Below are 140965 nucleotides of genomic sequence, written 5' to 3'. Positions count from 1 at the left end.
GACAGGAGCTCCCCTCATGCACCTGCTCCTTTCACACCCACCCCCCCACCAAAGCCCAACTGTTGTTTTAGGATCATCCCAGACCCATCCCTAGCCTCTGGCTGGCTGCTCTGGGGTTTGAGTAGAATGCTCAGATTTCTGCCACCCACTCCAAACCGATTGCTTTTGGAAGAACGCTTAGCCAGTGCTGTTCGCAGCACTCTGGGCGGGAGGGGTGAGCACCCTCCGGGGACCCTGTGGACCTCCTGATTGAGCAAGGCCCAAACATTCCCCTGGAACCTCTTCTGCTGCCATTCCCCCCAGGGGTCTGCATCCTGCGTGGTGTCCGGGATGTTTCTCCCCAGAGCCCTCACCCAGCTCCCTCCTTCTCTCCATTCACTCGCTCCCCTAGGAAAGCCTCGATGGCCCCGGGCCCCTAAGAGATGGCCACACATCCCTCCAGAGCACTTATTCAACAGAAGCTTGCTAACGCTCTCTGAGTAAGGCAGGGATGGCCTGCAGGTGGTTGAGAGGAGGTCGGCCCTGCTCCAGGGCTCTTAGCCTTGGGGGTAGGGTCAGGACATGGTGCAGTCCACCTGGGAGGGCAGTCCCCTCGCCCCGGGTGTGGCCCATCCTGGCTGTGCCCTCACCTGAGCCACTCTGAGGCTGGTTCTACTGAGTGCATCTGCCAGGGCCAAGACTTGCGGTTGGCGAGGCCGCGACCCCAGCTGGAAGAGGCTGTAGCGCTGGGTAGCACATTTCCTGAGCACCTGCTGTGGGGGGCGGGTAGCACCAGCTGTGCCCGCCTTGTGAGGACAGGGAGGTAGCCAGAGCGGTGGTGGGGCCACACAGGAAGCCCTGGGGAATGAGTGGGGGCTCGTGACTCCCATGTGGGCATTGGGAAGCCCTCATGGAGGAGGTGGCCTTGAACTCCGCACTGATTTTCAACTGGCAAAGATGAGGACGGGCTTTCCAGGTGAAGGGAGCAGCATTCATGAGGGCTGGCGGTCAGGAGGGATGGCCATCTTGGGGGGTGTGAATGATCTGGGCTTTCTCGGTGGGTGAGGGTGCTGGGAAATCCGGTGACCTACGGTCCTGCTTTCGGGCCGAGACGCTTCCCAAGACATAGGACTTTCAGTGCTAACACCAGTTCTAGGCAAACTGGGATGAGTTGGTCACTGTACTGCGAAAGTGAAATTAAGTTCTGATAGAAACAGGCTTTGAATAGACTAGTAAGAAGTTTGCAGTTACTTTTTTTTTTTTTAAGAAGAAGGGAAGGAAGAATCTTCTACAACCAAGCCCGCTGGTCCCCACGCTGATAGGAATCTTTATCTCCCTCTTGCCAAGGAGGAAACTCAGTGTCAGGGAAGTTAGGTCACTGGCCCCAGATCACGCAGCAAATAAGCAGTTGCTGATTCTAAAACTTGCTCTCTGAACCCTGAATCATCATCTCAGGGTGAGGGTCCGGCAGGCCAGGAACCGGGTACTGTGGCCTGAAAGCCGAGGCTGCCCGGGATCTCTCTGAAGATGGGACTTGGAGGCTCCTGGGAGACAGGCCGGCACTGACCCTTGGTGTCCCTGTCTGTGGCATAGGCCCCGCCAGGAAGCAGCCCCAGGGCCACTCGGCTTTCCTGGCTCTGGGTCCCTGTTGGCCATCCTGGGGTCTGGCCAGGGCAGCCTTCAGTGAACAGTGGTGAAAGAACCCCCTGTGACTGAGAGGGGCCGTGAGGGGCTGACCACCCAGCAGCCCCACTCAGCAGCAAGGAACAGCATTGCAAGGAGGCCCCAGGGTCCAGATGGAGATCCGGGGTGCAGAAGGCTCTCCCCTTGCTGAGCAGGTACACATCCTCTGCTCCAGGGATCAGCAAGCATAGGCCCAGGTCCAGCTCTCCCCTGACCAAGTCCCAGCTGCTTGAGATGTGGCAGCGACTCCCCCCTGATAGCCAGGCCTAGGAGCATTAACCAGCTAACCCAAGGAGCCCTCACCTAGAACCAGGGACTGGGGGACCGGGGAGAAGCAGGCAATAGGAGGAAGGCCAGCCGGACCGCGGGAGCCAGGGCTTGATGGCCCAGCAGCAGGTGTGGTGGGCAGCAAGCATGTCGGTGGGAGAGGGAGAGCATGAGTGGCTGGACAGGTGGCTTGAGCCCGAAGACAGGAGTCTGGCAATGCCAGCCAGGTCCTGAGCACCCGCGTCTGGGGCAGGAAGCCAGGCACGTTGATGGTCTAGGTGTGTTATAAGGTGGCAGAGGGTGGTCTGGGTGGCACTGGGCCCTGGCACGCATCTGGCTCTTAGGCCAGCCCATGTTCAACACGCCCCTGGCCGTGGCGTTACACCAGGGAGCCCGCCTGCCGAGGAGGGCACCCCAAAGTCAGGGCCATAATAGTGATGCTTCCCCCGTGCACAGCCTCTGGGGCTGCTGGGCAGTGGAAACTTTCGTGGGGTGCCCTGCTGGGAGGGCCCCGCATCGGCCCCCAGAAGAGAAACATGAGTGCAGGCAGCTCAGGCTTCAGCCAGACGGCTCTTGGTGGATCAGCGGAAGGAGGCAGCCCAGCCTTACTTAGAGAGCCGAAGCAGGACCGTTTCCGGGGAAGAAGAGGGGCAGGTGGGGGTATTTGACTCCTCTCCATCCTTTGCAAGCACACTATTTGCTACGGATCAGGGACGGGCATCCACCATGGGCATCAGGGCAACCCCCACAGGCCTTTTTGTGCGGTTCTGGGGTCTAGAAGGACTGATTCTGGTCAGGAACAACAAGGCCTTTTTCCTAGGCATGAGGCTGGGTTGGGGGGCCCCTCAGAACCTCTCAAGGGGTACCTGGGAGAGGGGGGTGGGGGGCTAGTGCTTCATGGTTGCAAAGTTTCTGTTGGGGTGACGAACGTGTTCTGGACACTGATAGTGGTGACGGTCGCACAACATTGTGAATGTAACTGACGCCACTGAACCGAACGCTTACAGCCAAAATGGCACATTTTATGTAGGATGTGTATATAGTTTACCACAATTTTTAAAAAGTAAAAAAACTGTCAAGGTCATGGAAAACAAGGAAAGACTGAGAGACCGTCGGAGACGGAAGACTCAGGAAGCATGACAAGCAAAGGCGAGGCGGTAGCCTGGATCAGATCCTGGGACGGAAGAAAAGGACCATTCATGTTTATTAAGGAATAATTGGTGAAATTCGAAGAGTTTATAGTTTTGTTAATAATATTGTCCCAATGTTAATTTCTTAGTTGTGACAAATGTTCCACGGTTATGTAAGACGTTAACATTAGAGGAAGCTGGGTGATGGTGTACCGGAACTCTCTGTACTCTCTTTGCAACTTGTCTGTAAATCTAAAATTGTTCCAAAATAAAAAGTTAAAAAAAAACCCAAACAAAAGCCGGACCTGGACTACCAGGGAGAGCTGGGGCCTGGTGTGGCACTGGGCCACTGGCTGTGGCCGGGAGAGGCCAGGGTGGCCAGAGCTGGCTCTCAGCCGGCCCTAAGGATCGGGCGCCAACGCTGTGGGGGTGCACCAGAGACAGACAGACGGACGCAGGCAAGAGGTGGGGGCGCTCCCAGTGCCCGAGCCCCGGCAGTGGCTTGTCTGTGAGCTTTGCTGGTTTTCTGGTGTTCCCTGCTCTCCAACGGGGGCCTTTGTGTCTTCCCTGGGAGAGAGCGGGGCCTTCCCCAGCAAGCATTGGGGGAGGGGGGTTCCCCAGCCAGCGCTGGCGGGGGGTGGGGCTTGGGAACCCGTGTGGATGCGGAGTTGGGTGGGCCCAGCAGGCGGTCGAGGCCTTGGTCTGGCTACCCCCCTCCTCCAGCCACAGGCTGAAGACAAAGGGCTGGGGCCCCACTCTGGTGCTGCCCTGGCTCCATCCAGACCCCACACCAGGGGCCTCTTCCCGAAGGCAGCTCTGCTCACACCATTTCGGCAGCTTAGAGAATGAATTCCAACTCTGTAATCCAGCACCCGGGTCTTTTTCAGCTGCCTCCAGCCTCCAGCTGGCTTCTCCTTCCACAGTCACTGCTGACCCCATACGCCAGCACCGCCCGCCCCCCGAAGTGCCAGCCTCAGGGCCTTTGCTTATTCCTTGCTGTTGTTGTCTTCACGATATTCAAATTCAGTTTTTCAGGGTCCACATCCAACTCCATCCTCCTGATCTCTCATGGCATTTGCGACTGGCCTACCTAGAGTCACTGATTTATTTTCACTCTCACGTCCCACGGGGCTGCCGGACTGCCTTTCTGTCTCCCCGAGAGCCCAGCCCAGGGCCTGGCACCAGGAGATCTAGGGAAGGAGTGAAGTAGGCTGAGGCATTCGTGGGGCTCTGTCAGAGGATGCTCTCAGGCCTGGGCTCAGCCAAGTCAGGAAGGCATCGAGTGTGCCGTGCCCCCGGGGCACCTGGGTGGCTGAGTCAGTGGAGCCTGCGACTCTGGATCTTGGGATTGTAAGTTTGAGCCCCAGGCTGGGTGTAGAGATTCCTTAAAAATAAAATCTTAAAAAAAAAAGAGAGAGTGCTTTGCTCTCCTGCCCAGGTATCTGGCTGCACCTCTGCCTGCCTCGGCTGGTCATGGAAGGCCTGAAATGCTTCCTGGGACACAGCCCCAGGCCCCAGGGCGGGCAGAGAGGAACCACTGCACTGGGCTGGCAGCCCCGACTTTTCCGATGGCCCCGCCCTCTGCGTCCTCTCATTCTTGACCTGGGATGATGGAAGGCTGCCTTCCAGTCTGGAGCTTCCCAGGTGGTGGCTGCCGGGAGCCTCAGGGCACAGGGACCAGCCCGCTGTGTTGTCCTGCCTCTACCTGAGCCAGGCCCGGGGTGGGGGTCCTGCAAGGTCCTGGCAGGACCTAAAGTGACCCAGGCCTCCTCAGAAAGTCTCTCCTCACCCAGCCCCCACAATGTGGCTTCCTCAGTCACTGTTTTGTCCTCGGAGGGACCGCAGACATCCTGGAAGAGGCCCTGGATATTGTCCCCCTCCCATCCTGCCGTCCTCCCAGGCTCTGCTTCGGTCTCCCCACATCTTCTGTCCCATCGGCAGAACTCCCTGTAGCAAGGAGCCCCCGGAGAGCCTGGGGGGGTCTTCATGTCCTTTGGCCCCCACCACGACTGGCACTGAGCTCAGGGCTCCGCACATAAGGGAGTGCAGGGCCAGGCCGAGCTTCTTAGGGCATCCTGGGCATTGACAAGTGACCCGCATGTGGGAGGGCCCCGCTGGAGTCCAGGCCAGCCCCGGACACAGCTGCTCATCACTGAGTCTCTCCTCGGAAAGGCAGGTCCTGCCACACAAAGGCCCAGGCCGGGCCCAGATCTGCCATGCTGCTCTGGGCACAGCCTCTGCTCTGAGCTCCGCTCCCCCAGCCCAGAGAAGGGGGTGAGCCCAGAACGTTCTGTGATTAAGGCTGTGGGTGTTGGCTGCGATTGCACAAAAAAACCAGAGTGTTTCCGGTAAAACACTGAGCGATCTAGAAAGCAGTGACCACGCCCACCACGTTTATTCTTAGAAATCCCAGAAAGCTCTTGACTAGCTCACTCTTGGAAACTGGACTCTGGCAGAAGACAAGGGGGTCCCTGCCCTGAGCCGAGAGCAGTCTACGGCCCGAGGAAGCTGTCAGGGAGGGGCAGCTCACAGGGTCCATGGCTGTCGGGGAGCGTTGCAGTGCCCTGGGCCATCCTCCCGCCTCTCAGCTGCCTTCTGGCTCCAGAGTCCTTTGTTGATAAGCACACCTGTGTCGTATGTTCTACTCCCTTCTCAAGGAATTCCATCCAGCATTCCCCATGCTGGGGTCTCTCTGGAGGCAACCTTGAGCCAAGACGTCCAGCAAGAGGAACAATTTACATTCCGTAAAGGGACATCTGTTTGTACTTTTCTCCTCAGACCTAGTTGCTCACTCAAGTCTCTTTGCACATCAAAGTGGCTCAGGGGCCTCCCTCCTCGGGTGAGGAGCAGCATCGGAGAGCACAGAAGCCTTTGGCTGTCCCTGATAACCGAGCCAAAACTTTTGCTTCAATCCTCAAGTAGCTACCGAAGAGCAAACAGGGGCCTGGGTCCTGAGCCCCAGCTGCAGGTGAGCAGCTCAGCGGGCGGAGGTTGAGAGAGTGGGGAGAACCAAGGAAGGGGGGCCTCTGATAGGGTAAGTCTTGCTTCCCACAGGATGATAGCGCCCTGTGGGAGGGTGAGCTCTGCCCACCACCTGTGGGGCGGGGACTACTGGGAGCCTAGAGCATAGAGAATTTGACGATGACCATTCCTTCCACGGGCAGTGATGGGGCTCTAGAGAACCCCAACGCTTGCTCCCCTGCAGGACTGAGGAAGCTGAGGCCCAGGGAGAGTGGCAGGGACCAGGAGTGGGGTCGAGGAGCCTGGGGTCTGAACTGAGAGGAGTTTAGAAAACCTCTGAGCTGGGTCCATGGTGGGGGAGGGGAAGAAAGGGATGGGGGGGCTGTAAAAGGGCACCAGGAAGGATCCTTGTGGGGACAGAACCTTCTGTATCTTGGCTGCGTTGCCAGTATTCCGATGTCCCGGTGTGGCATGGCACTAGGGCTCTGCAAAGCGTCACCATTGGGAGAGAGGATACAGGCACTCTCTGTATTATTTCTTTCTTTTTTTTTTTTTTAAAGATTTTATTTATTTGACAGAGAGAGACACAGCGAGAGAGGGAACACAAGCAGGGGGAGTGGGAGAGGGAGAAGCAGGCTTCCCGCGGAGCAGGGAGCCCGATGCGGGGCTCGATCCCAGGACCCTAGGATCATGACCTGAGCCGAAGGCAGACGCTTAACGACTGAGCCACCCAGGCGCCCCTCTCTGTATTATTTCTTATAACTGCATGTGAATCTACAATTATCTGAAAATAAAAAGTGTAATTAGAAAAAAAGAAAGGAAGGAGAAAACTTCAGAGCTGGATGCGCAAGAGGTCTGAGGGGCAGGGGAGCCAGCTGGGAGTGGACGGCTTAGCCGGGTGAAGAGTGGGCCAGGGGCGCTCGCCTGGGCTGGCTCTGTGAGCACAGTGACTTCTGGGCCCAACACGGTGAGTGTCAAAGGACAGGGAGCAGAGCTGAGAGGGTGCCGGAGCGAGAGTGCTGCAGGGGGAGGGGTGAGGAAGCCCCCGCAGACCCCTGATGACTGGCAAGAAGAGGTGTGGGGCACTGGGCGGGGATGGTGTCTGCTCTGTGGCCCAGTGTCATCGAGTCAGAAAGGGAGTTGCCAGCCAACTGAGGACAGGAGGACAGGAGGGCTCTGGGATATCTCTAAACCAACAGCTATTTACATTTCCACGGGAAGAATTCAGATCAGATGCCAGGAAGGCAGGGCTTGGCGGCAGGAAGTGCTATCAGAGGGGGTCTGATGAGCCGCTGGGCTGTGTGGCCTGCAGCTGGGTCAGAGGCACGCTGACTTTCCCGGTGTGTCTGCCCTTGAACCCCGCTGAGCACCCACAAGGTAGCAGGCACTGGAGTAGATGCGTGCACACTGACGTCCCTTCCTCAGCACGGGGCTTGTGACATGGAAAGCGGAAAGATGACTTTAGTAGCAGATAAGACTGAGTCTGGCCAAGGGACTGACAGGGCTAGGAGCTCCGTTCAACGGCACAAGTTCTGTGGTTTGCAAATGCCTCTTCATAAATGCCCTAGACAGAGGCCAGTCACTGGGGTTCCTTTCTGCTCACGAAATGAGCATCTCTGAGGCCCCTCATGTGCCCAAGAGACCCTCATACATTTTCAGATTTCAATCCTGTTCCCTTTAGCCCCGCACTGTACCTAACGCTCTGCGTCCCGGCCCAGGCGGGGAAGCCAACACTATCTGAGGGTTCCTGCCTCTGACCAGAAGCTGCGGGAGGAGCCCCTGTCCACTGGGCAGGAAGACCGACAGAGCCGATTGCCGGTGCGCCCAGAGCCTGCCCAACATTCCGACAGCAGGCCCGCAAAATTGCATCAGCCCTGCTGGGGCTTGCCTTGTGCCTGATGCTCAGGCAGGTCTGGGGCACAAGGCAGACAGGCGGTGGAGGTAGAAACACCACGTGCTGCCCCACAGAGCTCCTGGCCATGCTGGTGCAATGTGAACTCATCTCACAAAGCCAGAGATAATTGGACAGCGGGTGGGGGGCCCAGTGGGCTCGTGGGAATGTTGACATGGGGAGGTTCTTCTTGAAGGAGCAGATTTGGCCCAAGCATTCCATAGGTTGGGGATGTAGACTCATCAGGGAAATCTCCTGCAGAGGAAGGCAAGGAAGGGCAGGTGGGTGGGTGCGTCGTACAGGGTAAGCCTGGAAGGTTCCATTTAACTTCCTGACTGTCTTCTGTGCTGCCTCGCCACTCCCTCCCATTCAGAGGATGGAAATGAGGCCAGCGAAGATAAAGGACCACCCAGAGACTTCTCAGCTGAACCGTACCCAGGCCAGTTCGAATGGGCTGGAAAGGAGAGAGCTCCTTGGCGTAGGCACAGAAAGGCAGCTGGGATGAAGGCCGCAGTCTGACTGCGGAAAGCCTCAGAAGTCAGACCAGCCCCCCCCCGCCCCCGCGCCCCCAGTTCCCATGGGACTGAAAGGCCCGCCCCTGCAGCAGCTCTCCCTTTGCCACTGGCTCTGGCCTTGCTTCTGGAGGGAACTTGCGGGGGCGGCCGGTACAGGGCACGGGCCCAGGCTGGGGCTCCCCTGTGGGCTCCAGCACCTCTTAACCGGGGGGCCTTGAGCAGATCCCATAAGCTCCGTGATCCGCAGTGTGTCGTTGTAGGAGATCTACTAACACACTGCTATAGCTGCTGCAAGGCTGGGAGGCGCTGTGGGCCAAGTGCCGGATACAGAGTCACACGCGGCAGGGAGGGGCCGTTAATATCATGTCAGCTGCTGGCTGTGGGCACTCCCTCCTCAGGGTCCCTCTTCAATCACCCGATCACCTCCACGGGTATTGTTCTGATCCCCGCTAACACTGTGCGGCGGAGGTGAGTCTCCCAAGGACCTGCGGCAGAGCCCCGTGCTCTGGGATCTGCCCTGAACAGAAGGAAATGGAGTGGCATCCCTAATCCTGCATCTCACACATTTAACACAGCATCTGAGAGGAGCTGCGAGGCAGACAGCTGGTCCCGCAGCGTTCTCTCTCAGAGGAGCTATTAGCTGTGCCATGCATCCATTTGTAATGAAATGGAAGTGTTTTGATTTCTCTAGGAAGCCGGATTTTCTCCCAAATCCTTGCTGCTTTCATCCTTGGACATGAAACAGCCCATTCTAATCTCATAGGAAGGGGCAGCCCATGAAATCTGATCACCGACTCGGCTCCCAGGCGGTAGCTTTGATCGCGGGGAGGGAGCAAGGCGCCCCCAGCTTGGCGCTAATAGCCCCATGCATTATTGAAGAGCCACGTTTCGGTGGCAGACACGTTCAGGGAGATACCCAGATTGCAGGCTGGAGTATCAGCTGCTTCCCTCGCTCCGCGGTGATGGAGCTTTGTAATCCGGCAGAGCCACTAAAAATAGGCACCTGCCAGAGCTGTCTGTGCGGCTCACCCCACCCTTGCCACAGACTGGCTGGGGGCAGCTACACGGAACATGCAAATAAGGTGAAACCACCACTTTCCAATTCTCTTAATTGCTGTTCCTCTGATCCAAATGTCTGAGGAATGACCAGCTGTCCAGGGACTATGCTCAGGAAATGACATCTGATGCCTCAGCTGACTACGGGCTGGGCTGTGGCCTGACTGTGTTCTCTGACCCTCTGAGTAGGACACGGATGCCCAGGTTTTGAGATCTGGGGCAAGGCAAAGGTTGGGGCTTAATCATCCCTGAGAATTTGCTGGAAATGCTAAGGGAGGTAGGCAGCCTCTCTCTACCCATCCTCACTTACTGTTTGGAGTCGATAACTTAGTCAACCCCTCTTTCATTCATTCAAAACCTGTGATTTCAGTATCTGCCAGGCACTGAAGCTGTAACGAGAGCAAAGACAGAAGGGATTCTCAGCTGTGCTAGATAGCCCTTCAAGATGGCCCCCAGTGACTCCTGTAGTCATACACTTCCAGAGCTCCCTCCCACACTGATTAGGGCTGACTTGTGTCATCAGTAGAATATTGTGGAAATGATGGGGTAGGAGGTCTACAGCAATGTCGTAAGAGACACTGTGGCTTCTGCCTTACTCTCTTGGATCATTTGTTCTCTAACAGAAGCCAGATGCCATGTTGTGAGGACGCTCAGCCCTATGGAGAGGCCCAGCAGCCATGTAGGAAGCGGACCTTCTAGCCCCAGTCAAGCCTTCAGAGGACGGCAGTCCTGACACCTTGACTGCGACCTCGTGAGAGATCGTAAGTCAGAATCACCCAGCTAAGATGCCCTCAGAGTTCCGACCAACAGAAACTGTGAGATAATAACTGTTGGCTACAGCAAGCTGCTACGTTTTGGAGAAATCTGTGGCATAACAATAGATAGCCGATACACTGGTCTTCAGAGAATAGCACAGTCTGGTTGAGAGCTAGATATTGATTAATTGCACCAATAGCTATAAAATGGCAACCGTGAAAGTTGCTATAAATGCCTCCATTAGGGGGCGCTGACCTAGTTGGCGAGGTCAGAGAAGGCTTCTGGAAGGGAGTGATGGCTGATCTGAGGCTAAGAGTTAAGTACAGGTAAAGGAGGTGAAGAAGGTGGGGAAGAGCACTCCAGGTGGAGAAGCAGCTTGAGCCAAGGCCCTGGGTGGGGAAGGGGCCAGAGGCACAGGAATATCGGGGAGGCCAAGGGGTTAAAGGGCAGTGAGGGAGAGAGGCACGCAGATGGGCCTAGAAAGGCAGAAGGGGCCTTCTACTGCTGACGGATTTGCTCCTAAGCCTAAATGCCACAGACACCCCTGAAGGGTTTTTTAGGAAAATGAGTAACATGCTCAGGTTTGTTTTTGCAAAGGTTCCTTTAGTTCCTGTGGAACCTGGTTGGCAGATTTTAGTAGAGGGGGCCCTGGCAGGAGCCCAGGAAGGGGATGGGGTGTCTAGAACCATTAATGGTTGGTGTTAATGAACATGGAGGGAGGTGGACAGATTGAGAGATGTTCATGGGTTGAATCGAGGGTACTTGCGATGAAATGGCCATGGGGGTGAAGGACAGGGGGCTGCCTGGGAGGAGTTCTAGGTCATACATCCGTGGGTGATCTGGGGATTGAACTGGTCTGATAGATCCAGACAAGTACACTTAATGGGGGTGGGGGCGCTGTGTGACCCTGACATTCTGTCTGGGAAGTGCCCAGCGGTCTCCAGGACACGGTGCCGCCCAGCCCTGGCCTCTGGGCGTGGCCCTGTCCTATCAGGGCTCACAGTCTAGGAGAGCAGACAGCACCCTTGCGGGAGACAATGAGGAACTAGCAAATTGGTTTGGTTCCTTCCAAAGGGCAGATCTGTCAGGACAAGGTCTAGAGCAGTGGCCCCCGTGGGACGCCGACATTTTCTCTGGGGTATTCGGGGCTAAAAAACTATTTTCATAACTGTACTAAGACATTATGTGCCTTTTTTCACTCATTCTTTCTTATAATAATGTGGAATATTCCAGAATCCATGTGGTACATCATTTTGCAGGGGATTGAATGCAGAAGCAGATACGATCATCTAGCTGTCTATTAAACCAGACACTAAAGACTATTCCACCTTTGTCACTAATTATTTTTATTTTGGAAAATATAGTTATTTTCATAAAAATAAACATGCCAACACATAAAAGATTTATTATTATTGTTTTTAAATGAATTAATACACAACTTAAAAATTTCTCAGCTTTAATTTCTAATATGGTAAATATTGATAGCTATCTCCCATCTACACAGAGGCTCTTCTGGGTCCTCAATAATTTTCAAGAATATAAAATAGGGGTCCAGAGACCCAAAAGTTTGAGAATGCCTGATGTGGAACAAGGAGGCCCCTTAACAGCTGGGGTCCTTGTCAGGCCTCTCTTTCATTGGTAGCTGAGTCATTAACAAGATGTCTCAGGGTAGTGCATGTATATTGGAAATATGTCCTTTGAACACGAATGGCTGTAGTAATCAGGGAAACCCCACCTACACCCCCATCCATGGCATTCATGACTGTTTACCTGGGCTGTAACACACCAAAGCATCACTTCTTGTTTGTAAGCTGAAAATGCCCTGTGGAAGGCAGATGTTAGGAGGACCTATACCCCTCTAAACTGAGGGTGTACATAAGAGCAACTCTTTTTTTTTTTTTTTAAGATTTTATTTATTTATTTATTTGACAGAGAGGGACACAGTGAGAGAGGGAACACAAGCAGGGGGAGTGGGAGAGGGAGAAGCAGGCTTCCCACAGAGCAAGGAGCCCAATGGGGGGACTTGATCCCAGGACCTGGGGATCATGACCTGAGCTGAAAGCAGACGCTTAACTGACTGAGCCACACAGGCACCCCAAGAGCAACTCTTTTCTAAACCCTAGCTCATCATCTCTCACTTGGAGAGTTTCTGGTCACCCCTCTGTCTCCTTATGTTCACCTGTTAATTAGAATATAGGCATTGATCTTTCTAAAAACACTTTGGTCCTATTTCTCCCTGATTAGAAATCCTTCAACTGTTCCAAATCAACTTGAGGAATTAAATCCTAAAGTATTGTTAAATCATGCAAGGTCCTCCATGGTCTGATCCCTCCCAGCATCATTACTTCCCACCAGCCTCAATCAGCTACTGGAAGGTTCCTGAAATCCCAGGATCTCTCTTGCTTTGACTTTTTGTCTGTGTGGTGCCCACCCTGCACCCCACTTGTGCCTGAAACGCCTGCCTCCTTCCTTGCTTCCTCTTGTCCTGCAAGATTCAGCTTAGGAGCATTCATCTGGGGAGCCCCACTGACCCCTCTTATCAAGGCCACTAGAATGTTGTGCTCCCTGTCCTCCCAGCTCCAGGGCTGAAGCCTCGCCTGTGGAAATCAGAATGTGTTGGTTGTTTATAGGCAGTGTCCATTCTCATTGGTCAGTTCCTCATTCTGAGTGCTTGTCGCCCGTACCATCCTGGTCGTTCAATGTTTTTAAGACTACCCCTTCCAAAGGCCTTGAAAGAAAGCACTCAGTAAATATTTGTTGAACAAATAAATGAAATGAACCAAGTGCTCTGGGCTTCAAAGTCACAAAGTGAGTTGGTTTAAGGCCCCCACACTCAGGCCCCCCATCTCAGAGCTGGTTGATTAAGGCACTTCTACTTTACCACTGGGCTGGCATTTGAAACATCCTGCACTGCCCTAAAGTCCGAGCTCCTCAGCCAATGATAGTTTTCTCTGAACCACGCAATAGCAAATAATCAGAGCTTGAACTCCCTTAACAGCCAATCTCTTTCCAACTTGCTAGATCTTCACACACTTGTGCCGTTAGAAGCAGAGAACACCCCCACCCTACAAAGAAATGCATTGTATGGTTTTTTTGGGTAAGTCAGCAGACATCCTTGGTCCAGAGGGATCATTACTGAGGCCTCACCCTTTGCGAGTGTAATTTAACAGCTCACATTACAGGTTAAGCTCCTAACCCAATGAACTCAAAGTGCTCCAATTACTTAAACAATTATGCACTGGAGTCAATACTTTTCATAAATTGCTCAGAGGAATTGTATTCTAAATCCAATCCAATCACTGCCTATGTTGGAACACCCAAAAAACCCCAGCGGCTCTGGATCTGGACACTTTCTCATTGTTCATGAAACCCCACTCTAGGGTCACCCCTGACCCAGGTGAGAGTATGAAATTGTTATTTGCATGCGGATGGGCCATCTGTGGTATGAACAGGAGTGCCCCCCCCACAGAGAAAGCCCGCACTCCTTTCCCTGACAATTAAGATCATTTACGCTCTCCCCTCCAGCCTTGCCTAACCAAGTCCACTCACGCCGACAGATGAAGCTCAGGCCCATCTGCTCCAGGGAGCCCGCCGTCCTGGCATGACACCGTGCTGGGGCCGAGTGTGCCTATATGAACCCTTTCTCAGTGTGTTAAAAGGCCCAGTGAAGACTTGGTCCCCAGTGAAATAACTAAATGAACAAAGAAGTTCAATTGATAAGCTCAGAAATACCAGAACTAGCACCAAATGCTGTTGGATTGATTGCTTATGGCTGGCGGACGGCAGATGTCTTGCGGCCTCATTTTTTCCATTCATCTGACAAGTGTTTACTCAGCGCCTGCGGATGTTCTAGGCCCTGCAGCACAGGCCCCAGCACGTCATACACACACGCAGGCGCACATGCACACACGCGTTTACTTGGAAAATCAGGAAATGCAACTTCACAGGAATTATCACAGTGATAAGGATTCTCCAAGAAGAAACAAGAAAGAAGCCTCCTTCTGCCCAGTTCGCTACACACAGCTGAGCCAGCCTGGAATCCATGGTCTTCCCGAAGTCTACCTTCCGGGCCTGGGAGTGAAAGGGGCACCTGTGTCCGATCCCTGAATGGGGCTCAGGGACCAGGCTCTGCACTCTCCCCTGGCCGCCTCTGCTCACTCCCAGGGGGGTCAGACTGCCAGGCCGTCAGGCTGGCCAGGTGGGCAATGCCACAGGATAGCAGGCGTGTTCCGTTGGCAGCTGAGATCCAGCCTGGGAGCTGCCCGCCTGCTCAGCCAACTCCTCTAGAAGCTGCTTAGACAAAAAAAAAAAAAAGAAAAGAAAGCCAAGGAAGGCAGAGTCTTGGATGATCAATGGGCTGTGTGTGTCTTTCTCTGGCTCCCGTGGATTTTTCAATCGGAAAGAAGGGGCTTATCTCTCATTTTTAATTGATTTTAATGTGGCTCAGCCAGGCTAGATCGGATCTCAACTCCTCTGTGGCCTTCGATGAATGTGTGAGGAGCTGCCTGAATGTTAATAAGACCGGTTGAGAGAAGCCAGAGAAGGAAATGAGGCCATTGTGTGCCTCCTCCGCTGCTCTTGGGGCTGAGCTGCCAGCAGAGACCCGTCTATGGATTTCTGGGGTGGTTGTGGATATGGGATTGGGGCTAGTTTGGTCTCTAGATGACGCAGAGGAATATAAATGTGGTTGTGATTACGGCCTGGAGGGCTTCTGGCTCAATCCATTACAAGGTTCGAGGCCCCAGCTAGCTAGCCTGCCTCTCAAAACACTTACCCACCCTCCTCCTGCCAATTCCCCCTCCGAAAAGCCTTCTTGGTGCCTTAGCATACTGTTGGAGGGAGCATACTCTACCTCCCGACATTGAGGATTCTCCTCTCACTTCCTACGTTGTCCCTCCTCACCACCAAGCCCGGCCGGGCTCTGCCTTCTCTGCATTAACTTGGACCGATTGCCAAGCTCCTCTGGTCCTCAGCTTTCTCCTTTTAAATGGGGATAACAGCATCCACCACTGGGCATTATTTGAGGCAGAGAGCTTAATGCAGGGAAAGCACCCAGCGCTGTGCTCAGAGCAATAAATACTCAGGTGTTATTTCTTTTTCCACCCAACCTCCCTCTTCACCAGGCCAATTGTGTCGAGAGATGCAAGCAAAATAATTGGAAACGGGAGGAGGGCTGAAGTGGTATCCCGTGGGGATGGACTCAGGCTCCTGTTGGAACCACATGATATGAGAGTTAATTGATAAACGCCCTATCCCGTTTTCTTGGCTGGAAAGAGATAATAGGCACCTTGCAGGAGAGGTTCTCAAGCTTAGCTGCTAGGGAAGAGATACCCAGGGAGATTTCTAAAAACTGGTGCTGGGGCTTATGGCCCAGAGTCTGACTTAATTGGCCTGGGTGGGCCGGGGGTTGATAGAGCTTGCGAAGGTCGGTGAGGTTAAGATGGGGCAGGGAGAAAGAACCTATCCCACAAAGCAGGGGCCCCTTCTCAACGGCTTATTCCTGTATGTCTGCAGCCATCCCAGGGGAAACGCAGCACTCCCTCGGGGGCCCCCAGAAGCCCAGGTGGCAGGTGGGTGGGTGTAGGAGAGGGCATCTGTCTCTCCGTGTTCTAATTCACCGTCTCCTTCCTATGGTTCAATGAGGAGAGCTGATGCAGCTCTTATTACATATATGCTCATCATTTTCCCATACAGACTCCAACACCCAAAGGCTGGTTTCCCAATATGTACAAACTCTTGAACCCCCTTTCCCCAGAGACACCACAGCCCTCTAATTCTCGCACGTCCATACAAATGTGGTCCAAGCCAGACTCACTGAAACACACATATTTACAAACATCTCGTCAATAACGGAAGGGTCTGGGCGCCTGGGTGGCTCAGTCGTTAAGTGTCTGCCTTCGGCTCAGGTCATGATCCCAGGGTCCTGGGATCGAGCCCCACATCGGGCTCCCTGCTCAGCGGGAAGCCCGCTTCTCCCTCTCCCACTCCACCTGCTTGTGTTCCCTCTCTCACTATGTCTCTCTCTGTCAAATAAATAAATAAAATCTTAAAAAAAAAAAAAATAACTGAAGGGTCTGGGATTTTCTCTACTAGCAGGCGAGCGGGTTAACCCGTCCTGGTTTTGTGGATGCTGGCAGAAAACACAAGCTTCCCGAGTCAGGGAGGCAGGACAGTTTATTTCTAACAACAATCACAGTCGCCAGAGTCACGGTACTTTAGTGCCAGTTCTGAGTCCTAGTTCCCCCAGGGTGACGCGAAGAGGATCAGGTGACACCCCACATGCAGCGGGTTGCACTAGAGGGAGGAACTCCGAGCTTAGGACGCCTGCCTGTTACAGTAAGTACGAAATGTGTCTGCCCTTTGCTCAGGAGGGAGATGCAAATTCTATCTACCAAGGCTGTTTGCTCTACAACATCCTTGAAAAGATAAAATGGGGGGCTCCTGGGTGGCCCAGTGGGTTGAGTGTTGGACTCCTGGTTTCTGCTCGGGTCATGATCTCGGGGTCGTGGGATGGAGCCCTGCATTGGGGCTCTGCGCTCAGCAGGGAGTCTGCTTGAGATTTTCTCTCTCTCCCTCTCCCTTATGCCCCTCCCCCTAAAAATAAATAAATAAATAAATAAATCTTAAAGAAAAAAGAAAAGAATAGATAATCCAGAACAAAGGGTATTGGCGCTCAATTTGCAAGATGTGCAGAAACCTGAGATCCGGGGGCAATGGTCTCCTGCCACTTACGTCCTCAGATATGCATCCCTATAGTCTGATACACTCCCAGTACACATTCACACAAGCATGAACTCCAGTGTGCCTAGAAGTCCGCACAGTGTCCTACCATCCACAAAGCTTAGGAAGTGTCTGGGCAGGAGGGTTTAGGATAGCACCTTTCTTCCTTGTAAAACTGAGAATGCTTAGCTTGAGCCTCCCACTGGAATCCATTCTCCACATTTACTTTAAAGTGGCCCAGAAATTAAAAAAAAATTTTTTTTTAAATTAATTTGAGACAGAGAGAGAGTGTACAAGCAGGGAGGAGGGTCAGAGAGAGAGGGAGAAGCAGACTCTCCATGGAGCAGGGAGCCCGATTCAGGGCTTGATCCCAGGACCCTGAGATCATGACCTGAGCCGAAGGCAGACGCTTAACCGACTGAACCGCCCAGGCGCCCAAAGTGGCCCAGAAATATGATGGCTTTTCCCCTGTACTTAAAAGCCCCTGCCTGCAGGACATGGTTCCAGCTTTCTAATATGGCCTGTTGCCCCTGTGACCTCCTCTCTTTCTTCTCCTCCTTCTCCACAGCCCAGCACCCAGCCTCCGCCAGTGTTCCCGCCTGCCTCGAGCTCTCTGGTGAACCCATGCCCACTCCCCACACGTGCCCCTCGCAGCCTGAAATCCACCAGGGGCCACTCACGGACCTGCAGCGGGAACGCTTGCCTCCCCCTGCTTTCCTCCCACAGCCCTGTTTGTGCCCAGTGTCCCACTAAGCTCACTGGGCTATACCTGCCATTTCTTTCCTTTTCCTTTTTTTCTTTCTTTTTAAGATTTTACTTACTTGACAGAGACAGAGAGAGAGAGAGAGAAAGCACAAGCAGGGGGAGCAGCAGAGGGAGAGGGAGAAGCAGACTCCCTGCTGAGCAGGGAGCCCGAAGCGGAGCTTGATCGCAGGATCCCGGGATCATGACCTGAGCCGAAGGCAGACGCTTAACCGACTGAGCCACCCAGGAGTCCCTCTTTTTTTTTTTTTTTTAAGATTTTATTTGAGAGAGAGAGGGAGCCAGAGAGAGCATGAGTGGAGGGGAGAGGCAGAGGGAGAAGCAGACTCTCCACTAAGCAGGGAGCCTGATGTGGGGCTCGATCCCAGGACCCTGGGATCACGACCTGAGCCGAAGGCAGATGCTCAACAGACTGAGCCACCCAGGGGCCCCCTGTCATTTGTTTTCTTGGCTTTCTCACCATTCTAGGCTAGGAGCTGCTCTAAACCAGCTCTTGGACTTGCTTGTCCCCTCTACCCTCCCCACTCCCTGACACACACAGCTCCCCCAGGACCGTGACCCCTCCTCTCTCCACCAACACACACAGCAGCACTAGGGAACCTTCTCAGCTTCCTCCTGTGATTTTAAAAGATGCTGATCGCTGTCAGCTGCATTAATGAATCACAGCCCAAGAGGCGCCAACCTTCCTAAAAATATCTGAGAACCCTCAGTACAGAGAGAGCCTGCAAAGGCGTGTGCATCCCTGGCGGAGCCAGCCTGCCCTGCCCTGACTGCCCAGGCCGTCCCCACCTGCTCTGAGCCCCACGAGCCTGAATTGGTAGGTGCAGAGCCACCTCCAAGACAGCCTTCATTCACCCCCACATTATAGACGGGGAAACTGAGGCCCAGAGGGGGAAGGATCAGAGGCTGAGGCCTCTTGGTTCCCAGTGAAGGGCCCTGCAGGGTGCTGCCTCTGTGGCCAGCAGCCGGCTGGGGGTGGGGAGGAAGAAAGCTCCTCTGTCTAGGGTCCCGGCTGGGCTGGCCCTTGGTTGTGATGGGGCCCCGGCCACCCCACGGATCCAGTAAAGAGTTCACCTGGCAGAAACAGTTCACCAGGGACAGGTGGGGTTAGGGGGGAGGTCGAACCAAGCCATGAGGAAGCTATCTTCCTATAGCAGTTCATGCTTCTCAAGCAGGGGAGACTAGGATTGGGCCCCAAGATAGAGAGTGGCGGGGGATGGACTTAGTGCTGCTCTAGAAAGAACAGAGTCCATTCTTTTGAGATTCCTGCACTGGATTCTTCTTAGCACTCCCCGCCCCCCCCCCCCCCCCCCCCCCCGCCCCCGACTCCCATCATAGAACCCTGATGGGTCTCACTGGCAGCTACAGCCTTGTTTCTACACGGGTGGTCCCCCTCAGGACCCGGGAGCTTGCTGTAAATGCAGAGCCTCAGGCCCTGCCCTGGACCAGCTGGATCCGATCCTCAAGGCATTCTTACGCACATCAGGGTTCTGGAAGCACTGGCCTATGGAAGCGCTAAGCAGCAGGCCTCACCGGGCAGTGACTCACCTGGCAGGGACACCTGTGGGTAATTGCACCTAAACGGTATTATTGACTTGGGGGGGGGGTGTGGGATAGGAAAAGGTGGGATCCCGAGGATGGCAAATCCATGTGAAGAGTAGAAACTGCTACCCAGCTCCTTTGGAGAAATGAGGTTCATAGGATGATTCAGTCTGGAAAAATAAGGGGTGAGAGATTTTGTCTTGCCCTTTTTTTAAGGCTGGGAGCTCCTCCGCAATCTCTCTCACAGCTGCTCTCCAGGCCCATCCTGGGCTCCCAGCCTGACGGGGAGCTCACCACCTCCCAGGCAGTCCATCGGAGGGGGACAGCTGCGGGCCTGGTGAGGCCCCGCTGACAGGGAGCAGAGCTGGCCTGCTCTCCAGCCCTCAGTCCCCTTGGGGCTGCTGGTAACCAGGCCTGTCCCTCCTTTGATCCTCGGCACCCCACCACTTTGCTCTTTCTCTGGTTCCAGAAATAGTCTGTGTGTGGAGAGTTTTTTTCACTGTGCGTGGAGGCTTCTGCAGAGGCAGAACTTGGGCTGCTGGGACTTGCCGCGTTGGCCTCATTCCTCCCTCCTTCTGGCCACTGGACAAGTGGGCACCAGGCAGCCTTGGGGCAACCAGAGGCACGGGGAGGTGGCACCTCCCCGGGTCTTTGGAAGCGGCAGACGGGGGCGGTTGGCTCGTACATCACCCATTGCTATGGGCAGAGCCCCCAGGAACCCCAGTGAGACCTGTTAAAGACAGCAGACGTGCGCTGCACTGGGGTCCCCAGCGTGCACTCTCTGTGGGGCTCCAGCTCTTGACCTCGGGACACCTCCGACTGCCCAGAGGCCTTAAACTCGTACCTTCTAGAGCTGAACTCCTCCTCCCCTGCCCTGTACCGTGCTGTGTCTCATCCTTCTGAGTGGTTCCGCTGGTACCTAGAGTCCAAGCCACAACCTAGGGGCCACCTTCAGCTCTGCCCTCCTGCTCCCTCCTTATCTCCTCCATGCCTCCTATGGAGTTCCACGGATTCTGGGATTGGTTCTGCTAATTCCATCTCCTTCAGATCTCAATTCTGTTTTCTCTTCTCTACTCCATTGCTAGTGACCCTATCAAAGCCCTTGAACTTTTTACCTGTTTCCTCTTAATTGGTCCTATACCCCTAGTCTCTCCTACAGTCTACCATCCAAACGAATGGCGGAGTGATCTTTCTGAAACGTAAACACTATCACAGAAACCTGCATGTCTGCAATTCTTCAAACCCCAGGCCTGTGGCACCAAATTCAGTCTCCTTAGTGGGGCCCACAAGGCTCTCAGGGTTTGGGGGGGTTGAGGGGGCACTATGGGCTTTGAGGCCAGACCTGCTAGGGTCCAAATCTTAGGGTTCTCTGCAGCCCTTCCTCATCCCTCTCCCCACCCTTCTTTCTCCCCTCCAGGAAGACGGCACCCCCGCCTTTGAAATCTCTTCTGCTCCCCTGGAAACTTCCCTGTCCCACACACTGGTAACTCTTGCCATTGTTAAGGATCAGGTCCCCAAATCCCTTTTGAGTCTTGCAAAGTTCTCAGCTATGGAGTTAGAGGTCAATGGGGTCCCCCTCCCCAGTCACTGCTGCACTGTGGACTGGAAGGATGGGCTCTGTCCCAGGGTCCTCCGGCTTCCTGGAGGAGGCAGACAACAGTGCTTATGAGATGTAGCTGGTTCTCCGCTAACTTTTATTTATTTTTATTATTAGTATTTTTTTCTCCTCTAGATTTTAAAAGTCAAACCAGTTTCCCGGTGTTTGGTCTGCTCGGGCTTCCATAACAAAATACCACAGACTGCGTGGCTTGGCCACTATTTATTTCCTCACAGTTTTGCGGGCCCCAAACAAGGTCTGATGGGGCCGGTTTCTGGTAAGGGCCCTCTTCCCAGCGAGCAGATACTCACTTTCTCGCTGTATCCTCAAGTGGTGGAGAGAGAGAGCCAGCGAGTTCTCTGGTGTCTCTTCGTAGAAGGACACTAATCCCGTTAGATCAGGGCTCCACCCCTATGATTTCATTTAACCTTGACGACTTACAACGGTGAACGCTGGATATGGTCTCTACCCTGAGCCCACTGTGCACTTGAGTGTGCTGTGGGCCGTGTGTCCGTGGTGGCTCACAGGTGCCATGCGTCCGTTCCCAGCTGGCCGATCTCCGCAGCAAACCCGGTACTCGTTGTGGACACATGGCCCGGCTCTCGCACCGCCGAGCTCCGTGTTCACACCGGGCTGCCTCCTGAGATCCAGGGACCCGTCAGTCCACAGAGCTGTAGCATCCAGGGGCTGGTGGAGAGAGAGGCAGGGCCAGGGCCCAGGCGCATGGTGGCAGCGCTTTGCGGAGGAGAAAGCACTGGCCTCAGAGCCCAGGGACATTGTTCTGGTCCTACCCCGTCCCTGACTCAGGCAGGTTCTGATCTCTCTCTGAACCTTTTCCCTGTCTACACAACGTCAACCCCCATGGGCCCTCTGAGCTGGGTCACTCTAGACCTGTGCTGACCAATGGAAACCTGTGGTTAGTTAACCTGCCTGCCACTCCCCCTGCTTGTGCTCTCTCTCTGTCATATAAGTAAATAAAATCTTAAAAAAAAAAAAAAAGATTGTATTTACTTATCTGAGAGAGAGAGATTGAGAGAAAGAGTGGGAGGAGGGGCAGAGGGAGAAGCAGACTCCCCACTGAGCAGGGAGCCAAATGCGGGGCTCGATCCCAAGACCCTGGGATCATGACCTGAGCCAAAAGCAGACGCTCAACCCACTGCATCACCCAGGTGCCTGGAATCGCCTGGGTTCTTATTAAGGTGCAGACTTGGCCTCCGAGGCTGGTGGTGGGGCAGGTTCTGCATCTCCGACAAGCGGCTGGGCTGAGCCCAGCACCTGGAGCAGCGAAGACCTATGGTCCTGCTCTGCATGGCCCCACCAGCGCCAGCCCCAGTGGGAATGGCTGGCAGATGCAGAGTCTCGGGCCCCACCCCGGACCTGCTCGCTCAGAAGCTCTGGGGGTCGGGCCCAGGAATCTGTGTATCCCCTGGCCCTCCAGGTCAGTCAGATGCACATTTCAGTTTGAGACCTCTGATCTAGAAGGCCGAGTCCATCAGGGGTTCCACGAAATAGTTGCTGAAGTTCAACATGTCCCAGAGCATGTCCTGCTCTGTCCAAACTTGCTACCCCAAAGCAGACGCGGAGCCTTGTGTCCTGTCCATCAGAGCTCCATCCTGCTCTCTGGGGGCTCAGGACAGGGATGGCAGCAGGCCCAGCCTCTGTCCACGCCTTGTCCGGCCTCGAGCTCACTCTGCATCTGGAGCTCCCCCCTCCTGCCAGCAGCCAAGGCTCTCTGGGGGGGAATACAGGGCTGCAGTGTCCAGCCACGGATAGGTGCTCGCTTTTGAAGCTTCACTCCCAAGGGAGGGCAGGTCTCTCCCACCGGCTCAGCCAGCCAACAGAGAGGCCTCAGTGCCAGATGCTTGAAGTGGGGGCAAGGGCACAGGCAGCTCAGGATCCTGAACACTCGTGGCCTGCAAACATTGCATGCTCCCCTGTGGCGCACATCTCTTGGCTGCCTCCCTGGCCCGCAGCTTGCTCTCCGCCCTGCCACGACTGGGCCTCCACCAGGCCGCCCAGACGTTTCCAAGGCCACTGCACCCTGCCACTCCTGTTTCACTTGCCACACGGTCTAGGGATCCCTCCAAACACCCTGGCCCCTGCCAGCCCCATCTCCACAATTACTGATCTTGGCAGAGGGTACCTCCCTGCCCATACCACGCCTGACCCGGGGGTGCTCAGGAGGCTGCCTCTGGGGCTCGACCCCTGCAGACATCTGCAGCCTGAGACACACCCGGAGTGGGCAGCAGTGGGCACCTGCTCCCTGCTGTGGGCAGGCCAGCTACGCTCCCGGCATGCCCTGCAGCTAGAAGATAAACATAGGACCTCTGACCCTGCTCCATCTGCGCTGAGCAAGACCCTCCCGGGACAAGCCAAGGCCACCAAGTAGGCCAGAGCAGGACGTTCTGTCACTCTTCTCAGGATACAGAGAGAGAAAGGGCAGCCCAGAGAGAGCCAGAGACCGGCTGGGGCCACACAGCGCTCTGGATGCCGAGCCAGGGCTTGAGCTGAGCCAGGCTCACAGGCCGAGGCTTCTATGGGAACAGCCATCACCTATAGACAGAAGCTCTGGGCTAGCAATTTCCCAGGCTTTGCCACTCAGCGCAGTGGATATGAGGATCCTATTTTCCTAAGGAAGAAAGAGCTTAATGAGCTTGTCAAGGTCACGCAGCTAGCTCATCTCCTCTAGGAGCTCTAGCCCTCAGGGCTGGACATGACCCATTGCCCGGGACGGGGACACTCAGCAGCTCTGCCTCACCCACCGCTGACCGGAAGCTCCCCCTGAGGGAGCCCTTCCTGAGGCGGCCGGACTTATTCTGTCTGCGGTCGAGTTGCAGCTGTTTCCCCGTGACGACTATGTGCCCCTCACCCTTCGTCGCCCCTCTCCCTCTCAGAGCCTCCCGACACTATGGGATTCACGGTGACCGGGTGTATGCGCCAGAAACCACCTCTCAATCGCTTTATCCAGTGAGTATTACTAGCCCATTCCACAGATGCGAAAAGCTAAGATTTGGAGAGCTGACGTCGCTGGGGGAAGGCCACCTCCGTAGTAAGCAGCGGTGCTGGGATTCAAACCCATGTGGGTGACCCCTGGGTTTGAGTTTTCGCAACAGGCCAAACTGCATCCCACTTAGGGCGCTACTTCTGGAATGAGGGGCAGAAGCTTGGAGCCCTCAGCCGGATCCCTCTTGGACTGCCTGAGGGCAGCCTTGAACCACGCTGGGCAGGCAGGACCCGGCAAGGGCTGTGTGCCTGCAGGGCAGTAGGGGGCACCCGCGGGGCATTAGCCCCGGGACCTCTGCCCTGCCCCCCCACCCCAGCTGCTCAGCTGGGCCAGACAGGGGGCCCCCCAAGGAAGGCAGGCAGCGCTCACAGCCAAACAAAGGGGTCTGCAGTCAGACACTTCCTCACTGCACAAAGCCCTACTTCCCCCCCAGACACAGACCTCGGCCACAAGGACCCCAAAGAATGCCTGGAATGTCATGGGGCCAGACAGCCTCCTGCAGAGGGGCGGGCTGGCTTTGTGTGCAGTTTGCCTGGACAACTGACCCCAAGTTAGAAAGGTCACTCCCTGACCTGTGACCCTGCCCTCTCATTCTGTCTCTGGGGGAGTCCGGGCTTCCCTCCTGGGAACCTCAGTGTCCCTTCCATGACAGGGGGACCTGGCCCCAAGTTTGCAGCACCTTCGGGAAGGAGAAGAGGGAGAACTGACTGGGAGCTCATACAGATTGTCCCCAGGAGGCTGGACCCTACCCTGAAGATGCACCTCGGTCCCCCTCCTCCCCAGTGTGGAGGCTCCCTGGGCAGTGGCCCATCCAGCCCCCACCTCCCCTGTTCCCCCAGGCCCCCCGCCCCACACACACCCGCGGGGAGCCCTGACAGTCCTAGGAGCAGATGTGAATCCCGCCTCACGAGCGAGCGTGTGTGCTAGCGAGGGAGATGGACAATAAGGCCAAACCTCATTGTGAGGCGTGCTTCGGAGAAAGAGAGGGTAGTGCTGGGTAGTGGGAAGGGTTGCGATCTCAGTCAGTGTGGTCAGGAGGTCTGAAAAAGAAGTTTGAGTAAAGAGTTGAAGGAGGTGAGCCTTTTGGGGGGAAGAGCATTCCAGAAAAAAGGAAGCAAGTACAAAGTCCTGCTTGTTCAGGGCACAGCAAGAAGAGCGATGTCGGCAAGGGGAGGCTCCTAGGAGCCAAGTCCAAGGGCGATGGGGGGCAGAGCGAGGGCCGGGCCATTGCCAGGTCTCAGTGCTCATTCTGGGTGAGGTGGGTGCCCTTTGGGGGTTTTGAGCAGAGGGGTGCCGGGATTTAACATGGCCCTCTGCTGCCCATGCAGACCAGACTGGGGGTGGAGGCAGGAGTCACCCGAGGAGGCTCCCAGGCCCAGTGGTGGCCCGGCCAGCCCGCACACATCTCTGCCTGCCCCACGGCAGCCTGTGCCCAGGGCCCGGGCTAGTGCAGTTGCAAAGTATACATCCATTCTACACTCAGTGGGCAGACAAAGCGCTGGGCTGGAGCACAGGATGGGACGCACGGCCACGGGACACTGTGCCTCTCCCATAGAGCCCCCTTCTGATGGGGAAGCAGGCCCAGGCAGCCTCTCCTAGTTCTGAGCCCCGGAGCTCAGGGTTGAGACCTCCCTGTGGGCACACCATACCCTCTCTACGTCTGGCTCGGTGCCTGCCTGCTGCCCAAGAGGCCTTCTTGCTGCTCTAAAGCTCGGCCCCCAGTCTGGCCTGTGACCCAAGGACCCCAGCGCCCACCTCCGAAGGGCACAGGCAGAGCTGGTCCGGTAGTTGGGAGAGGGACCCCCCTTGGGGTCAGCGGAGTCAGGAGGGGCCTCAGGGACGCAGGGGGGCCAGAAGTGGCATTGTTGGTGGGGTTCTTGGTAAACTGAGAGTCAGGGCCCAGCCCAGCGCACCCAGGCCAGCTGGGCCTTGCCCAAGGTGGCAGAATGAGGGAATATGCAAAGGAGAGAGAAAGGGGGCCGGGGTCCACCCTACCCCAAAAGCCAGAGACACATTTTCAAGCTTGCCTGTGACTCACTCTTCCTTAGCAGAAACCTGTTTTTTCCTTCAAAATCACAGACTTCCACCTTCAGACAATAATGTGTTCTCAGGAAGTTACACGTTTTGTTTTTCTGTGCAAGCCGCCGGGGGTGGTGTTTGTTTTTGAAACGTTTTATTGTTATGGGGTCTGTGGGCCATGCTGGCCCTCAGACCAGGCTGCCCCCTAAATAGAATGGCCCTATATGGCAAATAAAAACACAGGACGTGCAGCTACATTTGAATTTCAAATGAACAAATACTTTTTAGTCTAAGAACGTGCCATGCAATATTTGGGACATACTTAAACTAAAAAAAAAAAAAAAAATTATTCTTTTATCTGAAATTCAAATTTAACTTCTTTTTTACTTAGCCACCTGCCCCTCGGTCCACTGAGCATGCCACTCCTGGCCACCAGCCGCATGAGTCCCCGAGGCCCCTCCTGAGTCCACTGACCCTAGGGAGGGTCCTCTGTCTCCCAGCCACAGGCTCAGCTCCGCCGGTGTCCCGGGAGGTGGGCCCTGGGGCCCTTAGGTCACAGGCCAAACTGGGGGCCGAGCTCTAGAGCCGCCACACATAGCTAAGCCTTGCTCTGCTCCCCATTTGCTCCCCACTTCTCTTTCTCCTTTCAGCAACGGCTGACAAGAGGTGCTGTCCCCTGCCCCTTACAGTCTTCCTCCCTGAGGTCAGGACCCTCAACTTGGTCCTTCAGGAGGAGTTGTGCCCTGGCCCCGCCCCCTGCCCTGGCTTTCTGGCCTCAACACGAGGGAGGCAAACCAAAATTGGGCCCCTTACAAGGGGGGCTGCCTCCCCCTGAAACAGTCCTGCATTGCTGCTCCCTGGCCACGAACTCTGCTGGGGCTCTTGACGCCCCAGAGCTGGGCCTCTCACCCCCAGCCCTTGCCCCGGAGGGAGGCGCGTGAAAGGCGGGGGCTTTCTCCCTCTTTGCTGGCTGAGACACCCGAATCTGGGATCCCACTTCCATTCGAAAGCATTACATCCTAACCATTGAGGTACGTTTGTTTCCAACTTTATGGATCCCTAGAACAGACGAAATACCTCTCTTCTGTTCTACCACCTCCAACAGGTCACCTGCAAGTCACTGACCCTGAGCTCTTTGGCTCACTTATCTGGAAACACCCTCTGGACACCTGCTTTCGGCAAGGCCCAGCTTGGTCTCAGGGGGATTAGGACATAAAGAGGCTCCATTGTGGCCTCAAGGAGCTAAGGATGGTAGGAGAGAGATGGGTAAATGTCTCCTCACCTTATGATGATTCCAGGCTTGCCATGGCGGGGGTTTGGGGACTACCCAAACTGAGAAAGCAGGGTGAGTTTCCCCGAGGAGGCAATGCCTGAGCTGAGTCCCTAGAAGTTAGTTAAGATTCTACTGGGGAAGGAGAGAAGAAATGGTGTTTCAGAAAGGGGAGCAAGGGAAGCAAAGGCCTGGAGGCTTGGGAGCAAGTAGCTCTCTGAGCGAGAGGGTTTGGGGGAGGTGAGGCCCAGACAGGCAGCAGGGCAGGCCTTGGATGCTGGCTGGGAGCTTGGATTTTACCCTAAAGAGCCACGGGAGGGCTAGGAAGGATTGCAGAATTCAAGGAGAGACCCCTGCTCACCTGAGCCATGATAGGAGCAGTGAGGCCACTGGGGGCGGGAGGGTGTCCAGGTTCTAGAAGCAGGGACTCCATCTCCTTCATCACTCACTCCCTTGTAGCCCAGACCTTGCACGCAGCAGGGGCCCAATGTTTGTGAAGTCAATTGGGGTCTGAACAGACAGAACTCTCTGCTCCCTAAAAAAGAAAAAGACAAAAACTAGGCCTGACTCTGGAGACAGCTCTTCCTCAGCCCTCCATACCAGAAACCTCTTCCTTGGGCTGTACCCCTTTTTCTCAGGCCTTCCCCTTCCTCTGCTCCCTCTGTGTTTCCCCACCTCTGGACACAGGCCCCCTCCTCTCCTGGCACTGCCTGAGCCTCGGGGTCACCCACACACTTCCAGACGCTTGGAGCCTAGGCCTGCCCAGGGGCCCCGGCCCTGTTCCCATCTCTTCCTGCTGAACACTCCCCACATTGTTCGCCTTTGTGTCCTTTTTCCTGTGCCTGAGCTATTCTAACTTTATTGCCCTGGTTCTCTCCAGGGGTCATTTGCCAAACTCAGACTGGCGCCACAGATTGGAGAAAACAGAGTCCCACAAACCCCCAGGACCTCCTCCTGCTGAGGAAGATAGCAGAGACCCTCCCAGCCTGCTTCCTCCCCTCTAGCCCTCGCAGGCCTCATGGGACCCTCATCCTGGCCCACACAGGCTTCTGTGATCCTGCCCTGGACCCATGTCCACTGGCCTTCCCAAGAGAGGCTTTCTCTGGAGGTGGCCTGTGTGCCCCAGGGCAGTGAACCCATGAAGTCCCTGGGTCCCCAGGCAAAGCTGGTGGCTGACCTAATGGCAGCAGGCGTCGATTCATGAACTTGAGACGGAACCTGCCGCCTCCCTGAGGCCACTCCTGGGACACCAGGACAGACCTCAAATCATTGAGTCCTGTCTGCACATCTCGCTGATAGGCGGGAGCGGGAGAGGGGAACAGGGCTCAGACTTGCAACCACCTCGCCGAAGCCGCATGCCTCACCTTATTATATGTCCTCACTTTATTTCCAAGGAATTCAGGCTCCGAGGGGTTTAGGTCATCTTGTAAGGCCACAGAGCTGATAGAGCCAGGACTGGCCCCGAGATCCGGACTCCTGGGTTCACACCCAGTGCTCTTTCCTCCCTGTGTCCAGGGTTGGTTCCGTGGGGAGAAGGAGGGGGAGCGCGAGGCCCAGGGAGAGGCTGGGAAACCTGGCTCAGGCCTGACTCTGCCACCAACTTTTAATGCGGTTCCCATCAGGCTCTTATCTGGCTCAGCTGCCTCCTTCCAGCTCCGAGCACCCAGCTTTCCGGCTTGGGGCCACTTTCTTCTGACTGACATTCTCCCCTGGACGGAACCCCTGTCAGGCTCTTCTGAGCTCTCTTCTCAACTAGGCCTTGGTTTGGGCCTTCCATATTTGTCTCTGCATTGTCCAATTTAGCAAGAATCCTGCTAAATCAGCTCATCCAGAATCCCCCCTCCTCGGTATCTGATCACCTTCAACATCTGATGGGGTTCCCATCCCCCACCTTCCCCGGGTGACTTGTGGCCGCCCTGGCCTGCCTTCAGCAGGAATCCCGTGAGGTTCACGTAGCCAGAATTCCCTGACCCCAGGTGTTTCCTCTTAGTACTTTTCCATCCCCACCCCACCCTTGCTCCTTGGCTATAATTCCCTCGTTTCCTTGTAGTCAGAGTGAGCCCAGTCTCTCTCCCCCACTGTAAAACCCCACCGCTGTGTTCCCTGTACCTATTGTGACGGTCCCCCTGAGTAACATCTGCCTTACCATTCTGTAACAAGTGTCATAATAACTGTTTTTTGAAGATTTCTGTTCCTACCAGAATCTCCTCTCGCTGCCCCAAGCCACCCATGACCCAGGCCCTGGGGCTACAAAGACCCCTGATTCAGCTCTTGGTGTAGCCCTAAGGCTTTGAAATGATTTCCTCACATCCTCCTCCCCTCCATGCCTGTGATTTAGAACTCTAGGTTCCTTCCAAGGAGAAACAGCATGATGTTGTGAAAACACCGAGGACCTTTTCATCTAACCAGTTGGAAACTGGGTGATCAGGCCCTTCCCTCTTAATGTGGGGGAGGGGAAGTTTGGGAGCCCCCACACTTGGGAGAGGGGAGACTTTGTCTCGGTGCTGCCAGCCCAGGCCCCTGGTTTTCTGCCAGCTCTGGGCCGGGGAGCCAGGCCCTGGGGTCCTGAGGAAGAAAGGCCGGCAGCTCCATGATCTTGTCTGGCCTTCCCCCCACCTCATCCTTCCCACAGAAAAACCCTCTCCTCTTCAACCTTGAGACTCCCCACCCCCACCCACAGTGTCTTGGGTCTCTCTAGGAGGTGTGTTTTATAACTGTTCTTTCAAGGAAGACCCCAAAGCCCCTGTCTCATTCATGTTAATCCTGAAACCTGCATCATTTGGCAGGTTGTGAGATGCCTTTTGTAGACTGAGAAATCTAAGACTCAGAGGTTCCCTAAAAAGGACTAGCTCAGGGTAGACCAGCAGTCCCGAAGGAGTGCTTCTGGAGGCTTCACCAAATCTACAACTCCCAGCAGTTCACTCAGTAAGGAGTTTTTGGCTTTCCCCTTCCTGTTCAGTTATTGGCTTAAATGGTTTTTCTTTTTCTGGTCTGCAAGTTACAAAACCAAGAAATTTCCCCATAAAAATAACAATTACCAAAGCCAGGGTCCAGAGAGTCTCTAGTCAGAGCCAGTAACTTCAGGCTGCTCCCTCCCACTGGAGCAAGGAGGGCTGAGGGCTTTGCTGCCCTGGCCCGAGACAGAACGTGAGCAGGAAGACCAGTATCGGAAACCAAAGCATGCCCGCCACTAAACATGGTTTTGAAAGCCACACAGAACGCCAAGCCAGGTCCTTGCCATGTGTGTTGCCCTCAAAAATCCAGAGAAATGTCCTGTTCACAGCAGGGAAAACAATTGCGCTGATTAATTGTGCTTCTGTTGATGTCTCCATTCTGCAGACTTCTGAGTGCATTCCAGTGAGGCCATCTGCCAGATGGAAGTGTTGTCACACACAGCTTCTTGGTGCAAACTGAAAGGCTCGTGAGACTCGAGCAAGCCTGTTAGAATCCCTTTTACTAAATGGCCATAATCAAAGAACAAGCTCTTAGTTATCTAGCAATGAGCTTTGGAAATAGATGAGTACACAAAATCACAATTTATGAGTTCAGCAATTTTTCTTTTGCTGCTAAAAATATTAGCCCGTGAAAATCTTACAGTGTTGGAAGAGATACAGTCGACTGTTAATTGTGTACAAGAGGTTGATCCGTCGCTACCTTCTTCCCACCACTGCACAAGGCTCGGGGCTCGGGGAGCAGGGCTGAGCTGGCCTGGGAGAGGGAATGTGGGAGACCTCATTCTCAGGCCCCCAAGGGCCAGGGCACCAGCAGGAAGACAGGAGTACTGCCTGGCCGGGAGAGTGTGTGGCTATAGACAGGGAACCCAGTCAGCGTAGGTTGATGAGAGGGCGATGGCCTGGCCAGCCCCACTGGACCGGCCCCTGGCCGTCACACAGTGGCACTTGGGGGCAGGCAGTGCTGGGGCAGCCTGGCCTCCTGGCCACCTCGCAAGAGTCTGCTTCCTTATCTGGCTCATGGTGTTGGGAGGCTCAAGGGAACCAGGCAATTTCCTTCAGGCCGATCCTGTCCCTGGGCCGGTGCTGCTGGCCCCACTGAGCTGGATGGAGAGAAGCTGGGGCACTGGGTTCAAGCCTCAGCTCTAGCGTTCGCGACACTGGCGGTCATGGGCCTCTTGGAACGTCAGCCCCTCATCTCCGTAACAGGATGCTCATATTGGCCTTGCTTGGTTTTTTGCCAGGATTAGATGAGAACATGGAGGGGGTGGTGGTTGTTATTATTGGCATAAAAAGAGCCATTTCCTAGCTCATTAATGTGGAAAATGTAAACGTCTGGCTGCCTCAGGACAAAGGCCCCCACTGGCCCTTTCCGTCCTCCCTCCTCACTCCCATATTGTTGAGAGTTTGTTTTGGTTGTTTTGGAACTTCCAGAACAATGGGCTCTGGGGGTTGGCTCTGCAGCTATTCACACCCCCAAGGATGCATTTGCGGAGCTGAGGCCACATTCTGAGAGTAAGGGGTCTGGAGGGATGTTTCCCTGGCTCAGTCCTGCAGCCTCGGGAGCTAGGGGCATTACCATGTCAGCCCACAGGCCTCGCCCAAAGCCTCCTGTGCTTCTTTTAAGTCTTCAGCTGACTCTTTAAGTCGGAAAAGGCCAAGAAGTGCCAACCCCTTCCTCCAGCTCTGATGGCCTCGGCAGTCTCTAGCTACCAGGCTCTCCAGCTCTTGAGCCATGGGGCTCCTACCTTGTCGGCCCCCAAAGGTAGTGAGCCCCCCTTTAAGCATCTCTGGAGGCCCCACTGCAGTGTCAGGTGAGGGGCAGGGCCCTAGGGAGGAAGCCAAGCATTCCTCCTCCCTCCTGGGCTCTCTAGGCTTGGGCCTCAAAGCACCCACATGATTTAACCACCGGTCTGGCGTCCACAGGCCTGAGCGCTTCCACGCGGGGCGCCGGTCTGTGATTCCTCCACGCCCTCTGTGTCACCCCCTCCCTTGGGCCCACCCTTTCCAGGGAGGACAGGAGCAGCTGAGGAATTCCTTTAAGGTGTGAGCCGCTACGAGGCCCTTGATGCCCGCACTCAAGGAGGGACTGCCCGTTAAAAGACAGCTATCTACATAAAGGGTGATGCTTAAGACGCTTCTGACAGGTTATTGAGGACGGGGGGGCCTCCAATCCATCCCGTCCCATCTTCTTTCTGGCCAGCTTCTCTCCATCTCTGCTCGTGTTCTTCCTTCCCCTGGGATGCTGCCTGTCCCTCCTTCTCTCCTGCCCTCTGAGAACCAGCCTGAGCTTTACGTCCTCCAAAAAGCCTTCCCCACGCAGACCCTTCTGCCACGGGAGCCACATCTACTGGTATCCCATTTTCTAGGCTTTGTATGGGGCCTCTCTGAGACTCAGGCCTGATTCCAGAGGCTCTGCCATTTCCTGGCCATATGACTTTCTCTCTGAAGCGGGGAGAGCATTACCTCCCTCACAGTGTTGGAAGCACCCGGCCCACAGCAGGGGCCCCCGATATTCTGCAGAGGGGGAGACTGGAGTGGGTCCCTCAGTGTGAGTCCAGGGCACGTGCCACAATCTGGGCATTTTTAAATTCTACAACAGAAATGGAAGCCGACCCCATCACACTGAGTCTGTGCTGTTTCTTGGGCCTTCCCTGCCTTCTGGGAAACGAAATTGATTTCCAAAGGGACAATGCAGGCTGAAGTTTCTGTTTCTGTTCTGGATGGAGTGGTTGCTTTCTATGAACCAAAGGATACACAGTCATATCCTTCTGTTCAGTGGAAAACAAATGATAAAGTCAGAATTCCCCCGCAGGGATCCTTTCCCGGGGAGATGTCCAGGATGGATGGTTTCTGTGAATTCCCAGCAGCAATTTGTTTGGGGTCTACCGTCTCTGACCAGCCCCGTTGCCTGAAGGCCTAGCTGCAGATCTGACCACTGCAGAGGCCAGGCCTGCACTGATGCATCATGCAAGTGTCCCCAAAGGTTCTGCCCCGGGGCAACACGGATTCCGGGGGGCTTTGTGCGCGGAGTCCACGTTCGGTTCGGCCGCGGCCAGTCTGATTTTGGATTAGTGTCCTGTACGTAGTAGGTGCTCATGATAACATGGATTAGACTGAGGCTCAAAGACCCTAACTTTGTGGCATAATCAAGCCCACAGGAGTACAGAGGAAGGCAGAATCGTGGCAGCTACGTTGGCCAGAGGGTGACATGGGGGTGACTGACGGCTGCCCTGGACCGGCAGAGAGGAGAAGGGAGCGCGGTGGGTGGAGAAGAGTCGGCGGTGGAGACCCAGACCTGGGGTGGAGCGTGAACTGTGTGGGAGCCACAACAAGGCTTGGGGCAGAGGGTGCACGTTAGAGGGGCTCCGCCAAACATGCCGTGTCGCAGGAGCCCTAAGTGGGGGCGGCGGGTAACAGTGGGGCCGTGGCTGTATCTGGAAGGCAGAATCCTGTCTAGAAGAAAGCTGGGCCGGGGACTCCTGACCTGACTGCGTCTGGTATAGCTGGCGGGGTCCGAGTGGAGAGGATTGGAACCTGGGCGCCTGGGTGGCTCAGATGGTTAAGCCTCTGCCTTTGGCTCAGGTCACGATCTCCGGGTCCCTGCATCGGGCTCCCTGCCTGCTTTTCCTTCTCCCTCTGCCTCTTCACCTGCTTCTGCACACCGGCTCATGCTCTCTCTCTCTCTCTCAAATGAATAAATAAAATCTTAAAAAAAAAAAAAAAAAGAGAGAGGATTGGAACCTGAATTTGGGGCCTGGCCATCAGGGGTGGGATGAAGAGGACAGATGTGCCTGGATTTAAAGACAGACTTCAGGTGTGCTGAGCTGGCTGAGAGGCTCCCGGGGCCAGGCAGGAGCATATCCGGTGCAGGCGAGGGCATGAATCTGGTGTAGACACTTGAAGTGATCACACACGTCTCTCTGCATGCACCCCTATGTCCGCGCATGCTGGGCTGTAAGGGGGCGTCACGCCGTGCCCACCGCTGACTCGGGGCAGGAGGCCCTGCCGTCCTTGCAAACATCGTGGAGCGCAGACACGGCCAAGCCTGGAATAAGTTCTGGAGAAAGAACAAAAGCCACACCTGCTGTTGAGTTGGGTTTGCAGGGCGAGCAGGGGTGGGCCGCTAAGACTTGGGGCAGCCCAGTGCGGGCTGAGGGCGTGGAAATAGGGACACTAGAAATTGATGTTCTTTTAATGTCGACTCGATATTTATATGTGGGGGGGAGGCTGAGAAGAGGGAAGCAGAGAAAGGAGAACCTGTTCAGCCCTGGCCCCACACACGGCCCATTCAGAGACCAAAGGCCTCCTTAGAAAGCTCCCAACCATCTGTGGGGCCCAGTGTGATTCTTGGGGGTCTTACCTCCTCCCAAGGGTCTTGTCCAAGAACTCCTTTGAAATCATGTGCGCTGTTCTCCCCGAGAGAAGTTCTAGTTCACGCCATCTTCCCAGCTCCCTGCGTTCCCTCAGACACGTCAGTGGCTTTCATACAGGCCCGACGTGGGCAGAGGGGGCATGGGGACGAAAGACCCTCCAGGGGGAAGAAGGGCCCATCTGGGAAGTGTAAGGGGGCTTCCCCGTGGCTGGAGGGTAGACTGGGAGTAGAGATGGGCAGGAGCTGGGGCTGAGCAGGGGCCAGAGTGACTAAGGCCTTGGCGCGCAAGTTCAAATGCCCACGCTTTTGAGCCTGAGGCAAGTCATGTTCTTAGAGCAGCTGCTGCGTGCAGACAGGGGGCCGTGCGGGGGCTCCTGTCCAAGCATCCGTCCCTGGCACTGAGGCTGGGGCGCGGGGGGTGGGATGGGCCCTCCAGAGACTGTAACACAGGTCAGAACACACATGCCGGCCGTGTCCGAACCAACATGGCCTCTTTCATCAAACCTAGCAGTGTGACTCTTCGACTCACTTCTCAGGTGGATGTTTTGGTGGCCGGGGGGCGACCATGGACTTGCAAAAGCCACGGTACCGTGTCCAGTTTCTCACAATGACCCACCAGGCTGGCAACCTCTGACACGGAACACTCAGCGCTGTGTCATTTCTCCTCAGGTAACGTGCCGAGCCCTGGCGAGGGGTACAGGGAGAAGGCTTGGGGGCAGTGCTCCTGAATCTCGGACAGAGGCGAAGGGCAGATCTGGGCAGGCAGCCCGCCGGGAAGAGCTTCTCTTGCCCGGTGCCTGGCCTCCTCCCTGCGGCTCTCCAGCTGCTCAGGGTAGCGCTCAGCGGTGGGATGGGTGCAGTCCGCGCGGGACGGACCTTGGTCTCGGTGATTTCTGGGGTTGAGCTCTGGCCTCCCCACACCTGCAGGCCTGGACTCTATCCCTATGGTGTTTCCAGCAGAAGGCGACATGACCCCATTCTTGGCCCTCAGACCGACTGGGGAGTTTCTTTCCTCGGAGGCTCTGGCAGGTGCCCATCCCCTGCATCCAGAAGAAAGGGGGGCCGTCCAAGGAACGTGTTCAGCCGTGAGCTTCTGGGGGGTGAACCAGAACAGAAGCCCAACCAAGAGCGTCTCCAAAGCTATGGGGGAATGAAGGGAAGAGAGGAGACTACTGGTTAATGAGGGCCAGCTATGAGCATACACTTGGGTCTGCCCGCAACAGCCTCAGGAGCAGTTATTGAGGGGGAAACTGAGGCTCAGAAAGGTAGAGTAACTTGGTCAAGGCCACACAGCGAGTGGGTGTGTGGCTCTGTGACTTAGGGGCCATGCTTCTGTACCAGGAAGGGAGGTATCTTTTAAACAACAACAACAACCATTAACAGAAATGTCCAAGTTCCGAGAACTGAAATGGCCTCGGTACCACATGGCTCATTGTTTCTGAAATCTCAGTTGAGTCCAGCCAAGTGGAAAGTCCGACCCTTGTTCCCTTCCAAGCCTCATAGGCCAAGCCAGGATCGGTGGCCACCCCAGCCCTTGACTTCCTGCCAGTCCCAGGTCAACCCTGCTTGGGATGTTCCTAATACACTTGTCTGGGGCTTCTCCTGAGTTCAGGAAACTCCCCAGGACACAGCTGGAGCTGGGCGGCCACCACACGCGTGCGGAGTCCAGAGAGAGCAGAAGGGGGATTCCCTGGACTCCATGAGCACGGGGTCTTTTGTTCCTGTTGGCTCTCTCTGCCCAGCATCCCACCCCCACCCCCACCCCCGTCTCCGGGAACTCGCTCAAGGCCGGGGGACCAGGACTCTCCAGCGCTCGTGGGCGGTGAGCTTCCCGGGGCTGTCCATTGACAGGGCTTCCCCTGAAGAGCCGATGAGATCATCTGCCATTTCAGGCTGGGCTGAGAGATCCTCAGGCACAACAAAGTAGGCCCAGAAGATATCCTGCATGACTCATCGGTGGGCCACGCACCAGGGGCTTCCGGCCCTCAGGAGAAACCAGACACAGAGGACCATTGTTTGCCCCGGAAGCCCCCGCTGGCCCTGCAGGCTCAAAGGGGTCATTTGTGTTTTCTCCCGGGTTCTCTGGAACCATAGTCCTGGGGGAGGGGGTGGGGGTCCACCAGGCAGCCTGGTCCCTGCAACGGGAGGAAAGCCAGTATCCAGTCACCCCCCCATAAATCCCACAAGAATAACCCTGATACGGCACCCCCTCTTTCTCCCTCCTGGCTTAAAAAAAAAGCGAGTGGAAGGGTTGTGGACCAGCAGGAGAGGCAGCTAGGACCTGTTTCTCTCTGCTCTCTCCAGGCCCTCATGTAGGGCCCCCTCAGGGACACAGACCCAAGGGGCTGGCGTGGAACGCACAGGGCAGGTGACCAGAGCTGGGCGGAGCTGGGGAAGAAGGAGCGGGCTGACCTGCTGCCCCTGGGTATGCACCAAGCTGGGTGCCCTTACAAACCTCAAGGGGTCGGGCGCCTGGGTGGCTCAGATGGTTGAGTGTCTGCCTTCAGCTCAGGTCATGATCCCGGGGTCCTGGGATCGAGTCCCGCATCGGGCTCTCTGCTCCTTGGGAGCCTGCTTCTCCCTCTGCCTCTCTCTCTCTGTCTCTCATGAATAAATAAATAAAAAATCTTAAAAAAAAAAAAAAAACCTCACCTCAAGGGGAAAAAACCAAAAAATCCTTTTTTTTTTTTTTTTTTAGAGAAATCAAAGGATATAAGAGAATTCACAGGAAGGGAAATCCAAATGACTAACAAATTCACCAAGAGGTTGTAAACCTCACTAGTTATCAAGGAAATGCAAATTGAAACAATGAGGTACTATTTCACACCCATGAGATTGGCAAAAATGACCAAGACAGATACTCTCAAGAGCTGGCGGCATGGGGAAGAGGGAGGCCTCAGGAGCTGGTGGGAATGAACACCAGGCAGGCACATGATGAGTTTTCATTGAAAATCTTTATGTAAATTCAGTGTGTATAGACCGCTGAACAGGACCCCTACTCCTGTGGAGCTCAGCCCCAGAGTATTGGATGAGGCCCTAGAGTACCAAAGCAGAGGACCCCTCCCCAGGTAAGGGTCTCCCCCATACCCCCACACCCCCACATACTCCCCAGCATGCGGGCTTCCATCAACAAAACCTGGAGACCAGGCCCCAGTGAGGGCCCTCAGCTGCTGTCCTGCCTAGAGCCAGCCACTACCTGGCTGTGGATTCTGGCCCTTGGGGGCTTGGGTTCAGGGCTCTGACTCTAAAGAAGGCAAGACACCCCATTCCTGTTCCAAGCTCCAGGTTAACACCCCAACCCTTCCAGCTCAATATGAACTTTCTATCTTTGGGTAACAAATTACCACAAACCTGGCAGCTTAAAATAGCACACATTTATCCTCTCATCTCACAGTTGCTGTGGGTCAGGAATCTGGGCCTGGCTTAGCTGGGTCCTTTGCTCGGGGCCTCATAAGACTGCCATGTAAGTGGAAGCTGGCAGCATTCTCATCGGGAGGTTCGCGTGGGGAAGAGTCTTCTCCTGAGTTCAGGCATTTCCTTGCAGCTGGGTGACTGAGGGCCTGCTCTTCTGACTGTCGGCTGGAGGCCACCCCCTGATCGAGACCACCTGTGGTTCTTTGCCAGGTGGGCTTCCTTGACGGCTGCTTATTCCATCAAGGATGGAAGGATGGGCTCTGCACTCAGAGCAGGCCCAAGCCCATGTTTACGGGTTCTTACCCAATTAAGCCAGCCCCACACAGAATAATCTCTGTTTTGATGAACTCAAAACCAACTGATTTGGGATCTTCCCGACACCTGCAAAATCCCTTCATATTCTACGAGCTAGGACCAAGTCACAGGTCCTGCCCACACCCAAGGGGAGGGAATTATGGACCGAACGTTGGGCAGGAAAACATGGCACCACTCTAGGGTCTGTCCACCACTTTTTCTGTCTTCCCATAGAGGAAGGCTCCACATCTACTGAAGGGAGGCTGCACAGAACAGCCCTGGGAGATGCAGCCCTCCCCGTGCAGGGTGGGACGGGGTACTGAGTGCAGGGTGGGACAGGGTACTGAGTGCAGGGTGGGACAAGGCAGGGCTGTGGAGGGAGGGTGGACAGGGGTGGTGCTGGGGTGCTTGTCCACCTGAGGTGTGGAGGACGCTAAGAGAGAGGAGTGGGTGGGAAAAGAGGTCCTGGGCAGGGCTGGTCTCTCAGGCAGCAGGAGTAAGTGAGGAAGGGCTGGGAGCAGCGGGCACGGTGTGCTCTGCAGATGCCCTGGGACGGCCATTTCTCCATTTCCAGCTGAGAGGGCCCCAGGGACGGGCACCCCCTATTCATGTCAACCCCTTACATTGTATCCTCTTCTGTCCCCACTGTCCTTGCCATCAGGGGACCCACCCCTCCTCCACTCGGCTTTCACGGGCACCTAAGAAGTCGGCTAAGGGGCAGATGGGAGGGCACTGTACGTCCCCACAGAGGGACAGTGGGAGGATTGTCAGCCTGCTGGCCTCAGCTCAGCCTGCTCCCGGGAGGCACACTGTCAAACAGGAACAAGCACCCACTATGCTGGGGCTCCTCCCACTGTGGGGTTCAGATCCAGCGGGGACCCTCTGGGAGGGTCAGAGCCTCCAGTGTCGGTGGGCTGCCCTGGCAGCCCAGGCTTCAGGACTCCATGCCCTGCTGAGAGATAAGGCTCGAGGCAGGTGGCCCGGGTGGGCGCGAGTACTTGAATCAGGGATCCCGCCCAGATGCCCTGCCCCACTCCCTGCCCAGTCCTTGAGAACTTCTCCCTGCCGTGCCTCTTCACCTGAACCACCTTTAATCCCTCTGTGCCTGCCAGGCTGTGAGCTGGATGGGTTGCATACCTGCCTCTGCCCAGGCCCACGAGGGGTCCCAGCCCTGTGCCGCTGACTGCCTCAATTTCCCCTCCTTCTGGCCTACCTGCCACTCTCACCCTAAGCTGAGTGCTCCCAGGACCAGCTCCCCCACCCAGAACCAACCTCCCCGGTCCCCCCCTCACACCTTAATCAAGCAAGGATTCTAGAGCAAGACATATGCAGTCAGAGGTGGGGCCCTGGCACTAGGGATAACCCCTCTGAGCTGTGCTGGCCTTGGCACACGCTGGTCTGTTGCACTTGGCCTTCGTGAGCAAACCACAGAAACCAGCTTTGGCTAACTTACTTAGGAAAAGATTTTAGTGGAAGAATGTTGGGCTGCTCACACTGGATTATCAGGAAGGCTGGAGAACAAGGGAGGTGAGCACCGTTGGACAGTGTCCCCCTTGGGGACAGTGTGCTAATACCTTCCACCCCCAGATGGACCCGGCTGGATTCCCCAGTCCTGTCAGCCTCTCTCGGAAGCTTTGTATCACTCCCTCCAGATTCCAAACCCCAGGGACAAGGGTTCGATTGGTCAAGCACAAGTCCCAGCTACCACTCTGGCTGAGGAGTGAGGAGGGGCCAGCAGCCCCACACCATCTTCTGTGGTGGGAGGAGGTGGGCTCCCCTTGCTTGGGAGTCGTCCAACAGAGGGAGGGCGTGGCCACGACCCTCTCAGGTCAGATCTGCCGTCTTGGCCATCGTGATACCTGGGGCCCAGCACTGCCCGTGCGCACCAGACCGCGCAGGATGGGTTGAGGTCTCTCTGACCTGTCTCAGGGTGGCTGGAAGACAGGTCACTCTGTGGACCTGGCCAGCGCACTCTTCCACTTATGCTGATGGCAAGCATCTGTGCCTTGTTTCGTCCCAGAACCAGGTCCCCCACCAAGCTGCCCAGGTGTCCGTTTCAGGCCAAAGGGCCTGCATTTCTTATTTGTGTTCCATCACTTGGGGTTTCTGACTCACCAGATTTGGTACCTGACTCACAGACTTAGGCTCAACTAGTGTTTTGCTCCTCTAGCGAACATCCAGCCTCCGAGTCATCAAATGCAGGATTTCTTCTATGATTTTATTTTATTTTATTTTATTTTTTTTTTAAAGATTTTATTTATTTATTTGAGAGAGAGAATGAGACAGAGAGAGAGAGCATGAGATGGGGGAGGATCAGAGGGAGAAGCAGACTCCTTGTTGAGCAGGGAGCCTGATGCGGGACTCGATCCTGGGACTCCAGGATCATGACCTGAGCCGAAGGCAGTCGCTTAACCAACTGAGCCACCCAGGCGCCCTCTTCTATGATTTTAAAAGATTGCCTATACAATTGTTTGGTGGTTCTGCACAAGGACGTAAAGAATCCTTGGCCAAGGCTGGGCCAGGCAGGGCGTGAGTGACCCGGAGCTACAGCCTCCCAACTGAAGATAGCCTGCGTCCTGCAGGACAGCTGCGAGGCCAGGAGGATAGAACAGACTGCTCTCTCAGTCCTGCATCTAGAGGCTTCTCTCCTCTCCCACTGCTCAGGGGATGGGCCGGGGGAGGGTGAGGTGCCCATCCCCCCCGTGGTTCTGCTTCCAGACTCCTGCCCCTGGGGACTCAGCCTGCTTGCTCCAGTGATTCTGAATACTGGCCCTGAACATGGAATGGGGTCTCTGAGCATTCCCTTGACCCCACAACCAACCCCCAACACCATTAGGCTCTGGGGTCTGAAGGCTGCTACAGAGAGCCTATTCCCTCAGAGCCCTCCTCCAGGGCTTCTAGGCTCGGCCAGCTAGCTGCCCACCTTAGGCTGAGGAATTTGCCCCCCAAGCAAGGGGATCAGATTGCACATTCCTGAGGCCTGAGTCACTCCCGGTTCCTGCTTGTCTTCAGGAATGTGTTTGTGCTAACGCTTGGGAGGAGAGCTGAGGGCCCGAGAGGGATTGCACACACCAGAGGCAGTTCACTTTGTGTCCGGCTGGCTTGGGGCGAGGGATGAGGGGCCCACGCAAGGATGAGAGGCTGTGACCTCTGGAGCTACTGGGATGAGGTTCTGCATGGGCCCCAGAGGACCCGAAAAGGAAAGGGCCAGACTCAGGCAGGAACTGGAGCCTTTGCCTTGTCCAGAGTTGGCTTTAATTTGATCCCATGGGATAGAGTGGAAAGGGACCAGTCCAAGCAGGGCTCCCTTGCAGCAACCCTGGGAAAGGGACTTGGCCCCTCACCACCTCCTTCCAGGAAGGACGACCTCCCGGAGGGCACCGAGGGCTGGGTGAGGCCCTGGTGGCTCCTGGCTCCCCCTGAGTCATGGCTGTGAATCCCAGCCCCTTGCCTCTGCTCCATCCAGGGCACTGTGTCGAGATGGTTCTTTTCTGTCTCCAGCATGAGCCACCCAGCCGTAGAGCGAACCCACAGACTCCTCAGTAAATCGGCTGCTGTCACAGAGGGCATATTCGGTCAGGCACTGTGCCAAGCCCTTTATGCTGTGAAGCCGTTTGCCCTGGTTTGCCTGGGACAGTCCTGGGTTGCTGGACAATTATTAATTGCATCTCTTTTCCCTCTCAAAAGTGTCCTGGTTTGGAAGATAGGTATATATTCACCCTAATTTTACAGATATTATCTTATTTAATCCCCACAATGCCCTACAAGAGGGGCACTGCTGATAGCCCCATTTTATGATACAGAAACTAAGGTTTACAGAAGAGAAGTAACTTGCCCAAGGTCATACAGTCGGAAGGGACAGATCCGGAAACTGTTAGGAACTCAGCTCTTGACTTCAAAGCCCCTTGGCTTAGCCACAACACCAAATTTCCTCTCCTAAAATCCTTTGATGCTTTGAAGGACTGAGAATCTAGTATCTCCACATAGTAGAGAAATAACAATTAAAGTCCAGGAGTTTATCTTGGCTCTCTTCCCAGTCCCACACTTTGGCTATCTTTGGCATGTTCTTCCCTTTTGGAGAGACAGCATGCACAAATCTGGTCTGCTCATTGGCGGCGGAAGTATCCTCACACCGACCCTGCGAGCTGGCCGTTAGGGTCCTCCTTGCGCTGAAAGGAAACTCCCCGAGGTCGTACACCTGCGAGGAGGCAGAGCTGGGGTCAGAATGCGGAGATCCCAGCTTTGAGCCAAGCCAACTCTCCACAGGGTGGTGCCATTTTGGTTCCATACACTACAGAAGCTCAGCAACGGATTGCTGTGTGGGCCGCAAGGGAATAAGATTCCAGTGCGCCCATGGCACAGACAAATGGCTGGACCACATTATGGACCCAAAGACCGTCAAGGCCCCCAGGCGTTTTGGCTACAAAGGAGCCAGGGCTGTCTTGCCCAAGAGCACAGCACAGCAATAGGGCCCTGTGAATGGGTCTACGGCCCATATTCAGATAGTCTTCACTTGCAGATACAACACATTAAAAAGGTTTTTGGACGGCGTTTTCATTTCTTTGGTGGGAAAGATCAGACAATGTTCAGAGCAGAGCATGTCCACCTTAAAGGTGGAGAACAAACACTTTCTGGAGCCCAGAGGCCCTTGCTCCAGTTTCTACACCCAGAGATCAGTACGTTGTGAGAGCCTCTTCCCACCCCAACACGCTGGCCCCGGGGGAGGGAGAAATAAAAGCAAGCACAGTCCAAATGGTCCAGGGAAAAGGGGATTTGGGAAAAGGATGTTTGTTCAAAATTTACCAAAAATAGAGAACAAGAGTCTTGACCCATTTAAAAAGCTATTTCCCAGGAAGGACTTTCTAAGTAAGTAATGGACAATGTCACAAGAGGAAAAGCCAGCGGCTTTGACAATGTAAAAATATAAAACATTGGGAGGTTAAAAACCATCAAAAACAAAAATAAAAGGAAACAACACACTAGTAAAACACATACGCTACAAATGTCGCAACGGCAATGTCGAGAGAGCTTGTAGGACGATGTTTATTTATTTATTTAGTATTGTGTTTTTATTAACATATAACGTATTATTTGTTTCAGGGGTACAGGTCTGTGATTCATCAGTCTTACACAATTCACAGTGCTCACCATAACACATACCCTCCCCAATGTCTATCACCCAGCCCCCCCATCCCTCCCACCCCCCTCAACTCCAGCAACCCTCAGTTTGTTTCCTGAGATTAAGAGTCTCTTATGGTTTGTCTCCCTCTCTGGTTTCGTCTTGTTTCATTTTTCCCTCCCTTCCCCTATGATCCTCTGTTTTGTTTCCCAAATTCCTCATATCAGTGAGATCATATGATAATTCTTTCTCTGATTGACTTATTTCACTTAGCATCATACCTTCTAGTTCCATCCACGTCGTTGCAAATGGCAAGATCGCATTCCTTTTGATGGCCGCATAATATTCCATTGTATATATATATATACCACATCTTCTTTATCCATTCATCTGTTGATAGACATCTAGCCTCTTTCCATAGTTTGGTTATTGTGGACATTGCTGCTATAAACATTGGGGTGCACGTGCCCCTTCAGATCACTACATTTGTATCTTTGGGGTAAATATCCAGTAGTGCAATTGCTGGGTCATAGGGTGGCTCTATTTTTGACTTTTTGAGGAACCTCCATACTGTTTTCCCAGAGTGGCTGCACCAGCTTGCATTCCCACCAACAGTGTAGGAGGGTTTTGTAGGATGATTTTTAAATAAGTCCATCAAAACTGTGTTAGAAAAGCTGGTAAAGAAAGCAGAGAACTGACCCCCAAAATTTAAAATGGTTTAATAATTATGAGCATTTTTGTGTCCTTGATCATCATGTAAGTTCTAATTTTGAAATAACATTATTTGCCTTTTAGATCATAGAATTTGCTTTGCTGGTATTTCCATGAGCTGGTGCAGACCCATGACACTGGCCCTCTCAGACCTCCGCTGGTAGGGGCATAGAAGTCAGGGACAACCCTTCTAGAAATACTTTGGCAGAATGTATCAAGTATATTTAACTAGAAAACATAAATGCCTTGGAATTTTCTCTGAGGAAATAATTAGAAACTCAAACAAAAAATTATAGACAAAGATGATCCATAAAGGGAATGTGGAGTAGCAAAAAAAAAAAAAAAAAAAAAGAAGCCCAGATACTCCAAAATAAGTGAAAAATTAAATAGATTAATTAAAATTAAATGCAGCTCTATGATTGCACAGCCCTTTAAAATGGTATTTTTTTGAAGAATGTTCATGCAAAGCAAAAAGAACTATGAAATATTATTGAGCAAAGTAGACTGCAAAGCAACTGTATGGTCCCAATTTTAAAAAGTGTGCAGACATATATAAATGACATGGCTATGTCAAACATAATGACTGTCGACCAGGTACATCCATGGCAGGAAGTGTAAGTCATGATGCTTTCCCTTCAAGCACGATCTCTAAGGCATGAAATCTGGCACCATCCCCTGCCCTCCAAGGGTGGTAGGCATGTCACGAGACCACTTAATGTTCCAGAGGACAGAGGTGAGGCTGGGGATGGGAAGGAGCCTGGGGGAAGGTCCAGAGCAAAAGGGCCTGAAGAGCAGGATGACTAGGTGCCACCAGTAATGGTAGGCCAGAGAGTGTCAGGGCCAGTGGACCAAGAATATAACCACAATTCAAGTCCGGATGACAGTAGCAAGAGTCAGTCCCCAGATCGGCTCCGCGGACGCGGGCATGCTCGGGGGTCAGGCCGAGCCACTACTGCACTAGGAGTCAGGAGGACTGGGTCGGCCTCTGTCTCTGCCCCAAGTCACCACATGATCCTGGTGAGAGTCCGAGCTTCTCTAGCCTCCATTAGCTCATGTCTAACACTGGATGTTAGCCCCCCCTTGGCCTGCCTGTGGTGAGGACCGAAGCAGGCCGTGTATACTGCGCAGGGATCTGTAGATCCCTGCGGGCATCTGTGGGAGGGGGCTGAATCCAGGACTTAATAGCCATGGGCCCCTCCAAAGCCAGCCTCTTCCTGGAAGCCTTCCCTTTCCGCAAGCCCCAGGCCTGTTTCCTCTGGACCCCTCCAGAGCTTTCTGCCTGACCACACAGATCCTGTCTTTCATTGGGTCCCCAGCTGCTTCATGTGTGAAAAGCTTGTCTTTACAATTACATTGTCAGATGGTTGTCTACCAATGACCATCCACTGTGCCCCAAGCTTTGGAGAACATAGTGGGAGTTGAGAAATGCTTGTCTCTGAGGCTGATGGACCAGTGTCCCTTGCAATTGTATGGCTGCTCTGCTCTGGCTCCCCCTGGAGGTGGGGGTGGGCACTGCAGCAGGTTACTCAAGGGCCTGTCTAGAGACCAGACCCTGCCCCTGTTGGCGGTGGAAATCCACTGAGGGACAAGGCTCTTGCTGGGGGAAGGTAAGGGGTGTTGGAGCTGAGGCTGTTTAACTTACAAGTGCCCCGATGGGCTGTGTTACTTCAAAGCTCTCTTCCAGATCCCAAAGCATCGAGTTCCAGGCCTGTAAGCACCCAGGACCTTGAGATTCAGAGGACAGAGAATTCTAAGCGGTGTAAATCCTAAGATTCTGAGACCGCGTTCTCAGGATCAGCATCTCCTGGCTGGCTGCCCTCCTCCTCAGAAAACGCATAGCCTATTCAAACCCGTGGGGGCCCTGCCTCCCCTTGACTTTAGGTAAGTCAAGTGCCCAGAAGCAGTCGACAGCAATCCTGTCACCAGAAAACTAGGGGTGAGTTCTCCAAAGGGGAGGTGCTAATTAGTCATCTAAAACCAGGGCCCGTGCAAATGAAACACAGGGACGCGAGACCCTCAGTATGTCTGTCTAGAGAGCGCCCTCCCAGGATGGGTCTCAGACGTTGGCTGTCCCTGGCTGGGTCGTCAGGAAAGTCAGAAGCTAGAGTCCTTGCTCGGGGACACTGCCCAGCTTCTGTGAAGGAGACGTTTCCACGGGTCTCAGCGTGTTCACTGTCCTCCGCATGGTGAGAAGGCTGGGGAAGGCCAGCCGGTTTGCCCCTGCGTCTCTGTGGCCGAGTGCTGCGGTCTCTGCAGGGAGGCTCGGGATCGCTGGGGCGGGGGCCTTGAGACGGAAACAGCCAGGCACAGCCTTCACGGCCGAAGGACAGAAGCACAGCCTGCCCACAGGCTCAGCCCTGGGAACAGCAAGGGGCGGCTTCTCGCCCCGGCCGAATGCTGAGCTCATTGGTCCCTCTGACTAACGTGCGGGCCAGAACGTTCCCAATGCTGCAGAACGCTCAGAACCTGTCCCCTGTCCCCACCCCTGCCTGCTACAGCAGCCTAGAGCTGCCCGGAGCGGGGCTCTAGCTGCAGGGCACGGTGGCTAGCAAGCAGAATTAGAGAGCTGCCTTGACCATGAGGTGAAGCCTGGGCGTGAACCTCTCTGAACTTGGCCCTCGAGAACTCACACCTGACACGACTGCCTTCCCCAGGTTAATGTTCTATGACTGCCTCAGACCTCTGCTCTACCGAAGCGCAGATCTTTCTACTTAACGCCACAGTTCAGCTCAGCACTGAGCTGGGGCAGGAGCTGGTCCCCCCCTCCCCTGGCCCCAGCACAGATGCCAGCTGCCAGGCGGGGGCCCTGTAGGCTAAAATGCCGCTGCAGATGGGGAGGAAGAGCTCTTGGTCCAGGAGCACTGACTCTGATCACTGAGGGGCCAGAGGAAATGACTGCTTTCCTCCAAGCCAAGAGCCTGTTGTGGATCCGGATATATTCACACGCTCCGACACACGGTCACCTCAGACTTGGAATGTATGTATGTATCTCTATGGTTTTTTGGCCACTAAACAAAAACCAGAGGGTCCCAGTGACTCTCAGTTTACTACTGTGTCCCAGGTGCTTGGTACAGAATTGTCACCCACCCCCTTCCCCCACATACACTCCTTAACCCCTTAGCTGCTGGAGGCCAAGGGCCCGGAACTAAATGTTTGGGTCCCCTTAGTGAAAGGGGTCCCATGATCGGTCCTGAGGAGGACCTCTGTGAGGAGTGTTGTCCTCGGGCCCCAGCATCGGGTAGCCACAGAACTGGCCACCAAGTGCTATGGCCTGTCCCCTGTCCCAGAGGGGAAGCGTAGACTTGTCTGAGCAGGAAGGCTCTTCTTCCAGCCGTGTGGTCCCTGCACGAAGGGATCGATGTCCTGCTCACCGAGAGTCACTCACTTCCCAGTAAAAGGCCGTACAGGAGAAGTTGTGACACTGGGCGTGGGAGCCCCGGCCAGCTCTGGGATCCATCCCCTTCACAGCTGGGGAGGAGAATTATGGGGGCAGGGGTGGTGAAGGTCTCATGCCCCAGGAGGGGAGAGAAAGGGGATGGAGGCTCCTGTGGGTGCTGGAGCCCCAGAACCTCCAACTGGACCTGTGGGTCCCAGGAGCTCTCCATTTACTGCTGTGTCCCTGGTGCCTGGTACGGAGTTGGCACTTAGTCAACATCTGAATGAATGAATGGATGAATGAATGAATGAGTGAGGCCAATGCGTCGAGTCATCCAGGTCTCAGCAGTTCGCAGGCTGCCCTTGCTGGATTCCCCACTCCCCTCCAGGTGGACAGATGGGGGTGTTGAGGCAGAGGCCAGGCAGCCCGCCGGCCCTGGCACTTCTGTCTGAGTGGCTTGGACCTCAGCCTCTGGGCTCTGTGCGTGCCCTTTGGCCCCAGGCTTGAGCCTAATCTTCATCCCCGGTATCCTCCTCACGTCCAACCTGGCTGTGGGCCTCCCTTCCTCCCACTCTCCAGGGTCTGGGAGACACCAGGGGCGGGTGAGTGGCATCCTCCACTTCCTCTTCACTGAAGCTGGTGGAAGGGTGTGTCGACGGCCTCTGGGGCTCCTTGAGGGCAACACTGGGCTTGGGTCATTGCAGAGGGCCTGTGGGGCCTGCCTCTCGCCCTGAAGCAGCTCCTTGGCCTCTCTCCTGTCCCAGGTCCCAGCTCTGTCTGACTCATTGGCCCCTCATCCCACTCCGTCCCCACCTGACAGAGCTGACAGATGGATGGGGCCCTGCTGGGTAACTGGATCAACGTGTATTTCTAGATTCAGAGTCCACACAGGTGTGGATACAGCCCTGGCACTGGGCTCGGTGTTTCACCTCTACCGACTTTGGTGATCCTTGTCGGACTCTGTCAAGTGCAGTGCACTGTCTCCATGTTCCATTCAAGGACACTGAGGTGCAGAGGGTTGAAGCTACTGGCCCAGGACAAAGAGCAGAGCTGGTGTTTTTCCACACAGCCACCCAGGGTGCCCCCCCAGCTCTCCCCCTCCCTCACGTTCATGTTACTCACCCTGCAGAGGCCCTGAGTGCTGGCAAGCATGGCCTCTCTGAGCCGTGTGAGCCCTCAGGAGGAAAGCCAGGCTCCAGGCCAGGACACCAGGCACAGTGGTCTCCCTGGGGGGGGAGGGGGGTGCGGGGGGGGGTGCCTGGAGCCAGCCAGCCAGATGCTGATAGTTTACAGTTGTCCTCACAACGCAGGGGGCAGAATCAAAGGCTGTCGCAGCCGCCGGAGAGGGGCATCTCCATCTGTGCCCGTGTCCCTGTGATGCCACCGGCTGTCCTCGATGGGAGCCGCCAAGGGAAGAGAAACCTTCTGTCATCTTCCTGGAGCAAGAAACAGCCCTCCGGCGACACTCACCGCCTGGACACCTTTCCCCTGCTTCACAGAAACGGGACCCAGTCTTGCCTGGAGCTGCCCACCGCCAGGCCACAGAAAGCCTCGGATGCAAGCACGGCCACCAGGCGCCAGAAAGCCTCGGCTGCTGGGGATCAGAAGGCACTCGAGGATTTCCCGTCAGGGTGTCTGTCGTCAGACGGGTACCGGCCGCACAGGCCGCCCTGCTGCCCTCTGGCCCTTCGGAGCCCCTGGGATCTTGTCCGAGCTTTGCGAGCAGGAGCCCCGCCACTGGTGGCTGGGTTGGGAGGCAATGAAATCTTACAGTCGCTGGCAGGTCCGCGAGGGGCCGGTTCCACATTCCCTCCTGCAGCCGGTCAAAGGACAGCACAGCCCTGGTCCAGAGGAAGGACACCGTCTAGAGGCTCCGGGGAGCATCCTTCCTGGCCTCTTCCAGCTTCTGTGGCCCCAGGCGTTCCTTGGCTTGCGGCTGCGTCCCCTCCATTGTCTGCCTTCTCCTCCGCTCTGTGTCCATCCTCTGAGCGTCTCTTATAAGGACCCTTGTCGCTGGATGATCTCATCTCACAATCCTTAATTTAATTACATCTATAAAACCACCTTTTCCAAATAAGGTTACATTCATAGGTTCTGGGGGTCAGAATGTAGACATATCTTTTTTTTTTTAAAGATTTTATTTATTTGAGAGAGAGAGACACAGCGAGAGAGGGAACACAAGCAGGGGGAGTGGGAGAGGGAGAAGCAGGCTTCCCGCTGATCAGGGAGCCCGACGTGGGGCTCGATCCCAGGACCCTGAGATCATGACCTGAGCCGAAGGCAGACGCTTAACGACTGAGCCACCCAGGCGCCCCCAGAATGTAGACATATCTTTTGGGGGGACCCCAATTCAACCCATGACAGGTCATTACATAACACATCGCACGTCTACACTATCCAACCTCTGCCCCTCCCAGCTCATGGCCCCCAGACCTCAGCCTGCCGCTGTCCACTCCTGCCCCCCACTCCCGCCCCAGGGCCCCCGCTATTTCTTTAGCACACCGGGCTTGCTCGGGCCTGGGTTCCGCTGCACCCAGGTCTTTCGTGGAGCTGCACACGGCTCTCGCCGTCAGAGAGAGCCTTCTTCAGGGGGTCAGTCTTCGGATGTGGAAGCCTCCCCGGCCACCTCGTCTCAACTTTCGACGCTCTCCCAAGCACTTCCTCTCTGTCTCCTGCTGTGTCTTTCCCCCAGCGCTTATCACATTGAACACGCATGCATTTTCCTCCTTTATCCTGTGTGCTCTCTGCCCTTCCCTAGGAGGCAGGGCTGTTTCTGCTGGTTCTGCTCACTGCTCTGTCCCAGCAGCTAGTTGCCTGAGGCTAGGCGACCTTGGTTGAATGCATGAATGCATGAACGCATGAATGAATGAACGAACCAATGAGTGAATGGACAAGCCTCCGCTCCGGCTGAGTTCTGGGTTCCCAGAAGCCTTCATGGACATGCTAGCCCCACTCCCCTGAACTCCTGGGACAACCTGGCCTCGGAGGGCCCACAAGTCAACCTGTGAGCATCCTCCTTATCAAGTCTAAGTCTAGAAGAGGGTCACTGTTGGTTCTGCAGACACTCCCTGAGCCCACAACCAAGTCAGCCCCAGGCCCTGGATCTTTTCTGGCCCTTCTTGCTCCCACCTGGCCCATTCTCGCCCTGGTCACATTCAGCCATGCGTGCCCGGGGACCGGTGTGGGAAGGACAGGCGGGCCCTGCTGCCCCTGTGCCCCTCCAGAGCTGCCATGGGGGAGGGGTGGAGGGTGGGACAGGTCCTTCTGATGCACTAAAGCCTGGGATGAAGGCCTCCACGGTGGGCATTAAAGGAACGCACATGGGCAGGGCTAACTGTGGGGGGAAGTCCTCCAAAACACAACCCCTACATTTGGTTGAAAATCCCTAACCACCAGTCTCCACTTGAGAAGAGGTGGATGATGGTCCAGAAGAGAGAGCCCTGGGCCTGGAGGCAGACAGGACACTGGCCTTCCCCTCACAGCCGTTGCTGGCCTTCTGCTTCCTCATCTCCAAATCCAGGCACTCGAACACGGGAGGGAGAGCTAAAATGGGATTCTCCTTATATATTGACTCAAAGAGCTCTGTGGTGGCTGCCTGGAGCACAGAGTTGAGAAGGATTCTGAGGTTCAGTCCAGGGTCACAAGAAGCACAGCGATCAATTAGTGATGTCGGCTATGGGAGACATGAGAGTGAGCGCCACGGTGTGGGAAGGCTCAGTGAGATGATACATGAGGGTGCTTCGGGCTACATGTCTACACGGGGCTGTGTAGCTGTGCCTGGCAGAAAGGCAATGGCCGGGTGGGTGAGTGGGAGCCCCGAGTTCCGGGGCAGAGCTTTGCTCCCCTAGAGGAGGGACCACCTGTTCCCACTGTGCTCAGAGGGGCCCTGTGGACTGCGGGTAGCTCTGGGGTCCAGATCATGCCGAACCACCAGCTCCATCGTTCCAGTTCTTCATGCTCTAAATGAGGCAGGCGGGCCCAGAAAGAGGGAGTCATTCCACGTGGCACCCGGAAGGCGTCATGGGGGAGGGAGGGTTTGAGCGGGGCCTTGTGGGGCCCGTAGCCATGATGACAGCCAGAGCCCGAGTCTGGACCGCTGACGTCCCCCAGAGGGTACCGCGGCCCACTCAGTGCTGCTGCCTTTCCCAGCACAGCGGTCTTCTTTCCTACTTTTATATTTTGGTTTCTGCTGATTCTTCTGTGACATAAATGCAAATGAGACAACAAGCACAACAACTTCAGAGCCAAGGAGGCCTGCGGAGGGAGCTGTCCCCGCGGGACCCTGCTGGGCAGGGAAGCTGGGCCAACCTGTCCCTCAGCGCCTGCCCTCCCGGGCCCCGCCGGGGAGGAGGCCTTTTCAGGGCCCCGAGGCCCCTGAGCGGCCAAGAAGAGAGGGTAGCCAGGGGCCAGAGTTTGACGCCAATCAACAAGAATTAGCATGGCTCATGGCTGGATTTTTCACATTCTTTGTTTTTTTGTTTTGTTTTGTTTTTTTTACCACTGGAAGCTTAATTCAAAGGTTTTCCTGTGTGGAGCCCCAGAATATAAGATGGAGGAAGCAGTGACCCAGAGCTTACTCCTTACCCACTTTTTGGGGGCCCTCCTGAAACACTTCTTGGGCCACCAGTAGTCTGAAAACTACTGACCCACAGGATGTGACCCAAATGTTTACATCTCTTCGTAACTTCTCCCTTCTGTTTGCCCCCCGCCTCTGCAGCCCCACCTGCGGCCACACCAGGGACTCCCTGTCCCTGTCCAGGCCCTAACAGGTTTGGACACTATCTGCTTTGTCATCCTGATTGCTGATCTCGCTCCCTTTCTTCCTCCATCCCTCCCATTTTTTCTCCTGGAAAACTCCTACTCATCCTTCAAGACCCCAGCTAGGATACCACTTTGGCAGAGAAGCTTACCTTGATCTCCCTCCACCAGCCCCTTGCATACAAAGACAAAGTGGCCCTTTCTTCCTCTCTCTATACTTCATCCTCCCCACCCCCCACCACCAACAGCAAAGTATTCCTTCTACTGTGTTTGAAGTGCCTGTTTCCCTGTTTGTCCCTACAAGTGTCTAATCTCCTTCAGAGTCTGGCGTCTCTTCACCTCCTGCATTCCCTGGGCTGGGAACCCATCTGCCCCATATAGGTGACTGCTCTGTGTGGACCCAAGGGACTCAGCTCACTGGACTCTAGGTGGGATCTGGGCCACTTGATTGTGTTTGGAGGTCCAGCTCAGGGCCACCCCTCATGGCCACACACATGCATCATTGCTAATTTCCACATGAAGAGGGAGACCAGAGGAGGGAGGGACCCTGGGCTCCCTCCATGTTTATGGTGTGGCCTTGGGGCTGGGGGAAGTGGGGGACAGATGTTATAGGCCTTATAAGGCCCTCCACTTTAGCTCCGGCCATCCCCCTCGGCTCCCAGCCCAGTAGGAAAAAGGCATCCATTCCAGGACTCTGAAGCAAAAGGTCAATTCCTGGGCCGGGGTAACCATGGCAGCATGATCCCCTCCCTTCCCCTCTCCCCCAGTAGCCGCAGACTAGCCAAGTGTCCTCACAAGCTCGGATCTTGTCCAAATTTACAGTTTCAGGCTAAGGAAGGTCTTGTGCCAGTGTTTGAGCCCTGGCCAGATCTCCAGGTATCCTGGGTGGTGTAAGATCTGCCGCTGACTTATTTGGGGGAGGGGGGACCTTCTGAAAGCCCCTGAGCCTTCTGCTTCAGTTCTCTCAGCTGTAAGAGAAGGAAGCTGATTTTGGTGAGAGGTGATCAAAACTGGGCTGAAGAAACCTTAGGATTCTACAGACATAAAGGGACTTTTGCCAAGCAAACTACTTTGCCTGGAGAAAACGCATTGATTTTTTTGATGTCAGACATGTTAAAGCTCTGGGTAAGATTTTTTGCTTGAGAAAAAAAATAAAGATTTTAACTGATAAAAAAAAAAACTTGAAAATTTCGATGCATTTAGAAATCCAAACAGTGTGTCCTGAAATTCTAGGAGGTTCTCAAAGATTGGAACTGAGAGAAGTTCGAGGGAAAAGGAGCAGCTTGGTTTCCCAGCCGCAGACCTCAGCTATGTTACAACATTGCACGGCAGGGGGGCCTGGAAAGCCTCTTGCCTCCCGGTCTCTTGCCTCCAGGGTCAGCCTTTCCTCCACATTAAGACTGACTACTTCGGGTACATTGCTGTGCTCTTTAAATTCTTCTTTGAAACCTCCCTCCTTTTGCATGGGTTCCTGGGATGGTCCGCTGAGCTTTTCCCTGGCATATGGGAGGGAGGGGACAGATGCTGGGGAGGTAGGGTCAGGTTGGGGAATGGCTGGAATGGGGTGGGCGTGTGTGGAAACGCAAGAGGGGCACAGGGACCTGAAGCCTGAGTGAGCACCAGTCCCTGGGGCCCGTGGCCTATTGGAGAGATTACTAAACTCTGCTGGAAAAGTTTCTATTTTTCTGCTCAGGCTCCTGGCATCCAAGCCAGGCCAGTGGCAGGGGCTGTTGGGATTCCAAAACAGGAACTGGGGCAAGAAGATGGAGGAGCTGTTACAGCCCAGGGCTGAGCGAGGACACAGCCGTGCTGGCATGTCCCACACTCCCTTCTACCCCGGGGGCCAGGGAAATGTCTCTCACGTGGGCAATGCTCCCAGCCACAGTGTGCCGCCTGGATTCATGCCCAGTTGGGGACACGAGCCTGCTCACCCCAATCACCCTGGCCACCCAGGTAAAGCCAATGAGATGTGGGTACTTTACAGTCTGATTCTGATACATTCCAAACTGGGAGTCTGTCTCAGGGGAGAGAACTGGGATTGGAGACAGAGGCCAAAGGAACTTTGAACCTTCTCTGCAATGTTCTTTTTTTTCCCCCCTAAGGAAAATGTATTCATGGAGTACTTGGGTAATAATAATAATAAAAAAATAACTTAAAGAACTTCCCGTAAAAATATCAACTGTCTTACAGTTGACTCCAAACATGTTCCTATTTCGAGATGGGGGTCGGGATTGACTGGTTCAGACAGTTCTCCTGACTTGTCAGGTGGTTTGGAATCAGATCTGGCTCCTTGGGCCTCAGTTTGTCCATCTCTACAATGGGGAGGTGGACCCGATAGTCTCCAAGGTCCTTCCAGCCCTGACATCAGGTACCAAGAAGCTTCGCTGTGTGAGGCAGCAAATGGCCTGTCCCTCTGGCTTCCCCCGGGCCTTCTCAAGGTGGGCAGGGCTCACTGCAGCTGCAATGTCCTCTGAGCTGCAAGTGTGCAGAGGGTTGGGCATGGTCCCAGGGCCAGGGGGGACAGCAGAGCAGCCCGGGGGCTCCTTGGGCAGGTGAGCTGAGCTGCCCTTCCTGGGGAGAGTATGCCAGGCCTCCGAAAGCCTTCAGGGGCCCCCAGCCTCGGGGCAGTCAGGACAAACACTGGCATAGCAGTAGGGTTAGTCATGTCTCTCTCCGAGTTGGGGATTGAACAGCCGTGACCTGTGTGTGTCATTAAGACAGAGATGGTCTGGTTAGGGACATTGGCCCAGTGACCCTGCCCCCGGCACCAATTGCTATGACAACAGCTCAATAGGGTCCCCAGGGCCTAAGAATCCTGCTTTCACTGAGAGCGAGGTTGGCTGAGGTCAGACAAAGAGGGATTAATAGAGCCCTGTTCTTATTAAGCCACAAAGCACCATTATTACAAGTCGAAATGGCCCTACCAGGAGATGCACCATGTTTTCAAGCCACAGAGAGCCCAGTACACCAAACAGAATGGTTCCAGCATCAGCCTCCAAGTCACCCTGAGCCCAGAATCAGAGGAGGAGGAGAAAAATGAGAAACACCCAAATGTCCAATAGATGGTTACATAAAGCATAGTGTGGCCAAACCACAGCCCGGCCCGCACTCACGCACACACCAACGTTCATGATATTATTGCATTGATGTCCTCACAGTACACAGAAACAGGTTACAAAATCTGTCCATGAGATGACATTTAAAAAAAAAATCACATATATATGTACATCGTGTGTATATATATATATATATATATATAAATCATTTACATATATACATATATATACACACAGTAAAAATACAGAAGAAAATATTTTAAAATATTGCCAGTGATTATCTTTGGAAAGTGTCATTTTTTTCTTTTGGTTTATCTGTATTTTTTCTTTTTATAATGAACATATATTGATTTCTCTTGTATTTCTAAAAACTTTTATTTTCTTAAACATTGGTACAGAGAATTAGAGGGTGGTCATCCTTTCCCTCTGTAATCAAACTTCAGTTAATAAAATTCATGAGAGGACATTGATTTGGAGGGTCAAGTTTTCTTATAAAGAATATTTATATTCTAATATTTATAATGTAATATTAACTCAAGAACAAATATATATTTTTTAAATTTTGCATCAACCAGTATATAAGGAACTTATTCTAAATGATACTGCATATCCTCAGGCAGTATTACAACAGTGTAATGAAAAGAATTTATCGTTAGCTTTATCATTGTGAATGGTCCAAATTCTACTGTATTATGGCATAGGCTGATCAGCAGGGCTATTGGATGAGCAGAGTGTTTGTACGTGTGGTGAATGAATGGCCTCAGATTACCCAACTTATTGAGTACCTAGACCTGCTTTTTGTAATTTTTCAGTCTGTCCCACTGCTGAGAAACTGGTAGTATGAGCATCCTGCCTAGAGCAACTCTTTCCCTTTCTTTCTAGTCTGGTGCTTCAAATCTGCTGTCACCTTGGAAAAAGATGTAGACAGTGTACTTGTTAAAAGCGTGAGTGAATTAAGAGAACAGAGAGCTGAGTGAGGCCTCAAAGTGGAGGCCCTGACAGGCTAAGATCCAGAGTTGGGGACGTGTTCAAAATTACCGGCTCCTGTAGGCTAGGGTCAAATCATGTAGCATCACATAAGTCAAGTCAAAGAGCTTGGACTTTATCCTAAGGGCAGCTGGGGGCTATTGAAGAATTTCAAGAAGGGAAGTGAGGTACTCATATTGGTGTTTTGTAAAAAGATGACTACAAGGACAATTTCACGTGGGGCAAAACGGTTGGCAGGAAGAGACAGGGGTCTGGAAACATGAAAGGAAGGGAATTCGGTTGTGGATAAATAGGTTATTGGGGACATTATATGTGTGTTCTCTTCTAGCTGATGAGCCCAAACACATTCTCCCCTTAGGAGGAGCCATAGGAGAAATTTCTTTCTGGCCTCTGTGCCAGGAAAAGGGAGGCCTCCCTCAAGCTATAGATAGATTTTTATGCCATTGGCCTGTGAATCTTATAACTAATTGCATTTTCCTCTTTGCTTTGGCCACTAGGAAGCCCTGTGTATGTAATTCACACACTGACTTTACCCTTAGTTCTCTGAGATGCATATTTTCATTTTGCCTAGAATTCTTTACGTATAGTACCCTTCTTATTTGAATTTCCATAAGTAGTATCAAATTATGTTTGGATCAATGTATAGTATCAATAAAAAAACCCTTTAAAAGTCTTAGCTTGAGAAAACAAAAAAGAGAATCAATAGCTTTTGCTGTTTTCGTATGGGCATATTTCTCTATGTTAAATATTGCTTTAAAAAACAGGGAAGTCTATGACACCAAAAGTATACAGTACCAAAGAAAAACAAAATACACTGGACTTCATAACAATTTGAAACTTCTGTGCTTCAAAGGACACTATGGAAAAAGTGAAAAGGTAGCCCACAGCATGGGAAAAAATACTTGCAAGTCATAGATCTGATAGGGGACTTTTATCTGGAGTATATAAGGACCCCTTATAACTCAATAATAAAAAGTCAAACAATCCAATTACAAAATGGGAGAGAATCTGAATGGATCTTTCTCCAAAGAAGATATAGGAATGGCTAATAAGCACATGAAAAGATGCTCAGTATCATTAGTGGGAAATGCAAATCAAAAGCACAATGAGATACCACTTCATACTCATGAGGATGGCTATAATGAAAAGACAGATAGTAACAAGTGTTGGGGAGGATGTAGAAAAATCCAAGCCTTCACCCAGCACTGCTGGGAATGTAAAGTGTTGCATCCACTTGGGAAAACAGTCTGGCATTCCTCAAAAAGTTAAACATAGAATTACCATATGATTCAGGAATTCTATTGCAGGTATATATCCAAGAGAAATGAACACATGTGTCTACACAAAAACTTGTGTGTGAATATTCAGAGCAATGTTATTCATAATAGTCAAAAGGTAGAAACAACCCAAATGTCCATCAATTAATAAATGAATAACCAAAGTGTGGTCTAGCCATACATGGGAATATTATTTGGCCATAAAAAGAATGAAATGCTGACACATGCTAGAACATGGAGGAACCTTGAAAATATTGTGCTAGGTGAAAGAAGCAAGGAACAAAAAGCCATATATTTGATCGTTTTACGTATATGAAATGTCCAGAATGGGCAAATGTATAGAAGACAGAAATAGATTGAATGCTTAGGTCTAGGGGGGTTGGGGAGACTGGCATATGGTAGCTAAAGAGTGTGGGGTTTCTTAGGTGATGAAAAACCCTCTGAAATTTATTGTGGGGATGGTTGTGCAACTCTGTGAATATAATAAGAACCAGTGAATTGTACATTTTAAGTGGGAGAATTGTATAGTATGTGAATTATATCTCAACAAAGCTTGTTAAAAAATCCTGGGAAGTCGCCATGCTTGGCCCACTCAGTAGACTGAGTGTTCTTGGCAACCCAGGTCTACATAGCAGCAGAGATGGGCTGAAACTATAGCTCAGCCACTTCCCTGCTGGGTAACCTTCTCACGTGAGTCCCTTCACCTCCCTAAAATGAAGACAGTGATATTAGATGCACGGTGGGCTCGTGCTGGTCCTAAGAGGGCTGGCACTCAGTAGGGACAAACCCTGCTCTTTTCTGGAGGGCCCTCCAAAGTCCCCCACCCCCACCTTTCCTAAATGACTGGGACTTGCAGATTCTCTTTATGGGAATTGACTGCCATTGGCCTTGTTAATGTTTAAATATTTAAATAACAGTACTTCAGACTTTACAGGTCTGAGAAACTCAGAGAAGGTGCTGGAAGGCAGAAGTGTAGCTGGCGCCACTTTTTCCACCCCTGTTCCCCAGGGAGCCTGGCCCAGGGTGGGCCTGGGATGGTCAGAGAGGTGGCTGTCTGCCTGTCAGTGGTCATTTCATTGCTTGAACCTCAGCTGAGAAATGAAGAGCTTTTCAGTCTACACCTTGTGTGTCTCTCAGGCCCTAGATAAGCTGCCCTACCTTTTTTTAAGATTTTATTTATTTATTTATTTGAGAGAGAGTGAGCACGAGAGGGGGGAAGGGGCAGAGGGAGAAGGAGAAGCTCCCCGCTGAGCAAGGGGCCTGATGCCATGTGGGGTTCGGTCCTAGGACCCCGAGATCACGACCTGAGCCGAAGGCAGATGCTTAACCGACTGAGCCACCCAGGCGCCCCATAAGCTGCCCTACTTTTTAACAATCCCCAGGAACAGCCTGGGTCTGGAGTTCTTAGTCGTAAAATTATAGAAAGTCAGTGCGAGGCCGCTGCTGTTCCAGATGAGGGGACAGAGGCACAGAGATGGGCAGGCCCGGCCACAGTGGCCTCCCCAGCCCAGTTCTCTGGAGGATTCAGATACATTCACGGACCCCCTCTAGTGTGCTCCGCTCCGCTCACTGTTCAAGTGTGTTCCCGCACTTAATCCCAGCAACAACTTGATGAGGTAGATGTTATTTCCCCTTCTACAGATGGGAGCCCAGAGACTTGCCCAAGGTCACTCGGAGAGTAAGCACGCTGGGATTCAAAGCAGCCTGCCTGATGCCAAAACCCATGCTTTTTCTCCCGGACTGGTCTCCCGGTTTCTCCATTTCAGAAGTCAAGCAGGTCACAGGGAGAGGGGTCCCCTCCACCCCCGTCCCCCACAAAGGACTCCTGGTCTAGACTCTGGATTTCCAGAGTTTGCTTGCGCCTAGCCTGGTTGTGCAGCTGCCCTCCCCTCTCCCTCCCTCCCACCTCACTCATTTCTTCTTCCAGGAGCTCCATTCCCCCCAGCCCAGGTCTGGCCCTCTCTCAACTTGAGCTTTGGAGCTTGGGTTTCAACTCCCATGGGAGAGAAGGAGAAAGCATTATGGACATTCCTAATTCTAAGCCTTGAGTCTATCTCTTAGGATGTCTTTTGTTGCCAAGGAAAATGAAACAGATGTCTGGCAATAACTTCACAGGTTTCCTGCCAAACCAGGGGAGAGCTTGTCTTTGGTTTAGAAGCAGCCAAGAAAGACAAGTCCCAGCCCATATCATTCCCAGGAAACGCGCAAACACACACGGGCTTCTCAAACCTGGGAGGCCTGCACTCCAGTGGCCAGGATTTCAACATCAGCTGTTGAAACATGCTGCCCCCCTTCCTCCATTTGCCTCACGCCTTCCATCCTCCACGGCCCCCTGGGTTCCCCGCCACCCCTCTGCTCCCCATCATCTAGTGACTCCATGGCCTCTTGTCCTCGCAGGCAAGGCCAACTCCCTTGCTGGGCTTGTTTCCCAACATGCCTTAGGTACACTTTTGTGTGTGTGGTAAAACACACATAACGTAAAATTTACCATTTTAGCCATTTTACAGTGTACAATCCAGTGGGTTGGTACATTCACAACGTTGTACGCCCATCACAACTATCTACTTCTGATCATTTCATCACCCCAAAAGAAGAGCCCATAGTCATTAGACGGACAGAAATGGGCACTCCCCATTTCTCCAGCCCCTAGCCCCTGGCAACCACGAATCCACTTTCTGTCTCTACGGATTTTCCCATTCTGGACATTTCATATAAATGGCTTCATACAGCATGTGGCCTCTTGTGTTTGGTTTCTTCTGCTCGGCTTAATGTCTTCAAGGTTCACCCATGTTGGAGCACATATCAGTACTTCATGGCTGACGCGCTCTGGCCGAATAATATTCCACTGTGCAGATCTACCACCTTTTGTTTATTCATCCATCAGCTGATGGACATTTCAGCTGTTTCTATCTGTGAGCGATTTTATGAATGGGGCTACCATGAAAATTCTTTAATTTTTAAAATTTTTATTTATTTTTAAGTAGGCTCTTCCCCCAACATGGAGCTTGAACTCACAACCCTGAGATCAAGAGTCACATGCTCTACCAGCTGAGCCAGCCAGGCGCCCCTCTACCATGAATATTCTTGTGCAAGTTTTGTTTGAACACCTGTTTTCAATTCTTTGGGGCATATACCTTTGAGTGGAATTGCTGGATATTGCAATAATTTTTTGTTGAACTTTTTGGGGAACCAGCATTTTTTTTCCTCGCCAGCTGTACCATTTTACATTCCCACCAGCAGTGTGTGAGGGTTCCAATTTCTCCATAGCCTCACAAACTTGTTATTTTTCCAATCTGTTTAAATTAAAGCCATCCTAGTGAGTGTGAAATGGTATCTCATTGTGGTTCGGATTTGCGTTTTCCTGATGACTATTGGTGTTGAGCATATTTTCATGCGCCATTTGTATATCTTCTTTGGAGAAATGCCTGTCAAAGTCCTCTGGGCATTTTTAAATTATTTATTGTATTGTTGAGTTGTAAGAGCTCATTATGCATTCTGGATTCTAGATCATTATCACATATATGGTTTACACGTACTTTCTCCCATTCTCTGAGTAAATGTTCTACTCTCTTGGTGATGTCCTTTGAAGCACGACCTCCCTTAATTTTGATGACATTAAATTTATTTTTTCTTTTGCTGCTTGTGTTTTTGGGGCATATCCAAGAATCCATTGCCAAATCCAAGGTCATGAAAATCTGCCCTTATGGTTTTTTTCCCAAGGATTTTATAGATTTAGCTTCTATATTAATTTAGGTCTTTGATCCATTTTGAGACAATTTTTGTACATGATGTGAGGTAGGATCCAAGTGCATTCATCTGCATGTAGATATCCTCTCTGGCACCATCTGTTGAAAAGACTATTCTTTCTGCATTCAATGCTCCTGGCACCTTTGTCAAAAATCAATTGACCATAGATATATGGATTTATTTCTGGACTCAGTCCATTCCATTGATCTATATGTCTATCCTTGTACTAGTACTACACTATTTTGCTTAAACTCTGGTATATATTTTTCAATTTTTTAAATTTAAATTCTAGTTAGTTAACATCTGGTGTAATATTGGTTTTAGGAGTAGAATTTAGTGATTCATCACTTACATACAATACCCAGTGCTCATCACAACAAGTGCCCTCCTTAATACCCATCACCCATCTAGCCCATCCCTTGCCCACATCCCTCCAGCAACCTCAGTTTGTTGTCTATAGATAAGAGTTTCGCCTCCTTTTTTATCCCCTTCCCCTATGTTCATATGTTTTGTTTCTTAAATTCCATATATGAATGAGATCATATAATTGTCTTTTTCTGACTTATTTCACTTAGCATAATACACTCTAGCTCCATCCACATCGTTGCAAATGACAAGATTTCATTCTTTTTGATGGCTAAGTAATATTCCATTGTATATATACACCACATCTTCTTTATTCGTTATTAGTTGATGAATATTGGGCTCTTTCCATAATTTGGCTATTGTGGACATTGCTGCTATAAACATCGGGGTGCATGTGCCCCTTTGAATCAGTATTTTTGTATCCTTTGGGTAAATACCTAGTAGTGCAGTTACTGGGTCGTAGGATAGTTCTCTTTTTAACTTTTTGAGGAATCTCCAAATTGTCCTCAGAGTGGTTGTACCAGTTTGCATTCTCGCTACACTATTTTGATAAATGTAGCTTTGTAGCAGTTTTTAAATCAGGAAGTGTGAATCCTCCAATGTTATTCTTCTTTTGCAAAATTGTTTTAGCTATTCAGGGTTCCTTGCAATTTGATACAAATTTTATGTTTATGTCTGGGCCTGCCTGGCCAGAGGATGGCCAAATCACCAGTTCTTGCTGGTCTGACTGGCAGGTGCCCAGAGAGAACTGATGGCCATCCAAGAGACACAGGTGTTAGAGGGCAGGTGGCAGGTGGAGGCTGCTGACTTGGCAGGAAAACTTCTGTTTGTGGGCAGGACCTCTTGCTCCCTTCCCTCTTAGCTGGAGAGAAATCCTGTAAGTGCCCACAGTGATGCCCAGGCCCCTGAAGGCAGGCACCTCTGTGAAGACAATGATTTGAGCCACAGAAAAGGCAAACTTGGAGGGGAGGCCAAAAACAAGCCAGATGAGTCTAGCACCATTATGTGAGGTCATACCCTCATGGGAGCCCTCAGCACCTCTCTGAGACCAGGCCAGAGTCTGTGGGGGATCCTCGGCCAGGATTGGCACCAATAACTCCCAGGAGAATCGGACAAAACCATCATGACGGTGGTATGCCCCTTCAGAAATGATGGGTCAGGTGGACCCAGAGTAAATAAGAATATAGAATTCTGAGAAACATAATTAATAATTTTAAAATTCCATATATTCTACAAGAGGAATATATATTTTAAAATACCCATTGAACATTTATAAAAGTTAGTTAAGTGCTAGGCTGTAAAGAAAGATTTTTAAATTATAGAAAGCAGAAATCATACAGATCCCTATTTCCAGACCATAATGCAATAAGACTAGAAATGAATCACAGATGGATAATAATAATAATAGTGATAAAACCTTGGAAGCAAAAACACAAACACATCAACACTACTAGTATTTAAAATAGCTCCTCACTTTTAAACAGGAAATAAAAACTTCCAATTTAGACTACTAAAAAATTAATGAAAATGAGAGGATTATGAAATCTGTGGGCAGTGACCCAAACTGTGCCAGAGAAAATTCTGTAGCCTTACATATTTTTGAAAGTAACAACAAAAAAGGGAAAGTAAATTAAAAATGTGATTCTAAAAAAAAAGAACTAAAAAAAAAAACCCAAAAAACAAAAAACCCCAAAACAAAACGAAAAGGAGAAATGGATCAAGTTAAAGTGGAAGTTAATGAATTAGATGGAAAAGAAGTAAAATAGATCCTTAAAACCAAAAACCAGTTCTTTGAAAAGATGAACAGAATAAATTTCTGACAAATATACCCAATTAAAAAAAGAGAATAAAGGGACGCCTGGGTGGCTTGGTTGGTTAAGCGTCTGCCTTCGGCTCAGGTCATGATCCCAGGGTCCTGGAATCGAGTCCCGCATCGGGCTCCCCGCTCTCTCTCTGACAAACAAATAAAATCTTAAAAAAAAAAAGAGAGACAATAAAAAAACCTAGAAATTAAAATTGCAGTAAATGAAAATAGCCACCAACATGAAGACAATGTTTAAAGTTATAAAAGAACATGATACGTATTTGACATCTGGACAACTTTCTAGAAAAATCTAAATGATCAAAACTAACTTGAAAAGACTTAAAAAACATGAGCAAATTCATGTTCGTCGAAGAACCGGAATAATTACAATGAGCTAAGCCCCTCCAGAGAGCAGGGCCTTTCAGAGGTGAGTGGCTGATGGGGATGAGGGCCCAGCGTGAGGAGGAGGAGGGGCAGACCTGGGGGCTGGCCGGGGGGCTTCACCAAGTGCTGCGTCATCTTTACAGCACGTCTGTTCTGATCTCCACGTGAGCCTGGGGACCCAGTTCTTGGGTTCAGGCTCGGGGCTCCCTCCTCTCTTCTCTCTAAACTTGGGACCCTTAAGCCTCAGGTCTAAGGGCATCTTCCGCAAGCTGAGCCCAAAGACACCAATGCCAAGAGAAAAATTCCTTCAGGAACAGGCAGGGACACCAGCAGGAGCTGCTTCTCACTTATTAGCAAAAATAACACCTTAGGCTTCCATTCAAGGGAAATGAGGTACCCGTGTGTAAACCTCCTCGAACGTAGCCACGTAGCATGTCTGCGCGTAGCTGAGCACGGGACAAAACGAAACCTTTCTGTCCAATGCCACTGCAGGATAAGACTCTCCTGGGAGACAGAGGCCCAGCCCTGCCCACGCCAGTATCCCTACTTGCTGCAGGGCCTCGTGAGCAGTCTTTGGCTCGCTACCCCTCGAGAGCCACACAACAGGACTTCCTTGATAGCAGCAAGCAAAGGTTCGTGCACTTTCCAACCCAAAAGGAGAGCCGGTGGAGGCCTTCGGCAGGACTGAGACTTCAAAGCCTGCTCCTGGGGTCCTGGTGGACCACTGAGTTTCCTCCCAGGAAGGTTCATTCTCTCTCTCTCTCTCTTTTTCTTTAAGATTTTATTTATTTATTTGAGACAGAGAGAGCACAAGCACAGGGAGGGGCAGAGGGAGAAGCAGACTCCCCCCCTCCGAGCAGGGGCCCCAGGATCATGACCTTAGCCGAAGGCAGATGCCCAACCAATTGAGCCACCCAGGTGCCCCAAGGTTCATTCTCTTGAGGGCCCATGTAGTCCAAGCCCCTGGAGCTTGATGGCCTTTGGGAGAGCCCCTAGCATGTTTTCCTAGTACCGAGGCCCCTCAGCTTCATTCCCTGAGAAGACAGAAGAAGGAAAACCTGGTCATGCTGCCTCATGATTTGCTCCGGGGAGCTCACCCACCTCCGAAAAGCACTGTGCCATCTTGCAATAAATCTCCATCTGCCTGTGCGGGACAACTACAGGGAGGAAAACTAAGATGAATATCATACGGAAGAGAGAGAAGCTTTCAAGCAACCAAGAACCAAGGCCAGTCAGTGCCCGAAGCTTCCGGGCTGACGGGGTTTTGACCCCTCATTTTCCCCTTCATGGGGGGCCTCCAGTTCCTTCCCTCAGGGTTGCCCATCTGCTGGACCAGGAACCCCTACCACCATGAACCAAATGTTCGTGAGCCTCAGCTGGAGCCCAGGGCTCCCTGGAGGCTGTGGGGAGTGTCACTGAAGGTGGGGCCCGGCCTGGGGCAGTAGGGCTGACCCCCTGGAGAGGCAGACAGCTTCTGGGCTTCTGGGCTAATGAGGCTCAACTTGTGGTTCCTCTTTTTAAAAACAGACTTTACATTTTAGAGCAATTTTCAGTTCACAGCAAAATTAAATAGGAAGTACAGAGAGTTCCTACATCCCCCCCGCCGCCCGCACACACAGCCTCTCCCGTTATCACCACCCCCCGCCAGAGCGGTATGTTTGTTGTAAATGATGAACCTGCATAGACCCACCATCTCAACAAAGTCCAGGGTTTACATTAGGGGTCGCTCGTGGTGGTGTACATTCTATGTGTTTGCACAAATGTAGAATGACACGTATCCCTCCTTACAGTATCATACAGCGTAGTCTCACTGCCCTAAACATCCTGCATGCTCCATCTGTTCATCCCTCTTTCCCCTCAGTCCCTGGTCACCACGGATCCTTCTACTGTCTCCATAGTTGTGCTTCTTGCAGAATGTCCTGTTGTTGGGATCATAGGGTGTGGAGCCTTTGTTTAGATTGGTTTCTTTCACATGCATTTCAGGTTCCTCCATGGAAAGAAGGTCTTTTCATACCTCGATGATTCATTTCTTTTTGTGCTGAGTAATATTCCATTGTCTGGATGTATCACTGTTTGTTTATCTATTCACCTACTGAAGGACATCTTGGTTACTTGGATACTTCCAAGGTTTGGAAATCGTGAATAAAGCTGCTATAAACATCGGTGTGCAGGTTTTTGTGTGGATGTAAGTTTTCAACTCCTTTGGGTAAATACCGAGGAGCAGGATTGCTGGATTGAAGGGTTAAGAGTATGTTTAGTTTTGTACTATGGTTCCTTTTTCAACAGCTTTCTGGACATACAATTTACATACAATAAAATTCCCCTATTTTAAGTGTACAATTTAATGAGTTTTGTTTATAGTCATGCTCAAATTTTAGTGTTTGTCACCTCAGAAAGTTTCCTCAGGCACCCTTGTCCAGCCCCAGCCCCTGGCAACCACTGATCTGCTTTCTGTCACTATAGTTTTGCTTTTTCTAGAATTTCATATAAATGGAATCACCCAGTTTGCAGTTTTTGGGGTCTAGCTTCTTTCACTTAGTCTGTGTCTGAGATCCACCATGTCATCATATCTGTTAGCATTTTTCTTTTCTTTGCTGAGCAGTTTTGCACCGTATGGGTGTCCTTGTTGGTTTATCTGTTGACCAGCTCGTGGATATGCGGGTTCCTTCTTTCGGTTGGGTGTGTTCTGAATCCTGGTGCTATGAGCATTTGCATATGTCTTTGTGGGTGTAGCTTCTTTCCAAAGGGGAATGCAGGAACCCCACCCCCAGTCCTGGGAGATGAGGAAGCTGGAGGAGGCTCGAGGCATAAAGAGGAAGGGGCATCACGTCCAGGCCCTCTTCACAGTCTGGGCAGGCCACAAGCAGCCAGGACTGCCAGAAACCTCTCTCCACCCCACTTTCCCGCCCCAGCCCCGCCTGGCCAGAGGCTCTGTACAAAAGGTCAGGGGCCAGGAGAGGGAAACAATGTGTTTATTTCCTCGTCTCCATGGTGCTGGGAAAAGCTGTACTTGTTTTGGGGTGTGGGGTGTGCTGGGACGAGCTCCCTGATGCATGGCCCTGCAGGTGTTACTAGTAATCCCCATCAGAATGATGTCTTCTCCAGAGGCTCATTTCCAGCATGTTCCATCTGCCCTCCCTCTGGTCACCCTCCACTGCCCATCCAGATCTAGGACGCAGGTCACATCCCAGAGCCCCTAGCCACCAGGCCCCTCTGTGGATCTCTGTGGATCCCCTCTGTGGATCCACAGCTGTGGCCCATGACCCTGACCCTACGTGCGGTGGCTGAATAGGCTCTGTTGCCCCGTGTGGCACATGGGCACAGATAAGCCGAGAGGCTGGCAGAGAACACAGCCTCTCACCTCCGGCCATCCTCATACAGCAAGCCCCATCGGCTTCCCCTTTCTCCCCTAAAGGTCTGGCTCTCACTTTCAGAAGAGTGAGAAGGAGCATTTGAACCCTAGACCTGCTTGCAGTGCAACAAACAACTGAGTCACAATGTAGTGGAGTTTCAGTTCTTCACATATAATGTGTACTATGCGTCAGGTCCCGATCAAAGAACTTTACAAATGTTAACTCATTTTCTCCTTACAATGACCCCAATGAAGCAGATTATTATCCCCATTTATAGGTGAGGACACCAAGGCACAGAGAGAGTAGGTAACTGGCCCAGGGCACATAGCTGGCTGGTGGGAGAGCAGAGAGCTGACCCACACTTTCGGCCACTGCGCTCTGCTGCCCATGGGTCGGTTTGCTGGTTTCATTCAGTCGTTAATTTGTAAAACTGTTTTACTGAGGTATAATTTAACGGTATAACTTAATCTAAAATTCACCCATTTTAAATGTGCAGTAGAAGAATTTCAGTAGATTTATAGAATGGTGCAATCATTGCAACAAACCCCCCAAAAGATCCTTTGCGTCCATCTGCAGTCACTGTTCGTTTTGACCTCTAGCCTGACGCAACTGCTAATCTACTTTCCGTCTCTGCAGATTTGCCTCTTGTGGAAATGCCAGGGAAATAGAATCATACGCTCTGTGGTCTTTTTGAGTCGGGCATCTTTCGCTCAGCATGATGGTTTTGAGACCGGTCCGTGTCGTGTAGTCATCGGCACTTCGTTCTTTTTTATTGCTGAGTAATATTCCACAGTGTGGCTAGTCTAAATTTTGCTTATCCATTCGCCAGCTGTGAACATTTGTCTACAACTCTTTGTGAGGACATGCGTTTCCCTCTCTCTTTGGGTATATTCGTAGAAGTAGAATTGCTTTGAAGAAACTGCCAGACTTTCACCGAGGTGCTGAAGCATTTTTTATTCCTGTGCCCGTGGATTTTACAGTCGGCGGGGGCCAGGGTTCCCGTCCCAGGGCCACCCATAAAACCGGATGAGCCTGATGAGAATCCCAGACCAGCAGGCAGTAAAGCAAGGCCCTCGGGCCCCCGGCAGGTCAAGCAGAGCCTCTCTGCTGCTCCTGATGGTCTGAGAAACAGGGAGACACGACGTCAGCTGTTCCGCTGTCATCTAGAAGGATCACCTTCCGGGACCAACAGCACTTGCCGGGGGAAATCAGCAAAGTGGCTATTAAACCAAAAGGAAAATGTGGAGACGTCGAGAGAGATCTCGCCAAGGAAGAAAAGCCACTGGAGAGAGCAGGGGAGGCCCCCTCGGGCGCCTGGTGAGTGGGCCAGTGGCCCTCACGCTCTGGAGGCTGCTTCCCGCCACCAGCTCTGTCACGGCCTTTTCCAGCTTCCTCAGACGCCCAGTGAGAAGAGGATGGGGTGACGGCCGGAGGGCAGCCCTGGCGGCCAGCGGCCTGGGAGAGCCGTCGTGTTTCCACTGAGCCAAGGTTCTGAGCAGGAGGTGCTGTGGCCCCGCCGGGAAAGGCCTCCTCCGCACGGTGCACCCCTCTAGGAAGGGGGACACAGCCCCCCATCAGCCGGGGCCGCTCCGACCACGGCCGACTCGCCACTGTGTGCTACATGTCGCCCCAAAGAGTTGTTTTCTTAGTAAGGTTTGAGGTTTCCCTATTCAGTGAAGAGATGCAACGGTTGACAAAGAGGTTTCGACATTTCGGGTGGCAGCTCCAACGAGAACGCTGACCCTGGCCCGTGGCGGGCGGCCCACAGGGACTCCCCGGCACAGACAGGGTCCTGCTGCCATAGCCACGGAGCCCACAGGGAGGGCACAGGCCGGGATGTGACGGGACGGAATGGGACGCTACCTGCCTCAGCTTACTCCTAACAGCCCATGGCTCAGGACAGGAAGTAACGGAGACCCAATGTGGGCCTGTCATCGCTCGGGGAAGAGAAGGCACGATGGCCCAGGGGGGTCAGGCCACCCCTTGGGCCGCGTGGGGAAGGACCTGGAGCTCCACACGTCACACACTAACCTCTGGTCACAAGTGATGACGGAGGCTGCGTCCGCTATCAGACACTATCGTAAGTATCTCCCAAACCTTATATGGTAAGTTCCAGATGGCAGCCGACGGGCCCTCAGAGATGGTCCTTGCCAGGCCCTGGAGCAGACAGTAGAGGTGCAGAAATCATCACTTCAGCCTGCCGGGAGGTCCCAGGCCCTTAGTAACCATACTGGGTGGAACAGCGTCCTCCCAAAATTCATGTCCACCCGCACCCGTGAATGGGACCTTCTTTGGAAATCGGGGCTTTGCAGGTGTCATTAAGGTAAAATGAGATCATACTGGGTCCTAATCCAATGACTGGTATTCTTATAAGAAGAGGGAATTTGGACACAAACCCAGAGCAAACACAGAAGAGATGGCCACATGAAGATAGTGATGGGAGGGACGCAGCTACAAGCCAAGGAAGTCCAAGGAGTGCCAGCAACACCGGAAGCCGGAAGAGGCAAGGAAGGATTCTCCCTGGAGCCTTAGGAGAGAGTGCAGCTCTGCCAACACCTTGATTTCGGATTTCTGGACTCCAGAACTGGGACAGAACAAATTCCTGTTGCTTCAAGTCACCCAGTTTGTGGCACTTCGTTACAGCAGACGGGAGGCTGGGCTCACGTCACACGCAACACTCTCTGTGCGGGCAGGTGTCGGAGGGGAGGGAAGACGGGGTGAGAGGCTGCACGGGAGGGGGCTGCCTCCTTCAGCTGCGTCTGCTGTTTGGACAGGAGGCCACGGAACAGAACTGAAACTGGGGGTTCGGCACGGCTCATGGCAGATCCAGCTTTAACGGCTCATGGTTCTCCATCTTTGGGACCCCTGTCGTGCCTGGGAAAGGTACCGTACCCCGTGGGTGCTCAGGAGACGTTCATGGCATCTCTCGCTCCCTGTGTCCCCCGAGCCCCGGAGCTGGGCCTCCTGCCTGGTCCTGGCCTCCCTCTGCTTCGCCCTGGATCGATGGCGGGACTGGCCAGTCGGGCTGGAGGGAGCTAACTCAGCTTTACTAAAAAACCAATTTCGAGGCTGCTGCTGGCTGCTGAGTTGGCAGCGACGCGTTGGCACCTCTGAAAGTTGTCAGGAGGGATTCCTGCTTACCCAGGCTACGGGCTCAGCCCATGATCGCCGCTCCAGAGGCTGTGGTTTTATCCTGAGTGTGAGCCATGGAGAACGAGAGCCCAAGGTCAGCCAGGAGCGGGATTAGCATCGGCCCTCCACGTTATGCTCACCACGTCGTTCCATTCACCACATTGTCTGTATTCAGCACCTGGCAATGAGTGCTCAGTGCCCAGGCTGGACGCCGGGCCGAGCTGAGCTTGCCGGCAGCTTCTGACCGCCCACCCAACAGCCGGCCGCTTCCCATCAGCGTTCAGCTCGTCCCGGGCAGGGGTCCCCCTGTGATGCGCAAGTGACCAGCCCACGGAAACTCTTCCAGCACGAATAGGACGTCAGAGTCCTGCTGGCCCCTTTGCGAGAGCCCAGGGGAGTCTCTTCACGTGGCACTGTGGGCTGTGGGGTAAGAGGATGTCACACAGCCCAGCTGCACTGAAACCTAGATCCTTCCATGCCCTGAGCCCGATGGCTGGTTTCTCCAAGGGTCCTTCAGTCAACGATCCCCACCGGGGAGGCCTCAGGGTGCTGACGGGGAATGGTTTGGAGTGATCAGGGTTTGCACTGAATAGTACCCTCCAAAACTTGACACTGAAAGGTCAGCCACTCAAAAAGGCTCTGGGTGTTGGCCAGGCCTGCTCTGGGCAGCCATCAACCCACACAAAGCCCCAGCAGACCGCGAGGTGCCTGCTGCCCAGTCGGGGCCAGCATCCGGGCCCTTCTCTCTTCCCCAGGATACGCTCAGCCGGACGGCCGGGGAGCTGGACGGCTGAGCAGGATTTCCCACACCAGGCCTCCCTGGAGATCCCAGGGGTGGAGGCAAACCAAAGCCTAACGCTGGGTGTTTAATCTCCACACAGAGCGTATCAACACGGTGCCAAGGGGGCAGTGAGGCACTGAGGCCAGAGGGCCCTGAAAAGCGGCGGGACTTTTGCTCTCTTGTCTGTATCCAGTGTGAGGACTCGAGCTCTGGGGCAGCCGCCAGAGCACGTGGAGGAGAAGGAATGTTCCAGACAGCTGCACGGACATGAACACGGGGCACCAGAGCTCAGAAGGGTGGGCGCTCCCCAGAGAGCCCCACTGCACAGCCTGGCAAGGCCAGGAGCTAGGAGGGGGACTTTCCAGCAGAACTGGAGCTCCTGGCTTCCTGAGAGGAACGATGCCGGGAGGGAAGGGGACTCCGGCCACAGATGGCGCATCCTGCCCATGGAGCTCCCAGCAGCTTCCAAAGGCCACTGTCCCCCAGTTCCACCTCTCTGTTTTCTTTGTCTGGCGAGCTCTCAGCTACAGGCTCTTGGCTGTGGGGTCCTTCTCAGAAGAGCCCAACTGTTTGTCCTTGGGAGCCAAGACCCCAATTCAAGCTTGGCTACAAGAGCCAAAGCCAAGTGGTGGGAGGAGGCCAGTGTTGGCCCACAGCCTGCCCCGGCTCAGGGCCTCGCTGGCTCCTGGGGACTAGTTCTAGGTCTCCAGTGGCTGTCAGTCCGCACAGCCATCTGCCCAGGACCTCTGGGGTCCTGGCACAAAGCAGCATCTCAGACTTTGAGCTCCAGCAGGGGTGAGGAGGCCAGGACAGGTGTGTGCATGGAGGGGTGGGTTTACTTGATGTCGGGGCTTAAAGAGCCGAAGACCAGTCCAAGCCTAGGTCAGTCCCCACTATGAGGAGACGGTAAGCCTGGAGAAGGGAAGGGTCCTCTTTCCAAGCATCCGGGCTGGCCAGTTACTGACCCAATGATTCCTTTGGGGCCTGGGCCTCTGGCCCCTCTGCCTCAGTTTACACAGTGGAATCCTCCCTCTAGCCTCAACTCACCCTACCGAGCAGCAGCCTGGGGGCCTGGGTAGAGCCGTGGCAGACCCCAGGGTCCTTCCTGGGCAGCTCCCCTTGCCGAGCCCACTGTTAACAAGATAATCCCCCGCCCTCCCCAACATTCCCCATTAGCCCAGGCACAGAAAAAAACCACCATTAACAAATGCTGGAATGAGTCACTGACATGAACTTTATTGGATCACTGGGTGTCATGGGTTCACCAGATCACAGACCCGCGGTGGAGAACCAGCCACAGTTCGAGCATCACTATCCGGGGACGTGCACATCCTCACTTAAGTGTCTAGGAAGCACCAGGCCCCCAGGGAGGAGGCCAGTCTGAGTGGATGAACCCACACTGGAATGACCCCTTCCGGGCACCTGGCAGCTGAGCCCCCTGCTCCGATGTCACAGTTGCTGAGCGGTGGTGGCAGAACAGAGAGGCAGCCCTCCCCTCAGCACTCGCTCCTTTCCAGGCCTTGCGGGGTGGGGGCGCCAAGGCCCGGCGCTGAAAGGGGAAGTGGAGTGGCAGGTGCAAGGAGCCCTGGAGCCTGTGCAGGGCCCCAGGGAGAGAGGCCTTGGAGCCCGGGTAAGGCAGAGAAGGCGTGCGGCTCTCAGACCTCACGACTGCCTACTTCCCGTCCCTCTGGCCCAGGCTGGGGGAGGGCAGCCTCCTCAGACTGGACAGCTGCTGAGGGTCCCGGGTTGCAAGAGACGCAGGACAGAGCAGAGGGGGTGCTCCCACGCCCTACGGGTCTGGGCACGGGGCAGGAGCAGGGTACTAGAGACTGATGGTGGCCAACAACCAGCTTGCTTGGGGGCCTCCCTCAGGGCTTGCTGTTGCCCCCGATCAGGAAAGCATCTGGGGTCCTACTTCCAAACCCCCTTCCAGGGTCCTTTCAAGCAGGAGAAGCCGAGGGACAACAGGGGTTGCGTTTCACTAAAAACCGTGTTTCATTAAAAACTAGTTCGGAACATGAAGAATATATTTAAAAAGATATTCTTTGCTCTATTAAACATCGTTCACTGAGAATTTCCTGAGCACTGCGCCATGCCCCGACCCGGGTGCCAGGGCATGGGGGTTCCAAGGGAAGTCTAAGGCACTGGCCCTGCTCTGGCACAGGGCTCCTTCTCCCTGGAGACACGGTCCCCACTGCTGAGAGGCCGGTGAGCACGTCCAGATCTGGGGGACAGGGAAGGCCTGGCAGCACCCACCTCTGGACAAAGTGCTCCAAGCAGTAGCCAGGAGCATCCACCTAGGCCCCCCGTGAGTAGGCCTAGCTGCAGGCCCAGGCAGTGTTCTGACCACGCTGCTCAGAGCTGCAAGGGTGGACACTGGCCATACGGCCAGAGGCCCCCGGAGGCCATGGTCTGGCCAGGTATTCCCTGGGAAAGGAGGGAGGACGACCAGGCGCTTGTCAGGCCGTCCACACCCGAGAGAGGCAGGGCTGGGCCTCGTGTCTCCCTCAAGATGGGCACATGGGAAGGTAGCTTGCTTAGCACCTGAGGACCAGAGGCAGCTCAGGGACACTCCACCCGACCAGGCTCTCCCAGGTACCCACTCAGCATCCGTCCCCCGGAGACCCTCTCGGATCCTGCAGGCCCCCAGGAGCCACACTGCCCAGGGACTCCAGCCCCCACTCCCAGGCTGGGCGCACCCTCCCTACTATGCAGTAGGCACGAATGGACACAAAGTTTCCCTGCCCTGAGTAGGACATCCCAGGGTCCCTGCAGTCTCAACTTCATCCTGGGGGCTGAGCTCCTGGGTAGCAAGGCACCCCACATGCTCTCCCCTCCACATCCATGTGGCTGAGACAATTCGGGCTCCAATTCCTATGGTGACCTCTCTCTCTGTGCCCTGCAGGGTTCTACGACCCCACAGGCAAACAAGACAAGACAAAAACCCAAGGCAGTACAGGGGTCCTATGACCTGGGCGTCCACCCCCCTCCCCTGGGAACAGAGGTCCTGGCCCTGGGCACAGTGCCCACCTCACCACATCGCTCCACGGAGAGGCTCTGCCGGCCCAGGGCCAGTCCGGGGGGTGGGGGCGTCAGAAGAGGCTGGGGTCGGCCCGGCCGGGCGCATCGTGGTCCCGGATATACTGTAAGATGTCCATCTCATCCATGGCTTGAATCTGTTGCTGCTTCCGCTGCCCCGCCACGGCCTCCGACAGGCCCACTCGGGGGGGGACAGCTGGCTTTCTGGGAAGCGCCGGCCTAGCGGCCACTGGTACTTTACACTCAGGCTGGGGCTTGGGGGTGGGCTCAGCCCCCAGGTTCAGAAGCTGGTCCAAGTCCTCTTCAACTCTAGGGAACCAGAGGGGAAGCTCTGAATATGACCCCCCGCAAAGGGAGCAAGGCCCCGAAGCAACGGCACCCCACTCTGGGGAGCGCGACAGGCCGCACCCCAACCTCTCCTTTCTGCCAACCTGCCCCCAGGGAGGAACCGGGGGACAGGCTTCGCCCGCCCCACAGCCCCACAGCACAGGGGGAGCAGAGCCGGCCCCTCGGCAGCCTCTGGAGGGCTCTGCTTTTCACGTGGTCCCCCTCTAGACGATGGCCCTTTAGGGGACTTGTCCTTCAACCTCTCAAGAAGTAGGAGTAACAGCTGCTGGATGCAGAGCTCCCGCTCCGTGCCAAGCAGCCCAGACACAGTATCTTGTTTTATCCCCAAACCCTTTGGGGTACAGCTGCTGTCCACCCTGCAGACGCGCAGGCTCAAGCCCCAGGCCGAGCTGCCCGCGAGATGACCGCGTGTGATGCTGCCTGAGTCAGGACCAGGGCGTCTGACTTCAGAAGCTGAGCCCTCATCTGGACCAAGTTCAGCCCGAGAAAGACTAAATGAAGGGATCTGACCATGGTGGGGTGGGGCTGCCCATCCACGGTGCCCACTGTGGGCCACCCGGGTGCTAGACAGAGCCCGCTGAGAGCGGAGCCATGGTCCCGGACCTGAGAGCCCACCGTGCGGTGGGACTAGAGCCCGCAGCAGGGGGACGGTCACACAGGACCCGCCCCAGGTACCGGACGGCGGTTGAGCAAAGCAGACCACAGCCCAGCTCTGCCCTCTTTGCCTGAGGAGCACCTCCTGCCAGTTTCTGGTGGAAGACTCCATTTGGTCTGGAACCAGGAGACAGAAGGAGACCCAGGGTTGGGGGCAGGGGGGAGTCTGGTAACACTATCCTAGGGGCTTTCACAGAGTCACACGGAAAATTCCCTTTGAAATCCTACGGCCAATTTTTGAATTCTTAAAAGAGGATTCCCGGCCCTTTACATGCTTCCTAAACCAGCGACCAGCAGAGACATCCGGACAGGTGCTGCCCACACCTGGGCAAGGTGTCTAAGGGCATCTCAGTAGGCCGCATGGGGACAGGGGAGGAGGGTTCAGGTGCTGGAGGCGGAAGACCCCGGTGTCCCCAGCCGCGAGACAGGAACGGCGGCATCACCCAGCAAGGGCTGCAGAGCCGCGTGGGCCCGAAGCACAGCACCGAGCCCAGAGCGCAGTTCCGTTTCTCTCCCACTACGCCTTCACCAGCGGCCTTGGGTCTGCTTTATCACGCTCCTTCCCTGGTCCTCAGTCTCCCCATCTGTCATCGGAATCCAGCTCAGACATGGGCCGGCCTAGGAAGAGGCCTGTTTGAGCATGGCGTGCCCAGCACCACCCTGCCTGCCAAGTACCAGCTGCCAGAGGAGCTCCGGGTCACCACCTGCAGCGGGGCAAAGACCCCAAAAGCAGAAGTCAGAGCCTCTGCGGACGGCAGAGATGTCCTTCCAGCCCAGACCGAGAGGGCCCGGCCCAAGCCAGGCCTCCGAAGAGAGGGAGCTGTCTTGGGCTTGCAGCAGTCCCAAGTGTGACCCAGCACGGGCTGCTCCTGACCACCCCCCCAGGCAGCAGCTCTTCCCTGAGCTCCCCACGGCAGCTGCTGGCTCCTCCCGCATCCTCCACCAGAGCTGGAGCCCAGGGAAAGCTTGGGGGGACCGAACTATCTGCACGCAGGGGCCCACAGGGAAACAGACCAGCAGCTAACAGCTCATGTCAGCGTCCAGGATTTATACAGCTGGGGCAAACACTGCTGGGAACTCACCAGAAGCTGCTGAGGTGGTGGTGGGGGGCAGTCACACTCGGGGTGTAGGTGGCGGCGGGGCACCCCTTTCCACGTGCTCTATTTCTACCCAGGCGCCCTGAGTCACGGCTGGAATTGGGTCCCACTAACGCAAGGTCCGGCTCCCACAGAGAGGCTGCGGGGAGCTCCAAAGACCCCAGTCCCACTCCCCCTCCCCAGGTCCCTGCAGGGGACAGGCCACCCACTGGCCTGGCTGCTCAGCAAGAGGGAACTGAGGCTTGTCAGACTCCAGCACCTGCCGGGCACAGCGCTCCGGGGGCTTCAGGCTCGCTGCTGGCCACGATGGCATGAACAGACGGGTGACAGCATCAGTGAATGAATGAGCGTCAGGAAGCTTTTTTATCATAAGGAACCCCGATCGCTGCCCGGATAGTCACAGAGCCAGCACAAAGGCGAATAAAACCCGGCTCCTGCTCTCCGAACGCGAATTCTTTATCACCAGCTGTGTGGCAGAGTGAAGGCAGGGCCACGGACACCTGTTCTCCAGTGACCCCCAGACGGCTCTGGGACCACGCCAAAGGGAGAGGGTCCCCGAGACCAACAGGAACGTGCAGTACCCCACGCTGCTTCCCACTCATGCCCTCAGAGTCCTGCTGAACACTGGTATTGCCCCAGCCATCCGGCCACAGAACCCCCTTGAAGGGAACACCCGAGTTCTGCAGAACGCGGGGCGGGAGGCGCTGGCGTCACAGACTCAGGAGGAACTGTGCCAGTGAAGTCCCCGGGGAACGGCCTCCCTGGGACGCACTGAGTCCTGGAGATGGCGGAGCCTCCCCGGGCAGGGCGCACTCAGAGGGGCCCTGCCGCCCTCCTCACGGCTGAGTCTGCTTCCCCCTGCCTCAGTCTCTCCTCTAAGACAGCACCACCCCAGCTTCTCCCAGCCTGCCGGGGCGGTCGGGGCCGAGGACACAGATGACAGCGAAGAGACGCCAGGGACCACGGGGAGATGTAAAGACGAGACAGCGTTCGCTGTGACCCGGGCATTGACAGGGCTGCGTAATAGCCGAGGCTGCTAACGAGGGCGCAGGTGACAGCCTCTCGGCACCACGTAACCGTTCCTGGAAAGACACAGCTCGGCCTCCCGTACACCGCTGAGCAAGGCCACGTTCTGGGGGCACGGATGACGCAACGGAGACGCACAGTACCAAGCACGCGGAGAACGCAGCCGGCACACGCCGAAGCCCAGGGAGCGCTGCCAGCCCGGGGCGGGAGGCAGATCTCCCAGCCTCCTCTCCTCTAAGTGCTTCGAGAGTCCTGGAAGGAGCGGGGAGGACAGGACACAGGCCGGTGTCCTGTCCTCCAATCGGGGGAGCCGTGGCCTCGGCCCAGTTACCTCTCCCACACTCTGTTCTCTAAAACAGAGATCGAGCCCAGGTGGGGGCCGTCGTGAGGATGAAATCGGGCCGCATGTGGAGTCCAGCACACAGACCACGGCAAGCGCTCTGAATGGGCGCCGGCACTTGTCCACCCACCTCCGCGGAACAGACCACGCCTCACCCTCCCCTCTCCAGCCCGCGCTGGGACGCTGCCGGGACTGGCCGCGGTCCGGCACATCTGCACTTTGCTCCCCCCGGCAGGGCTGTGTGCTACCAAGAACCCATCGTAGTTGTTCCCAAACCCACTTATGCCAATTATACTTGCTCTTGCAATTATATAATTTAATTATTCTTCACATAAACTATAAAAATGTGAACGTGGAAAGGAAAAGACTTGTATTCATGAAGTTCTTTCTGGAACCTGCAGGGCTGCGCGGGGCTGCGGCCCACCCCCACCCCAGCCCAGCCCCCCCCACTGCCTCCTGGTCAGCGCCCACCCACAGGCTCCTGCCTCGGAGGGGCCAAGATGGCCTCCCTTCGAGGCCGAAGCTGGGAGATGCTCCCACACAGGGACAGGTCCCTGGCTCTGTCTAGGCTACTCTCAGGGCTGGCGGAGAAGCACCGAAAGGGACAGGTGGTACCTGAACAGCTCCGCGTGGGACACGGGCCCTCCACTCTCACCGGCGGCAGGCAGCAGTAAGGGGTCACCCAGAGGGACTGCACCGCCGAGGTCAGGATCTTCAAACAACTTCAGGGCTGTGGAGAAGGGAGGAGCAGAATGGTCAGAGGACGTCCTGGCCCGTCCTCAGCTGCCAAGCGGGTACAGGTGGAGATAGCCTCGCCCAGCCTCCTGGCCCAGCCTGGAGACAGTGGGCAAGGGACACGGCTGAGCACAGAGAACCCGAGGAAGAGGCCCAGGTGGGGAAAGAGGGCAAGGGACAGCACTCAAAGGCGACGCTGAAATTGTCAGGACATGTCCTCAGAGCCGTGAGGCCAGGACTGTGTCTGTCTCATCAGTGTGTTCTCAGGCTCAGCACAGAGTCTGGCCCTCAGTGGGTGGTCACCAAGTGCTGGCTGGATTAATGGGCGACAGCATTTGTCCATCCTGAATGAGGACCCAGGTGGGGTGACAAAAGGTCAGACCCAGGGACAAGTATAGAAGTCCCAAGGCTGCTCGGCTTTCCCCTTTCCGACTCTGCACAGGACCCTCCAGTGGGGTTTATTCAGGTCACACAAAATCTCTCATTAGAATCCAAATCGTACAGAGCCCCAGCACACCTGGGTGGTTGCATCTCCTTCCCAGACGGTGCCCACATCTGGCCACTGGAATGACAAAGATGCCACCTCCTCTTCCATGGGAGGATCAGAATAAACATACAGCCCTGGAATGTTCCAGGCTATGGGGACACAAAGTGCAAGACTAGATTTCTCCAGCAGAAAATCTCCATAAGCTGAGTGTGTACCACGTGGAAACAGAACAAGGAGAAGATTTCCACTGTGCTCACATGTGCAGGTCCAAAACCACTTACAAAAGGCTGGTTGGGTCACTGAGCGGACACCCAGAGTGAAGGAAACGCCTGGAGGCTCTACTTACGGTCCTGGAGGGGCACGTCCTCTGCGGGGCGCTGGGGGGAGAGCTTCGTGCTTGGGCCGAAGAGCCCCTCATCAGGGTCCACCTCCTCATCAAAAATGGTGAGTCGGGGTGAGGGTTTAGGCTTCACAGCCACTTCGGGGCGTTTCTTGGACTTCTTAGAGCTACGGAATCACAGACACAGCTCAAGGTTAGCACTTTTCATGAGAGCCCGGCCGGCCGGCGCAGGTGGCCTGGTCAGAGCCACGCAGGCGAGGTGAGCCTGAGCTTGTGTGAAGAAGGAACTTCCAGGTGCCCTGAGGTATGAGGCCCTGCTACCAGAAGCAGCTGAGCCCTGTGCCCCGTCAGGGTGTGCGGGAGGAGCAGGGGAATGTCTGAACGAACAAGATGGCTGCCGGACAGCTCCCCGCCCGGAAGGGCCAGCCAGGACTCAGGCCTGCCTGCATGAGCACCGGGCAGAGAAGCTGCTCTCCTTCTGGACACTGTGGGGGCCAATGGCCCCTAGTGCCCCCAGGGCCAGGCTCAGTCACTTCAGAGCCACTCGGAAAGGGGGGCGGATGTAGTCTGAGGCTGGGAACAGGTGGTACCCAGGGACCAGCAGAAAGCAGCCTCGAGAAGTGAAACCTCCGTCACTCCAGCAAACACTTCAGTCCCACTGAGCGAACCCCACCTCCTTCAGGAAACCTCTCTGGCTACTCAGAGCCCCACTGGCTCTGTCACCCCCACCAAGGTCCCTTGATGTCTCATTCATCCACTGGCCAAGGTCCTGCCTTGGACCAGATGGTGCTTTGGGAAACTGGGAGAGGGCACGACGGAAGCTTCTGGGCTATGGGACTGCTTCCTTTCCTGCCCCGGGTGGTGGTGACACAGAGCGCATGGAAGCCTTTACGGACTCGAACCCTGCAGGTCTGCATACATAAATCACATTGCAAATAAATAAACAAACTTGGTTTTACTTTAACACGGCGATCCAATCCCTGCTGTGGATGCCAAAATTAGCCATTGTAAGGTTCCCGCAAATAGTGAAAATACGCTTTTTACTGGAAACAGGATTTCTGGTGTGCCTGTCTGTCTGGCGGGCAGATCCGCTGGACAGAGGTCACCGTCTGAGCGCCTGTTGGCAACACAATGCGGGAAAGTGCACGCAGAAGCCCTGCCCTCCTTGATGGCACCGACCAACCAGCGGCAGATGGACAGAACGGCAGGCGGCCCTGGGCGCTGGAGGGCAGGGTGCTCAGAGGCGACCATTCCCACGTCTGGCTGCAGACTTGCGGTAGAATCTCAGGCTCAGCTGAGATGGGAGAAGCTACGGGAGCTGGAAATGCACCTGCTGCAGGGTCACACCTCCAGGACGGAGCACACCTATGCACTCAGGGCCGAGGCCCCGCTCACGGTCCTGTGCTCTTGTCCCCTTGAATTGTCCCCATAGCAGGGAGGAGATCCAGGATGGGGTGAGGACAACAGGCTCGGGCCTACACATTTCGAGGACGAGATGGAGAGCAGAGGCTCAGTGGCAAGGTTGTGCCTGGAAGTCCCAAGCGCCCCTGTCCCTGCCTCCTCCATCATGGGCACAAGCCAGACAGGCTCAGGTCACAGACCCCTAGGGACACACCTCTGCTTTGGTGCCACCCCCCAGGCCCTGCTTGTGGTGCTGGGCAAGGTGGAAGGAGCCAGGCCTTTTCCCTCCTCACAGCGAGTGCTTTCCAGAAACTTCAGCCATGCCACCTCACACACCCTGAAGGGCCAAGGTAGCCTGCTCCGACAGGGACACCTGCTTTTAGTTTCACAGATCAGGCCGAGCCAGTTCACCTTCATGACCCCTGGGAAGTGGGTACCAATGACAGGCCATGCCCCTCGAGGCAGGCCAGCCAGAGACGGCCCTAGCCGAGAGCTACGAGGTCAGAACCCCAGGGCCGGCCCAGGAAGCTGTGTTGGACTCTCCGAGGCATCTGGAGCCACTGGCCCAGCCCGGGGCCTGTGGGTTCTGCCCCACTGCTGCCCTCAGTCACCCAACAGCCAGCCCTCACCTGGCGCCCCGGAGCAGGGGGGCCAGAGACTTCCCACGGACCAGAAATCAGAGGAACCACGGAAAGGAGGAAACTGTCTGGAGAACAAAGGAAGTGAGAGAACAAACATGATGAATTCTGTCTGGAGAAGCTTCAGAGATCTCAGTGATTTCCCTTCTTACACCTACTTCTGGGTCTGAGGACACAGGTTAGGCCGGACTTTCCTGCTATGTGAATTTTCCTCTCAAATTGGATGCATGATCTTGTTTTTCTCCCCAGAGACATTTCTGATCTTTCACTGTCTTGAACTGACATAAAGCGAATCTATGGCTCGTGGGGCCGTTCAGTCGGGCACCATCTACTCTACCCCATCCACCCAGGCTGTCCTCCGTCCCCAACTCTCCCTGACCGTCTCCAGGGGACACAAAGAACAGGCAGGAAATATGGAGCACTGACAGCTCAAAGCTCCAGGGTCCTGCTCTGGTCGGCCCCCGATCTTTAGTCTCTGGGACGCAAGAGCGTGCCTGGTCCAGAGCAGACGCTCAATAGATACTGGATGAAAGAAGGATGGAGGGATGGAAGGAAGGAAGGAAGGAGGGGAAAAAGGGAAGGACAGACAAATGAACAGATAGATGGACACAGGTGATAGTACATCTCTTGTCCAGACTGATCTCCACCTGCTCCTCCAGGAAGAGTGGAAAGGGCATGAAGACGGGGGGTTCCCAGCACTAGTCGGAGACAGAGACGGTACCTGGAAGGCTTCGCTCCTCCGAAGCTGGTCTCCTCACCCGCCCTCAGCCACTCTGTACGCAGCAGGTGCGTTCAGTCCGAACGCCCTCTGTGACCCAGCACTCACGAAGCACCTCCGGGCTCAGCAGTGTCCCCAGACGCTCACAGCTGAGACTCACAGCATTGTCCCGGAATACAGAAGCCCATAAACCCGTCATGATCACACTGGGCAACAGTTCCGGAATACGCGGAGCACAGGGGAAGGATCCAACCCAGCCCTAGGGCTTCCTGGAGGAGGCAAAGTGAAATAGACATGGACTCAGGCAGAGGAAGTGAGCCCCTCATCTGTGGGGGTCTGCCAGGGGCATGGCTCGGGCATGATCAGGAACTGGGTCCCCAGGGCAGCTTGGCTCATGGTCCATGGAGAAATGAAGGCCTGGCCTGGGGGAGCACTGCAGTGTGACGGGGAGATGGAGTCAGGGGGAACGTCAGAAGGCAAAAGAGCTCCTAGAACATTTGGACTGTGAAGTGATCAGTGAGCAGAAGGGGTGTGTCTAGAACGATGCCAGACTTCTGGCCTCAGGGAGAGGTCAGGCGTGTCCTGGGTAAGGTGTCTCCAAGCCCAGTTTCTTCCCCTCATTCACAGACTGCATGAACGTGGACTCAGGCTGCATACACGGGCTGCGGCCCTGCCCGCCCCCACCAGCCCCGTCCCTGCTCTGCTCCTGCCCACTGTCTGTGGGTTGCGCCGCCCAACTCTGCCGTGCCCATCTGCCACCCGCCGCTGCACCACGATAAAGGATGCTTCTCTTCTCCCTTCAGCGAAGGGCGGGCCAACAGGATTAGACTCTTGTCACCAGGGCTAGGGCAACGGGGCACGGAACAGAGAAGTGAGCGGTGGACAGACCTCCTGGTGAGCAGGAAGGAGGTCACCTGAACTTGGGCAGGCTCCGGCCCGGCACAGGTGGCATGGGGGGAGGGGGTGGGAGCAGGCGTGTGGAAGCAAGTCCCTGTAGCATGCAGGTCCAGCTCTCCTGCTTTGTGTGCCTGATGGCAGACAGCGGTCCAGGGTGGGCCACATCGTGCGGGCGGAGCAAACTGGAGGGTGGCGGCCTGGCGAGGCCGACAGCTCCGACAGTCCAAGGAGCAGCCCTGCTCACGGGGCTCAGGGAGTTGTGGCGACAGTGACGGACAAACGACGGCAGCCTCCCCTCCGGCCACCCAGGGGGTCTGTGTCCGTGTTCCCGGATGTACCTGCCCCCCTGGCCGACCACCGAGGGGCACCAGCTGCCCAGGACCTGCGTCACTTGAGTTGCGGGAGCATCTCCTGGACGAAACAGAAGGCGCTGGATCCTTCTGAAGCCAAGACTCACATACAGCACGACTTACCTTCCAAGCCAGGGTGATGTTTAACCAAATACAGAAGTCAACCTCCTTTCCAATCATACAATGTTCCTGCTTTCCAATAAAGTATTTTTCATTTTAAAATTTTAAATTCAGTTTTTCACTGAGGGAAAATCTTCAGAGTGCCCATAAATGAGCTTTTGTGAAATGTATTCCAGGACAATGCTATTTGTAGCAGCACCAGGCCTCGGGGCCTCCACAATGACCCGGTCATCAGCGTGGTGCGGCTCATGGAGGACAGGCAGCCGCCCCAGGAGCTGGGCCAGCCTCCCTGGACAGGAGCTTCGGGGAAGCGCTGAACGGGGGCTGAGCAGAGTCCGGAAAGCGGCGCTCCAGGCAGAGACCGGCCCGGCACAAAGGCCAAGGTGGGAAGCGCCAAGTGGCCAAGAGCCAGGCAGCAGGCACACGGGGGAGGAGAGTCTGAGGGGAAGTCAGGGCACAGCCCAAAGGGCCTGGGGAAGAGTCTGGCCTTTCTGTTCCGGGTAAGCAGCCCTGGAGGGGGAATGCCAGGGAATCCACATATGACCTCAGGCCAGTCATTCACTTCTCTGGGTCTGTTCCCTTAGCTCTTGCATGGGAGTAAGGAATGCTCTGGAAGCTGGAGCCCGCATGCAGACTGGCACAGGGCACAGTGGGAGCCTGATGCTGACAAGGTTCACATCATGTTTCCGCCCCTCGACTTTATTCTGGGCCTTAAATAAATAAACAAGGCCTGCCTGGTAAACACCCATCATTTGCTGTAGCCCCAGGGTCACACTCAAGGATCTTTCTCAACAGCCGGAGCCTGATTCCCCAGGCCACTGAGCCTCACCCGAGGGCTCACTGACCAGGCCCTCACGATGCCCCTGCCCTCTCAGCTTGTGCGTGCTGACGTGTCTTCTCTGCACGGGGCCAAACCCTGCCCCTCACCTAGCACGCACCTGCACCACCACTGAACCAGGCTGGTCTGGGTGCAGGCAGTCTGCCCCCCACTGCTGGAAAGCAAGGACCCAGCTCTGGCCGCACCCGAAGTGCCCCGAGAGACCGAGTATACAAATGGGCAGAGCAGAGGTCAGACAGACCTGTGTCCCACACCCTGCGGCAACCAGCCCAGGAAATCAAACCACAGCTCTGCGGCTAGGGCCCGCCATGGCCAGGGCGTGATCGATAACTGCCAGCTACCCTAATCTTTACCCCGGTTTCCCTCTTCATAGGACCAGCCAGAGCAGGCCAAATATGCTCCCCCAACCGATCGCAGAGCGTGCAGGACGCCCCACCTCCAGGCGGCAGCCTCCCTCGCCACCAGCCTCCAGCTGGGGCACACCCGAGCCTTCTCCTTCCCACTAGGAATCGTTCCTACTCCCAGCCTGCCTCCGAGTCTCCGCTAAATGCAGGTCTGGCGGCTGACCCCTTCCTTGCTATGGCCAGCTCTCAATCAAGGCCTCTGCCTGTTCTCACTTGGGCCGTCTTGGTTTCTTCCCACATCCCCGGTGACACTCCAAATGCTCACGTGACCCCTGAGGCCTGGCAGTCCCTGCGATTGCAAAAACCCATCATCCCCATCACCCACCCCAGAGAACGCATGGATGAGGGCTGGGAAACTGGCATGCTGGCCCAAGTGGGGTCTTAGCCTGGAGGGAAGAGGCAAGGTCCTGCCCGGAGCCCCACGGTGCGTGACTGGGTGATCTTGGGCAGGTTCCCGAGTAATAACCACGAAGACACTGGATTTGCCCTCCAGTCCCTCAGGTGAAAGGCTCTGCCTGTCATTCTAATGCTCTTCCTTGGGGGCAGCCTGAGGCAGGGGGATGGCAGGTATGACCTCCCAAGATTCCAATCCCCAGGGACTGTCCCTTCAATCCCATGAGGGAGAGCCAATCAAGCCGCTGCTGGGGAGCCAGGCTGCGGGAGGCAGCCCTGCCCCTGGCTGCAGTAAGTCCCACAGCTTGTACTGGGCGCCGGGAGCCGCATGCCACCGCAGGGAATGGGAAGGCTGCCTTTACTTCAAACAGCCCAGGGCTTCCTCAGAGCAAAGCTGAAGTAGCGATAACAACACACAAAGGAAACTTCCTGTACCACGTCTCACTTTATCCTTCTACCACTGGGGCTGGACTTTGTCTTTCATTTATAAAGAGAGAAACTGAGGCGCGAAGATGTTCAACGACGTGCCCAGTGCCCTCCGGGATTTGAACCCGGGACTGCCTGCCTCTGATTCTGCTCTGGGCCGACCGCACACCCAGCTTTCCCAGGGGCTTTCAGACCACGCTCGAAGGGCCTCGGCCTTCCACGGAGCCACTCAGGGCCACGGGGAGGTGGGCTGAGGCCGAGGGGGCAGACACCCAGTCTCTGCTCCTGTCCCAACCGGGCCAATTCTCCCTCAGGCTGTTTGATACACACTGGGGCTCTGTAGGAATTTCTCCCGCACTGGAATTCTTACTACTGGATTTAAAAAGTGGAAAACGGATGCCTGGGTGGCTCAGTCGGTTAAGCATCTGCCTTCGGCTCAGGTCATGATCCCAGGGTCCTGGGATCGAGTCCCACATCGGGCTCCTTCCTCGGGGGAAGCCTGCTTCTCCCTCTCCCTCTGCCGCTCCCCCTGCTTGTGCTCTCTCTCTCTCTCTCTCTGACAAATAAAGAAATAAATCTTCAAAATAGCACCTTAAAAAAAGAAACAAAGAAGTAGAAAGCACCGCCACAGTGTTCATCCAGGCCAGTCTTTGTGTGCTAACATGGATGGGGAGATCCAGTCAGTAGAGCACGTGCTGCCGCCCTAATGAGGGATGTGGTGGTGACCAGCAGGACGTCTGTCACCGTGCCCCCTGCATTCCTCATTGATTTTGGTCCCAGGCCAGGCCAGGGCTGAGTGCTGTCCGCAGAGGTACACGACAAGGCCCGCCAGCCCTGGCTCCTGGCCCTCCTGTGACCCGGAGAACCGCTCCTGGCAGATGGCAGGTGGAAGGGGGGCCCCCAAGGACCCCTGAGCCCACCCTCCTGGAAGCCCCGCGGCCAGTGAACCTGCTGCTCCTGCCTCATTGCCCTCCTGCCATATCCCAGGCTTTCAGCAACTTTGGTTTCTGGGGCTCCTCAAGCGTGAATTTCCCCATGAATCACTAAAGAACTCCCGGGAGCCCCAGTCCAAGGGGGCCTCTCACGCACTCCAGGGTGCTGCAGGGTTCCCAGTGGGCCTGCTACCCTCGGCGGGGGCCAGAACACCAAAGGCGTCCCAAGCCCGCGAGCGAGGCGGCCGAGAAGCCGCGGCTGTGCATCTCCCCAGGTGCGGCTGAGACCACCTGCACACCCCGCCGTGGCCCACCTGGGGGACATCTTGCTTCCAAATCTCAGAAATAGTAGTTTTGTGTGGCGATTGATGGACTTGGCAACTAACCTTATTGTGGTCACTTCTTCGCAATATATACGTGTATTAAGTCACACCGTACACCTTAAACTCACACAGTGCTATATGCCGATTAGTTCTCGATAAAGCTGGGGCAGAAGTCAATAAATCTCCAACGGGAGCAAGTCTGGGGGTACCTGGCAGTGTGCCGGGAGGTCTTCAAAACCACAGGGTCATCCCAAAGCAGTGATTTTATCTAAACGTAGGCAGTAAGACATTTTTATACTAAAACGCGTATGATTCTTTTGTGAAGATAAAGCAACATTTGTATAAACAATTGTGACAAAATACATGATTCACACTCCAAAAAAAGGTCCAGCTTCCCCGCTGGAGGCCATGCACAGGACACTGGGCGGTGGCCCCCCTTCTGTGAGCAGAGAGCGGGAAGTCCAGCTTCGAGGGAAGGCATGTCCATGCAGGAACCAGCCTGTCCCTCGGGGTGCTGAGGATCCTCCCGGACTGGGGGTTGGATGGGGGGGGTGCTCCCTGGGCACCAGAGGAAGGGGTGGAGGCAGCGGCCTCGCAGGTACGCAGGGTTTGCAAAAGCAGAGAGGCCTTCCCAAAAGAGAGGGATTAAGTCCCTAAAGAATCCTTCACTGGAGGGGCACCTGGGTGGCTCAGTCAGTTAAGCGGCTGCCTTCAGCTCAGGTCATGGTCCCAGGGTCCTGGGATCGAGCCCCGCATCAGGCTCCCTGCTCGGCAGGAACCCTGCTTCTCCCTCTCCCACCCCCCTGCTTGTGTTCCCTCTCTTGCTGTGTCTCTCTCTGTCAGATAAATAAATAAAATATTAAAAAAAAAAAAAAAAAAAAAAAAAAGAATCCTTCACTGGAGGGGCACAACCAAGGCCTCCAGGCCAAAGCTTCCAGGAACTGGCTCTAGGGCAGTTATCTGGGGGGAAAAGCTCCATACACGATAAAGTTCCTCACTGCCTGTAATAGCAAAAACCTACAGAAAACACCCAAATGCCCCCAGGCAGGTGCCTGACAATGCCACTTAGAACGCATCGACCCCGTGGACTAGCACGAAGTTAAGAACGCAGAAGTCTACTTACTGATCTGGAAAGACCCAGTATATAAGCTGAAAATGAGCAAATTATGGAATGGTGCATACAACACAGCCCCATTTTGGGTTACGAGAAACGTACATCCAGAAGCGTATTCCTTCAGGGCGAAAGGCCTTTTCACTGTGTTTTCAGATTTTCTGTTACCAGTCATGTATTATTCAAGTTACGATTAAAGATGTTCCTAACAGGGTATTTCCAGCAGAAGGCAGAACTATTCTGGTAGAACTCCATCTTTCTCAGACGTGCGAAGTCTCGAAAACAGAGAGCAAAACCCGAAAACTCCGTGGGACAGGAGGGGACTGAGGGAGGACGCGGAGAGAAGAGCCAGCGCAAGAGGCACGTGCGCTCTGCGTGCAGTCCGCGGGTCACCCCAGCACGGGGCTGCTCCAAACCCCACGGACAGGGGAGCAGCAGGGCCAGGACGGGCCGGCCGAAAGCTCCTTCTGTCTCAGGGCTCTCGGCACTGTGCAGCAACTCGCCTTTGCCCCTAATCAACACCAGGTTTAAGAGACAAAGAAAAGCCAGGCCAGTCCCAGCACGGGGCTTTGTGCTGGCCGGCCCCCCCTTCCAGCAGCCTTGTGGTAGGGCAACAGCGCCCCGCCGGGCCCATGGCAGGAAGGACGGATGGACGCCCGCACCCTGGAACCGAGTCTGCTCCAGAAAGCCAGGCCCAGATGGGCGCTTGCCGGCGGGGGCAGGGCGCTCAGCTGGGGCAGCGGGGTGCCGCATCTGCAGGGCAACTGAGGGCCCTGGGGGGGCGGAGAAATATGCATGCAATGCCCATGTCTCCTGCGAAAACCACAATGCTCCCCACTCCCCACTAACAGCCAGGGTGGGCAGCCTGTTCAAGAGTCAACAGGCCCGGGGCACCTGGGTGGCTCAGTTGGTTAAGCGACTGCCTTCGGCTCAGGTCATAATCCTGGAGTCCCAGGATCGAGTCCCGCATCAGGCGCCCTGCTCAGCGGGGAGTCTGCTTCTCCCTCTGACCCTCCCCCCTCTCATGTGCTCTCTCTCTCTCTCTCATTCTCTCTCTCAAATAAATAAATAAAATCTTAAAAAAAAAAAGAGTCAACAGGCCCACCTGGGTGCCCCAGGAGAGGACACGGGTGGGGGGGGGGCTGCCACCTGCAAGGCTCCACCAAGTCCCTGCTCAACTGTCCTCAATGTCCCCATCTGTGAAAGGGGGATAATCCCAGGGCCCTGCCCACCTCCCACACTGCAGAATGACTGGAATCAAGGGGCAGTCAGGATGACGCCGCTGAGTCGTGACCTGCCATTTGGGGCTGCATGAATTTGCAGGAGCGACCTGTCCCCAAACTTCAGCTTCCACACACCCCCCACCCACACACACCATGAGCCTGATACCACTGCGGCTCCTAGAGCACCATTTTCCACACCAAACCCACACAGGTCCCGAGAGCCATGTGGTGTGTCATGACCTCTTAAAAAAAAAAAAGCAGAGACAGAAATGTCTCGTCCCAGGAATGGGAATCGGTTCCTGGCATTTAATAAGCTCTCAGAAACCTTAGGTGTTATTCTCCCCGATGAGGGCAGCAGTACTGACTAATGTCACACCAGCCCTTACAGGGGAAACCAGCAGAAGGTCTTAAGCCTCTGGGGTCCCTTTTATTTTTTTTAAAGATTTTATTTATTTATTTGACAGAGAGAAACACAGTGAGAGAGAGAACACAAGCAGGGGGAGTGGGAGAGGGAGAAGCAGGCCTCCCGTGGAGCAGGGAGCCTGATGCGGGGCTCCATCCCAGGACCCTGGGATCATGACCTGAGCCGAAGGCAGCCGCTTAACGACTGAGCCACCCAGGCGCCCCTCTGGGGTCCCTTTTAGGTGCTATGTTTTCCCGGGACTGGCGACAGTGCTGGGGGGCAGGTGGTCCCAGACGGCTGACACATCCCTCGACAATCTGCTACCAGAATAAGTAGGAAATTCAAGGCGGCCCTTGCCAACCCCAAAGAGCATTTTCCTACCCAAAAAAGGAGCCGCTTTGCTAAGCATGACCCTCAGCCAAAGGCTGGCGCAAACCACTGAAGTCCTTCTCGGTCTGGCTTTACGTGTGGTTACTCAGAACAACAGAGAGCCTGAGTTCAAACACAGCCTCCTCCCAACCAAAATAAAGCCCAAGAAGGGCCTGCAGGCCGTGTCAGGCCGATAAGAAGAGGCTACCACAGAGGTCTCCCCACACAACCTCGCTGCCTCACCCCCAGGGCTGCTGACCCCCCGTCCAGGTCAGGGCGGCTGTGGAGGGCGGGGGGACCTGACTCGGGGCATCAGGGTGCTGCACGACCTCCGGCTCTGGGCCCGGGTGTCCTGCAGCGCCGGATCTTCCCTGAGTGTGCATCCTTGTCCTCTCTAGGCTGGTCATAGGGCAGCCCTGCAACCACACCTCCTCCTGCGTGTCCCCAGCCTCACATGCCCCCCGACTCCCCCAGGATAGGAAAGCTGGTGGATGGTGGGCAGAGCTTCGGGACTGTGATTTTCATGTCCTTTACACTGAACTTGCCCCTCCCTGATTTCTGGAACAGGACCTGCGAGACGGGCCTCTCTCGTCTGTTGACTGCACTTCGATCTCTCATCAGGGCAGAGGGACTGTCACCCCAGGTCTGTGATCTGATTCGGCAGAGGGGGTGGGGCAGCAAGCTGCGGCCATGAGAAGAGTGGGCGCTAGCATTCATGGTAACTCAGTCTCCACAAGAGCCCTACAGAGCGATGCTACCATGACCCTATTCACTGCAGAAAACTGAAGACAAGGGGTAAATTGCCAGGGCATACTGCTGGTAAATGGCAGAGCCAGGATCAAGGCCAAGCAGTGTCCAGGACCCTGAGCTAGACTGGAATCCCAGGACCATTATTTACCAGCTGCCTGACCTCAGGCAGGGCACTCGGCCTCTGCAGGCTTCAGTTTCTTTAATCTGTAGAATGGGATAATAGCATCTCCTTGCAGGCAGGGTGTCAAGGAGACCGAGTACATGAAGTGCAGAGTACCAAGCTCAGCGTGTAGGAGGTGCTCAGAAACACTGGTTCCCGCCTTGTTCTTGCACGTTTGGGCCCAGAAGTGGTAAGGGCCATGGGGTGGCTGAGTCTGTTTGTCTGGGAGGTCCCACCCCAACACCTCAGCTTGTGCCCACTGGACAGGCCTTGGGAGCAGATGTCTCTCTGGTCTCATGCTGCCCCAGCACAGGGTGGTCGTCCAGTGGGAGCTTGGGAGCAGCGCACTGACTAGGGAAGGCAGTCAGGGGATCAGGAAAGGGGAAGGCGGCAGATGACAGCACCAGGACACCGAGGGACCGCTGAGACCATACCTGGCTTACCTCTACTTCCCCAGTGTACCTGTGTGCACACACCTGTGTGCATGTATGTGCAGGTAAAGGGAACTCAGCTGAGCGGCCAGGGGGCCTGCGGCTCACTCTACCTTCTTCATCACACACAGCGGGCACCTTCCAGGTTATCAGTCCCTTCCACTCATGTGATTCGTGGGCCTTACAACTGCCTTGTCGGAAGGCAGGGCCCAGGTCAACAGCCCTGCTTTAAGAACAGTGACACGGGGCCCAGGGGGCTTCGATCACGGGCCACAAGCCCCAGGCCATCAGTGATGAGCTGTGTGGAGAGCCCAGGGCTCCTGGGCTGCTGAGCTTCGGGGGTGGGCAGCCCTGCCGGGAGTCCGTACACAACTGAGGACCAGGGGCTGCCCTGTGGCCAGGGAGGAGAAGGTAACATCTGAGCCCTGCCCTAGCACACCAGGCCACAGGGAGTGATGACCCAGGGAGACAGGTTTTCTCAGACGCCTGGGACGGAGGGAGGGACGGAGGGAGAGAGGAGCCCTCACCAGAGAGCCTGGAGCAGGCCAGAAGGAGGCCCTATCCAGGACGTGGAGACCTACCGCATGATGCCCAGAGGGTCCAATGCCTCCTCCTCTTCCTCCTCGGAGGAGTTTCTTGCATCCTCGCCCTTCCGGCCTGAGATGGGCAGACCCTCAGCCTCCGCTCGGTCCTGTTGCTCGAAGAAGTCGAAAGCCTCCCCATCATCCTGGGCCTGGCTGTGTGCATCCAGGACAGAGACATCTCTGCTGGTGAGGTCCGCAGCCCCTGGGGATCTGGTGCCTGTCGAAGGAGATGGAGGAGGGCCCCTGACATCCACAACCAGGGGATGAGGCAGCGCTGCCCTGCACCCAAGCTCCTGTGCTGGGCCCTGAGCTGGGGGCCTCCCACAGCGTCCTGGGACAGGGTGCCGGGTCTGGGTGCACAGGGGGCAGCCGGGGCTCCAAGCCCCGAGCCTGTAGCGAGGCCTGGAGCAGAGTGGTTATAGGTGCGAGCCTTGGAACCAGTTGGTAGCAGGGCAATAGCCGAGCCTATGTCCACTGGCTAAGGGCAAAAAAGCCGGCCAGCTTACATCTGTGGGGCATATCAGGGAGCTCTGGCAATCCAGCCACGGATGAAGGCTGGCTCCAAGGGTCTGGGCGCTTAGACTATGAACCCAGTGGGTGCACAGTGAGCTCATGGAAGATTCCAGAACGAACTGTAATGGCTCCATTACAAAGTGGCTTACATCAGCACTTCTCAAAGCATGGTCCCCAGATGGATATCCACGATGCGGTAAGCACAGAAAGGGAGAGCAAGCATCTGGAAACATCCATAGCAGCTTGGCATTGTCACATCTAGACATGTGATTTTGTATTTGTGAAAGTATCTGTCCGTGACAGATTGGGAATACAAATCTAGTCCTTCCCCACAGATGGATTGAGAAATGTGGGTTTAGACTACTTGTTCACCTCTATCCAGATAGTTACTGGGTAGAAGATCTTTGAAAGCAGTTCCTATTAAAAAAAAAAAAAATACCACCCTTAGATAAGGAACCTACAGTATGCCTGGGAACAAGATATTAACACATACGTCAAAGTAATATGTGTTACTGTGTTACATAAACCTAGGCAGTAATCATACGTTGCCTTATATTATGCTTTGTTATTAGAACAAATGTGAAAATACCACTCAAAATTTCAATTCCGTGTAATAGGCATTGTGTAAAAAGCATTTCACAGGTATGGACTCATTGAACTACTGTAAAAATCCACGTGAGAGATGCTGTTCATGCCTCTACTTTACAGATAAGGAAACGGAGGCACAGAAAGCCTAAGAGAGTCAAACCACTGTATCTTGCTTCTCTGTAACAGAGGGACCAGGAGATCTGGAGTTTCTTCCAGTTATGGATCAGCGGGAGCCCCCATGTCACAGGCAACACAGCCCACTGGGGGACAAGCAGGTTGTGATCTCGTAGCAAACAACTCGGGGCCCACGGGTGCAGGGGAGGGGCTGGAAAAGGAGACAAGTAGCCGGGGCTCTGCCCCAGCCTCTGTGCATTCACTGGCTTTGCTTTTTTTCTTCCTCACCCCTTTAAAAAATTTTTTGGCTTATTTGCTGTTGTCTTCTGAAAAACTCCTATCTGTCTTGTGACGCTTAGAGACGGCAGTCATTGGGAAGAAAAGTTAAACAGGGTGGTCCAAAGAAGGGAGAAAGTCAGTGGGGAGAGCCCAGCACCTCCCGAGGAGACCCCTCCCCGCCCAGGGGCACATAAGCACTTCATCTGCCTTGGGGCCTCTGTGCAGGCCTGGACACTGGGGTGTGCGGAGCAGGGGGTGCATGTCAGCCGTCCTTCTAGAGGGCAGGCTCCATCGAACGTGCTTCACACGCAGGGGCTCGCGGAATGCTCACGCCACCTGGCAGCCAGGCATCCTCCCGTCTGACAGCTGAGGAAACCGGAAAGGGGGAGGAGGTGGCTGTGGACACGACCTGCAGGGTTTGAGGTCCCCAGTACTGGACCAGTGCGGGCTGAGCCTCCATCTGCTGCCAGAGCCATTAATGTTGCTGGCGGGCGCAAGCCGAGGGGGGTGTCCCTGGGGGCCTGGTCCGCAGGCCTGGCTGGCAGGAGGCAACGTGGGGGGTGGGTGCGTATGGGTTGGGGCGCTCTGGGGGTGGCCAGGAGGGGCACGGGTGGGGTCAGACCACAGAGAAGGCCCCGTGTGAGCCCCGTCCGGCACCCAGGCAGGCAGCGTCCTCCTGCCGGCAGCGGTGGGCCCGCTCCGGCCCAGCCAGGGGAGTGAGGCCTGGTTCTGGGCCAACAGAGACCTCAGAGGTTAGGGACAGAGCCTCAGGTACCTAAGAATTCTAGCAGCTCTGGGCTTCCTGCCAACTCGGCGTCCTTTGAGACACAGCGCAGAATCTCATTGAACACGGCTCTTCTTTCCCGGATGTCGGACTCCCCAACGAACAGGACCTTCTTGGGGAGCGGGGGAAGGCTGGACGTGGGGTAACGACTGCTCAGTTTCTGGTAGAACTCCTCGATCTCACTGTACTTTTTGGAGACCTGGAATGAGAGGAGCATGAGGCTTCCCGAATATTCTCCCCCTCACCCCGCCCAGACAGCGTGGAGGCCGGCCTGTTTGGAGAGACGGTCCCCAGGACAGCTGCCCCAGGACAGACAGGTGCCTTGGGCGTGCCTCACTCCCTCTGACCCTCCACCCATCCCCCTGCCTGGGGTTCCATTCCCAACACCCCCTAATCCGTGCTAGGCTAAATTATGAAAGTCTTAGTAGCCAAAGGGGAGATATAATCATGGTGCATTCCATGCCCGGTCACAGGTCCAGGTAGAGACCTGTGACACAGGGACCCCGGCCTGGCCCACAGGTGACCATGCCTGCTTCCATTCCGGGCCTGCAGCACATTAGTGGGGGGACCTCATGGTCTGGCCAGCTGTTAGGTCATCTTCCTACAACAACAGGAATCACCTCTTCTCAGCACGGCTCTCTGGATCATTCTCCCCTGCAGGAGCATCAGCCTTCTGGTGGGGACGGTCCTTACAGTGCTCACGTGGAGAAGAACCACATATGGCAAGGTTGTTTTCAGTGCTACTGTCAGCCAGGACTCCCCCCCACCCCGCTCCCCGCACCCTGGGACCTCAGGGAAGCAAGCAGGAAGGGCGTCCCAGGCCATCTGAGTCACCCTGAGACAGCACCCCGTCTCCGGCTGAGTCCGCTCCGTGTGAGGCCACCCCAACATGGTCTCTGCCCCACGCCGCCCGGGCCTCACGTGGCGTGAACAGCCTGAAGCGTGGCAGGGTCGAGGCATCGCTGCGGATGTAACCCAAGGTGGGCTCTCAGCTCCCAGCCACACACCCCACCAGCCGCCTAGCATCCTCCCTTGTCTTGGACTCTGTGCTCTCCCCTTATGCGAGACCTGTCTCCCCAGCTCCTCTGAGGGAGCACGGAGCATACAAACAAGGATAGTCCCACTCCTACTCCCAGGCCAATGCTGGAAATGCCGGTGTGGCTGATGGACGAGACCCGGGAACCCCGGGGCACGGCGGTGTCAGAGCATGCACCCTGGCCAACTAGAACTCTCCCAGAACCCCCAGCCTGTGAGGGGTTCAGATGCCGGCAGGTGGCTGGGTGGAATTTAGATCCCCAGCACCCCCACCCCCCCACACACTGGGGAGTCACCTGGGACAGGGGACTGTAGCCTGCAGTTGTCAACGCAAGAGCCTGGCTCTGGAGCTTTCCTGAGAACAGCCCTCAAGGAAAGGTAAGAGGATCCCTTCACACAAGGGATGCAGGCTCCAAGCCCCGCCCCCGCGGTCCTGAGAACAGGTGACTCCAGCCAGGCCCCATCCGGGAAGCTCTGACCCTGAGGGTTGAGCGCCCTCTGCTGGCCTGACAGCTCCACACTGGCCCAGCCCACGGACCCACCGGGACTGTGGTCATGGAAGCTTCGAGTCTCCAGAGCACTGACCGTGCGAGGGGCCAGGAAGTTTTAAGTCAGAGGTGTCACCCCATCCAGGACCCACATTCATCAGTGTTCCAAAGCCAGGGCTTTTCAAGTAGCTACCTGAACAGTGGCAAGAGGCTGAGAGGGGCAGGGAGTGCAGAGGATGGGAGCTCCCGTGTGTCCGGCGTGTCCACGTGCAGGGCAGACGGCACCAGCACACGGGGAGTCCGCTAATCGGCAGGCATACCCAGTGCCCCTTTCTGGGGCTGGTTTTACTTTCTGATTAGCAATTAAATTCATTTTTATGTTAAAGCATGTGTATCCTTTTCAGGAATAGAATGCAAAATTTTTTTTTTTTTTTTAAGCTAAAGCATGAAACTTCAGAGATTTTCCAGCTTTGGGTTACATCCCCAGATTTCATTGGGGGGGGGTGGTGGTAAATGCATTCTCCTCTGCCCTCACAGGTGGTTCAAAATGTCTGAGAAGCACCTGCAGGAATGGCCACCCAGGCCATGCACATACACCCTTCGCAGGGCATGGGTGTTACTGGTCAGAAAAAGCGGCACTGGTGTGATGCATGGAGGGGTCAAGCTGTCGTCACACGTGAGGCTGGCTGTCGGCACAGCACGAACAGGCTTGCCTGGATGCTCCTCGGGGCTCCCCGAATGCTGCCTCTCCGTTATGCCCGGAGACGTGACCTCAGATATGCTCTTCTGCTCCCGTCCCCGAAAACGGGCGTGTGTGGAGCTCCACAGGGGGTCAGGAGCTGCAAACCCCCACCACTCGGGGCCAAGCAGAACCAGAACCACCACCTAACATTAGACCTTGATTCTCACCCAAAGTCAAAGTAGCACATGAAAGACATGTCCTTTAGATGCTTCCCATGTGTTAAATCTCCCTCAAAGAAAGACCCATGCCATGCATTTTTCTCTCTGAGAAGGTGACGTCTCTGCTCCTAGGGCACCGGAGCGGGGTCACTCACTGTTCCCTTCCTGTCTTGGCTGCCAGGAGATTCAGAACGAACCGTGTGCAAACCTGTAGCTACTGATCCCGTCTAGACCACAGGGCTCTGGTTCATCTTACCTTTATTTCAAAGCTCTCTCTTCCCTTAGCTCCTGTGACTCCACGATGCCCCCTTCTCCTCCCTTGGCCTCAGAGGCTCCTCCCTCTCCGCGACTGTCCCTGGGCTGCTGAGTCTGGGGTTCCCTCCTAAGCCCTTCCCTCCACCCTGCACGTCCATTCTCTGGGCAACCTCATCCACTCCCAGACCTTCAATATCACCTCCAAGCTGACGCCTCCCACACCTGCCTCCTAGGCCTGACAGGTCCCTGGCTCTAGCCTCATGGATTCGTCCTCCTGTGTCCGTCAGACAGACACTTTATACTCTACACAGCCCCCCTGCCCCGAGACCTGCCCCTCCGCTCCTTACTTCCACTGGTGCACATGGCCGGTCAGCAGATGATATGCACGTTACCGTGGAGATATTTTACAACCCTCTGTGTCTCCCTCACACCAACCACTGCTGGCCTGCCTCCAGCCCTCCCCTGGAGCATCACTGGCCTGGTCGCTGGGCCCCCTGCCCCTGCCCGGTTCCTTCCAACCCAACTCCACTCCCCACCGGATGGGCCAGTGAGTCACTCCCCTACTTAAAACTCCTCCTCGGCTGCAAGGCAAGTCAGGCTCCCTACACGCCCTCCATGACCCGGACTCTGCCCGTTGTCTCCCGCTTCCTTCGGGATGATGCTCCACTGCACGCAGTTCCCCGCACGCGACCCCCACGGCTAGCCTCCGCTTAGGCTGTGCCCTCTGCCGGGGGGCCCCTGTGCCCTAGTGCTGGCTAGAGAAGCGCCCGCTCCCTGATGCTGCTCACACCGTGGTGGCAGGTGTGTCTGTGCGCCTGGCCCCTGCCCCCTGGACCCCCCCAGGGACATCCTGGCAGAGCCCCCAGCTCACCAAGAACTGGACGACATCCTCGGGCCTGTGCTTAGCCGACTTGAACGCAGCCAGCCGGGTAACCACCAGGATCTGGTACTCCACGTGGCCTGACATCATCTTGCCCCGCACCTCCTGGTGCTGGGGCACGGTCAGGTCGAGGCCCGTGTGGACATTCTGCACTCGCCTGCCAAAGGGAGAGAAGGCAAAGGAAGCTCAGGTTTAAGTCAGCAGGCCTCTCGAGCGACACGCAGACAGGACCTCAGGGGGATCCTGCAGGCCTGGGTGGGGGGGCACTCTGCAGGCTGTCCTCAGTGGTCACTGCTTCGGGCCACCTGCCCTGCCACACACCAGCCTCTCCTAAGGCCTGGCTTCCCAAGCCTCATGCGTGGGTCCTGCCTATGGGCTGCTCCCAGACCCCGGGCCGTCCCCAGCAGCAAAACAAGTGGGAGCAGAAGAGACGGGCTTGTGGAAAGTCACCCACGGGGAGGAGTGTTCCATACACTCGGTGCATGAGCCCCTGCAGGATTCGGAGGGATGGCATCTGGGGGCTCTATTCCTGACAAGGAACGCGCCTAGCTCCCTGCGTGTAGTGCAAGAACGAGACGCCGCCGGGAGCCTGGGTAGATACACATCTCTTCAGCGAACCGGAGGGCAGCGGGGCTACAACGGAACCTGCCCAGGACCCTGGATGCAGGGTCCTCCTTAGCCTCGGGGCCCTGCAAAGCACTGAGAAGGCTGCTGCATGAGGCTTGGAAAGGGTGCTCAGCAAAACAGCACAGCTCTCGCAGAATCTGTCAACGCTACACCAACGTACTGAGTCGTATGGGGGGCAAACAAGTCGTGAAACGTTTTCCCTGAAGTGATAAAAAAATATGGTAACTGCATCCCCATCCTTTGTAAGGGGGTGATGCAGACCCACGTGTACAAATACACGTGGACAGGACCCCTCATCATCAAGGTCAAACCTTCTATGGGCTGGGCAGGACTTCCAGAACACAAGTAAAGGGGTACTCCTAGGAGGAGGGCGCTTCCGGGCTAAAACTGTATCAGGGCAAGGCCCTTTCCCTCTCTGGACTAAGGTCCCAATCCCTCAAAGACACTCTGTCCCCCAGGACTCCTTCCGCGCGGATTTCTCCCACCTCCACACCAGGCATGCAACACAGTCACCACGGGGATGCCGTTTGTCACCCACCAGGGACAACGCCATACGCCCGCATGTGAAGCGTGCACCTACCCGAGCACTTTCCTGGGACCCAGAGCACACTGCCATAGGCACTGATGACTCGGGGAGGCCCAGGCGACACCAGATGTACCTCTGTGAGATGGAAAACCACACCTAAGGTATCAGCCCTCCTTTCCTTTGCCCAGTAACCGAATGAGCATGCTTGGCCTTGCGCCGAGCGAGCCGGGCTGCTCCTGGCTTAGCGCGCGGTGTGCACGCGTGTTCCCGTGACGAGCGCAGGAGCGCAGAGCCCACTCAAGGTGAGCCTCGCGGCGGCCGGCACTGCTGCAAGCTCTCGGGACCTCAGCTGAGCCCCTCCTGCTCCGGCAGCCCTACAGGGGACACCACCGCTGGGACCCATTTAAAGAGCGGGAAAGAGACACAAGGGAGTCACCTGCCCGGGTCTCCGTAGGTCAGAGCTACCCCAGAGCCAGGGCTGCCTCTTGCAGCATGGAGGGAGGACTCAGGATCATTATGGCCACGAAGCACAGGCGGGCGGAAGTGCAGAGGAGGGGGGCCTACGGCCGGGCTCACACTCTCCCTCTCAGTACCCCGCATCTGACCACACCGGGACCCGCAGTCCACAATCCTGCTGCCTTCCGCTGTCCCTCCTGTTCCTGTCACGCCTCCTCAGCTGGGAGGCCCTGGGGTGCCACGGCTGGAACCATGGCTTCGGGTCCCAGCTCCCCCGCCCCGTCCCGAACTCTCCAGTTCTCTGCCTCCTTTGTACCAGGGCCCAGCAGCTGCCCGGGACGGGGACAAACACTCGGACATGCCACCCGGTCCCACAGGGAATTCATGGCCACAAGCAGCAAGCTGCAGCCTGGGCCTGGCACCCCTCCCTTGCTCTAGACCTGGGCTTCTCCAAGCGTGGTCCCCGCCGCATCGGTGTCACCTGGGAAATTCAGGCCACTGAATCAGAAGCCCCGGGCCCGGGGCGGGGGGTCAGGGGGGTCGGGCGGCGATGGACACACTATCTTCAACTGGAGGAGTTGACAACTCCTCCAGGTAACAGATGCAGCAGCCACAGCCGATACAGAAACTTTATTTATGGGCATGACATGGCTCACGGGCGTAGGGTGGTCAGCTACGCCTTAGACCAAGCTTCTCAAACCTCACGGGCATCTGAGTCACCTGAGGAAGCTGTCAATAGGCAGATCTGGATTCAGCAGGTCGGGGCCGGGGCCTGAGAGTCTGCATTTCCAGCCAGCTCCCCCGTGATGCTGATGCTATTCTGCTGCTCCTGGGACCATCCGCTGAGCAGCAAAACATGGAGTCTAAGCCGCCTCTCTCAACAAACCCCCGATAAACCCCCAATGCCTGTTCTCCCGACAGCCCTGCTTATTTCACCAAGAAGGGCAGCAATGAGAGAAATCCCTCCCCCACCGCCGGGGAACACTGGTTGGCTCCTACCTGAGGCCATCTCCTACTCAAGGCACGCTTCTGCAAGTCTTCCTTCCCCCCTTCTCTCTCTCCCTCCACCCCGCCGCACTGTCCCCCTGCTCCCAAACCCACAGTTCTTCACTGCCTCACCCAACACTCCCCCAGGCCCACTCCACTCCAACCATGCTGGCCTCCTTGCTGGTGCCCAAGCACCATCCCTCCCCGCCCCCCCTCACCCCTGCCCTAGGACATTGGCTCTGCTGTCCTCTCTGCTCGTACGGTCTTGTTCAAGATATCCTCATGGCTCTCTCCCTCAGGGAGTCAGGATCTGCCCAACTGCCCCTCTATCAGAACGACACTCCTGGACAAAACAGCACTCACTCCTATCTCTTTTTCCCTGCCGTTGAATTTTCCTTCATACCATTTATCATCCCTGACACATCATCTGTCTACCTCCTGTCTAGCTGTCCCCACTAAAGCTCCATGAGATGGGCTTCATTCTGTTCACTGCTGTGCCCTAGAATCTGCACCAGTCCTTGGCACAGAGCAGGTCAGTAGCTGCTGGACGAACGCAGGTGCGAGTGCACGCGGTGATGAGCGGTGGGGAGCTGCGCTGGGGCCTGACTGCGAGGAGCCTGCCCGGTGACTGGTCTCGAGCGTCTGAACCCACCCTGTGGGCAGGTGCGAGTAGGAAGGAGTGAGCACCGCCCCCTGGGCCTTCATCACCAGCACCCATGCCCGTGGGCAGGCCCTGCAGGATCGGGGCAGGGAGGGAAGCCACCCACCCCCTTCCCAAGCACCCCGCACCAAAGTCACACCCCACTGCGTGTGGCTGAGACGGGTATCTGCTGCCGGCACTACTCACACCTTCCAATCTCAAACCTCCTTTTTGCAGAGAATGAAACAGGCTCAGGGAGAGGTGACTTAGGGAGCACCAGGTACACCTCTTGCGCCTATGAAGACACAGCCTGTGACCTCCCTGGGCCATGCAGGGGGCACCAAGCAGGTTCTGGGATCAGGGTTTACTTACAGAATCACATTTTTCTAGACCTGAAGTCACAGGGGCGCTCAGATTACAGCTGGAAAAAGAACAGTTGGGCTGGGAAAGACATACATTCATTTAAGCAATAAACTGGCATCTTAGACCAAGATCCTGTGTAGGGGGAACGAGAGTGGGGTCTATGAAAATACCTTAAGTGAGTCACTCTACAAAAGACTCAAAGCATGTGCATCCCATGCTTCCCAGGATCCATCTTGCACCGGGTCCCCCAGGTCTGGGTCAGGGTGAGCCCACCCGGCACCTTCTGCCTCCGAGGGCTCCAACTTGCACTTCTCCTGAGCTACCTCCTTGAGGAGCTGCCACCTCTTCTCTTGCCTTCACCTGGTTAACTCCTACTCTTCCTGAGGGACGTGGCCTCATTCGCCCACTCCTCGAAGCCAGGTTCTGCACCTGCACTGTGCTCCCAAGGAACCTGAACCTGCCGCCTCCCCCCCACTTAGCTTCTGGCCCCCCCGCAGGTTTGTGTTCATTCCGTGTCCCCTGCAGGGCCGGGCCTTTTTTGATTCACCCCCATCCCCAGGGCCGCGCACCGGGCCTGGCACAGTGAGCACTGAAAGGAGCCATAAACTGTATTTTCGGGCTCAAAAGAAATGAACGCACGTCTGCAAAGGGGACAGGAGACCCCCTCTCCGCCCGCCTGCGGGGCCAGCCAATCCCGGCCTTCCACTGGGTCCGGGGCGAGTTCGTTACCCTTTTAAGGGCCTCAGTTTTCCCCATCTGTAAAACGGGGACACTCAATGCGCCCACCTCTCCTGGAGGGCGGTGGAGGGGCCGACCCCGGACAACCCGCCCGGGCGCTGGCGAGGCCGCGCCGCGGGCCCACGGGGCCGGCCGCCTCCGCCTGCTCCTCCGACGGGGGCGCATCCGGCTCGTTCGCGCGCACCCGAGACGCGGCGCCGGGCACGGGGGTCTGGCTCACCTGGAGGTGACGAGCACCGCCGGGGACTGCATGACCGCGGCGACTCCGGGCGGGGCGCACGGTCACGGGACCCGCGGGCGCCAGCGTCGCCGCGTCCCCGCCCCGCGCGCTCGGCCCGCCCCGGCTCCGGCCTCCGCCTGCCCCCTGGTGGCCACCGAGCTCGGCCAGCGGCCGCCGTGCATTTCCGGCCTTTCTGGAACTTTGAGCAGTGACCACGCACCGACCGCCCTGCGCCGGCTCGGCGCTGTCGGAGGCCCGTGTCTAGCTAGGCCACGCCCCCTGTCTCCCCACCCGCACCCCCCGTGCCCGGACCAGGGTCCTGAGCCAACGCGGCGGCCAGGAGGCTTGTTGGTAACCGCAAGGCCTGGGCTGCGCCACTTGTCCTGGTGGCGACCGCGCCCGGGTCACTGTTAGGAGAGTGCCCAGAGTGTCCCGGTTCACACGGTAAATTACTGGGCTCCGCTGCCCTGGGGAGAGTGTTGGGAAACAAGGCAGCCAGTGGTCATGGCCCCGGGGGTGCTTAGAGGAGGGTCAGATGAGGTAACCTATAACCCAGCAAACAAGATCAATTAGACCCGCGGGTGGGGCGTTGTCCCAAGAAGCAGCCCCTGACGACTCCAGAGGCCTTCCAGTAAAAGAGCAACAGGGCCTTCTCAACAAAAGCTTCTCAAAGCTTCTTTCCTCTCCCCTGCTAAAGAGATAATTGTTCTGACTCTTGTTAAAACCCCACGGAAGACTTCCTGAGACTACTGCAATGGGCTCTGGACTATCACAGCAGGGGCATCAGGCTCAGCTCGGTCGAGCAAGGGCACGTGGGGATCGATGCCCAAGGGTCTGGAGGAGACAGCAAGGGGAGGAGGTTCCTGCTCAACCGACCTAGCAGGATTCTTGCTGAAGGCAGGCCAGAGCTTAGACATCACAGGTGCAGATGTGGAGGGTGATCAGATTCCCTCTGGGGTGGGGTGGGGTGGTGGGATGGTGGGAGGCAATTGTCTCTTAGCTGACTCAACCGGATTCTTGCTAAGACTGGGCCATCCATGCAGGTTGCAGGGGGAGAGTGGGGTCAAGGTCAAGGCCGATTGGAGAAGAGGGATCAGAGGAGCCTAAAGTTTGGTCAAGGAGACAGTCCAGGAGGATCTAGGGAAGCACTTACACCCTGAGCACAGGTGGGGGGTTGAGGGGACTCCCCCTTGTTGCTGCAACTGGTAGCTTGCCTGTCACCCATGGCTTGCAGGCAAGTGAAACTCACCCCTGGCCGCAGGGTTCCTGAGTGCACAGCACTGGGGCACTTGGGGCTCCTGGTGCCTGCCAAGAACACGACTGGCTCCCCAGAACAGAGCAACCCGGTCCCTGAGAGCAATCCCACTTTCTGTGTCTGTGGGTCCTGCTTGCCCCTATGTGGCTCCAGTGGATAATTGTATACAATGCACGGAATGTGGGATCTAAATCTGATATTTTCTGCTTCCTGCCTGACTCAGGGAGCCCCTTCCATGGCTGAAGCTGCAATAATGCAAACCACATTGCAGAGGATCTTCTAATTTCCCTTCGCACTGCCCTGGAGGAATGCTGCAGGCATCAGTTTCCCCGTACCCCAGGAAAGTCCCTGGGCCCCAGGGGCAGTGCAGTCTGCAGCCCAGGGGAGTCTGATCCAAGCTCGGGCCGCATCATGCACTAACACTCCCTTGTTTCTGGTGGGGTGGGTCTTCTGGGGATCTGCTGATTTTTCTCTGTCCTCTAAAGTGACGCTTTAGCACTGTAGGGGTCTAGGCATCCCAAGTGGAGCCGGACCACCACCTGCCTGGTTACTCAGCAAACGCTCCCAGCCACAGCTCTGGGCCTGCGACCCTGCCAGGCTTTGAGGATGCAGAAGACCCTTGGGGGGCTCATACATCACTCAGGAACAGTTGGAGATGTCAACATGGATGCAGGCCCAAGATGCACAGGGAAAGACAAACAACTAACTCCGCCTGGGGTTGGGCCATACAAGGAACTCTTCCGGGAGGAGGTGGTTCCAGACCTGGGTCATGAAAAATGTGAATGTTGTCTCTGAGCTTTGGGTTTTCTTACTGGTGAAACACACATAATGGAAACCTTTAATTCACAGCACTGCTTGAGACTAAATGACTGGGATGAGAGGAAATGTATGGTAAGCACTGTAGATTAGTGACCCCGAAGCCATTCACAGCACCCTTCCTCTTCAACTTTTACTGCCACAGAGGCTGGAAAGGTGAAACTCTCATACCCCCAGCCCTCTTTGCAGTTAGGAGGGCGCATGTGACAATTCTGGCCACATATATAGAAGTTCCTGAGGATGATTTACCTTGCTAGGAGAAAACTCTTTGTTTCTTCCTTGTCTTCTGCCTGGAAAGGAGATGTGATGCTGGAGAGGCAGCAACCATCTTGTGGCTGTGAAGCACAGGCATGAATTTGGGACTTATCCATTGAAGATGGGGACCTGATGGCCCATGAACTATCATACAAGCCCTAGACTCTTTTTTTTTTTTTAAGATTTTATTTATTTATTTGACAGAGAGAGACACAGCGAGAGAGGGAACACAGGCAGGGGGAGTGGGAGAGGGAGAAGCAGGCTTTCCACGGAGCAGGGAGCCCGATGCGGGGCTCGATCCCAGGACCCTGGGATCATGACCTGAGCCGAAGGCAGACTCTTAACGACTGAGCCACCCGGGCGCCCCTAGACTCTTTCTTGAGATGTGTCAAGACTTCTCCTTGCACGAGTGCTGAGACCACTCTAAGTGGGGGTTTTCTGCAATGGCTTCTTATTAAAGCACTTACATAAGGCCGGAACTAGAAACTGTTCAGTAGGGGGTGGGGGTGCTTGAGGAGGAGGAGGAGGGAGAGAAGACATAAAGTGTGTCCTAGCCAGCAGTGCAAAGCCAGCATGCCTCCAGAGAGCACAGTGTCCTTGGGGCTGGGGAGGAGGGCGTGCCCAGGGGTGGCGAGGTCAGGAGGCTGCAGACACCATGTGGGGCCTGCCCCTGGGGGGCCTTGTGTGCCACGCCCAAGAGTTTACATTTATTCCAAAGGAGAAGTGAGTGGACTCACAGAATGAACAAAGGAAAGAGTATTTCAGGACGGGGACTGGGGTGTGATGAACAATACTCTTCCAGGAAGCTGAGGCCAGAGTCAAGGTGGGCCTCAGGATGGAGATGACAAGGTGGGGTAGTGAGTGAGGCATCCTTCACCAGAAGCATGATCCTGAAGCAGAGGAGGCAAGCAGGGGATCTTCTAGAACTGTTGTATAGATCTAATTCATCCTCATTGCAGAATAAATACAGAAAATATGTATAGTGCAAAAATGACATAAAATTCATCATTCATTCTATATCAGACATAACAACCACGAACATTTTGTTGTTCCTTCTCTCTTGACATTTTGTTCTATATATATATATATATGTATGTATGTATATATATCTTTAAACAATACAAAATCTTACTGGATGTACTATTTTGTAACTTGCTTTTTCATTTGTCACCCTGTAAACATTTTTCCATGTTAAATTACCTCCCAAACCATCATTTTAAATCTTTACTTAGGATGCCATGTACCGATATACAATAACTTACGTGTCCAGTCCTTAAGGTATGGACGTATGATGGAAAGGTGGGGTGTATGGCAGGAGATGATTGGGTGGTCTTTTCGAGGCTAGCTAGCTGTTTGAGCCAGGTACACCAGGAGGCCGTTTGGGAGCAAAGTGCTAATGTGTCAAAAAACACTTTGGTGAGTCTCTGTGTCCTTTGTTGAGTAAAGGAAGGTCTCAGGAGATGGGGAGAAGAGCAGGAAGACAAAGAGCTTCATCTTTTTGTATTAAAAAGGAACGGACATTTGGGAGGAGCTGTCTGTCGGCAACTTGTGAGCTCTGGGAGAGGCAGGTGAGGTGAGCACCCCAGCCAGCTGGAGAAGGACACTGCTGGGACGGTGGCGTCCCGGGGCTGCCTTGATCCTGTTCTGCTCTGTGACGCTCCTCCAGGACACCCCCCACTGCCTGGGGCACGGCAAATCCAGCCTTTCTGTTTGGACGCTAAAGGAAAAGGACTGCCGAAGTCTGGAGAACTTGGGCGCACACACAGGGACACAAAGCTTTCAGTGGCTTTGATAATGGCCGCCAGACCTTTCCCAGGAGGCTGGGCACAGAGCTCGTCCCCAAACCCACGCCAGCCCTGGGTTCATTTCCTTAAATCCTCTCAAATTTGTTAAGGGAAAAGTGATATTTCTTGTTTTAGAAGGACATGTATTTGATTCCTAGTGAGGTTAAACATGTTTCCACCGGTTTGTTGGTCTCAGAATGCTTCTTTCTAACGCTCCTGTTTATTTCCTTTGCGTGTGTTAAAAATTGGGCTGTTTGTCTTTTTCTTACTGATTTGTAAGAATGCATCATATATGAAAGATCCTAACCTTTTCTGATACGTATTATCCCGTTTGTCTTTAACTTATTTTTCCCCTTAAGTTTTTATTTTGAGAAAGTTTCAAACTCACAGAGAAGTGGACTGGTTCATACCCTACATGTACACCCTTCATCTAGGCCCACACTGGGTTTTCGAGATGGAACCCGCAGATGTCCAGGGGAGCAGGGCTGGACACAGGGGGCTGAGTGCCAAGGTCAGAGCAGAGGCCCAACCCGGGGCAGGGCCTCCTGAATTGAGAGGAGGAGGCAGGACTTGATACCCTCACATTCACCAGGCCAGCTGTTGGTTGTGGGCCACCCCTGGAGGGGTCTGACCTTGGTGAGGCAGCTCACTCTCTTCAGTCCCAAGTCCCAGGGAGGACTGAGCAGAGACTCAATCCTCCCAGCAGCAGCGAGGGGGTAAGTCCTTCAGCCCCGGAAAGGGAGAGGGGTGTGGGGCTGCCCTAGCAGAGGAACTGCACAGTGGTTAACGCTGCCATTTGCCTTCTCCTTTCTCTCTCTGCGTTCTTCCTGAAACACTGAAGCGTTCCTCGCAGAGGCCATGACACTTCACTCTAAATACCTGAACGTGCGCTTTCTTAGAAGCACAGCGCGGAGCCTTGTCCTGCCTAACCAAAATGCAGTGGTCCTACTCGGGCAATGTGACACGGACGCATTACTCTTACCTAACATACGATCATATTCCAGTGTGCCCACTTGTCCCAATAATGGCTTTTCTTCACAACTGCTCCCCTGTCCTCCTCTTCAAGCAAGAATCGAATTAAGGGTCATGCCCTGTATTTAACTGTCGTGTGCATTTAGTCTCCTTCATTCTACGGTGCCCGGGCTCGTCCGTCTTCCCTGACGCTGACATCTGTGGGGCGTCCACACCAGTTGTGCAGGCTGCTCCTTGGCTGGTATTTGTCTAGTGATTTCTCAGGGTTCCATGCGGGTGGTCAGTCGGGGCACGGGATGCCAGCGTCTCTCATGATTGGTGATGTCAAGTTGGATAATTTTCCTAAGGTCAATTCTGTTTTTTGCATTTTTCACATGCAGGTTTTAAGATTTTTATGTAGTTCCCACCCTGGACACTCCTCTTGGTGGTTTTTACAATGAAATGATACTTAGAGAAGTATTCCTTACCCCAGACTATATAAATAGTCACAAATTTTCTCCAGATATATTTTCCACAACCAATTCTTTGAGTCACTGGGAATTCATTTTGGTTTATGTCATGAGATAAGGGTCATTTCCCCCCCCAAATACTTAGTTAAGTATCCAGTACCATTCATTGGTAAGTTTTTTTGAACGATTTGTCCTTTCTTCCACTAGAATTGTCACTATGTTGTATTCTAAATACTCACAAACGCTATTATTTGCAAACATTGTGATCTGGACTCCCTATTCTGTTGCCTTGATCTGTCAGTTCAGCTTAGCAATCTGTGCTACAAGGGAATTCCTTTATACTGATATCTAATAATGAAGCTCTCCGAGGCAGATTTATTGTTTTATGATGTAAACAATGTGCATCTGTTTTTAGATGGAGGAGAAAGAAGTAAGAGAGATCCCTGAGGAGAGAAGAGGGCTGGGGTACAGAGCTTGAGTGGGACGGTGACTGACAGGTGGACAGACACACATCCATCAATGCAGCCTGAACCTTTTGTGTGGATGGAGGCTCCTTCCTCTTCCTCTACTCTCGCCACCTAGCATTTCAGTATCATATATTGCAGGCATCTTTCCGTGCCACATGCCGAAATCTAACTCAGTCTTATAACAGGGGAAGAGCAATCCATGTGAGGGTGTATCATAATTTATTTTATTATGACCCTATTAAAAGCCATTTTGGTAATTTCCAGTTTTCACGATTTCCTCAATATTAAAAATGCTTGTATATTTATCTTTACTTGTGTAAGTATACCCATAACAACTTAAATTCCTATGAAAGTGCTGAGTCAAAGCATTTCCTTCTTTCAAATGTCGATGCTGTCACATTGCTCTTGGAAGATCTATGAACTTACGTTCCTGCCAAGGATCTACAGAATGCCCGCTTGTCCACTGCTCACCAGTAACGGGTTTTATCTTCTGTGGTTTTACTAACCTGAGAAGTAAAGAAAAAATGGCGTCTCACTGTTCTTTTAATTTGCCATGATTTTGCTGGTGGCTTTTGGGATTTTGATTCTGTCACCCAATGTTTTCCGAAGTCTCTCAGATTTGTGTCCCCAGCGATCAGGATAAGCATTTTAATTAGAGTCTTCCAACTCTTTGTCCAACCCAGGAAGGAAGTCTGGGAGGACAGAACCCAGCTGGGGTGTTGCCCTAAATTTAGGTATTACTTAGAGGTGGATCAGCTACCTAGGTAAGCAGGGAGCACGTGGGGGTGGCCATGGCCTAGGGCCAAGTTCCCAGTTTTGTAACCAGTTTCTTCCTCTTCAGGGCAGCCTCAGAGAGTGTCTCTTGCAGACGGATCTCACAGATGCCTTTGCCTCGTGGGGCCAGAAGACCCGAGGGAGGCCATCCAACCTGATGACACTGGGTCCCCAGGTCAGCCCCAGGATGCTCCCACTGGACACTCTGCTGTGGGAACCATGACACTTTTTGGTCCCAGTGTCCTCATCCTTGGAGGCCTCACATCCCAGACTGGGGGACACATCTGGCTCCTCGAATCTGCTCCTCACCCATGCCAGCCCCCGTCTTCCCAGACGAAGACAGTGTGGTCCCCTATTCATTGTGTGTCTACAACAGAAATCCTGGGCTCCTATTTGACCAAGGCTAAAGGACCAGGCAGTCCAAATCGTTGGATATTCTAAGAGTACCTGTTTTTTATTCCAAAAGGAGTTTTGGGGTTTTTTTAACCTTATGTGTCTACAAAGGTCTCCAAGAAAATCTCCAGAACATTCAGACTACTGATATTCAAAGATAACAAGCTGACAGAAGGGAAACATCTCAAAGACAGTGGCCAGACAGGATGCTGGACATACAGGTTAAATTAACCAGCCTTCCAACTGGTTAAACTGAGACTGGCCCAGAAAACAATAAAAGCCACCATTTATTGAGCCAGGCACTGTGGTAAGGACTTTACCTACTTTATGCCCTTTACACCTTGGCACACCCTGACAGGTAGGAATCCCTATCTCCGTTTAAAGATGAGGAGATGGAAGACTGCAGGTTCATTAACTTAACCAAGGTCACAAAGCTAGTGCACTGCAAAGGTGGTTTGGAAGCCAGCTCTTTATCATGACCCCATACTGTAGTTTCTTTCCTGACCTCAGTGGAGGCCTGTGGTCCCGGGGCAGGGGCTCCAGAGTCTTCCCCCAGACTGGCAGGGCGGTCCTGGTCTTTGTAAATCTGAGGGGAGGGGGGAGTTTGGTCACAGTGTGATGCTGTTATAATGAGTGACCAGCAGATGGCAGTGTCCACCAGCCCTTCACCCCTTGTCCCAAGGGGAAGGAAGGGCTCTGAGAGATCCCCTGTGGAACTTCCAGGAAAGAAGCCACCCACTCCTTTCTTCTCTGTCCCCTCCCCTCCCCCACTCAGCAGACCAGGCCCCAGGGGACAGGTTGAGCAGGTGGTCCCAAGGCCAGGCTGCCATCGACCCGGTGTGGATGCCAGAGCCGTTGCCCGGGAACCTGGGGAGAGGCAGCCCTGGGTTGAGCATGGAAAATTCCTGGGAGCCTGACGCCGCCAGAAGCCGGGGACATCAGACATGGGGCTGAGCCAGAGCCCTGCCGCAATCTTCCCACACCCAAGCAGCCTCCGCCCAGGTCTTTCCGGGGGAGAGGACTGCTGCAGAGACCAGAAGCCCCGGATGCAATGGTAACTGGCTCCCTCTGTGGGCCTTGGTCACCATCTTCCCTTCACACCCTCCCAGGGAGACTGTCTTCAGGGGCAGAACCCCAGGCTCACCCTGGGCCCTGCCTCCTCACCACTAACCCTCTCTCCAGCTTTGAGTTGCAAAGGCCAGGGGCCATGGTGGGTCCAGACTGAGGAAGGCTCTTGGCTGGGTCCCCGGCAGTGGGCCCCACCCTCACAGGCTCTCCACCTCTCACAGCTGGACCCATGGTGGCCATTTGATTGTCAACCTCACTGTGCATTTGCCAGGAAGGGCTGAGGGACTTGCAGCCCCAGGTTAGGGGCTGGATTTGGATTCTGGTCTCTAGACTCTCAGGAGCATCGACCAGTCATAGTCAGGGGGCATCTATTTTACCTTCCAAAATACTGCTTGGCTGCAGGGACCCAGAACCCTTCCAGAATAATGCCTGGCTTGCCTGGTGGACAGGGCAGAGGCTGAGCCCTCATCTGCCTCATCTACAGGGTGCCTGAGGCGCAGGTGGGATGAGACCAGCTGAGCTGCATGGATAGCAAAGGCACAGGATCACAGAAGGGACCCGCCATCCCAGATGGTTCAAGGCCAAAGAACAGAGCACTGATCGCTTCCGTTCCCAGAGACTTGGCTTCTTTGTGGACAGCAGAAGCCGTGGAGCAGGCCATCTTCGAGGGACCTCCGTGCTCCTATGCAACTGGGGCTGGTGCAGTTCCTGGTGCTCGAAGGTCACTACGAGGTGGCTCTAGCTGGCGGAATCCAGGACAGCTGCTGACCCTTGAGCCACAAGGGTTTGAACTGCATGGGTCCACCTATATCTGGATTTATTTCAATAAACACAGGACAGTACTGTAAATGTGTTTTCTCTTCCTTACGATTTTCTCAATGACATTTGCTTTTTTCTAGTTTATTGTTAGAACACAGTACATAATACATGTAATATACAAAACGTGTGTGATAACCAAAATTGATGGTTTATGTTATCAGCAAGGCTCCTGGTCCATGGTATGCTATTCGTAGTTAAGTTGTGAGGGAGTGAGAAGCCAAATTCAGATTTTTGACTGCGCAGGGGTAGGGGGATGACACCTAACCCCTGCCTTGTTCAAGGGTCAAATGTAACTTCCTAAAGGGCATCGACCCAGCGTGCCAGGCTGGTGCTCCCGATGACATGTGACCTCCCTTTGAGAGCTGTTGTGGCCATCCCAGGTGCAGTGTGGAGAACTTGCTCAGGCTCAGAACTCCCAGAAGGGTGCGTGGGATAGGGGGCTTCTCATCTCTACAGGTACACAATTTGTCATCACTCAGGTATGGTGCGGAACATTGGCCCATATAACTCAAAATGTTCCTTTGGGTTCTGGGATTCTGTGACCTGAACCAGAGTCCTGGTGCTCTGAGAAAGCACACAGCTTCTGCAAGGAACAGAGGACCAGCAAAGTGCTCTCCACGGGCAGGGTCCGTAGGTGAGAATGTGGGGATCCTTCCTGCCCACCCCAGTCAGTGAACACCCACCCCAACCACCAGGCTGCTTTTACCCCTCTTCCCCCCTTGCAGCCAGTCTCACCTCCTCTCTCTGAGGGGGAGACAGCTGGAGTCTGGATTTCGGGGGGTCGGGGAGCGGTCACCAGACTGATGAGCGGAAGTGAGAAGTTTTCTGCAGCCCTCTTGTAACTTCCTGCACCGGCCTCAGGGCCTCATTCACAGCTTCCCAGTGACTTCTGGGGCAACACAGAGGACAGAGGAAACCCCCTTCGAAAGCATCATGAAGAACATGACTTCTGGGTCTTCAGGCCGGGAGTGCAAGCTCCCTCCTGCCCGGCCCACCCCCCCAAAGGCTCCCCCATCCCCCAAGAGGAGGCCCAAGCATGCCTGGTCCAGCCTGGCATTGTGCGCCCACCGAGGGCCACCTGCTCAGCTTCACAGGGATGGAGAGTCAGGGATGGAGGACTAGAAACTGCTGGTCTCACATTTCTCTCTCCTGTGGGAGGGCACCGTCTTCACTGCAGACAGATACTTAGTCCTGGGCCCCAAGACATCCAGAGACAGGGATCAGGTCAGGCCCCGTGTGTGGGCCTGACCCGCTAGGCTATCAGGTCACATCATGGAAACTTAGCAGTTGGAGCACACGCTCCTGCGAGCCCGCCCTGCTCTGAGCTCTGTGGCCCAGAAGCCGGGAGGACAGGATGTGTTCCAAGGCAGATGTTGTGAGCTCCTAGCCGGCAGCAGCGGCAGGAAGGAGTCCCCAGGGTGACACTGTCATGGTCTTCACCTGCACCGGAACAGAGAGTTTATTCTCTGCCAAGAATTTTCCAGAGAGCTAGAGAGGAAAGGCAGGGCCCTCTGCCTGTTCACCGGGGTTGGGGAGGATATTCCAGACCAAGCCTTTCCCATGCCTGCCTCCCCCGTGGGCAGCCAAGGGTTGGGCAAAAACAGCTGGCGAATCCAGGCTCTGCCACTTAGCAGGTGACCCTGCGCAAGGTGCTGAATTTCTCTGTAGCTCTACCGTCTTTGTCTACGAAATGGGAATAACCATCCCTACCCCACGGGACACAGCAGCGGTGGCAATGAAGTGACATGAGGCAGGCTGAGCAGATGGCATGGAGCCCAGCATTCAGAGAACAAAGGGTTACTGTCACGATTTCAGGGGAAGGACAGGGAGCCAGACGGGGCCCAGGTGGCCCTGTGCCCCCCTCTTCTCTGGGCTCAGCTCTAGGGTGTCCTCTGCTGCTGATCGGAAAGCCCCCCAGCCCTGGTTTCCCATGCATCTGACCTGTGCATCGCTGGACCAGCAACACAGAGAAGGCTACTGGCAGTGAGTATTTACTAGAAAGAAAGAATGAATTGGGGGATGGATAAATGATGACGGAATGAATGATGACCTCACTTTACAGACAAGAAACACAGGTGAGAGTGGTTAAGTCCTGGCTCAAGCACAGACAGCAGGCAGGCAGTCTTTTCCAGAGCCTTTCCGGTGCCTACGAGCTGTTCCTCTCTGGGGCCATCATCACCCTTGGGCCCCAGAACAGACCGGGTGCAGGGCGGGTCGGGGGCAAGGCTACTGAGCCTCCTCCGTGCCAGCCTGTTAGCCTGGCCACACACCAACTCCCCGAGGTGAGAATCCTCCCATTGCACAGATGAGGGAATTTGGTCTCAAAGAAGCTAAGTGGCCCTGCTCCCACTGGGGCAGCAGCAGCGCAGGGTTCCAAGCCAGTACTAATTCCTAAGCCCACGGACTGCCGCAGGGCAGGGGAATCACACATAATCCACACACGTTTATTTGGCACACACTATGCCACGTCTGTGCCACACCTTTCTGTTCTCTCCTTGCTATTACGAGGTCAAAGCCAGGACTAGAACTTGCACTACTGACCTCAGCCCAGGGTTCCAGGGTGTTTGTGCAAATCATAATCAGTTGAGACTGTTCCCCTGTGGCTGTAGGGGGAAGGAGCTGAGAAAGACAGCAGGGCCCCAGCACTGGCAATGGCGGAGACCCCTGGGGGGGGGGGTCTCTAGGGGCACGCTCTGGAGGTTTCTGCAGGGCCCTTTGTAGCAGCACTACCCAGAGAGGGAGACCTGGGGCCAAAGCCTTGTCCCTGGCACTCCACCCTCAGTCCCCAAAGCAGGCTGGGTTAATGCAGTTCTTGTCGTGGCAGCCCCCCACTGCCCTTCCCAACCACACCTTCCCACACTAATCTCAGCTCTTTCTCCTCTGCCCACCGGATGGGCCTGGGGTGCGGGAGGAGTGGCCCCTGGCCAGATCTCTCCTGCCCCCACACGTCCCCCGTGGTGATGGGTGGACCAAAGTGCCCAGAAGAGGGCCATGGCGTCTCTGAGGTGGCCCGCATGGCGATGACTGAGGAGTTCGCTCCGGACCAAGCATCTGGTGCAGGGGAACACCGAGCCTGGGCTGGAATCCACCCGGGAGCTCCCTGGGCCGAGCCTCTTCTGAGGGCCAGTGTGGCACAACCGGGAGAGACTCGGGACTCCCTCAGCTTTGGGTCCTATGGTATCGTGTGGACGCTGGTCACCCACTCAAAGTGACCGTCTAGATTTCAAGTTCAGTAGTAAATGAAATTTTAAAGGATAAAGAACGCATCTGCGCTGCTTCGAGGGTCTGTCCGGCTCAGGCCCTCTGTCTGCCTACCAGGACCTCGTCCATCCGCTGGATGTTCCCGCACTGGGGTATGTCGGGCTGCCGTGGAGCTGAACAGATCAATACCGGTCAACCACCTCCCTACCCTAACCCAGTGCGCTCCGGGGTGCCGCCGCCGTGGCCGCTGGGCGTCCCCTCCACCCATCACCCATCACCGCGGCCAGAGAGGTACGGAGGCACCACCCTGGGGCTCTCGGCCGCCCGCCCTCCCGGCTTCTGGCCGCGCCCCAACATACCAGGTAGCCCGCTTCCGTTGACCGGCCCCCCTAGAAGGAGGGCGGAAGGTTATCACTTTCGACGCACAAATGAACTCGGGGCGCCGCTCCCGCGCAGGAGTCTCCCCATCACCCCGGGGCTGCCTCCGTGATTCCCGCGCTCCTTTGAGATGTTGGCTCCAGCTTAAGCGCACGTTCTCCGCCCAAACCTTTGCTTTCCGACTGTCGATCCACGTCCATCTGTCTTTCCGGCCTGCCCTTCCAGCCGCTAGCCCTCTCTTCCCTCCGGGTCCCCACCCCCGCTCCGGTCTTTGGAGGCTGTGGCAGGCTGGGCAGCCTTCGAACCGCTGATGAAAAACGCGCCTTTGTGGCAACCCTGCGCGCCCCTGTGGCCTCCGGACGCCCTGGTGGCCTCTCGGTGCGTCCCGGCCCCGAGGTCCCGGCAGTGACCGGCGGCGCCGAGCCCTTCCGCGGCCCCACCTCTGGCGTGTCGGGCACTCGCAGAACTGGAGCGGGCAGGGGCGGGTGCTGCTCCTCCGCAGGGCAGTGGGGACGAAGCTGGGCTGGTGCGCGCGATGCCTCGGAGCCTCGAACTCCGGCGGGCGCGTTTGGCCGGCGCGCGGCGTGGGCGGCGGGGGATCGCACCGCCGTGGGGAAGGGAGGCGGGGCTCCGGTTTGTGGCGGGAGCCTCCGGCGGGTTAACACTCGCTAGGCGAGAGTGGGGGCGAAGCGCTGCGGCGCCGGGAGGAGGCTCCTGTCCCGGACTCGGCGTTAGGCCGGAGTGGGGGGCGCGGTGCTGCCACTCCAGTGTTCAGCAGGGGGCGCTGCTCCGGGCGTTGGGCGGGGGTGGGGTGGGAGAGGAGGGGGGGCCGCGACTTGCTGCGCACACTTCCCCCATTATTAAACACTATGTTCAAAAGGCGCCGGGGGACTTCCCGGAGCCACGGAGCCCGCGCCGCCCGCCCGCCTGGCCCACGGAGCCCATGGACCTGAGCGCGGCCGCCGCGCTGTGCCTCTGGCTGCTGAGCGCCTGCCGGCCCCGCGACGGGCTCGAAGCGGCCGCCGTGCTGCGAGCGGCGGGGGCAGGGCCGGTCGGGAGTCCGGGGGGCGGCGGCGGCGGCGGCGGCGGCGGGCGGACCCTCGCCCCGGCTGCGGGCGTCTCCGCTGCCCCGGCCGCCGCGGCTCCCGGAGCCCGCGCCGCGCGCCGGGCCGCCGGCTCCGGCTTCAGGAACGGCTCGGTGGTGCCGCACCAGTTCATGATGTCGCTTTACCGGAACCTGGCCGGGAGGGCTCCCGCCGGGGCAGCCGCCGCCTCCACCTCGGGCTCTGGCCGCCACGGCCGCGCGGACACAATCACCGGCTTCGCAGACCAGGCGAACCAAGGTACTCACGCCTCTTCTGCGCCCGTCCGTCCTGTCCGCTCCTAGGCTGAGGCCACCGCCAGAGCCCGAGCCCCAGCTCCAGACCCTTCGGGGCGCGGCCCCCCCCACGCCCCAGCCTCAGTGGTGGAAACTCCGCCGAGGCCCACGCACCCGAACCCTCTGGACTGTGGCGAGAGACGCGGCAGCTCTCGGGGCTGAGCCCGTCCCTCCGCCGGATTGCCCTGGCCCTGCCGGCCGGCGGGTCCCCTCGAGGAGAGGCAGGATCGGAAGCAAGAAGGGGCCCGGGCCGAGAGGGACGGCGCAGTGATGGTGGTGGTGGCCGCGGCTGTTGCATTGCAGCAAACTCTGCAGCTTCTAGTCTCCTGGGGGCCGCATAAATTGGGGGGAACTCAGGGGAATGAGGGAAAGAGGCAGGCTGAAGTAAATGGCCCCAGGAGAGGCTGGTGGCATCACCAGGTACACGGAGGTCCCCTCTGGGCAGGCTGTGTCAGGGTGGAGCCGTGGGGCTATGGGTGCCTGGGCCCCCCCAGGACAGCCAGAGGTGGAGGACTCCAGGCTCCGGAGGAGGAGAGGATGGGCAGTGAGCCCCTGCCCGAATGCAGGCCTGGCTGGGAGCAGGCACCCACCTTACTCTGCCCTGGGTCCTTCAAAGGTAGGACGTGGGTATGACTGTGGTGGTTGCTGTGTGTCATCTGGATTTTATTAATCTCTATTGAAGTCATTAAAGCAGACAGATAGGGAAAATTTAACTAATTTCAGGCAGAAATGCAAGTAATGTTGGCCTTAATTCTATCCAGCCAGAGACCCAGCATGGAAGGCAGGAGGGAAAGAAAGGGGAGTAGGGCTGGAAGGGAAGCAGCAGACGCCGGGGAGGAGGGAGGATCTCCTGGCCGCACACCCCACACCCTAGCCTGGGAGAGCAGGTAGAGGTGGAGCAGTAACCAAATCACCCACCTCCTCCGACACACACGATGCCTACACACAGACTGCTTTGTTTCGGGTGCTGGGACAGCCTGGGCCCAGATGGTCCTACGGTGCAGTGGGAAGTCCCAAGCACTCTCTGAAGGCCCCCGGGACTGGATGCTGGGGTACTCCTACCAAGCCTGAGTCCTGGTGTACAGGGCCAGGGAAGGCCCCAGCCCTGAGGCTGCTGTGTGGGCCCACGGGCTAGAGGACAGATGGGTGTGCCGGGCTCTGAGCTGCACAGGCACCAGCTGCTCTTTCTTAGGTAGAGTTAGGCCTACTGTTAGCTTCAGCCTGAGCTAAACCTTTCCTGTGGAGCTCTGCTTGGCTGGCAAGGCTCTGAGGGCACCTTTCCTTCCTCCTTCTGGAAGGAGGGCCTGCGGTGGCTGCACCCTGCAGCGGAGAGATGCTGCAGGGGAAGCTCAGGAAAAGTGCTCCAGGGAGCCCTGGGGGAAAGCAGTGGCAGGGAGGAGGCCGCACTTGCGGAGTACTTTGGGCCTCGCTCTCTCTCCACTCTGTGGTTCAACTTGGAGCAGGGCTACCTGAGGCCCCCAGAAGCCACCGGCAGAGCCCAGACTTGGGACCTCAGGAGGTGAGGGCCGGCGGCGGCAGTGGTGGGTGAGCAAATCTCCGGTGGTGGGGCAGTCTGCACAGTCTCTCCGAGTTTGGGGCAAAACGAAACCATATGACCCTCTTCAAAGGGAGCTCCTTATCTGCTGCTCGGTGGAATTTCAACTTTTTTTTGCCTGAGCCCCAGAAGAAAAAAAGTGCCCACGACCAGAAATAAAACCCCCAAACTCTTAGAGAGCAGGCATAACGGAGGGAAAGAATATGCCAAAGGATCGGTGGGTCCCGGAGGCGAGACCTCCTTGAGCCGCTGCCCTCAGTGCGGCAAGGCAGGCAGTCCGGGGCTGCCCCCAACCCTTCAGAGAAGCTTCTTTGCTCTCCTCTGCCGCCTTCCCTCCTCCAGCGCAGGTCGCGGAAAGCAGGGAGAGGCTAAACCAGGAGTTTCCCATCGCCACCAGCAGCGCTCACCGCTAGGAGACCTTGGGCCGAGCCGCCCCCCCCCCCCCCATCTGGGCCTTAGTTCCCGTTCAGCATAGCGGGGAGGCTGGATGCGCCGGAGGGTCTGCGGCCCCGCTGACGCGGTCCCCTCTGGACGACTCGCACGCAAGGCCCAGACTGCACGGGAGACGGTGGCCAGCAGGAATGTCCAGGCTGAGCTGGGGAAGAGCGGTAGCGCAAGGAGCAAAGTTTTCAGGGGACACGAATTTTCCGTTTTCGCACAGCCGGGACTTCGTGGCCTCAGCAGGGCAATAACGGGCAGTCCCGGCCCAGCGCGGGACCTCGGCCTGGCCTCCGGCCCCTGGAAGAGGCTCAGGACTTCTGAGGCGCCCACCCGGCCTTCGCCCCGCCACCCGCCCGAAAGTCTGCCTTCCGATCTAGGCCCCGCAAACCCGTGGCTCCGGGTCAGGCAGCGGAACTGTAGTGGCATCGGGTGTAGGGGTGTGGTCCTGGCCCCGGGGCTCGGCGATAAGTGAATGCCCGTGGGCCGTCGCGGTGGCAGAACTTTGGCTCGATGAACCGAAGCCCCGGTCCCGATAATCACTAGTCAGGGCGAAGGCTCCCTTTACTCTGGGCCAGGCTGGCAGCTTTCTGGCTGGGCCGGGAGCCGCGGGCTCGCTCCCGCATCCCGGGCAGTGGGGCTCTTTGCAGTGTGGAGGCCCCGCGGCCGGGAGGGAGTGCGGGCTCCGCTCTCCGCTCTCACCGCGCTCTTTCTCTGTCTCTGCCCGACTCCTGCAGACGAATCGCCCGCCGAGACCGGCCAAAGCTTCCTGTTCGACGTGTCCAGCCTTCCCGACACCGACGAGGTGGTGGGAGCCGAGCTGCGCGTGCTGCGCCACGAGTCCCCGGAGCTGGGCCCTGGCGGCGCGACTGCCCCGCCGCTGCTCCTGCTGTCTACGTGCCCCGGCGCCGCCCGAGCGCCCCGCTTGCTGCACTCGCGGGCCGCGCAGCCCCTGGCCGGAGCGCGCTGGGAGGTGTTCGACGTGGCAGACGCCGTGCGGCGCCACCGCCAGGAGCCGCGCGCCACCCGTGCGTTCTGCCTCTTGCTGCGCTCAGTGGCCGGTCCCTCGCGGGGCCCGCTGGCACTGCGGCTGCTGGGCTTCGGCTCACCGGGCAGGGGCCGCGCGGCGGCGGAAGAGCGCGCTCTGCTCGTCGTCTCCTCCCGCACGCAGAGGAAGGGGAGCCTATTCCGGGAGATCCGCGCCCAGGCCCGCGCGCTCGGGGCCGCGCTGGCGGCGGAGCCGCCGCCCGACCCGGGACCCGGCACGGGGTCGCCGACGGCGGTCATCGGCGGTCGCAGGCGGCGGCGGACGGCGCTGGCCGGGGCGCGAGCGGCGCAGGGCAGCGGCGGGGGCGCGGGCCGGGGCCACGGGCGAAGGGGCCGGAGCCGCTGTAGCCGCAGGCCGCTGCACGTGGACTTCAAGGAGCTGGGCTGGGACGACTGGATCATCGCGCCGCTGGACTACGAGGCGTACCACTGCGAGGGCGTTTGCGACTTCCCGCTGCGCTCGCACCTTGAGCCCACCAACCACGCCATCATTCAGACGCTGCTCAACTCCATGGCGCCCGACGCGGCGCCGGCCTCCTGCTGCGTGCCGGCGCGCCTCAGCCCCATCAGCATCCTCTACATCGACGCGGCCAACAACGTGGTCTACAAGCAGTACGAGGACATGGTGGTGGAGGCGTGCGGCTGCAGGTAGCCTGCGGGCCCGGGGAGGGGGCGGCCGCGCCACCCAGGACCCCCTGCTGAAGAGCAGCTGCGGCCCGGGTCTGCCGCCAAGCGTGGGTGCGCATCGGACACCGGCCCCGGGCCCGCACGGTGGAGGGCGAGCGCACGTTCACACTCACACCAGCACTCACACCCACACACTCGTTCACTCATGCACACATTTACCTTGGGCAGCACCCAAAGCCCTGGCAAGAGACGACCTGACGCTACCGAACTCACTCTGCAAACGCACCATCGCACCCACCGCCCCCTTTTGGAGAGAGGATGCTGTTTGTGTTAATGTTACAATAACAGGCACTAAATGGGGTAGAAATGGGTTAGGGAATTGGGGGTTCCAGAATGGATGAATTAATGGGGGTACTGGAGTTTTATCTCACCCGTTTTTGTTTGTGGCTGCGTGTGGGGGAACGCCGGGCTGGGTGGCTGAGTGCCTGGTGTTGCACCTGGAATGGACAGAACGGCTGTCATGCCCTTTCCCAAGGTTTGTGTTGCATTTACTCTGGGAAGGAACCGCTGCAAAAAGGCATGTTTATTCTTTAATTTAAAAAAATCTAACGTGCCCCTTCAATTTTGAAAGGGAACATTTGTCCTAAAGAATTCATGGTGGAGCTACCCAGATCTTTGCAAAGGTCAGCACTACCCTTTTAAAAAAGTCAGTTCCAATTGGGGATGATCTAGAATGTGGAAAAAAGTGTTTTTCTTTTGGGGGGGAAGTGAAATGGAGGAGAGGTTATAAACTGCCAGTCTGAACTGATATGAACTTGAGGGGGGATGGCACGCGTCAGGTTCTGAAGCTCCTAGGCTGGGCAGTTCAACGTGGTGGCGGTGCCTTGGGGGGTGCTGAGGAGGAGGCTTAGTGCAGTGGCTGGGAATGGGGGAAGGCGGGCAGCTATGCCTTTTCCTAGAGACCTGCCAGGAGGTTTTGCTAAGGAGCTGGGAAAGAGGCTCTTAGGGCTTTGAAAGAGGCGGGGAGGCGTCTCGGGGCGGGCGGGCTTCTGCAGAAGACTCAGGCTTGTCTGCCAGGTAGGCGCAACCCTCTCCAAATGGTGTGCTCAGAATGGGCCAACATGTGCTTGCGCTTAGCTATCAAGTCTGTGTTGGCTTTTACACGCTTTCACTGTGTTGTTGCTGTAGGTTTTGGCAGTGTGATAGTAACGGGAAGTGAAGCTACACAAAAGTGCTTTTGTGAGATTTCAGCTCCCCACAACCCAGTGGTTCAGAGCAGGAGGAAGCCGCCCCCCCCTCCCCAATGTAGAGGGGCATTTGCAGCTTGGCTGTTGTGGCCCCTTCAGAAGGGCGGGGCCTTGGTGCAGGGGGGAGGGCAGAGGTGGAAGCCTCCTCCCCCAGTCCTGTTTTTGTCTTGTTGATGGTAGGACTGCCGGTCCTTGTCTAGGGAAGCTAGAACATGCCAGCCTACATTGTTTTATTTAGTTCATTTCTGCCCCGGAGTCCTTTGTGGCCTTGTGTAAGTGGCTGAGAGAGGGATGAGAAACAATTTGGATTCCACCTGTCTGGGGCTCCGAGGGCTTCTTTGAAAACCCCTGCAGCCCTCCTGAGTACTCCTCTTTAAGGCTGTGTTGGGCTTTCACCTTTGGGGTCCCTGAGAAAGGCATCCATTCCATCTTTCTTGTCTTGGATGCTAAGGTCCAGATGAGTTATACAAATTTTAATTCTCAGTGATTAAACATTCAAGAGGGAGGAATACTAAGAATTTAGATACAGCTACTTTACTTAAAGGGCCCCACCTGAGTCCGTTCTATCCCGTAAAATTCCCCCAAAGGAAAAGAAAATACATTTACAATGTGAATTTATATGCTGTGGCTATCTGAGTAGCTATGAATAATGAGAAAATGCAAGTCTTTTTAGGTTAAAACACACAAACAAAATTCCCGAGGTGGCAGCTACGGTACACCTCCTCCCAATTTCAGTGACCTGTGATCCCCTTACATTTATGGATTTTGCCAGAGAACCTTCGCTTTTCTAAACTGTTTTTAATAATTGCATGGTGATTGCTCTGTCATAGCGAAGAATAAAAAAATGACACTAAAATATTAAAGATTGTAGTATTTGAAGTTTTAGAAAGGGAGTTAATGAAAAAACTAGCTATACTTTGAAGAAATTCTAGGTTATTTAATATCTTGGACAAAAGGAGACATTTTGGTTCTTTTTTAGTGACTAGGAAAAACAAAGTTTTGAGAAGACCTGTTTTGATTTAGCCTGAGCTTTTTGTGGCAGGAAAAAAAATGTCCATTTTCTCTGTGGTTTTTTTTTTTTTTTCCTGATGACCTCCTTCTACCAAGTTGTGTTGTAAGTGGTGTAGGAAGTAGGCATCTTCCTGCATCTGGAGGTCCCGGCTGCATCCAGGGTGGGGGTTGTCCATGGGCAGTGACAGTTCCTCGGATCGTCTCAGATGTCCTCAGTGTGTCCTTGTTTACTGACTAGAAGCAATGCCTCCGGGAATTGCTCTGGAGCTGCCTGTCGCCCCCAGGGATGACCTGTGCCTGCCACAACTCTGCTTGGGCCTCTGGCATCTCAGAGTTAAAAGTAGGTGAACGGAGAAGATGTGTCACACTTTGTAAAAGTGACAGCAGAAGGGCCACTGCGTGTAGAGACAGACGTGTTTTTGCTGCTGTGATGTGGCTCGAGCCGCTTTGCCAGGATTTGGAGAAGGATCCTGCCGCCGCAGCTGGGAGTGCCCTGTACTGGCTGTCTTCTAGGCAGGGGGGGTGCGGGGCCAAGTCACTCAGCTGGAAGCCCCAGTCCCCACCCTCGGGAGAGCGGGCTGCTGGCAAGCAGGGTTAAAGCGTGTCAGCACTGTGAGCGAAGGCAGCGTCCCTTTCCCAACTCAGGCCCCCCTGGGTCTGGGGCCACCACAATAGTCTTCCTCAAGTCCAGCGAATTTTCCATTTTGTTGGGGGAGACTTGTGCACTTCCAGTTGAGACCATGTGAACCACTCCTTCCTGCTAGAGAATAGGGTGGGCATCCCTGCTTGGAGAGCACAGGGCGGGCCAGCTGAGGCCCAAGGGGGTTGGTGCTGGGTTTGCTAAACACGAAGACAGGCTGGTCAGTGCTGCTGGAAGCCAGGCTTCTGTATTAAGGGAGACATGATGCCCAAACGCTTGCCTGGTTGAATTCTGGCTTTCCAAGCAGCAGGGTCGTGTCCTCCCGAGAGGGTGTCAGGCTCTGTTGTCTCAGCTTGAGCTCTGTCCATTCCTTACGCACGGACTCCCCTTCATCCTAGTGTGCCACCATCTTACTACCGCAGTGGCATGGGGAAAAGAAGAGCGTGGATTGTGTGATGTCGAGTCAAATCTGGCAAACCCGGTGCGGTGACTGCTCCCAGGACAGTGTCCCGGAAGTGTCAGCAGGAGCGGGGACCTTGCTGTCAGTGCTGAAGGGAGTACAGACCACCCTGTGGATGTAATCAGAGTGTAACCCAAATTCCACAAGTCATTTACCCTGTTTGTAATTTTATTGAAACTCATAGCAGAAAATAACCCAGGACTGTAGACTGATTTTCTTCTTAAAGAAGGGAAAAAATTGAATTCTTTCCAAGAGGAGCTTGTGCACAGAAAAAGGCAGACTCTTGCCTTGCTTGAATCTGGTCTCCAGAAAACGGGGTGAGAAGAAGAGCCAGCACTACAGCTGTTTCTGGGACACAAACATCACGGGGCCTCGCCGATCTCCTGAGAGCGCGTCGGTGGGGATGCAGAAGCCTCCCCGGGCTCAGAAAGCAGGGCCCTCTCAGCGGGCCTGGGCCAGGAGGCTTCAAGCAGGTGCCCAGTGGGCTGGGAGGATTGAGGGTCTGGAAGGCAGCCATCTGTCATTGGCAGGGAAGGACCTGCATTGTCCCCTCAGGGGTCTGGATTGGGAAGGGAAGAGAGGCAGCTGACAAGTGAACCCAGCAGTTGGAAGATGTTGGGAGTGAGATGGGAGAGAACTGGGTCCCTCTGAGGTGTGTCTGAGCCGCACTGGTGTGTCTGGGGCCTTCTATGTACCCAGGAGGGAACCACCCCATGCTGTCGCCTGCTGTCTGCCTGATGCGCAGTCACTTGAGTCACTTGAGTGCTAGAGCTCCCCCACGGTGCCTCCTGAGAGGTCTGGGACAACCGTGGCCAGCCACCTCCCTACCTGGAGCTTCCATTCGGTCCCTGTAAAAGGAGAAGCTCTCCAGTCCCATGGTTCTAGGATTCTAGTTGGCCCAAAAGCCCACTAACATAGTTTAAAGGCAGAGCAGATGTGACTGTTCCTGGAAAGGGTCCCCTCCCCATCCCAGAGCCACTTCTCACAAGTATCACAGCTCCTGCCTGTGTGTGTGTGTGTGTGTGTGTGTTACATCCCTGGCCTCTGTTGGTGCCTCATGTATGTGGCTTTGATTTCCACCTGGGTCATGGCAGGTGCAGGGGAGGCCAGGATCTCATGGGCAGGGCTCAGTTCACCAAAGCCACGACCTTTCCTGTGTTCCAGGTGAGGGGCCCTACCAACCCAGCTGGAGCTCCCCTGTGCTCACACAGTGGGCGGTAGAGCCAGGCCTGCTGAGATTGTTCTGTGACCCAATCCTGGGAAGGTTGCTGCCTCCTGCTGGTGCTTCTGTGGGAGCAGTGGAAGCAAGCAAGCCCAGGCCCTGTCGGCAGCCTGGCGGGGACCCGGGGCTGTCCCAGAGTCCCCGGACCAGGAAAGCAGGCCTGTGTAAGGGTGGCATGCCCCAGCAGGTCCCCACGGGCCCCCACCCCCTCCTCACTGCCATGCCCATGTCTGGTCCAGCTTGCTGGAGGAGTGACTCAGGACTGGGCACCTTGAGAGCTGCTTCTTCTCACCATTTTGTGAAAAATGGTGGCGGAGTTTAACATTAAGAAACAGGGAGGAGTCAAAAGAAGTTATTTATAATTTTTTCAGACAACTCTGCCTTTTGTCCCTAGAGCCTTCTGGCCATTTAGGCTGGAGCAAGCTTCTTCCTCCTTTTGTGCCATTTCTGGACTTTAATCTGTTAAATTAGTTAAATCCCAACGGGGCTCAAGGTGAGAGAAGCCCATTCTTGTCAGGAAGGCCACACGTCCCTTATGTGGAGTCACCTACCCAGATGTAGCTGTAGGAAGAGGGTTGGAAGTTGGCTTAGTAAATCAGTGGGGGTGACCGAGGGCCTGACGTTTGCTGTGTGGGCCTCTGCTCATGATGTGCGCACACCCAGCGTCACCAGAGCCGGGCTTCTCCCCACCCGCCCCCCGCTCCAAAACAGCCGGCGCAGGGGCCGTGCTTGAAGCCGGCCTGGGACCCGGCCATAGGCCTTCTGACTGGGCAGAGTTGGGCTGGCACTTCACGGTGGCAGCCGCACTTCTGGCCGAGCAACCCAGGGAAGGGTGGAGTCAGAGTGCGAGGTCACTGAAAAGCTGGCCCGCCTTTCCAGTTGTGCTCAGAGTTGTTGAAAAGTGCGAGCACGTGCTCCGAGCGGCTCGGCTGGTGGGCGATGGGCCGCTTGCTCCTGCCCGTGCCGACCCCCAGGGAGCAGACCTCAGGCCCCTGCAGCATCTGTGTCTGTGGGGGTGTGCAGAGGAAGGGGCTGGCGGCTCCCCCTGGGATCCCCCTATAAGGGCAAGAGGGCTCAGTGTGCACGGAGACTTCTGCCAAGAGGTGTTTCTGTAGTCAGGGGGTCTGTTGGCAGGACCGCTTCGCACGCTGGTCTAGGGAGCACTTCCTTCCACCAGGTTGGACGCTCTGCATTCCAGACAGGCCCACCAGGTAAGAGCTGTGGTGCAGAAGCTTTCTCCTTGCTCTAAGTCGGTGATAGGAAGCTGAAACAAGTCGTTGAGAAAAACAAGGACAAGCTTCTGATGGTCGAGCGAGTCCCAGGCGCCTTGCCGCTGGGTAGTATAGACCTGCCGGGATGTGGCTGGCTGCTTGGTTTCCGCGTCTCTATTCCACCATCTTTTGAGCTGTCGGCGAACAGGAGCGTGGCCCCGGGGCAGCTGGAGGTTTGGCCAGGCAGGAGGTGGGCCGGTGGCTGTCCTTTGCACAGTCGTCTCCGCACTGCTCCGTCGGGCCCGCGGTGGCAGCGACCACACCCAGCTCCTGCAGCTAGAGCCGGGGCCGGATGCCTGTGCTGAGCCTACACCCTGCTCGGCCGCTTGGCGGCCAGAATCTAGAACCTCGTCTGAACCTTCTGGGGCTGAGGTGTGCTTGTGGTTGACAGAAAGCAGATGCCCTGGAAGGCTTATTCATGGGAGTCCTGCTGAAGTGGAGGCAAACACAAACCCGTCCGAGGCACCGAGGCTAACCAGCCCCTGAAGCCGGTCCCCGGGCTGCAGGATGGGAGGGGGCGTGGTGGCCCGGTGCACCTGCACGCGGCGTGCGGCCGTCTTCTGTCTGCGCACGGCTTCCCGGCGAGCCTGGCCTCTCGCAGACCTCACGCATGGGCAGCCCTAGCCTGGACTTGTCAGCCCAGGGAGTCTGAGAAGCAAGTCTGACGATGTGCAGGGGAAGCCTTTCCCGGTCTGCGTGCTTGTCTCCGAGTGACCGAAGGCTGCCGAGGGCCGAAGATGACACACGCGTCCCAGGTTTCCCCGGGGGCTCAGGACAGCAGCAGCGCGGCTTGAGATGAGCAGGCTGGTTCGAGGATGGGGTGCACCTGCAAGACAGGGCTTATTTTTCTTTGCAGTTTACATTTCCGGGTCAGGGCCTGTCAGAGTCCGAGGAAAGCCAGCCATTCAGCATTCTGTTTAGAAAATGATGATACATGTTCAGGGAGAAAGCAAGAATGTATTTTCTGGCTGGGAAATCCTCGAGTGTTCCAAGCCAGGAACAGAGACTCTGGAAGGCGGAGTTTCTCTGGCTTTCTCCACCTCGGATAAGTCACAGATCCAACATAAGCTTCCTTACAGTAACGGCTGTTTTGTTGTTGTGGTTGTTGTTTGGGATGTTTTGTTTTGTAGTCCACTTTTGACAGTAGTGCAAAGAGCTTCTGTGTTTCCTGTGACAAAGAATCATAACCGAGTCACTTTAGGTCTTTCAGCTGAAGTATTTCGCCCCAAATGAAAAGTTAATACATTTTTTTTTTTAGAAGGATTAGCATACTGACTGCAACTTGCCATTCATCAGAGAATAGGGGATTCAGAAAAGTTTGGTAAGCTTTTTTTAAAAAAATACCTATCAAGAGGTTGCCGCAGAACACGGGCCCCAGCTTACGGCGTGCCCCTCTTTGTGCAGGCTCTGCGTGGGCAGCGTCGTCTGGCAAGACGGGCGCCCTGCCTCTTAGCCAGCACCTTGACCCTGCCGCCAATGCTGTGGTTCTAAGGAAATGGGCAAAACTCAAAGTGACAGCTATACCATCACAGCTCAATACGCACATTCCAGCAGCTAAAGACAGAATGTATTATTTTGGGGGCCTGAAGTCCCTTTCCTTTCTCAGTGATACCCACTATTTCTCAGCTCAGCTCGGGAGTAAGATGGGGCAGGTGGTGAGAATTGTAAACTCACTGAATGCAAGCTGAACTCCCCTTGTCGGCAGTCTTCCAGCTCTGGTCTGGCCGGAGCAGAGCTCCGAGGCTTGGAGGCTGGAGACCGGGCCATCTCCCCTCTGCTCCGCGGGGTCGCTGGGGCAGCAGCAGCTGATGTTGTGAGTGCTGCCCACACCCAGGCCGGCTGGCAGGGAGCTCAAGGCCAGGTACAAACCCACTGTGTATATGTATTCTCAAGTTTAAATAGATTGTACATATTGGAATGTAAATGAACTGTAAAACAGCAATCTCTATTTTTCTTGACAGTTATATAGCAGTATATATTTGTTAAACATGCTCTTGTATGCTCTTCACATTAACCATTTTAATATTTTGTACAGATAAGTTGATTAAATATTTTATTGATAAACCTGCTCCTGGCTGGCCTTTAGAGAACTGTGTTTTGCCTTGTTATTCAGCCTTTCTCTGGTCGTCTGCTCCCACTGCTGCACACTGAGAACAGAAGCCGACCACTTAGGCGGTAGGACACCTGCATGGAAACGGGGCTCGTGGTAGCTCTGGGCCTGTCGGTCTTTATGTCCACCGTTCCCCCTTGAAACAGCTTCGGCTGTCACGTGCTTCGGGTCTTCATGACTGGTGTGGCTCCGTAGGACACGGCACAGCCCGTACTGCAGGAAGCCACTGCACGGGAAGGTATCCAAGCTGGGGTGCGGGGGTGAAGGGGCCAACATGCAGCAGAAAGCATTTTCGCTTTAGAAAACTAGCACCACCATGTGTCGCGAGTGAGCATTGTCCTGCAAACACAGTCCGAGTGGAAAGGTTTTGCTCCATACACAGCAGGCCGCAAAGCCTGAGCACCCCCATTCTGAGGCTGCACAGGGAGGCCTCTGCGCCCCACAGCCACAGCAATGCCTAACTGTGGCAGCTTCCTCTGCAGGGCCCGTTACATATTTTAGGGAAACCAACAGCAACTGCAGCTGCTTCAGCAACTGTGGCCGCTCTTGCTCAGGACTCTTCAGACGAGTCCAGCGACCTGTGCTCTGTGGCACCACCTCGCATCCTTCAGGACCTCTCCCAGACCGGGCGGGAGAGGACCAGCCACTCACAACTTTTTCCTGCAACACAGGAAGGAGAAAGCTATTTCATCTGTTCCTCACGTACTTCTGGGAGAGGATTAGTGACAGAGCAGCTGTATGGGGAAGGTGACGGGAATGGCTTGGTACCAGAATTACCTCCTCTGGGACACGGGCGCGGCCAGGGGGAGCCCCCTTCCTGCAGAGCAATGTCGGCTGTTCCTGCCGCGGGTCAACGCCAGTCCCCGTGGTCACGTTTGTCTCTCTCCGGCGAAAGGTAGATCAAGAAAGTCGGCTCCCCCTCTGCTTCTTAATTTCATTACTACTAAATAAGGGAGTCTTTTTTCTTTGGAAGAAAATCATGTTCACCTTTCAAGTAACTCACTTGGTAGGTACATTCAAGTGTAAGATTTCAGACTCTGCCATCGAAGAGTGTGAGGTCTTGTCATGATTGTTTATAAGGATCCTGGGTCGGTTCTTCATTTTCCTCTTTCTCGGTCTCCACGTGGCCTACCCCAGCATTCCGTGGTGAGGGGGATGCAGAGTCAGCAGACAAGGGGCAGTTTCGGGGAGAAAGGAAAGTCAGGGGTAGCCTTTAGACGTTGATCCGGGTCCCCGAACACTGATGCGAGCAAGCGTCCACGGTCCACAGTGACAGACGCTAATGGGAGGTGCTGTCTGCCCGCTGCGCCCTCTCTGGTGGGTGCTCGTGCGCCCGATCCGCCCTGCGTGCCCCCTGCCTGTCCCTGCCCAGCAGCCGAGGCGGATGCGTGCCACCTGCTGTCCTGCCGGGGGTGGTGCCCCCCTGACCTGGCTGTGCGTGCATCGTGCTCCTGCACCCCGGCGGATCCCACACTCTTCTGTACGGGAGGAGGGGGGATCTGGGGAGGAACTCCTCCGTTGCAACGTGTCACCAGCGTGCAGCCTCGGACTGCGAGGCCGGGGGCGCCTGCCAGTCCTAATCGCATGCAGGTGCGCAGCCCTTTGGCAGTGCCAGCAGGAGGAGGCCCAGCTGTGGTGTGGAGCCGGCGCAGGCTGGACTTGCAGAGACGGGATTCTGGTCCCTCTGTGAGGAGGAGGCCCTGCAGGTGCACCGGCACCCCTGGCTGTAATGGACGCCCAGTCACCGGGTCACATTCCCATCCCGGGGAAGAGGAATTTTCCCATAGACTTACCCAGCAAGGAAGTCTGTCCCAACGTAGGGAGGTCAGCACAGGCCCCTTGGCCAGAATGTCTGAGGAATGCACTGCAAAATGAAAACGCTCTGCTCTTAAAGCCCCGTCTCATGTATTGTGGCTGTAATTCCCACTTGGGGTGCTGCACCGGGTTGGCGCTCAACAAATACTAACCGCATATTTGGTAGTTGCTAAGACTCAAACTCCAGAGGCTTTCTGACCATGGAAGAATGGAAGTAACCATTGCAGTTGGAGGGGACAAGAATGGCCACAAAGTGCGGGGGCCTTGCTTTCTGTGGTTCCCCAGTGCCGGAAAGCCACCATTCCATGTCCCCAAGTCTAACTGCCCTGGCTGTGCCCGGCTCAGCTGGGGAAAGGCTTCAGGGACAAAAGAGCTAGTCCACCTCCCATTTCCATTTACACATTCAGTCGTGAGGGACGCAGAGTCCCTGAGATGTGATTCCCTGAGAGTCTGACCAACTGAGAGAATTGTGTTTCTTGAGAGGTTGACTATCAGGTATGGTAGAAACTTGTATTGAGTTAGGTAAAGCTTGTTGAATATTCCGTGCGGCGGGCCCTATTCTGTAAGCCCTGAGAACACGGAGATGACAAGACACAAGTTCCATGTCCTAGGACTCTCCTTTTAAGGGCAGAAAGGAGTTTGGCAGTGGGGGTGGGAGGAGCAGATCGGAAAAATAGAATTCCAGCAGTATCTGGTAAGTACTCCAGTAGAGACAAGGCCAGGGCACCCTGAGGGCTCAGAGGGAGGGAGCTACGCTAGGAGGCAGGAGCTGTTGGCCTTTGGGGCTGTGTCTGGGGGCGGGGGAGGGTAGGGGCACGGGCACGCTCTGATCTGGAGCTGTGGACTCCTAAGGTTTCAGAGCACAGGTGCGGTCGGAGAGGTCAGCACCTGGAGGCCGAGGCAGCTGCGGTGGAGCGCAGAGGGTCACAATGAGGCACAGCGGCCTCTGCTTTGACGCCTGCAGGCAGGCCTTCCTCCTTGCGATCCGCTGCCTGACGCACCGCGCCCCCCACGCTCCCCTCCCTGGCCAGCTGGTCTGTTCTCTCCCTCAGTCTTCTAAAACTATTCCCGTGTTACCAACTACCTACTCTACCCTGGGCCTGCTAACCCGGCCCTCATTTGCCCTTCCCTCGACTCCCTCGTCCAGACTTCCGCTCTTGCTGGGCGGCCCACGGTTGCCTCCAGGAGGCAGCACGGTGCCGTGGAAAGGGGAGGAAGCCTTGACTCTTGAGTAGAGGCTGCCTTTGAATTCCCGCGGCCTCTCAGTAGCTGTGAGATCTTGAGCCAGTCACTTACCTGTCCCCTCTGTGACGGTCTGTACTGAGTACGGCCCTAGCCTATGGCCTACGGGACCACAAGGCTTAACTGAGACACTGAAAGTGTGGCGGGGGGGTAGGTGGGCAGCAGCTTCCTTCTGTGGGCTCTCCTCTCTCCCCCACACCACCCAAGCTCTCCCTGTCTTTCTGGCACTAGGAGCAGCCGCCTCCCCTCTCCCTCTGGGGCTTTCCTCTTCACAGGACTGCAGCAAACCAGAGCCTTCAGTCTGGTGGAAGAGGCCAGACCCGTGTCCCACAGTGGCTCCCCCCGTGGACCGGAGCCTTCACTCGCCTACATCTCTACAGGGCATAGGAAGGAATCGCAGCCCCTTTGGAAAGGGACTCCTGCAGGACAGCTTCCGCTTTAAGGCCTTGGAGAGAGAGCTGTTCACAGGACACACTTAGTTCCAGCCACTGACGCCTCTTTAAACCCCATCTCCCATGGGACGGAGCAGCCCAAGGATGTCCTCTTCTGTCCTGCAAGAGAAGGCCAGGACAAAGATGATGTCTCAGGTTAAGAAATGTTTTGCTTCCTGCACCTTTTCTAAATCCACCATAAGGTCCTCAAGGTGATGTTCCAACATCCTGCGCTGCATGTGGGAGGCCTGCATGGCCTGGGGCCAGAAAGCTGAGCCAGGTGAGCAACTGTTTTCCCCCCGCCCCCCCCCCCCCCCCCAATAGGAACCAGAAATGCTAAGACTGCAAGAATCAAGTTGCAAGCTGGGTGAAACCATGTCGAAGCTGAAACATCACCGGGTCGTCCGCTGCACCAAAGAGAAGAGACAGCAAAAGTCTGCTAGACTTTCCTTCAGGTACCATTTTACAGAACATCTACCATAAGACAGACAGGGTGCTAGATGCTGTTATGCATGACCTCAGTTAGCTCCATTAAAAACAAACAAAAACCCTCCCCAAATCTAACATTCTAACATCCCCAAATGAAAGCAAGTATTTTCATGGACAACAAGATGGGGGGCGGGGAGCCTCAGGGAGGCTAAGCCAATGTAGCATCGCAAACCCAGTAAATGACAGATCCAGGATGTGAACTCAGATCTCCACTTACTGCTTAGAAGAAGAAATTTACTTTCTGGAAAAGAAGCAATGAGAGACAGATGCAGGAGAGCGCATGGTGACTTTTTAAAAATTGCTTTTACAAGTTTCAAACTCATCTCAAACTTACAAAAAAATTGCCAAGCACAAAGAACATTTTCTTTTCTTTCTGAACCATTTGGAGTAAAATGACATGATGCCTCATCACCACCAGAAACTTCAGTGTGTCTTCAGTACAAATAAAGACATTCTCTTCACAAACCACTGAAGCTGGAAAATTAACATTCATCTCTTACTCCTAGCTCATCTGTAGACCCCGATCAAGTTGTGCAAACTGTCCCAATGTTTTCTTTTATAAGAAAGCATCTGATCCAGAATCAAGTGTTACATTAAGTTGTCATGTCTTTTTAGTCTCCTTTAATGGAATTAATTTTGGTCGCCTGGGTGGTTCAGTCGGTTAAGTGTCTGACTCTTGGTTTCAGCTCAGGTCATGATCTCAGGGTTGTGGGATTGAGCGCCTTGTTGGATTCTGCCCTCAGTGGGGAGTCTATTTGAAGATTCTCTCCCTCTGCCCTTCCCCCCACTTGCGCCAGCTGTCTCTCAAATAAATGAATAAATCTTTAAAAAAAAATATGGAATTAACTTTAATATAATGTAGGGTGAAGAGAAATCAAGCCTTTGGAGGTCCCTGGCTCTCCAAGGGTTGGGTGGAGAAGTGGATGGTGAGAGGTCCCTAGCCACCTCGGACATGAGTCCAGAGGGCCATGGGAGCTGCCTCTGGAGATCCTCTCTGTCCCCTGGCCCGGGGCAGCCTGAGAACAACCTGTGGGCACTGGGTATGACTCCAGCTTAGACTTTTCACTAAGCACTAGATAAACCCTTATGAAGCTAAATCTTTGACAAGGACAATCCGTGTGGTTGACTGGTACATACAGGCAGAAATGCTTCTGGAAAATGAATTTCATCCACTGCTTATCAATTTTAGTCTTTCCTTTTTTATGATGATGATGTTTAATAATGATAATAATTATTATAGCCAATCTTTATTGAGAAGATACTCTCGGCCAAAAATTGCACTAAATGCTTTATCATCCCACTTAATTCTTCCAACAATATGAGGTATGCTTTATTATTAATCCTATCTTATAAGTGAGGACACCGAGGCATGGAAAATTAGAGAAAGTTGCCTAAAAATCAGACGATGAGGCCTCCAGAATTCTTACACCGTATCATCACCTCATACATATGCATGAGAACATTTAGTGTTTTGTTTAATTCCTAATGAAATAAAATGAACTTCAATCTCCTAAAATCGGAATCTTCCTTCTCTAAAAGACGTACTGAGAAAATGGCTTTTCAGTTTAACAGAGAGACTTTGGCCTGAGTCTAACTCAGGAGGACTGCTGAGATTACACCCTCCTCCCCCAACACAGAAATCAGGCCAGGTAGTCATTAAGTGCTGGTAAAACATTTATTTTGCAAATTCATTTGGTGATCAGATGCTAAACAGAAAAAGCCCGTATCTTTTACTTTATATCATTTCTTTAAGCTCTGAAAAAACAAAATAAGACACAATGTCATACATGTGGACTTGTGAAATATGGAGTAAAATAAAATAATGCAGAAAGAAAAGCTGGGGTGGTGTTATCCTTTTGAGTAGGTGTGATTCACTTGCTCGAATGCTTCAAGTCAGTACTACTGAGCATCTCCTATACACAAGGCACTCCAGAGCCATGAATCCTAAGCTTCTAAAATCAGACTTCCAGAAGGCCTCCCCACACAGAGGCTGATCAGGATTTTGTGTACAGCCCTGTGCCAATGTGTGTCTCCTGGCTTCTCTCCAGGGCCAAGAGCACTCCTGGCCTGGGGCTTGGCTCTTCCCCTCTGAGAAGTCATTTGCTTGGATGCAGAAGCCATGCCAAGGGACAGTAACTCGTTCAACACTCACCACTGGGTTGGCAGCATATCAGAGCGGGATCTTTCATCGGGGCTTTAGGCTTTGAAAGGAAGGACAACATTCTATTGTTCTTAAGGAATGGTAACACCATGAGGGGTCTCCTCTAGGAGAAAACTGAATGTTTCTGATCAACTGTCAACTAGCACTGCTGTCAGTGGGAATTACTGGCCCCTAGGGTCCCAGGATTGAGTCATTTTAGGGAAGGCAGAAATATTGTGAGCCTACTCTAGGCTGGAGAACAAGCTTCTTCTCTACTGGACCTCAAGGCATCCAGAGAAGGTGAAGTCACATAATTCATTATGGCTTGTTTTGGTTCAGTAGTCAAACAATTTCTTTCCAACTAACAAAGCCAAGGCAGAAATGTAGAACTCATTTATGGTAATTCTCTATTCAGCAACTGAAAGATGCCCTCTCAAAAATTACTTACTGGAAGATTTTCAGAAGAAAAAATCATGACATAGCTAAGAACTCGGTCCTCGATGCCTAGCGTAGTACTTGGCTCATAGCTGGTCCTCAATGTAGTTTTCTTGGAAAAATCACAGCAGAGGCAACTCCAGGAGACAGGTACAGGCTGGCTTTGGGACACCCGGGGCCTCCACATCCTGGCCCTGCAGAAGAGGAGCCTGCAGGGAGCACACAACCTGGCAGGCTAGGGCTCAGCACAGAGCTTGCTGGTTGTCTTGTGGCAGGAGGCAGTCAGGATTCTTCAACAACTCTTACCGGGTTCCTTCGCCAAAGCAATGTCTGGTGAACTTTATTCTCTGTCTAACGCAGGAAGATCAGGAAGTCTCACTCCTCGGGGAACTTCTTGGAGATGCAGACAAGTCGTGCCTCCCCCGCTGATGTCGGCTCTGTTTGTGGTTCATGACATGCTGCAAGGTGGGAATGGGGTGGGAGGGGGAGTGGGGAGGTGACGGAGGCCATGCTGGTATCCAGCCTGATTCCGATGACCTCAGCCAAGACCTGTACAGAGTTAGTCCGGGCTGATCTTCAGCTTGTCTTTAAGGGAGACCCAGGTCCACTTCCAAGATCCACTACTCATCACTTCCTGCTACTGGACTGCGTGTCCTCATGATCTCATACACTTACATATCTGACTCTACACTTCACATTCACTGATCTCTTTCACATTTTCTTTTTTTTTTTTTTTTTTTTAATTTTTTTTCTTTCACATTTTCTAGTAGGTGTTTCATAATTTCTTCTAGGAGAGCCTATTGTACATGGTAACTGGATTAAAATCAACTAAATTTAGACTTCCTTTTGTCTGCAAGGATCCTGCCTACTAATATCCACTGCGTGGTGCCACTGGTGTATCTCACGCAAACGTAAGGAAGGGGTCTTGTTTAGGTCACTGATCACTGCGTTCCCTGAGTCTTGGAAAATGTGCTGTTAAACCTATGGTGTATTTCATCAGTTGTGTTTACTTCGGCCGGTAGTATGGGGAGCTAGCTGGGAGCTGACAGTAAGCCAAGAGGTTCTTTTTTGTTTTTCTCTTCTAATATCAAACATTAACAATGAACACTTGCCGACTAAGGATACTACTAGCTACTAAGAGAAGGCACAGCACTGCTGCTATGTATTAGCTGTCAGTGATGTTTCCGGGTCAGTACTTATATTTTAGACAGATCATCCTTTAGCCAGTCAGCTACCATGTCAGCCATTTCCTGGGGAAAATGGAGGATAAAAGCATGAGGTATTTTTTTCTCACAGAGTCGAAAATCTCCTTCTGGAAAATCTTTCTTTATGTCTTCATAGTATTCCGTTGGACACCAAGCATCTGTAGTTCCATAGTAAAATGTAAGCTAAAAGACAAGACAAAAACATTTCATTAGAAAACATTTTCCTCTTCCAACACAAACATGACACCAGCAACCTACAGTGCTTTGAAAACAGCTCCCATCCCTGGCCCTGTAGGCTAGTCCCCAGGCTCCCTCCAGAGCATGGCTCTCTCAAGGCCATGACCTTCATGGTGTACGGGAGTCAATTAAGAGGCATCTGATGGAAAGAAACCCATCCCCATCTAGGGAGAGTCTTATGTGAGAGATCACCCATGAGTCACTAAAAGGACGTGCCAGCCAAGTTGTGTACATCGAGGTTGGGATGGGCACTGGAGAGATGACTGGTGAGGACAAGGACGAGTTACTGAGACATAATCACTGAGTGACTAGTGACCATTCATTCACTACAACTTCACCATTTCCATGCACCCACATGGTAGGCAGATGCGATAGGTTTGTTGAATGCATCCAAAGATGAATCAGATAGACTCAGGCTTCTCAATGTAGCAGATGAAAAGTGACCAGAACCCTGGTAACATTTCTACGAATAGGCTCCGTGTAGCAGGAGAGCATGTTGATTCAGTGGGCAGGTGACATACTCATACTTCAGGTGAGAGCAAGCAGCTGCATGGAGACAGAGCCTCTGTGAAGACATTACTAAGACCCTTAATGGATACTGATCTAGACCTGCCCATGATACACACACACACACACACACACACACACACACACACACACACAGAGGTAACCCCTGCTTTTCCAAAGTCTGTGTTCTGCTGCTTTGCTTTTATGAAATACCTATGTTAGTACCTGTTTTCGCCAACTGAAAGAAATCCAAAGAGACTTTCGCTTTTATGAATAAAGGCTAAAAGTGAAAGTAGTGTTCAGTGTTTGTTTGGCAGTGGGCAGGTAGAGAGGCGGCGTGTTGCACCCGGAGCACCTCCCCGCTGGAACGCCATTCCACATCCAGCCACCAGAGCTTTGCACTGTGTCTGCAAGCATCTGTGCTTTACCTGAATTTACTGTGTGCATCCACTAGCAAGATGTGTCCTAAGATATCAGAAAAGCCTACGAGAGCTTATTTTTGGGGTCTGGGAACACTCAAAAAATTTTCACCATATAGGTTAAAGGTGATGGCTTTTTTGCTTTATGCCATTTCAACTTATAAAAGGTTTCACGGGAACGCTCGACTTTCAGATAGTGGGGGAAAGAGGAAGTCCCCAGGACTTCACACAATGAAGTGTCATGATAAGGTCTGCACGGTAGGCCACGTACTCTGGCTACAATGGCGACGAGAGGCTGGAGGAGTCAAGGTGAGGTGGGAGGACAAGACGGGCACGTGTGTTACTGTCCACTGATTCTGCTCGAACAGCCATTAAATCCATTAGCTGAATATGGACAAGAGAGACTGTGCTTATAAAAACGTTGGTCTTTATTACAATACCCTTATGACTTAACCAATGTTTAAAAGGATAATTAATACTGTAAAGAGGAAAATATGTGACTTAGTGTCCAGAGAGTCAATTACTAACAGCTAAACCTGGAAGTGCAGACTTCCTATGAATTACTTCACAGAGATTTTTCTGGGTGTCACCTGGGGTCTTAGTTTTGAATGCTGCAAAGGATCTGTGGCTCATAGGCTGCTCACTTATTCCTCCCATTCTCCTGGTTTTTGCTCACTGCAACCATTTCTGGGCACTCCAAAGGCCTTAAAACGGAAATTCATTTTTCCATGGCTCGTAGCAGAGTGTGAGGTCCTTCCTGTTGCTGGAGACCAGAGGACCTGGCAGTGGCCTGGTTCCTTCCTTCGGGGGTCAGTGTCTCTACAGCTCAGGTGTGGTGTGGCCTCACGGCCAGTGTGTGACTATTCCTGCCAGGGCCACGCCACAGCTTCCCTTTGAGGTATCCTGGGAGGACCAGCTGCCTGCAGGCATTAATTACCTACCAACAGGGCTAATAACTTTAGGTTCTCTCTACACCACGTCCTACCCTTACCCACAAGAACCTTTGAAATTCTATCTGGGAAATAGTGTATGGAACAGTCATCGTGCCCAGTGGTTCTGCACTTCCTCAGAGTAGGAAACAGTGCTGCAAAATCTGGAAATGCTGACTTGGGCTCGTGGCCATCAGGGGTGTTCCTCTGCTCCAGCGCACTCTCCTGCCGGAAGATTCCTGGACACCGAGAGAGGCACTCTGGGAGCCCTCAGAGCAGCACAAGCTGGTGGTGAAGTCCTGGGAGAAGCCCTACTATGAAAGGGTCAACCGGAAGGAGGGCCAGGCGGAAAGAGCCTCTCCGACGAAGAGGACTATCACCATCCTGCACCCGCTGCTGCTTCTGCCTCACATCTCAGAGACTCTTTCTATGGCGAACTCAGCATTTACTTTTCAGTGAGGCAATCACCACTTGAAATGTCTCTCCTGAGAAGTCCAGCTTGATGAGCCTCAGCACTGGGGAAACACCATTCCTTCCCTCATGCATGAAAGTGTCAGACAGCTGAGCAGGAATAATACACATGGATTCCAGGGACCCTACACCTAGCTTCGGGTATCAAGAGACAAGTCAAGTCCAAGTAGTTACGGGCATGCGCTACCCAAGGCATGTACTAGGAACCTTAACACAAAGTGTTCAAGACGGCCTAATAGTGAGGATTCCAGATTGCCCATATGTTCATCTAATTTTATTTCTCAATCCTCCATGACCAGTAACCATTTAGAGTGGGCTAGATATTGTTAAATTTCTAAGTGATGGTGCGGTAAGGTCTTTTTTTTTTTTTGTAATTCTTCTTCAGACTATATTCACTGAAGGGCCCTCTATGAAAATCTTGGCTTACAAGTAAAACACATGGTTATTCGAATGCCTTTACATACACTGGCTCAAGATACTTCCCGTCCCTATAGATTACAAGTCATAGGCAATAGATCTGAACAGAAGACTCTGCATCTGTAACCCTAAATAGGAAACTGAAAAAGGATGGGGTGTGTAGAGGTACTAGTGGGGGTTGGGGACAGACAGGTGAAGTAGAAAGAAAGGAAGAACTGGACACCAAAGCATGGTGGTTAAGAGTGTATACTACTGTTATGTCCATATGTCAAAGCAAATTACCATCACAACACATAATAATGAACTGATAAAAACTGAGAATAATGTGCTAAGGTCTGTACTCATGGAGTCCTCACAACAACACTCTGAGGAAGGCATTTTATCCCTATTTTATAGAAAAGGAAACTGAGTCTTAGTGGGAGTATGTTGCTTAAGTTCAAACAATTAGTGAGTTGTAAAGCTGGGTTATAAATCCAGGGACAACATTCCTAATCAGTTCTTTTTGCTACTCTTTACAATTAACAATGAACTGACCCAACCAAAGAGGCAAAGAATCTGTACTCAGAAAACCACAAAATACTCATGAAAGAAATTGAGGAAGACACAAAGAAATGGAAAAACGTTCCATGCTCATGGATTGGAAGAACAAATATTGTGAAGATGTCAATGCTACCTAGAGCAATATACACATTTAATGCAATCCCTATCAAAATACCATCAACTTTTTTCAAAGAAATGGAACAAATAATCCTAAAATTTGTATGGAACCAGAAAAGACCCCGAATAGCCAGAGGAATGTTGAAAAAGAAAAGCAAAGCTGGCGGCATCACAATTCCGGACTTCCAGCTCTATTACAAAGCTGTCATCATCAAGACAGTATGGTACTGGCATAAAAACAGACACATAGATCAATGGAACAGAATAGAGAGACCAGAAATGGACCCTCAACTCTATGGTCAACTCATCTTCGATGAAGCAGGAAAGAATGTCCAATGGAAAAAAGACAGTCTCTTCAACAAATGGTGCTGGGAAAATTGGACAGCCACATGCAGAAGAATGAAACTGGACCATTTCCTTACACCACACACAAAAACAGACTCAAAATGGTTGAAAGACCTAAATGTGAGACAGGAGTCCATCAAAGTCCTAAAGGAGAACACAGGCAGCAACCTCTTCGGCCTCAGCCGCAGCAACTTCTTCCTAGAAACACCGCCAAAGGCAAGGAAAGCAAGGGCAAAAATGAACTATTGGGACTTCATCAAGATAAAAAGCTTTTGCACAGCAAAAGAAACAGTCAATAAAACCAAAGACAACCGACAGAATGGGAGAAGATATTTGCAAATGACATATCAGATAAAGGGCTAGTATCCAAAATCTATAAAGAACTTCTTAAACTCAACACCCAAAGAACAAATGATCCAATCAAGAAATGGGCAGAAGACGTGAACAGACATTTTTCCAAAGAAGACATCCAAATGGCCGACAGACACATGAAAAAGTGCTCAACATCGCTTGGCATCAGGGACATACAAATCAAAACCTCAATGAGATACCGCAGCACACCAGTCAGAATGGCTAAAATTAACAAGTCAGGAAACGACAGATGTTGGCAGGGATGCAGAGAAAGGGGAACCCTCCTACACTGTTGGTGGGAATGCAAGCTGGTGCAGCCACTCTGGAAAACAGTATGGAGGTTCCTCAAAAAGTTGAAAATAGAGCTACCATACGATCCAGCAATTGCACTACTGGGTATTTACCCCAAATATACAAATGTAGGGATCCGAAGGGGTACGTGCACCCCGATGTTTATAGCAGCAATGTCCACAATAGCCAAACTATGGAAAGAGCCAAGATGTCCATCGACAGATGAATGGATAAAGAAGATGTGGTTTATATATATAATGGAATATTATGCAGCCATCAAAAGGAATGATATCTTGCCATTTGCAACGACATGGATGGAACTGGAGGGTATTATGCTGAGTGAAATAAGTCAATCAGAGAAAGACATGTATCATATGACATCACTGATATGAGGAATTCTTAATCTCAGGAAACAAACTGAGGGTTGCTGGAGTGGTGGGGGATGGGAGGGATGGGGTGGCTGGGTGATAGACATTGGGGAGGGTATGTGCTATGGTGAGCGCTGTGAATTGTGTAAGACTGTTGAATCACAGACCTGTACCTCTGAAACAAGTAATACATAATATGTTAAAAAAAAAGAAGAAGAAGAAGATAGCAGGAAGGGAAGAATGAAGGGGGGAAAATTGGAGGGGGGGACGAACCATGAGAGACTATGGAATCTGAGAAACAAACTGAGGGTTCTAGAGGGGAGGGGGTGGGGGGATGGGTTAGCCTGGTGATGGGTATTAAAGAGGGCACGTACTGCATGGAGCACTGCGTGTTATACGCAAACAATGAATCATGGAACACTACATCAAAAACTAATGATGTAATGTATGGTGATTAACATAACATAATAAAAAAAAATGAACTGACCCATGTTATGAAAACACAAAAGCTAAAGACTGGAGGGAGAGGGTCTTAAACTGGCTATGAGAATTGAGTGTGGTCAGCAAGGGCAGGAGCACACCCAACACCTGTACTTACATCCTTCTTCACAG

At 54.5% G+C, this 140965-nt stretch overlaps 2 protein-coding genes across 3 annotated transcripts; one reads left to right on the top strand and one right to left on the bottom strand.

Annotated features, from left to right (window-relative positions):
• Window positions 1–35151: 35151 nt before the first annotated feature.
• LOC116628959 (HCLS1-binding protein 3-like) lies at window positions 35152–102043 on the bottom strand. Of its 2 annotated transcripts, none has more exons than XM_032399270.1 (7): window positions 101968–102043; window positions 97402–97567; window positions 93844–94051; window positions 91572–91791; window positions 79110–79270; window positions 78157–78271; window positions 35152–35618 (listed from the first exon to the last, which is right to left on the bottom strand). In XM_032399270.1, the coding sequence occupies exons 1-7, from the start codon at window positions 101997–101999 to the stop codon at window positions 35558–35560; spliced, it is 963 nt and encodes a 320-aa protein (XP_032255161.1). In that variant the 5' UTR covers window positions 102000–102043; the 3' UTR covers window positions 35152–35557. The 2 variants fall into 2 exon arrangements, with proteins under 2 accessions (XP_032255161.1, XP_032255160.1); XM_032399269.1 differs by lacking the exon at window positions 35152–35618 and adding an exon at window positions 72157–74385.
• Window positions 102044–115541: 13498 nt separating this feature from the next.
• On the top strand, window positions 115542–119668 carry LOC116628958 (growth/differentiation factor 7). Its single transcript, XM_032399268.1, has 2 exons — window positions 115542–115941; window positions 118707–119668. The coding sequence occupies exons 1-2, from the start codon at window positions 115542–115544 to the stop codon at window positions 119666–119668; spliced, it is 1362 nt and encodes a 453-aa protein (XP_032255159.1).
• Window positions 119669–140965: the final 21297 nt, after the last annotated feature.

This window comes from Phoca vitulina, unplaced genomic scaffold (assembly GCF_004348235.1).
Source record: "Phoca vitulina isolate PV1807 unplaced genomic scaffold, GSC_HSeal_1.0 scaffold152, whole genome shotgun sequence".
Taxonomy (NCBI): domain Eukaryota; kingdom Metazoa; phylum Chordata; class Mammalia; order Carnivora; family Phocidae; genus Phoca; species Phoca vitulina.
This window is presented reverse-complemented; position numbering and strand designations above follow the sequence as displayed.

Excerpts from the sequence above, each read along its gene's own strand:
- LOC116628959 (XM_032399269.1), bottom strand. The coding sequence starts at position 101,999 with ATGCAGTCCCCGGCGGTGCTCGTCACCTCCAG. Across the intron at positions 78,272-79,109 it reads GGACGTGCCCCTCCAGGACC|CCCTGAAGTTGTTTGAAGAT; the intron begins GTAAGTAGAGCC and ends CCTTCTCCACAG. Across the intron at positions 74,386-78,156 it reads TCCCACGCGGAGCTGTTCAG|AGTTGAAGAGGACTTGGACC; the intron begins GTACCACCTGTC and ends CTGGTTCCCTAG.
- LOC116628958 (XM_032399268.1), top strand. The coding sequence starts at position 115,542 with ATGGACCTGAGCGCGGCCGCCGCGCTGTGCCTCTGGCTGCTGAGCGCC. Across the intron at positions 115,942-118,706 it reads CGCAGACCAGGCGAACCAAG|ACGAATCGCCCGCCGAGACC; the intron begins GTACTCACGCCT and ends CGACTCCTGCAG.